The sequence below is a fragment of the Mchenga conophoros genome, linkage group LG9 (assembly GCF_057382185.1).
Source record: "Mchenga conophoros isolate Kocher_MC1m ecotype Shallow Benthic linkage group LG9, M_conophoros_male_GT1.1, whole genome shotgun sequence".
NCBI lineage: Eukaryota > Metazoa > Chordata > Actinopteri > Cichliformes > Cichlidae > Mchenga > Mchenga conophoros.
In genome coordinates this window covers 20,458,423-20,586,022 of record NC_140534.1, presented here as the reverse complement: position 1 = coordinate 20,586,022, position 127,600 = coordinate 20,458,423, and the positions used below count along the sequence as shown (strand labels likewise).

Below are 127,600 nucleotides of genomic sequence, written 5' to 3'. Positions count from 1 at the left end.
TGGCTATCATTAACACTAATTTGCCAACTGTCTGGCACACTTTCACATGTGAAAACTTTCTTAGATAATTCGTTCACTTTGCAATCAGCCTAAGCACTATAATACAGGTAAGCTGTGTGTGCGGAGTACAATGGTGGGAGCAGAAAGAGTGAGAAGTAGAGGAGGCCGAGGAAGAGGACGTGGAGGTGAAGAAGTAGGATGAAGAGGACGACAAGGACAAGGAGGAGCAAGAGGAAGACGAGGAGGGGGGAGAGGAAGCATGTTCACTGCAGACCACGTAACCCATATAGTCATTATGGCGATTGCAAATAATCCTATACTTGGAAATAAACACTTGTGTTTGTTTTGATGTGTTTGACTAAACACCAGTACTTGAAGTTTGGATCCCTCCATGCTTATGGATCTATGACAGAAGTATGAGCTCAAACTGACATAGCCTACCTTGTGCACAGAGGAAGTTTGAGCTCATACTTCTGTCATAGATCCATAAGCATAGAGGGATCCAAACTTCAAGTACTGGTGTTTAGTCAAACACATCAAAACAAACACAAGTGTTTATTTCCAAGTATAGGATTATTTGCAATCGCCATAATGACCATATGGGTTACTTGGTCTGCAGTGAACATGCTTCCTCTGCCCCCAGCATCTGGTCATCTAGCAATTCTGTAAAGTAACAATTTCAGTATTTGTACATCAATGGTATTGGTGTGTTTCTCATTGGCATATGGCAGTGCTACAAATCTTTGTGCGAAGTGACTGTACTAACCGATTCTCATTTCAAAATGTCCTTATGGTACTTGCTACAGTGTAGCGGCTCGAGTTAGGCTGGACCCGTTGGCCAGCTACCTTCAGGGTCATTCCACGGTTGATTACATGGTCCACTATTGTAGCTCTGATGTCATCAGCAATTCTATTTCTTACTCTTCCTAACCTTCCTCTCCCCCCTCCTCATCTTCCTCTCCCCCCTCCTCGTCTTCCTCTTGCTCCTCCTTGTCCTTGTCGTCCTCTTCATCCTACTTCTTCACCTCCACGTCCTCTTCCTCGGCCTCCTCTACTTCTCACTCTTCCTGCTCCCTCCATTGTACTCCGCACACACAGCTTACCTGTATTACAGTTTTTTACAGCCGCTAGGACACATGTCTCAATACTTAGGTCACTTTTGCAAAACTCTTCACACAATCCTCCTAACTGACCGTCAGCTTGGCAAAACAGTTCATTTCACATTCAAAATGCACTACAACTACCAAAACACTTCATTCAGGTCTCAAATAAACTCATTCTTCCAGAACACTAGCAAAGGTTGACAGCCGACAAACACACTTTGTCACCCACAAAACAATGACCTAAAAAACACTAACAACATGTAGCATTACACAGTGTTTTCTTGTGTAAAACAAGGACACATCTCTGTTTATAATTTCAATATATGTTACTGGAATGAATCAGACATCATGCAGAATTCGTTAATATTTGTTTATGTATTTTTATTTTTTTGCACTAAGTAATCCCAAAATACAAGAATTTGTATACACACCATCCACTGATACACATACAATAGTAATGCTAATCTACTCGGTCTTCTCCATTTGGCCACAGGTTCTCATCCACATCACATCTTATGTCATCTTTCCTAGGGCAACACACCTAGGAAAGAATCTTCTGGCTGCCAGAATTGAAGGAGTTGAACAATTGAAGGAGTAACACCTGTGCAGATGTTCATCTACAATGAGAATCAGCTGTGGCTGGTTAAACTGCATTTTTAGATTGGAAATATGTTTCAATAAAATATTGCTGTTGGATTTTGCTGTCTTTTCAAGTTTTGCATTGTGTTATTGTTTTGGCCATAAGTTTAACAGTTTTGAAAACAGTATGTAAGCACATGCAAAATGTCCTGTACGTACAAAGATTTTTGGCAGTTGTTGTGTCTGAGTGAGAAGATGATTCATGAAATTTGAGAGATGTAGTCATTGAATGCATTTTGTGCCAAAACAATGATAACTGGTCCTCAGTTTAGCCCACATAGACTTCTGTTGTGCTCACTGTGTGAGGAGTTTTGCAAACGTGACCTAAGTATTGAGAAATGTGTCCTAGCGTCTGTAAAAAACTGTATAGTGCTTAGGCTGATTGCAAAGTGAACTAATTATCTAAAAAAGTTTTCACATGTGAAAGTGTGCCAGACAGTTGGCAAATTAGTGTTAATGATAGCCATACATGTGTATACTTTTGCTAGGAGTGTGTTGGAAATTTGGTAATTGAGTGTTGTGCAGTGAATTGTGCCTACAGTTTTGCAAAGTGTGTGTTACAAAATTGCAAACTGAGTGCAAAGCAGTTTTTGTGCTTTTAGTTTTGCAAACTCAGTGAGTGGTTTTGCTATAAGTCTGAATAGTTTTAGAAATTGTGCTACAGGAATCACAGTTGGGTTTTAAGCATTCAGAAAAAACTGTAAGCACATTTTTTGTAACTATTGGCTAATTTTGCAAAACTCTTCACACAAATAAGAAAACCTGTCACCCAATCATCAAAACATTGTAGTTCTCTTGCAAAAGCGAACACAGCTAGATTAACTCTTCACACCTTCGTAAAAGTGGTGTTTCCGTATCAAACAGTACACACAAGCCATCATCTACTAAGCACACAATGCGCCAACTGCACACTGATGGTATGAATACAAAACACATCTGGCTTTTGCTTTCTCTGTGCACAAGGTAGGCTATGTCAGTTTGAGCTCATACTTCTGTCATAGATCCATAAGCATAGAGGGATCCAAACTTCAAGTACTGGTGTTTATTCAAACACATCAAAACAAACACAAGTGTTCATTTCCAAGTATAGGATTATTTGCAATCACCATAATGACTATATGGGTTACTTGGTCTGCAGTGAACATGCTTCCTCTGCCCCCAGCATCTGGTCATCTAGCAATTCTGTAAAGTAACAATTTCAGTATTTTTACATCAATGGTATTGGTGTGTTTCTCATTGGCATATGGCAGTGCTACAAATCTTTGTGCGAAGTGACTGTACTAACCGATTCTCATTTCAAGATGTCCCTATGGTACTTGCTACAGTGTAGCGGCTCGAGTTAGGCTGGACCCGTTGGCCAGCTACCCTCAGGGTCATTCCACGGTTGATTACATGGTCCACTATTGTAGCTCTGATGTCATCAGTAATTCTATTTCTTACTCTTCCTACCCTTCCTCTCCCCCCTCCTCATTTTCCTCTCCCCCCCTCCTCATTTTCCTCTCCCCCCTCCTCATCTTCCTCTTGCTCCTCCTTGTCCTTGTCGTCCTCTTCATCCTACTTCTTCACCTCCACGTCCTCTTCCTCGGCCTCCTCTTCTTCTCACTCTTTCTGCTCCCTCCATTGTACTCCGCACACACAGCTTACCTGTATTATAGTGCTTAGGCAGATTGCAAAGTGAACGAATTATCTAAAAAAGTTTTCACATGTGAAAGTGTGCCAGACAGTTGGCAAATTAGTGTTAATGATAGCCATACATGTGTATACTTTTGCTAGGAGTGTGTTGGAAATTTGGTAATTGAGTGTTGTGCAGTGAATTGTGCCTACAGTTTTGCAAAGTGTGTGTTACAAAATTGCAAACTGAGTGCAAAGCAGTTTTTGTGCTTTTAGTTTTGCAAACTCAGTGAGTGGTTTTGCTATAAGTCTGAATAGTTTTAGAGATTGTGCTACAGGATTCACAGTTAGTGTTTAAGCATTCAGAAAAAACTGTAAGCAATCAGAAAAAACTGTAATCTTAAACCTACTGAACTACTGAATAACACTAATTTATATTCCCATTTGTGCATATATTTGTCTTACAAACACACTGAACATTACAACACCCTCAACTCTTTGTATGGACAGGCCTTTTGTTGGGAATTACTGCCATAAAAGTACCAAACTGCTAGTGTATACAGCAAAAGCTTTGCTATATTGTTTTATTTCAGGCTGCTACTAATATCAGCCACAAGGTGGTGTGATGTGCACAGCAGAAAGCTCCTAGTTTAGGTTTCAATAGGGTCAACAGCAAACAGACAAGTTGGAAAAGAAATCAACCCCATCTAGTGGCGATTTTGGTTGGGAGACCAAGTCTGGGAAAGCGGGGTTAAATATGAAGTCAGTGAGTTTTTCTTTGTTTTTGAACATCAGCCCATTCCCACTGAGCTACAAACAGACTGAACTCACTGCCATACATAACTCTAAAAGCAGGACTGGATCGTGCAGTGAAGAATGCAAAAAGACTCACAAGTAGAGCAGCACCTGTGGTTGGGAACATCCCATCCATCTTTCTGCACAGGGGGAATTGCATGCGTGTGTGCATAAAGGAGAGGTGAGTGAGAAAGAAAAAAGAGGGATGGAGGGAGGATACTGTGGAGTCTGTGAGTAATAGGAGAGACAGTGGAAACATATGTGACCCACTGACATTGAGCAGACTGCGGTCTGTTTCTTATGGACATCCGAAAGCTGCAGGGACAATGGCTTACATATCAGCAGTGACCCACCAGCTCTGAGCTCCATTTACTGCTAGAGAAAGTCACAAATAAGCTTATGCTGGAAGTTAGGTTCATTGTTAAATTCAAAGCTTGTTGCTGTAAACTGGTTCATGAGGAAAGCAAGAAGCAGCTTCACACACACACAGAAGAAATGTAATAGAACTTGGACCTCCGCAATTCCAGCCCAAACAAGGAGCCGCTTATCATCCGCCATCTCTCCCACAGCTAATATTTCACTTCAGCTCCCGGGCCCACAGAATGAGAGACGTTTCCATTTCATGTCAGTCATTTCCAGGCCTGTGTGTTACCTGTGTGGTGATAAGTGTTTGACTGACTGGGAGTGTCGTTAGTCACTGTCCGGCTCCGAGTGACAGCCACAGATTGACGCTGATGATGAGGAGGAGAGGGCCCGGTGTGTTCAGGGACGACAGAGAAAACCGGGGTTGATGCAGGGGTGGGAGTGGGTGGAGGGGAGAAAAGACATTTGCACACTTATAATGATGAACACAAAGCCATGTGTAGACACTCAGTGCACGACAAGGTGCATTTATTTGCAAAATCACGCTTTGCATAATTCTTGGCTCTCATAAATAAAATCTGCCATTCTTTTTAATGGTGAACAATTACTACCAGTTACACTTCTTTATTATAATAAATTAAATGTATCAATTTAATAACTGATCTACCTGTTTGGTAACATAATCTGACATAAAATGCAGGAATAGGAAAGACAAAGCTCTCTTTTTTTTACCAGTAAAATTTTGGTTTAAGAAAGAAAACATGGATCATTTTCAGTTTTTAGAGCTAAACATCCAATTTTTCTAATTAAGTGCATTTTAAATATTTTCCACCCTAAATTTACAGAATCCTGTGGAGGAACAATCCAACTAATTCTGCATTAACTCTAAGTATCGACTCCTTTATTACTCTTGCTTGCTGCAAAGTTTGTTACAGGATACAATGCAACTGGAACCTTATTATAGTGATTTCTAATCAACATTTTATGTCCACATTGGGGCGGGAAACAAATCTGGCCCTGCAGCAAAAAATATTTAGCACCCTGTTATTGCAGAAATTAGCTTTTTCGTCATAATGCTTCACCTATGTAAATTTTTATGAGTCTATGTTGAGGGCTCATGCACATGCCAGTTGTTGTTACCACATACGTTCTGATATTATCCTCTGTGTGGAGAGGAAAACCTATCCACTGTTCCTCAAGTAATAATAGAAGTATCTCACAAATGAAATTGTAGTGTAAATGCATGCCGCTGTTTAGCGTCTGGGAATAAACATCTAATTTTGTAGTGCAACACAGACAGGTTTTCTTTTCCTTCTTCTTTTATTTTATATGTTATATATATACAGTGGTAACACCTACATCCTTATCTTCACGTGCAATTTGACTTTTCACGAATAAAATAAATGCATTTCGGTCATCGTTTTAGTTACCAGCTCCTGTGCTGCTGGTCATGAGGAAAACTGGCCTCCACCGTGCAGAAGGTGTAAGAGATGCAGTGAGGATGTGGTAAGCGTCTACACCTGGGCTCAAGTCTGCGTCGAAACATCTGCCACAGCAAAGGTAGTATGGAGAGAGATGAGTTGTGTTTAGGTACATTTCGCAGCTCTGATCTCACCACTACTGAAGAGCAAGTGCGACAGCACAGAAGATCTGACGTCCTCCAAGAAACGCTGAACACAGATCTGCCGTGTCCCCTGAAAAAACTGTTTTCTGTTTAGATAAATAACAACTAGCCCGAGCATTCATGCCTGAAATGGTTGCATTTTCTGTGTTTGCTGAGGTGAGTTTGTTGAAATCAGTTTTTTTAAATAAATTATTGTTCACTACTGCTTATAAAGGCACTTAAACCATGCTACATACAGTACGGCTCATGATTCAGTATCTTGTAGAACCTTTAGCAGAAGGTTGTCTGTATGACTTTATCAGTCTCTCACATTATTATGGAGGATTTTTGGCCCACAAGTCTTCACACCTTTGCTTTTATTTGAGGTTTGGAGGCTTTAATTTAGGCACATGCAATGTTTTGTAGTTGATATGAGGTTGTATTTCATTCATTTTAAGACCTTTTAAGGATCAGAATATTTTTTTTATTATGTCCTATATTCTTAAAATCTTATAATTGAAAAATAATGTTGTTTCCAGCATTTGCCACTCATAGCATTGTTGCTGTCACACAGTTTAAAGCTGACAGACAACAGCAGTAAATACTAACATTCATCCTTCTATTTTCTTGCACTTATCCTTATATTATATCCTTATATCCATTAATTATTGAAAAAATACATATTATAACAATCAGTTATTAAAGAAAACCTCCTTACTAGCAGGTTGTGTTGTAATGCGCTGTAATGTAGCACACTTCTTTTTTTAAAGCATTGTTGGGTACTTTGAGTGCACTTTATAGGTAATAATGTATATTAAACATTTGGATAATACTATCGAATGGCAAACTCACTATACAGTGAGTACAGCTCTTACATGTCTGTTTTGTTTACCTTTTTAGGCTCCAGTTTAGTTGAAAGTGGGTTTTCTGGAGGCAGCAGGTGCAAATTGAAAGCAGAAAATTGACATATTTAATGCTTTTTGTGTTGAACTTAGTAACCAGGTGCTCATTTAAACTTCAAGCGCTTGTGCAACAACAACAGCTTTTATTTAGAATCTAGCTATCTAGCTATTGTGCGTGCTGTTTGATGCCTCTGTGGTGAACAGCACAGTTTCGGAGCATTTTCACTGAAAAGAGCTGCCTGCTGTGAGGGTGCTGAGTGTGAACCCAACGCATTTTTTTTACGCATTGATTCTGTTTCACATCGTTTCTAACAGCTGCCACTTTAATATTCACTTTTGCACTCTTTTTGCGGACAGGGGGAATATGTATATTAAAAATGAACACAGACTGTAATGGGTTAGCCCTGAAGAACAAAATAGGTTGTAGTTTGGTTAGAATTTAGTACAGCAAGTGCACTTGTGAGCTTCTTTGCTTTATCGTTAGAATCTGCTGACTTTAGCCGCTACTTTGACTGCTCTCTTATTTACAAGGGAGTCATGACTCAGGGTAGCTCTGTATGTTTGCTTTGGCAGGCTTTTTACACCATATACCCTTCCTGACACAAACCCAAAGATTTGTGTCTCATTTGAGTCTTAAACAAAAAGAAAAGTCGAAATATAAAATTGTACAGTTAACTGTTTTGTACTTTTTACTTTGTGCACATGTATGCTTGATTACTGCAGCGCTGTGCAAACGTCTATCTTGAGCCACCCTCATTTCTTTATATTTCATTTCCACCGAGCCAGGATTTCTTGTCATTTTTAAGGAGGTTTTGAGGAGTAGTTCTCCAGGCTTTCTGAGTCCTTCAACATTTTTCTTTGGGCAATCTCATTTTAAGTCCAGTCCTTGCTAAACCACTTAACACTGAGTTGTGAGTCTTTTGAGCACAACAAAAGCATTACACTCAACAAATGGACCAATAGATGAGTAAAAGAAACAAAAAAATGCATCTTTTGACATTTTGTTACTGACATCGCCTTAGCTCAATCCATGAAGAATGCCCATAAGGGGATTCCCAGACTTGGCATATCTCTGCATGGTGTGCAGTTTGTCCTTAAAATGTTTGAGGAAACCGGACAAATGGAAGACAAAAGAAAAATGTCTGTCCTTAAAAAAACTATCTGCAGCAGACGACAAGCATCTGAAAGTCTTGTCCTTAAGTAACAGGGGGAAAAAATCCGGCAAAGACCTGACACAGGACCTGAGAGATGCATCTGGCTCTTCAGTTGATCCATCTGCTGTTCACTGAAGCCTCATAACAAATTGTCTCAGTGAGAGGGTGGCTGTCAGGAAGCCATTCTTAAGGAAGAGGATCAGGGAGAAAAGGCTGAAGTGTGTAAAACTACACAAGAACCGCACTGAAAATCAGTGGCAACAAGTCTTATGGAAAAAATTTGGATTCCACCTGTCATCAGTGTTTGTGGAGCCATCTGTAAAACATGGTGGGGGCTCTGTTATGGTTCGGATTTCAGCCAGCAGTGTTGTAGATCATCAGTAGATAAAAACTGATGGATGTATAAATACAGAAATGCACCATCAGGTTTTGATCCACCATGCAATAACATCTGGAAAACATCTGATTGAAAACATCTGATCTGATTGTAAAACTATGTTTGCTATAAACCAAAATTATGGAAGATATATTATCAGTTATGTAGCTTTAAACCGTACACATGCCTAAATAGCAGCACTAATCTCTATATTCATATGGCGGGCATGCAAAAGATGTTTCTGCTGTACTCTTTAATCGAGAATTTGCACAAATCCAACAGAAAGGAGAATATTGCATAAACATATTTTGGTGAGAATGAAGCCAGCACTGGCAGCACTTTATAATATATCTCAAAAATAAAAGAGAAGTAAGAGTAAGAGCAGTAACTTGTTACATTACTGTACTTTGGACCAATTTGATTAGTTATGCAAAACTTTGTAATTTATTACAAATGCCAGCCCTGTAATTATAGCGTTTTCAATAGGAATCATGCACTAAAACAGTGGAAAAGGATGATGGTTCAGGTATCAGTGAGTACCGAAGCTGGGAAGCCTTTCTAAAAGATGAATTACAACAGCATTGTTTTTACTATTAGTCTCACTATAGGCAAAAGTGGAAAAAGGAAAAAAACAGGAAATAATAAAGCACTACAAGGCCAAGAAGTTCAATCTCTGGACATCTCTGGAACATGTTTTCACCCTCACAGTCTCTACTCGTGCCTTTTACCACCTCTTCCAAAAACGAGGCAGCAAGCGGCGAGATGGATGGGCTGAGCGTTGCAAGATTTCCAAAAGCGAACAGAGTCTGACTGCTGCTCTACCTGAGGAGCAAAAACAAAAGAGCCATCTCTACCTGTAGGACTGTGGGAGTCGAGGCTTTGATCTGGACCAGAAAGAGAGAGTAGTTTGATGAAATATTGATGCTTTTTTTTTAACTGTGTCCTGTGGGAGCTCAGTCTGCTCTTAGGATGTGTGCGCTGATCCACAATACTGCTGCGTGCTCGGCTGTATGAGAACAGACTTGACCGTGGAGCTCAAGGAGTGTTATCGGCCCTAATGGGCCCGATGATGACCCCCCACTCTGGGCCTGAATTGGTCATGGGCTTCTTCTACTGATCAAAAGAACAGGTGCATTTAATCAGTCGGCACCCATTGCAAAATACATACACCGCTGATATGTGTCTGACATCTAAACAGAAGCTTGACAGCAAACCTGCACAACGTAAATCTTCATTTGGTGATGGACGGGTAATTGTTTGCCCTTGAAACAAAGGTGCAACAGCTTCAGATGTGCATGCAGTGAGCGCACAATTAAAACTGAATAACGGTGTTGGAAAACTGTTTTTAAATAGCCGGGGATTATTCACACTGAGGCTGTTTTGGCCGAGCATTCAAATACTTATTCAAAGCAAGCATCGTGTAATATCCGACTGGATGCTCGGAAAGTTTGCTATAAGCTCGTATGAAAGTGACCCATATTCTTAAAGCAACAACGTCGGGAAAAAAGGAAAAAATTTGAATGTTGATAAATTGCCTAGAGTGCTTTTGTTTGAAAGTTAAGAGGCCAACGAAGCCCAATAAGCCTGGAAAAGAGTGTGAAAAACGAGGATTTATCACTCCCATGCCTACGTCCATGCACAGATAGACGGCGGAGCATAATGACTTCTGTGGAAATAGCAGAAAGATTATTTAAACTTAAAGGAAGAGGAGAAAGAGGCAGAGAAACGGGTCGAGTGGGGGGGAGGAAAGACAGGGTCTTTGGAGGAGCCAGGGGCAGGAGATAGTCTGGGAAAGGTCTCGCGTTAAAGTAGCATTAACATGCCTTTCCATTGGAGTCCATTAGATAATCATATTCATACCACACAAGGCTCAAAAACCTCTCTCTGTTTCATTATTCCCTTTTAATCCAGCCTGATAAGGGGGTGCAGGCGTCGTGGTTTTATTATGTCGTCATTTGGAATCCACATGAAATCCCCACGGGATGTTATCACAGGGAAATTGCTTAAGTAGCCCAAGTGGATATAGTTTTGGGTTTATTATTTCTGACGGATTCAAAATAACTGCAAATATCATTTTTTTCCCCCTGATTATTGGGGGCTAAGAGTCTTATCAGTCATTCACACTAATGGCCCACTCAAGCCACCCGATACCTTCCGGCAGGGGGGAAAAAGGAGGGATGCTGAGAGGAGAAGACGGGTGTGAGGATGGGGGGGTTTGGGAGTGCTGCGTTTGAGTGTGTCCTAAGTGTACAAGTGTGCACAGGCACAGGACATGTGAGGAAACTGAAAGCAGGAAAAACAACAACACAAAGAGCAATTGAAAGCGGAGACTTCTGAACAAAGTAACATGCTCCTGACGGTAGATTAGGGGCTGCTGGCGCTCTCCTTTGCGGCCCCCAGATCTTCCCTGGCAAACAGAGCAGATGTCAGATTGCTCCCGTCGTTTGTGGTTCGGCAGATTTGTGGTCTTGAGGAAAGCGAACACTTTGACTAAATCCATTAGGGCCTGTATTAGACAGACACTACACAGGGAAGAAACACGAGGCAGGAAATATATGGGCAAACAAACCTTTAATTTAACCTTTAACTAATGAAATATATGTAATTATTAAGTCACGAGGGATAAGGTGTTCATGTTTACGGATTGAAAAGTCTTCTTTTTCTGTTTCTTGTTACAAAGAAAATCTTGTGCAAAGTCAAACGAGTTGTCAAAGCAACGCTGAAGCAAGGTCGATTTTCTCTGCTGGGAGTTTTTAGAAGTTTTGAACATTTTTGCAGGATTTTATCAAACTATCCTAAGCTTCTGGAGTCACAGGTTAAAAGGTCAGGCCCCTCAAAGCGAAGGAAATCTGTGTTTTTGCTCATTTGTATGTTAAGGTACGTGTCCACACACACACATTTCGCTTTTATACGCTTATATTTTTGAGATATATATGGCTCCTCAATACAGAATAACAGTGCACTGAACTCCAATACTTTGAAGGACATATAGGGTACCCAATATATCGAGCTGGCACTATATACTGTGAATGATGTTTGTCTTAAACTACACTGCTAATGGCTTATTGCTTTCCCTTTAATATCTGCAATTAAATATTTTTCCAGAAAGTGCAGTGTTCTCTTCTTATAATGATAAAATTGACAAAAAATGATGGTGACTGGTTAATATCAACATGTTTTATAAGATGTATATTTTAAAATTTCACTCTTTTTGTGATTATTTGCTTATATTATGTACAACATTTTTTTAGACATAAACCCCTGGGAAAGCCTGGGCATGGAGTCAGAACTGAATAGTAAGTTTTGTAACCAAGCAGCCACCAAATGCCTAAGTCTTGGAGTTTAGTTTTAAAATTGCTAGCTCTTATTTCCAATCGAGAAGATTAAAATACTACTTTGTGAGCATAAACAGATTTAATAACCTGCAATTTGTGTCATGTAAAGGCAGAGATCAGCTGAGACTTGGTTGCTTAGTAAAAACTTACTGACAACTTGACTCACATTCAGCTCCTCACTACTTTCGGCCTGGGTTTGTCTACAGCCGAAAACACTTCAAAAACTCTGTAATCTGAATACAACTTATCCATTTTGCAGCAAACAGTACAGTCGCCCCTGTCATTCCTCTGTTTCATGCAGCCGCTCCATTTCCAGCGGTCACATCTGTGTGGATATAATATGCTTATTCTGCTGTATCCATTTCACTGTGACATCTGTCCACCAGAGAAGAATTAAAGGCAAAAAAAAAAAATAATCCAAATGCCTACGCAACACTCTGCCAAGTATTGATTTACTGTTACATGTGTAACATACAGTACGCGGACAAACCGAGCGCTACATTTTATTTCAGTGAGATCATCTGAAACTGGGAACACGCTCTGCGGGGTTGGTGATTATTTGAGAAATGAGCCCAGATGCTGATCTTAAACGCACGGCGCTCCTTCTCGATTGTGAGCTGGTGAAAAGTAAGACTGGGTGCGCAGGGATAAGATGTCTGCATCCCGCGTGTGTGTCGGTGTGTGTTTGTGTGCCTGTTTGTGAGCACGCCCGAGCGTCCACCTTAGTGAGCGCACCTCCCTGTCTGTAGATCTCAGGGTCTGGAACAAACAGTAGTTCCTTCTTAATTGGGGTGAGATCTGGGGCTTAAAGAGGGCCAAGAAGGGACCTGAACCCCTTTCTTTCTCCTCCAGAATCGCTTTGGCTACAGAGGCGCTTTTGATGTGTGCTTTGGCTCTGTGAGTCCTACTTTGGAATATGTTCTTGGGAGACCGTTGGTTACTTGCCTCCAGGCAGAATCTCAATCCCCAGGATCCTGGCCCTCTTTGATGAAATACTTTCGGGAGCCGCTAACCCCACTGATGCCCATGTGCACCTCCTCCCTCCTCCTTTACCCTCTTGTTCTCCCCTACCTCGCCCCGATCCTCTTTCCACCCTTCACCTCCCCCAGCCTCCCACCTCTACTACCACGTTCCTTGGATTCTCTTTGAGAGATTCATAACAAGGACTTTATCTCTGTGTAGTCCGGGCCAGATGAGCACCGCCTGACAAACTGACAGGAGAATTAGCGGCTGTCTTACAGAGCACCTTTGACTGTCTCCTCTCTCGGCCCGACTTCCTGTAGCTACAGACGTAAGCGTTTTCTATTCATATTCTCATACTCCATTCTTGTGCACGTGGAACACTTCTATATTTAGTTTTATGACCTCTTAACCTTGTTTATTTTGTCTGTTTCCCCTTAAAATAATAACTAAACATAAATATCTTTAAAAAAAATTTATGGATGCCAAAGAAACTTCACACCCATGAAAACCAATATAGTCGTTCACACACTCATCACAGTTTACAGTTTTGTCACCTTGCTTCTAACTGACATCCGAAATCCATCTTCACATTGCGACAAAGTCAAAATCCCGACACTTATAACGATGACAAAGACGTTGACAGTTGTGACAGAAGATCCTGAGCTCTGATTGATTGGGCGGTAATTAGTCATTGCTGACTTTATCAGCATAATAAGTGTCAGGAAAGTGATTATAAGGCAGCCTTAAAAGACGGATATTTGTCTTTAAATCAAACGGTTTAGTCATTTGTCACAGCAGCCGATTGGATGTGTGTTACAATGAGGAACAAATAGACTTGACGGACCTGACCTCTCGGCCACACACACACATTCAAATGCTGGTTAAACGGTTGATTTTCCTTCCCAAACTCCCACCTCTTCATTGATTGAAACTGCACCCTAAAGACCTCTCTTACCACATAATTTCCCTGTATATTGATTATGTATATTGATTACACCTAACCCTACAGGAGGGCTTCCCTCTGCTGAAGCATTAGTAGGTATGACTCTGAAGGCTGAGCCCAGGAGGCTCTCATAAATCTGCAGTTAAATGTATGTATGAGTTTCTACATTAAAAAGTGGGTGTTTTCAACTGAGATCTATGAGATTATTTCAGCTATTTTAGTTAAAGCTTGGATCCAATTAACTCTTGGTCCCTAAAATGCAGTCATTCATGCTTAACCTGGACCTGTTTTCCTCTTCTTTGTGGTGTAAGGACTGAAACTTCAGTTTTATTTTGTTCTTTCTCCCCTCTAGGTTTATTTCTACTACAGAAATAGTACTACTGAGGAACAAGTCTTTAAAATGCTTACTAAGAAAGAAAGAAAGAGAAAGAAAGGGGTAGCCTGCACAAAATAAAAAAGGAGTAGGCAGTGAGTAAAGGAGGGAGCAATCCGAAGGGAGGAGTCAAGCGAGGGAAGGAGCAGCTGGAGTCCCACACTTCGCCCTCACTCTCTCTCTCTCTCTCTCCCTCTTCCCGAAAAAAAAAACCGCTCTAAATGTAATAACAACTCTCCATGCGCTTCTCTGACGCTTATGTTGTTTTTACGCACATCTGCGGTCTGCTATCGGCAGATATTATCGGCAGGCTGATGGTGTTAGTCCGGCGGTGGTTGAACACAGCAAACTGTGAGAAGGAGGAGAAAGACAGACAAGAGGAAAAAGTCTGGCAGCGCCGTTTTGGAGTTGGAGTTGCAGCGTAAAAAAAGAAAAAAGAAAAAAAAAAAACTCCCAGGCAACTCTAGAGGCACATCTGCAAGTTAGGAAGAGGAGGAGAAGAGGAAAGAAGACACATCTATATATTTTTTTCTTTTTTCGCCTGAGAAGATTTTTTTTAAAGTCGAGAATTAGAGGGGAATTCACCCAGAGAGAAGTAAGTAATCTGCTGAAAGCTCGCACACACCGCTCACAAATACACTTTCTTTTTCTTTCTGAACATTGTTGCGCTCGTTTGTCTGCTTTTAAAGTTGAGAAAGCCACTCAGAGTTTGTGAAGCAGCGGAGGTTTCATATTTCAAAACGATGGAATTTCATACAAGTTCAGATGTAGAGGTGAAGTGCACCAACTGCGAGAACAGTTTATGAAACTAGCGAAGAAAGCCTCGATCAGGGACTCCCCCCTCCAAAAAAAGAAGAAAGAAAAAAGAAACAGCGTAAATGCACCACTGTCTGTTTTACGCTCGGCCCGGCTGTGATTTAATCTGTGAAAGAAGCGTCGGTTGTTAGAAACCCCCGGATGGCAGACTTAACAAGTATCCACCGCAGACAGATGTGCATTTTCAAACCAGTTGCATAAACTTTCACATTAATGAAAAACGTGTTTTTGTAAAGTTTAATAAGACAGAGAGAGGGGAAAAAACACTCTTAGAGTTTGGAAGTGAAACTTTATTGGACCTCAAATAAGCGCGCGCGGGGGTGTGGTGTATAGTGGCGTGGGATGAGACGGGGGGGGGGGGGGGGTCATATTTATGTGCATTTGTGATCATATTTCAGGATCTGTTATTGATTTGCTTTAACAAGCGAGAGACTCGGGGAAACACTTAGTGACGGCATACATGTTCAACTTTTTATTTCAATCCACCCAAAACCTGTGGCTGACCCTCCCCTTGACCTTTGACCTCCCCTTGCTTCACTATCGAGCACCTAGTCATTTATAGTTTTGTAATATTTAATTAGCCGAGACTTAAAATTGGAAAAACTCAAAAAAAAATTGACAATAAATTATAACATTAAATTTCCTCATGAAATTATTTTTAGTTATAAAAACGGAGAAAATTAAAGTATTTGGATGATTTCATATAAATCTTTGTTTTCCCTGTCAGCATCCGCTAACCTGACGTAGTTAAAGAGACTCTCCAGAGCTTCTGTCAATTTGATTTGCATTGGAAAATTTTTAAAATGATGTTCTTCCCCTTAAGAAAGAACATATTTAAGCGTACATCACAGTGTGTTTGAAGGCATGCGCATGTGCTCAGAGAAATTTAAGCCCATTACACTGAGGTCTGTGGCCCTGCAGGGGTCCATGGGGGAGGTTTTATGGGGGACCCAAGCAAAATTAAATAAAGCATAAATCCTCTGTATTTTAGTTGATTAGAGTTTGTTAGTATTTAAAAAGTGATGGATATACTTCACATGCAAGGTGTCATTTAAAAAGTTACATCAATAATAATAATTATAGGAAGAAGAAGAAGAAGAATAGAAAGCTCTCACATGGGCTTGTGCAGATTTAAAAAAAATGTGGGAACAGGGGAACAGAAGTCTGGTGTGTTCATTTTGGGGGTCCAGGACATGAAAACATTTGGGAGCCCCCCCCCCACCCTCGAGCCTCCACATGTGCAGATATTTGTTTGAAACTTTCCCTCCTGTTCCTCGCCAGCTGTTCCACATTTTATCTGCTCCTCTGCTCTCGGGTTTCATACAGACGACGAGGGTCCGAGGTGCTCAGCCATGCGGTGCAGCTCAAATCCTCCCTTTTTTTGTGAGTGTTGTGTATGTGTGTGTGGGTTTTCTTTTTTCTTTTTTTTGGCACATGGCAAATTATTAACGGAGGTTTGGCTGCCTTGAGACGGAGCAGCGAGCGAACGCATGCGAAATAAGATGTTTAACAGGACACACAGATAAAAAAAAAAAAAATCTCCTTTTGGGTGTTTTTTTATAAGGTTGCTCTCATCGTTCATCTTGTCTGAGCATTTGGCTTTGAGCGGGGCTTTTGCAGGTCTTGGTAACATTTGTCCAATAAAATAAAATAGGCACTGTCACATAAACTGTCATTTAATATTTCCCCCATTCTATTTTATTAATAATAACAAAATAACATTCGCAGGGCTGAAGCTGGAAAATTTACCACTGCACTCAGTTAAAAAAATAAAAGCAGACAAGTCAGGCCTTAAAAATCTGAAAATTTTAGGCCTAAGCTTTATTTTTAAAATGACAACTTGAGGACAATTTGTAATTAAATTTTGTTTGCATGTATTTGTGCATTTTTATGGCGTGTGACTTCTTAATTAAGCATTTTGAGATGATACTGGTAATTAAAAAAATTACACCGATAAATATTGTTCCCTGTATATCATCATAGGAGGCCCTTGTCATTTTATTTTCAGTATAAGACATCACATTTAAATTTGACGATTAATCAACAATTCAGTGCTGATAGATCAAAATATGTAACATTTTTAAATGGTTAAATCAATTAAAAAATAATGGCTTCAATTTCTATAGTTACACAATAATCTAATGTATGTAATATATATTTTCCAAATATCTAATAAATAATAAATCATAAGAAAGGAAGTCCACCTTGTGAAAAATTGTAAAAGATAAATCTGCACACTGTCTGTGTGTATATCTAATTTTGCTGCTGCTGCTTTCGCACGATACTATCTGAAAGTGGTGCACCTTTTCCAAATAAAGGACTTTGTCTCATTACAATGCAGCAGCAAGGATGAATGCAGCACTGTTTAAGATGCTAATCTTCTGGAATGAGATGCACAACTTAGAGCCATTCGCTTACTGTAGCCAGGAAAGATGTATCGTTGCCGCTCTGTGCTTCATAACTCCACGCGCAAGGAAAAGGCGGATAACGTTTCCCTCTGCAGGAATCGGTCCGTCAGATATCAGCGGCGGCGGCAGCAGCGTGCTGCTTTATCTCAACTTTAAAAATTTCTCTTTTATGCATGGGGACGTTGGCCGAGGACACCTGTGACCTGGTGACCTGGCAGAATAGGGGATGTCACGTTAATGCAGGGAGATGATGTGCTATTAGCTTTTGAGGTATGGCCTGCTCCTCTTTGTAAGGGCCTTACATTCACAGTTACAGGCAGTTTGTGTCCTCAGGCCTTTTTTGCCCTGTTGGAAGTATACCTGTTATCAGGTTTGTATGCAAGAAGCCCTAATGAGCTGTTTTGTTGTGCTAATGCCACGACCTGAAGCACTCAAAGAGGTGGCAAATGTTTTGTTAAAACGAGGGTAATGTGAGGGAAGTTGATTATCCTTTAGATAATGAGCACAGATGTGAGGGTTTTGTGTAATCGTGCTCACTTTGTGGGTTTTCCTGCAGGTTGCTGTTGGTTCGTTGATTTTTTTTTCCTTGCTTTTTTGTACTTTTCCTAAAACTTCCTGAGAGGATAAAACTGACAGTTTCATTTTATGTAATAATAAAAATCAGCTCACATTGTGATTAGCTGTTGCTTTCCTTGCATACGGCTGGCGTAGTTGAATAGATGGCCCCCAAAAGAAATCTCTTACTCTCTTACTTTGATGATTTGGTACTTTGATATGTTGACATCAAATGAAACAGACACAGTGGGGAAAGAAAGAGGACAAGTCAGACAGAGGTAGTGATTGAGGGGAAAAAAAGGCTGTTCATGAGAGCGGGTGGAAATGTGTGTGTGTGTGTGTGTGTAAGTGCAGTTTGTGAGGCACGGAGGAGTGCTCTGAAAACTTGGGCTGAGACAGCAAACCTGAGGAGCGTCAAAATGTCTGGATGCATTTGCGTATGAGCAGAGACAAGAAGGGGTCTTCGGGTGTGCGAGGGCTTCTCCTTGGCCTCCTAATCCCCAGGCCCAGCCATCCCTTCAGGGCATGCCTCAGATCTGGCTCTCTGGCTCTGTGCGTGGACGACCCAGCTCCGCCAGCAGATTTAATATGCTATGTGTTCCTGCTCCCCCGGCTCCCCTCCACCTCAACCATCATTGTCCCAGAGCGGGACCCTCACTCGCTGTTTCAAGGAGTCTGCTAAAGGCACCTTTCAAGCCAAGGGGTGATGTCTTTGGATAAGGCATATGGCGGGGAGGGAAAATAGTGATGAAGGCGATATGAGACTCGAGAAGGGAAAAATGTAATTTCACATATGTATATGACTCGCATTCAGGGATTGTAATTCACTTGGGTGTTTGCTAGCCAGCAAAAACAGTCGTACTCTGAGTGCACATGCATTCTCGTGCTCATTCACACTCTTATTTCTCTTTCTTGTTCTCTCATTCATACAGTTTTTTGTTTTTGTGTGTGTGCTGTTCTCTTTCTTACTGTCTTTTTTTTTGTCTTTTAACTGCATGAAAAATAAAAAGGAAAAAAAAGTTGGAAAAGTTTTTTTTTGCTATAGCTTTCGTCCTTTGGAAAGTCCATTTGCACCTGACAATTTGCCTCCCAGAGTGAGGTGAAGAAAACGGCAATAAAAAAAAATGGTGGGGGTGGGGAAACATTCACATAAATTTGAATCAAGTGGTTCGGATTTACGGTAGATGAAGCTGTGTTTGACAGCTCGACATAAAGCCTGCTGTAGGAGACGGTAAATTTTATTGCGGCAGAAACGCGGGCTTGTGTGCGAGGATCCAGTGGTGTGCCAGCTCGTGACTGGTGTTTTCTTTTCTCGCACACTTTGGAAGAGAAGCGGACAGGTCACGCCTGCGTGTGACTGCCGCTCATCTCCTCCTCTGTTTGCTGTAGCTGCTGTAAAAATGTCTTTAAGTCCGCCGTGTGAAGTGTAGCAGCGAGAGTTGAAGTGCTTTTAGTCCGGGGGCCCATTTGTTTGTGTGTAAAGTTTGTGCGCCTAAAGAGACAGTTTCCTGGGGCTCCGGGGCGGTGGCGGGTTTGGTGGGGGCTCTTTCTTAGTGCAGATGTGGCATTGTGTCAGCTTTGATGGGAGCCGGTTGTGGCATCCGTGAGGGGGTCTGTGCTTTCCTGTCAAGGGTGGCGATTGGGAGACAGATGAACTGGCCGCTTGCTGTGAACAATGATCCGTCACGTACCGCTGCTTCTTGACGTGTGGGGCTAGGCTGCACCGAGGCATCAGTTTGGGCACTAATTTTTTTCCCTCTGCCATAACTGTTTAAACTGAGCCCTGTGTAGTGCATTTTGTTGCACAAAACACCTGCACTCACAGCAGTAATTAAGTTATGTGTTGTCATGCAACGATGCTCGCGCTGTGTGTTTGCAGCCCCGTGCTGCTTGTAGTTGTCTTTCAGTGGGAGTTATCGCCGAGCTTTGGTGAGTCCCCGAGTGGAGGTCAAGGGGGTGTCTGTTGTTTGGATGTCACATATAAATCCCAAGGTTAATACCTGAAAGAAGAGCAGGCCCAGACATTCTCTTTGCTCTCCAAACATGTTTTAGATGAGTACCTCTTTACCCGCTCTGCCGCCTTCGTTTCCGTCTGCCGTGGACTTGGGGCAAGTTGGAAAAGGAGGGGCGTGTGGGGCGGGTATCCCAAATAAACCCCTTTAGTGTGTTCTTTTCAGTAATGAATGCTAACAGACTCTGGCTCTAATAATGCCTCATCTTGGAAAAACAAAAGGGGAACTCTACTATCTGAGCAAATTTCTACCCGAACCTGAAAGAGCCCTCCTTTGACAGCGCAGCATTTGAAGACTAATCGTTTTTTCTCATGCAAAGCACGCTGTTTTAAGAGCCCGGGCCACGGAAAGAGAGGGGGCTGTGTTTTAACAATACTCCGCAGGGAGTGAGGAACAGGGTTCTGGGAGGGGAGGTAGGGTTGTAGAGAAGAGGGGTGGGGGGGGATTCCTCTCTCCTTTGCTCCTCAGACAAAGCCCGGTTCCTTTCAGTTTTGCATGGGGGGTAGGGTGCGTGGAGAAAAGGAGGGAGCGAGCAAGAGTTTGAGTTCCTTGAAAGAGATGGACTCGAGCCGTTTTTAATGACAGTTTGTCACTGTGGCCTCTCTACTTTCCAGGGAATTTGTTGGGCTGGCCTTGCAGTGACAGGCCTGGAAAGAAGCAGGCCTGAGAAAATTTATCGAGAAACAGAAATATTAACGTGTACATGGGGCCCTAAAACGGCTTTGGCTATTCCTGCCAGACTGGTGTTTTTATTAAGAGGGGTCGACATGCTTTGGAAATATATCTTATTCATGAAGAAAGCCAGGTTAGACTTCCCAAAGAATTCATTATGTTCCCCCAGATGCGGCTTTGTGGGTCGCAGTCGTCCCTTGGAGGACGTGGAGCGTGGAGCGCAACATTGTAAAAGCTCCCTCAGTGGGCATGGGAGTGCGAAGGGTTCCATTTGTCAAAGGTGCAAGAGTCTTTTTCCCCTCCTCAACACTTTCCCGGCTCAGTCTCAAACTCATTGTCTGAGCAAAGGCAGGACATTAGTCACTGCAACGCCACGGGAGCCTGCGGGGGCTAAGGACCAGCGCTCTGGAGCCCGAGTCGGACAGAGGGGAGGAGAGAGGGGAGAAGGAAGAACGGTGGGAGGGAAGGAGGGAGGGAACAAGTGAAAAAGGTGAAAGAAGGGCAAGAAAAGTGGAGGAAATGTGGGGTAGATGGAAAGTGAGGAAAAGAGAACATGGGAGCTCAGAGTATGTGTGTGGGAGAGGGAGAAAGACCGTGGGGGGGTTAGAGGGAGTGGAGTCTGTAGCTCTACCTCAGGGTTCAGTATGTAAGCCCCTGTCTACCCCCCAAAGCTGCTTTCACAAAGAGATTTACAAGACAGGTCTCCGGTGTGCTTTGCTGCCCTGCATTATGAGTGAGTGTGAGTGTGTAAATGTGTGTGTGTGTGTGTTTGACTTGGAAAAATGGGCCTTTCTGTTTTTCTATTCCCTGACTTATTTTCTTCTTTGCATCATCTATGCAAAAAAGATTTGGTCAAATTTACCAATCCAGACAGGTCAGACGCTCAACAGCCCCAGTGGAGCGGTGTGAATAACCTATTCCCCCTGGTGGCAGTGTTTGTGTGTGTGTGTGTGTGTGTCTGTGGGTGTGTGTGCATTCACGTGTGAATGTATTTCACAGATTCACACATACAAGGGATCCTGTTAGCTTTTGGAATTATTTATAAAGCCTGGCTTTTGTGTGGCGCCCTAAGTCCCTGTCTCCTCCCATTACTGCCTATGACTCTACCTGGGCTTCCTTCAGCTCCAAATGCTCCCTCAGCCACCCTCCCAGCCGAAGGAACTGAGTTTGGTGTTAAAGCTAAACCCTTTATCTGCTGCTGCTGCTACTTTCTTTTTCTTTATGTGCAATCGCTGAGCATTTTCATCCTCTGTAAAAAACAAAAAAGTTTTCTTATTCAGAAAGTCATAATGTGCAAAGACAAACACAAGTCGTGCACTTCAGAGCAACACACAAAGTTACCCAGAACCATCCCATATGGCCCTGATTACCCTGTAATCCAGGAAAGTTTTTTCCCCATCCCTTTTTTCTTGCACACACTGATGGGGTGAAGGTTTTTTTTATTTAGCGTGTTTTTTGAGATGCTTTATGTTAATGTTTGTCTTTTATTGAAACAAGCTGGAATGTGATTATAGTCCTGCTTGGTACATATGAGCAGCGAACTGCTCTAGTTTCTCCATCTCCCTCTGGCATAGAGATCAATGCAAACCAGCTAACGCAGGGTAATAAGCCATTAGTACACACATTGTTGCAGAGATTTACATACATCGACCGGTGAAGTGATAAACTAGGTTCCGTGTCCTAGAGGTAAGAATTATTGTGTGTGTGAGTGATTAGCTGAATGAACCCCGGGTTAGAGTAGGTGTGTGTGTGCGGGCACGTGGGTGTGTGTGTGTGAAGCATTGCTGGGTGATCTCCTTGCGACTGCCAGTCCTGTGTGATAGGTGCCAGATTGCGTAGCTGGGAGCCAGGTTGTCTCTGCTTGTCAGGAGTGCAAGGTGGAGGAGGGGAGATGTGAGGATGATTACAGTACACTGTTCCTCTGATCTGATTCATCACCAACTGTCTCTCCTGCAAAGGGTGAACTTATTATCCCTGTCTCAACTTCCACGGTGGAGCCAGCTGCTCTCCATGCTTCCCAATTAACCCCAGGCGCCCGTCAAACGCTCCAATTAAGGCCTCCTCCTCCTCCTCGCAAATGTATTTGCCTGCGTTTGCCGGGCTGCTGGAGACGCTCGAACATGCGGCGGTGAGCGAGCCGAGTGTGTTTGTTTAGGAGCTGTCCTGAGAAATGGCGTTATAGCTCCCAGATTTATTTGAGGTGGGGTTGCTAACAGCTGAATGAAGTAAATACACCCAGATGTTTGGCTGTTGTTTGGGGGGGGGGGGGGGGGGGGCTGTCTGTCTAACGACAAGTCTTGTTCCTCGGTTTCTATGCTGGGGATTTTCAGGGGGCCATTTTGTGCCTGCTCTCTTTGGAGTTTATGGGAAGTTTTATTTCCACGAACACTCGGCAGTACTGTTAGGTTAAGGCATCTCATCCCGGCGTCGTGCCGTGTGATATTGCCTTGGTATTTGAGTTGCGTGAGTCTTTCTCACTGGGCTGAGAGTTTCTTCCGAACTCGGTGTTTCAAAATCCTGTGTGTTTTTGATGCACGGGTTTCTGGCGCGCAGCAGTGTGCGTGCGCGCTTCCGTGTGTAGGAGTGTTGCTGTAGGTGGTGGGATACAGGTTTGGCAGCACTAGCAAATCCTCGGAGACTGCCTGTGTGTGTGTGTGTGTGTGTGTGTATGTGTGTGTGTGTGTGCATGTGTGGAGCCTATGAGCCCGTGCAGGGGAAGGTAGTGGTGGTGGTGGGGAATCTGTGGCTGATATGAAAGTGAAGGGAGAGAGTTGTCTCCCGACGCTGCCGTGGGGAGAGCCGTCAGGGAGCTAGAAGTCTTTGGGACTCCCTCTGAGCTTCAGCTGTCTTTGATCTCACACCTCCGCTGCGGTACACTCCACACTGCTCTATAGAACACCCTCACCTGCCGCCGATCCAGCAACACAGACTCACAGCTCGCATAGATGAGACTCTTAACTTGTATACTTGCACTTACGGCAACGCAGGGCTCAGTGCAACTGCACTTAAAAAACTGAGGTGGAAACTTTGCAAGCAGCAACTGTCAGAGAAATATATGACAATAGAGACTACACTGGTTATTTATTTATTAATTTTTTTAGGATGTATTAATTACTCGGGTAGTGTGTAAAGTTTGGGAAAGTTTTTAAAAATCAGGAGGACTCCTCATATTGCTCATCCTGTCTGATAAGGAGTCCGAAATGCAAACTTTTAAGGATCTAGACTCACAGATTTAGCATGCATGGTTTTTTTTAAATAAGATATTCTCAACTATGGTGTAATCAGTAATGACAAAGGTAGCGTGCTTAAGAGTCCTGCTAGTTTAAGCCTGCACATATGAGTTCATTCCCTCGCCTCTTTTTTCCTGTCTATTACTGACATGTTGAATTAAGGTTGAAGTGCTGACCCTATTTTAAGGTATTTTTTAATGACTTGTGATGGAAGATAAATGCAAAGCCACAAACAAGCAAACAAACAAAAAAAATCCTAATAATTTTCTCCATCTGTGGAATATGTGACTCAGTGCTACCCTTTTGGATCACTTCCCATCTACACAGGAAGTCTAGCATTAAAGCAGTGCTCCTCCTTTTCTCCATGCATTCCTTTGACTGACTGTGGCACATTTCTGGACAGCCTCATTCAGCATTCCTTTACATGCCGATTTGTTTGCCCTCCCTCTCTCCCTCCCTCCTTATTTTTTTTTCCAAGTCTTCCTCCGTTAACGTCCGGCTTTATCATACGAGAGCCCAACACCAAGACAACTTCATCTCATCCAATTTTCACCCCTTTAATTCGGTTTAAATGGCATGGCCGCGAGGGCCAGGGCGGGAATTAATAAGAGCCAATAAAGCTCGCCGCTGGGGCATGGAGGCCAGTCTTTAAGTAAACATTATGACTTCTTGAGGGGGGATTCAGGCGCGGCAATTGATGAATTGCGGCGAAGCTTGGGAAGGGCTAATTTCTCACTTAGCCGTCCTGATGGGGCTAGCTAATAGGCCTTGCTTTGCCTGGCTGATTGTCTGCTGGCTTTATTATTGTGCATTATCACGCTGCCCCCTGGCTGTTTTTAGCGTTCGGCCCCGGAGACGCCAGAGCACGTCATTAATCACATTGCGGCACTGACTCATTCCACTTCAACACTTATTCCAATGACACAGTGGAATGAAGGAAAGCAAGGAGGGAGGGAAAGAAAGGGAGTGCGAGCAAAATGAGAAAGGAGGAAAACTGAACTGAAAAGAGGAGGAAATTCAAGTCCGAGTGGGCAGGACAGCTTCACAATAACACTCTAACCTGTAGCTGTACAGCCATCGGATTGCACTCGGTAGTTCAGCTGCTGCAAACAGCGCTGGTTTGACTTCTGTCTGGGGTGCAGAGGATAAGAGGAGTGTATTCTACAGTCCCCTGGGCTAAGTGGAAGATCTACTGTCAAAATCATACGTGCTGCCACTCCACTTACACAGGACCCTCCATCTGCTTGATCCTCCTCTGAGCACAGAGGCAGAGAGAAAGATGTGTGTGAGGAGGAATTTCACTTCCTCCACTCATCCCCTCCCTTGGGCACCCCCCCCCTCTTGCTCATGTTCTACACACAGTGATTGCGCTTGCATATTGAAAGGGATGTAGAGAAACATATGCATCCACATCCATACATACTGTTACACAGCCGGTCTCGCATACTGTCAAATCTACTCGAAACATTTCCTCTTTTCCTCCCGTGCCGTGTTCACATACACATGGGTTACATACAGCCGCTGTTTAACATTTACTTTTTTTTTTTTTTGCTGTGAAAGCACAGCGAAGGATGCTGTTCTTGCGTCTCTGGTTGTGGCATAGCGTAGAGTGCCTTTTAATGACATGTATGAAGAATGCCTCCACAGACACAGAGCTGTTCTCGCTGCAGTTTGGAGGCCCGTTCTCCTGTGCTTTATAATATCTGCCATGTGCACGGGCTAATTGAATGGAAAACTTAGCTAAGAGTGTAGCGGGCTGCTGCAGTTGGCAACAATTAGTTTGAAAACTTTAGATAAAAAATAAGGTGTGCAGTAAAAAAAAAAAACAAGTCTAGCATTTTCTCTTCTTTTCAAGGACCTTTGGGATATTTTGCTGAAGTATTAGTTTGCATTGTCTGCGAAAGGCTTCAGTAATCGGCTGAACAAGCATCTTTTCCTTCTCCTTAAGAATCAGAAAAAGTGTCTGATCAAACAAAGGCTCTGTGTTTTAGCATGGGAAGAAAATGGATAAAGTAGGAACAAGGGAAACCGATACTGCATAACTGGGCCACCGCAGCATCAAAGCTGCCCGTATTATCCATTGTCTCAGTTGTCACAGCCCCACTTGCCCTGAAACAAGTGGTTCGTGAACAAATGCAAAGTCAAAAATATATAAATAAACAATCTAATAAGCATGGGGCTGTGGGGAAAAGGAGCAAGGCTTCCATTGTGGCGCTCGCTTTATTTGCCCCTTATCTACTGGGTAGCGAGCGCAAAAGAGGCGTCGTGTAAGCGTCGTGATTACATCGTGTGGGTTTGTTACCCAGGAATGTAAGATGCGCTCGGCTCATTCTGCTGTGCAACACACAAGGTCCCTCACCAGCCCTCCAAAGCATCTTAAATGGGGAGGTCTGAGGGACCAAGACGCATGCGAGGATAATCTTATTAACTGTGGTGAAAGCTACTGATGCTCTGTGTTGTTGCACTGTTTGTCCTTGGAAATAAAATACAAATAAAATCAGTCTTCATTTGAAACAGGCTTTCCATTTTCTAATTGTTGTGCAATACACTTGTGGTAGAAAGCTGTTTTTTTGCTGATGGGATGCTTTTAAGACCACATATCTTTAATATAAAGATAAATCATGAACATCAGTATGTTTAAAATGTACAAAAACATCAAATTGTCATTCATAAGTAGTCTCAATAAAGCTTTGCAGTGTAACTAGAAAAAGCTGAACTCACACGTGACACAGTAACGTGTAAATGACTAACAAACTTAATGACTCAGACATGCCACACTGCACAAAAAGGGTGAGAAGATCAAGCACTAAACCAGTTTGCATGTGTGTATCTGGGATTGGATATGTGTGTGTGTGTGTGTGTGTGTGTGTGTCAGGGTGTGACTAATTCTTGCTAAATGGCCCTTACTTGAGAGTCTGGTCCCCATCAGCTGTAGGCCAGACTTAGTGCCATCTGGGCACAATGTTAAGTTTTTGCTGGTGAATGAGAGCCCCAGCCCCCAAATCCCCCCCCCCCCCCAGCCCCTTCCCCTTTGCCCTTCAGGGCCAAGGGCATGCTGTAAAAGTGCAGTATTGAACACGAGGCCTAAGCATGTGAAGCTATTGCGCCTCCTCAGTAGGGGTTTTGAACCCATTACAGGTCCTCTAACCACCACCGAGAACCTCTACAGTCTCCTTAAGGCATCTCATCCCCTCACACTGACCTGATCCAATGCAAACACATGCAGTCCATAGGAAGCACACTTTGTTTTATTGCTAGATTCAGCTAATCTCGCCGAAGGGCTCACACTCCTCCTCCTCCCTCTTCTTCTTCGCCCCTCAGTGTTTTAGTTGTTCCAGCTGTGAAGGAGCTTTTAATATTGTTGGCATAGCTGCGCGACGTGCAAAACACACATTGTGCATGCAGGAAAACATGTGCAGGCACGCAGGGGCGCAGTGAGGTGCACACGGACGCATGCGTGCATACGTGAACACCCGTACACACGTGCACGTATAGTCTCAGTCTCACACTCCTCCCTTTCTCCATTCATTTTCTCCCTTATCCCACTTTTGCTCACAATCTCCCTCAATCGTCTCCATCTCCCATCTCTCCCCTCTAACTCGCTGCGCCGCGGTGCGTTTGTGCAGTGTTGATAAGCCTAAGATAGCAGATCTCGGTGGTCGCTGATGTAATGATGATGAATGCTGCGGTGCTGCCAGTCTCCCCCTCGGGGGGCCCTCGACACTGAACAGTCGCCCTAATGAAATGAACACAAATACAGTACCCTGTCTGTGAGGGGGGGGGGTGTTGCCAAATCTAAGAAGACACTTCAAGGGTTTATATATAAATGTCCTCCAGTTTTTGATTGTGTGCATGCATGTGTAAGTGCGTGTGCCATGCAATTGCAAATGTGTTCCTGATGAGAGCACGCAGGTACACCTAAAGCAGCTTTATAAAATTAAACTTGTGAAGTTGCAGGCTTTAAATAACAAACAGCGGTGATTTTTTGATAGCATTAGTGCTCGTTTAAGCCTGCGTGAAAGAAAGCAAACAGTTTTTTTTCTATCAAAGGCAAAAGTTTATTTTAGTGTTTCACTTTGATGTGTACAATTTGCAGATGACTTTCAACTCAGTGCCTTTTTCACCGAAGCGTATAATTTATGTTAAATTGATTTGCTTAATGTGCTTATAAAATAAGATTTTTTTTTCATTTTTTTCAGAGGGAACACTTTGAATTGTGGCATTTTAAACCTGTTTAATCGCCTCCCTTTCTGTGCGGAGGGATTACAGTTGAACGCAAATAATGATACACCCTCGTTTTTCTAATTGGGTGTAGGACATTTCAATGGCAGAAACATTAATGTGAAATTAAGATTTATTCTGACTAACAACAGCATCCAGCGCCTACTTGTGAGTCATTCTGTATGTGCCAGGGATCTGTGGAGACAACTGTGGGGCTGTAAGAAAGTCCACGTACAGGTGATTATCTCTGTGATGCACAGTGTAAATGTAGCAACGTGATTTCTTGCGAGGGGGTCAAAGGGCCAAATGGCAAATTAAAACTTCTTTTGACATTTTACGTTAAGGGAAAAAAAAGCTGTAAATTTTCTCTAAACATAGACTGATGTGTCTATGTGAGGGTATGATTTTGAGTGTTTGTGGATGGGGTAAAAATGAGCAAGCACGAAAAACGAGGGCACAGACAGCAACATCTGCACGACTGGGTGTGGGCGTCCAGGTCAGAGGGATTATGGGTGAAAAGGTCCTGCTTTTAATTGCTGCTTTGGAACTGTGGCCTGCCTTGTGGAGCACAAAAGGCCCGTCAGACACGCTTCAGTGGCTTGGACTTGTGAATATTTGCCCGACCAGTGGAATGCCCCGCTTTCTCCTCAGCCACCCCCCTTCTGGTATGATCCCCAATCCAGAACCTCATATTTACTGCACTTTCAGCTCATTTGCTTTGGTCTGACTCACCTGGGGTGTGATAGGAATACACACATGTTTATGTGAGCTAGGCACACGAGCATGTCGGGAGCTCAGGACTCCTCTTGTTCTTTTCTCCTTCACTGATTTTACCCAAGTTCAGCTGTACAGATGATGTAATGACAGTTTCACCGGGGCAATGGTGAAGTTTTCTCTCACCGTGCTCTTGTTTGACTTTATGCTGATGAAGTGAACGAGTGGCACCCACGAACTTAACATGAATGCACAGTGCCACGAAAAAGTACTTGCCCCTTCCTGATGTCTTTTGCACAGTTCTCACACTTAAATGTTTCAGATCAACAAACAAATTTTATATTCGACGAAGATAACCTGAGTAAATACAAAATACTGTTTTTTCTGTCCAAACCTACCTGAGCTTATGTGAAAAAGTAATTATCTCACTTTGTTAAATCATGAATTAAGTGAGATTAACCACATTTTTTAGAAAGAAAGACTTCAAATTCACTAGCCAGTCTCAGACCTGATTAACCCCACACCTGTTGATCAAGAACTCATTTAAACAGAACCTGTGTGAGAAAGTAAAGTTGTTTAAAAGATCTCAAAAATCATAACATCATGGCTCTCAAGTATACTTCACAAATGAAGAAAACTTGAAACAATGGTGAAACCTACCAAAATTTAATATCGATGACTCAACCAGGAGGTCACAAAAGAACCAAGAACAACATCTAACAAACTGCAGGCCTCACGTCTCTCAGTTAAGGTCAAAGTTCATGATTCAATAAGAAAGAAACTGGGGAAAAAATGGCATCCATGGGAGATTCCAGAGAAACAACCACTGCTGACAAAAACAAACACGAAGTCTGCCAAAAACATCTTGATGATTTCCAAGAAAAATGTGGGAAAATGTTCTGTGGAATGACAAGACGAACGCTGAACTCGTTGGAAGGTTTTGATTCCACTCCATTTGGGATCAAACTAACACAGCATTTAATAAAAAATATTATCACACCAACAATCAAACATGGTGGTGGTAGTGTGATGGCCTGGTGCTGCTTTGCTGCTTCAGGACTTCCTGTAATTGATGGAAACATGGATTCTGCTCCCGGAGAATATCCGGCCAGCAGTTTGTGTCTCGAAAGCTCAAGAGCATTTAGATTAGTCCACCTCTGAATATCACAAAAAACAAACAAAAAAAACAGAACAAAGTGAAGTTTTTGGAGTGACCTCAGGAGAGTTTGAGTTAAATCAGATTGAGATCCTTTGGCACAACCTCAAAACGAGCTGTTCATGCTCAAAACCCTCTAATGTGGCTGATTAAAACAATTCTACAAAGAACAGCGGACCAAAATTACTCCACGGTAATGTGAAAGACTCATTGCCAGTTAACGTAATTCTTGATTGCAGTTCTTGCTGCCAAGGGTGGCACAACCAGTTATTAGGTTTAGGGGGCAATTACTTTTTCACACAGAGCCAGTTTGGTTTGGATAAAATCATCATCATCTAAAACCTGAATTTTTACTTAAGTTACTTAATATAAAACGTTGCTTGACGATCTGAAACACATAAGTGTGACGAATATGCAAAGAACTAAGAAATCAGGAAAGAGGAACATACCTTGTCATAGCACTGTACATGTATTGCACATGCTCTAATGATTATAACTCGCTCAGGCTGCTTAACCCCCACCCCAGAAATGAAAGCATTCACTCTATCAAACACATGCAGCAGTGATTTGAGATGATATCAGTTCAAGTAGGACAAAAATGTCTTTGGTTGGAGATGACGGCTACGCATGTATTCATGTGGGAGTGATTAGAGGACAAGCTCTTGTTTAATTCTGTTTTGATTGGTAGTGGTGTAATTGCATTGTGTTTTTTTTCCTCTCCTTTTTTTTGTAAGGCAGCAATTGCTTACAGATGTTGTTGTCGGGTCAGAATGGATGACAGACTCTGGTTTTTCAGGGGGTGGGGAAAAAAACAAACAAAGCGCACAGTGTTTGTCTGAAGTTTACCCCTCACCACTTCCCCCTTGCCTTCCTTCCTTGGGGAGTTGGTAAAAATCAGCTCGCCCCCCTCTTTCTTTGAGCAGCACTACTCTCTTTGCATCACAGCTGACTTTACTGCCTTTGTATCCATGCGTGTTTACAGAGAGGAGGACAATTAAATAGTACAGTTGGGTAATTAGCTGCTCTTTATTGTAAAGAAAATCAGTCAGACTAAATATTTCCAGTAATTATCCAAGAATTACGGGGTCTAAGTAAAGGCTTTGTAACGGACCAAATGAAAGTGTCCTATACTTTGTGTAAATGAGTGGTTGTGGTGTATCACCATGTTGTCTCCATAATCAGAGACCTCCATGACCTAGATACAGTTGAGCTTGTAGACAGCCTCTGAGGTGCTGAACTGAGCAGCATGTCTGCTAGACTGTTGGCTGAACCCCTTCTAAACCCACAGACAGTATTAACTTGAACCACCTTTATTCTTTGAAAGAAAAATTGCCCGGCACCATGATATTCCCAAAAGGGCCTTCAAACAACCCTTGTTTTTTCAGGACTGTGAATGTTTCTCTCTCTGTGGTATCCCCTTAAGGTTTCTCCTTTCTCTTTGGAAAGACTGCTAGAGTGGGATTATCAGTATATCCACAAGCTGCCTTTACTTCTATTCTGAGATATAAAACCTAGTCGGGATGTCCTGCCGCACTCTGTTTATAGAGTTGTTGTGTTTTTGACAAGATGTCAGAAGTTTAGCGTGACAGCTGAAAACAGTCGCACTAAATTTTGGTTTTGGATATTTAACCGCAGTTAGCGAGGAAGGAAATCAGGCCCCTGACAAGCAGATCAGAGCCCAGCAGGTTTGAGTTAAAATAAATCAGTGTGAGCTCCTGGATTGACCCTCAGTGTGCTCTGGGCACCATGAAAAGGGAGGACTGGATCTGAAGTTTTCCTCACAGGGTTCACAGTCTATTTCTGAAGCATTCTACAGATAACATTAGAAAAAGTAAACTTATTGCTAACTTATTAATCTTCTAAATATATACTTAATCTTTGCATTCACCGGGTTTATCTTCTGTTTTTTCTCCATTAGTTATCCCGTCTCCATGAGGTCTTGAGGAATGAACAATCGTCATGGAAACCCAGTCCCAGGCCAGTTCAGCAGCTGAGAAGAAGAAGAGGGTGGAGACCATCGTGGCTACCAAGGGCTCATTAGCACGAAGTGACATCAGTGAGAAAGCAGTGGCCTCCAGCACCACCTCAAACGGTACAAGTCACCTCTAACTGAGCTGCAGTAATTTATGCCAATAACCTTTTGATCTTTCGTAATATAGCCACAAGCCGCCCCATTAGTCAGATTACTCTTTGAGTAATAAAAGTCCACAATTGAAGGAATGCAATGCACACAACTTATATTAAGGTGTTGTTTTTTCAGCTGGGACGACTGAAAATAAAAAGTGCATTCAGGTTAACCAGATCAGATAACAAATGCTATCCTAATGTGTGCATGAACATACTACTGAATGAAAATTTCCTATCCATTTTCATGTTTTATTTTGCTAGAGTCACAAAAGCTTTTGTTATTCAGCATTTTTTGGTCAGATGAATTTCAGACCTCTGTGAGTTTGGTTACAATATGTCACTTCCTGGCTGAAAAATTAAGTGCCAAAGCCTGCAGTTCCAAAAATAGCCACCAGCTCCAAACTGTAACTGGTTTACAGTTGTCTTAGACTTACAAGACCGGGTTTTACAGCAGAAATATGGATATGTACTTGGGAAAAGAGAAATTTGGTTCTCAATAATAAATTTGATGCCCCGGTAAAGGTAAAAAAACAAAACAAACAACCCCAAAATGATTGATGAACTTAAATATAAACTTCCTTATTAAGAAGTCATTTAAGTCATAGGCATAGTGTGGCAGTGCATATACTTAAAATGGACTGCTGCTGACAGGCAGCCTCATTACATACACTACACTTAAAGAAACAAGAACCTCTGAATGTTTGTATCAAAAGGTACTGCAAGCGTTGGGTTTGGTTCTAATTGTGTCACGGCCTAACATTTTGAATACTTATACTGGGATTATGCTTTCCGCATCCACAAGTTCACTAGGATCCAATAGGATCCACTTGGGTCTGCATGATGTACATTTCATCATCAGATAGTTAGCATGAGGGTCTGTGAAGATGTCTGTTTTTTATGACTTTGCAGACTTGTCAGCAAAATTTACATTACAATGCATGCGCCGCAGGAAGTGAAGTGCTACAGGAATGATGTTTTAAGGCTGTAAAACCCCTCACTACACACTTTATAAACTTTTCTCAGACAGGCATGAACATTTTCACGCTTTTCTCTCTTGTTTAAATACTCTCAAAGTTCAAACCTTCGTAGAAAAAAAGATCCAGTATTATAGTCTGAAACCAAAGGCACCCGCAGCTGCCTTTGACGGTGCAAAACCTTTGGATGACTTTTGTTTTCACTCCCATATTTGATTTCTTTACCACTTTCCCGCTAGGCCACTATGTAACCGCTACCTGTCTGCTAGTCATAAATGAAGCTACTTGTACTAACAGGCCAACAAAGTAGTCAGTGTTCCAGTTTTTATGCATGTATTTTATTTGTATCTAACTTAGCATTAGTTAGCAGGTATCTGTTTCTGTGTGATGCATCCTTTCAGGCAATGGATGCACTTTGCTAACAAGCTAGCTTGTACTAGCTAATAACAAAGACATACGATCACATATTGGTCCATGAAATCACAACAATGACTGCTGCAAGGTCACAATAAAGTCCACAAAGGGTGACGTGATGGTGTCTACATCCATCTTCTATCTACAGTCTATATGTATCAGCGACCATCACTCAACATGTTCGAGCTGTAGGGCCACTGAACTAACCGGCAGTCCAACGAGTATTATAGGACTTAAACGACCATCTAAAGATTTAGACACCCACTGTTTTTTTGACATAACTCTTTCTTTATTTTCATGGCTAACAGTGAGTCAAATACAATGCTCACTGGTAGCAACTTTGACATGTTTACTTAGCAATGTCTTTAACACTTGCTATTAAAAGCTGCACGGAGCTTGCGCTTAATTAAGCTTGTCGTCATTCAGCCTTTCATTCCCAGTTCTGAGCCTTGGAGTAGAAATATTAGACTTTTTCTTTTGTTCAAATGAAAGTCATAACAAAATCGGAGCTGAGATCACCATGGCCTAAGCTGCAGCTGCGCTCATTAGCAGTGAGAGGATTTGGAAGGTTTTTGGGGGTATGGAGATTTGACTCTCGGAGGCAGAGCTGGTGGCCTGATAGAGTGTTTTGTGACTTCCTCTTCATTCTGCTGATGTCAAACATGATCATTCCAAGTGTGAACGGAAGACAAACAGTCTAGGAAGGGGTAAATAAGTCGCTGTGACTTGCTCTCCATATGGAAGTTATCACAGGAAGTAGGTAAGCTAATGCATCCTGAAGCATCTTGGGAACACTCTCACTCTTACTCATTCCCAGATGGCTGGCTCTGTTTCATTCATTAAAGGGACAGTAAGAAAAAGTTTACTACGGAAAAAGCATGGCTGTAATTTGGAACCGTGATTGTGGATTTTTCTTAGTAATGTGCTGATAATTACAGCTCTAAACGGCGCAAGCTTTGTCTTAAAAATCTCCCGTTTGCCATGTCACAGGGCGTGCTACGACTTTGCACTCCCTAAAATACAGTAGTCCCATAACTCACTTGACGAGGGGAGGGATGATACTTATCTGTAGAGAAAGGTCCCTTTTAGATCTCAATCTCTCTCTTTGAATCATAAGATAGCTTACACATTCTTTGTGTGGTTATAATTACAGCACATTCCCCATTCGGCCCCAGAACTCATAACCTCTTATCAGGTGTAACCCTACACTCGCCTCAACTTTAACCCTCGTAGCCCTTGCCCCAATGCATCCATCCAAACAAAAGGTAATTGTGAGCAGCTGTGGAACCCCAGTGACTGGTTCATCTTATGAAGGGCCGGCAAAATATTTCCCCCCGTCAGGCAGAGTAGCGGCCCCTGATCTCAGCACAGCAGAAACCCCCACGGAGTGCCTGGCAATAGCGTGCTATGATAAGTTGTGAAAAGTGGAAAACAATTAGGGAGGGCAGGTGGACTGGTTAGTGCGCATGTTTCCAAAGATATCTCTGCTACCAGGAAGCACAGACGTCTTCTGTGACCGTGAATCAGCTCGGAAACGGGTATTGATCTGATCAGAGCTTATTAGTGATGATAACCTTAAGCTGCAAAATCCTCCCTTCGTGTGCACTGCAGCGATAATTCCCAACTTAAGCATTCCTTGCTCCTTTGCTCTCTTCTCCATAGTTGGGTTTGTCCGGGATGAACAGGCCCCGGAGTAATTATTGAGTCTTGGTAGAGCGTTCCCACATGGTTAGCTAAATGGTGGCTTCATCCTGTGTACCATTCATCTCTGTGTCCCCTCCTTTTAGCAGTGACAGCTCAAAAGAGCCGACTGTGCCACAACAATGCTGTGATTGGTGCTCTTTAGGAGGGGTTTGGAGATGAGGGGGGGTGGGGATGAAGGGGGGTGGGGGGTGGGGGTGTCTCTCCCCGCCAATCCTCATCATTCAGCAGGCAGGTGGACCACAAAGTCCCTTGATTCTTTTGTTAGGTCCTACGATTAAAAAAAAGATGTCCATGCTCCTTGGTTGGATAAATCCTGTCGTCATGGGATAATTTGCTAATAAAATAAATAAATAAATAACAGGGTGGGGGAGCTAAAGGACTGGTTATTTGCAAAGGAGAAAAAGAATAGTAAAAGTTTCTGGTTGGTTGGACGTTTATGATATGAGTGCTGCCGATCCAGGGAAGGAGAGGGAGCGAGTGTAAATAATAGGATGGGAATTGAAAAAGCGGGCTCAGTTTAGAAGATTGTCAGTGAACGCCGCTTCGACTGCAGAGCCTCTGCAAAGCATGTTATTAAGTGGGCGAGTTGGGATGCTTTAATGGGCGTGCTTAAAAGGGTGAGAGAGTGAGGGTCTCAGAAGGCAAACAAGTTAAGCCTTAAAGGGCAACAAATGTTAGGCTTTCGTGTAGGTTACTGCAGAAATCCCCAAGCAAATGGAGAGCGTGGCTAAAGTGTTTAAAGAAGAAAAGGAGCACTTGACTACACTGAAAAAAAAGGAAAAAAATCTTGAGATGGGCAGACAAGGTTGAATGATACAGAGAGCTGGGTGAGGAGGGGGGTGATAGAGGAAGAGTGAGGGGCCTCCTTCTTTTTAGGCAGCCATTTAAATGATCAACAGTAAATAGAGGGGAATGTCATCTGACAGAAATAAAGTTCCCGTTAACAGCAGGGATGGAAAGTAATTTACAGATACGCTGTCCCCGCCATCTTTGTGCCTCCCAGATAAGGTTTCATTTCAGAAACGGATAGGAGACATTTTCACTTACGGGCCCCCATTCTGGGACACCTGTGATAACAGCTTGTGGACCCCTAATTGAAAATGGGTTTCAAAATGGATTTTCACTTTTCTTCCTCCCTCTTCTCCCCCCTCTCCATTTGCTCCCTCCCTCATGACTAACCCCCTCCTCCCTCCATCCCCACGAACACCCAGCCCCCCTTTTTTTTCTTTCCTTGGCGTTCCCTTGTCGTTGGCAGAGGGAGGCAATATTGGAAGAACAGGGAGGGAGGGAGGCTTGAAATGGAGCACTGGGAGCGGATCATCCCTCAGCCCTTGTCACAGCTATGACAGCCGCATGATCCGTCTTATTAATGAAATCATTGATCACTTGATGGGACTCATAATCAACTGTTTCTCCACTGTGTCCTGCCCCATCTCCTCCCCCTCCTCCTCCCTCCTCATGCTGTCACCTCTGCTTTCCACTTTTTTGTCCCTGCTGCTTATCCCCCCCCCCCCCCCCCCCACACACACACACACACACAAACTCACACACACACACAAAAAGAACAATACCTACCATAAAGGAAAGTTATTCATGAATGCATAAATTTAATAGGAACACTCAAACACAGCCTGACTATAACTGTTATCAGATGACTCAGCATAATGAGGAGATCTAACGGGAGGATTGATTCCTTAAATATTTTAAGTGATGTTTTCTTGAACTGTTGTTTTTTTTTCTTTTCCTAAAAGGTGATCTGTGTCATCTGTATTTGTGCTATATGTTTTTTTTATGGGGACCAAAGAGGAAGGCAGGGGCCTCTTCATGTTATCCTGCTGGGGGCTCTGCCTGTGGGAGCTAATGAGAAAGAACTGATGGAGGGATAAGGGACCTCATGGGAGCGCTGCCTGGCCCGTGGGTCAAACAGCACAATGGAGGAGGCGTTATAGACCCTGACATGCAGCCCCACACAGGAAAAGTGGCTTTAAGTGTCAAACGACCGCTGTATGCTACATGCATAATACATAGAAATGCATAAAAACACATTGTGTTAGAATTAGAAGGTATACATAGAAGGTGACAAAATGTAACCATAGCATGCTCTTTTATGATAGTACATTATGAGCTTTCAAAGATAAATATTGAAGCTACCTGTAGAATTGTAAAATCACCATGTGCACACGAGGCGGATGTGCGTTGCCTTCACTGGTGAGCCATAGCCATTTCATGGACTTCTGCACTGAAGGCAATTTCCTGCAGCAGCAGGAGGACAGACTTTGGCAGAGCCACCTCACAGGGGCCTGAGGCGCAGGATTAGCTTAGCCTCGCTGCTACTCAGGGCGGAGGGGAACCTCAGCAGCCCAACCCACTCCAGCGTTGCCTGGCCTCTCTCGTCTGGCACACTTCTGCCTGCCCAGATCTGCCTGCTGGGGCTTCGCTGCTCCCTCACTGCTGGAGGATGCATATAAGCCGCCGCCTCAAGACTTCTGAACACTGCAGTGGTGCCACCACAATTTAGCTGTAGTGGAATTGCATCTTTTTTTTTTTTCCACTTAGTGCTACTTGTTGTAGATAGAACAAAAATCAACTTAATTACAATGTAGATCTTCTTTTTGTGCTAGCCAGCTGTTACAACAACACTGGACTTAATATAGCAACTGCTGAGATCCACCACAAAGACAAGAGACAGGGCAAAAAACAAAAACAGGAAATGATAATCAATAGAAGCATCTCTGAATAAGCCACATGTTTTTACCGATTTGCAAAGGAAACTGAGTGAATGCACAGCAATAGTCTAAACCAGGAAGTCTGCAAACCGTATTAGATAAGGTTACCCCTTTTCCTTATCTTCGAGTAAGTTTGGCAATCTCAGCTTTTGTTAAAAATCTCAGTATTGTTTTTAACGTTAATGTTGTCTTTCAGCAATGATGCTGAATTCTGTGGGGTATTTTTTTATGTGTGTGTATCTTTAGATACTAAAACAAATTGTAGTTAAATGATTTCGAATTCATGGCATGCATACATCTCAAGTCTTAGATTTTTAATATGTTGTGAGAGTTCGTGTCACAGCGGCTCCTTAAAAAAACAAAAACAAACCCGAGGTCATTTTTACCAGAAAGGCCCAGGGGTCAAAGGTCATGCAAGTCTAAACCAATGACCAGCCGTTTAATGACAGATCAGCTTGTCTCATGAGAGAGGATTGGTGCGTATTGACCAGCTTCAATCTGCTGTATCTAAGGTCCTGCTGGCTCCTGCTGCTCCCCTCAGAGTGCGAGGCCGGCGGCCTCGTAAACCCGTAAACCCATAAACCAATAAAGTGGGGAAACAGTAGTTGATTATTCTACCATTCTGCCCATTTGTCGGGAGGCATCAGTGGCCTCCCACCTGCCAGGAGGAACAAAGCAGGAGTGTCACGACCCGACTGGGAGGATTTATTGTGGCGTGTTTTTCTCTGTTTGGTTTGTTTGCGCTCTTCTCTTTGGATGAAGGGGCAACTAGTGGCCTTGCCACCAGGGTTGGATTTTATATAAAAGAAAAATAGGCTTCGATATTGTCTGTATAGTTTGATTTTATTTACAAAGATGTATTTATTATGCACAGTGAAACATTTTCAGAAATAATACCAGCTAGTTGGCTTATGAATAACCTGTGGATTCTTTGTTTTCTGCAAAATAAATACATAAATAAGCCAAAAAATATAAAATTATTAATATATTATAGAGTTGTGAAATCATATGTTATGTGCACAAAGAGCTAGAGTCAGTTTTTTTAAAAATATATTTTATATTTTTTACCTTTGTGAGGTACTTACTGCCTTTTATAATTAGCTTTTTGCATGAAAGATATTTCCAGGCCATTTGCTGCTCTGCGCTCTAAACTCACTGGATTAAATCAAGACATGCTTTCAGATTTGAGAGCGCAAAAGGCTCTGTACTCCCTAATCTCTCTCCCCTGACCTCTACACCCTCTGGGCCTTGACTCTCACCCTTCCCTGTGCTTTCCCTCCCCTTTCTCTGCCCAACTCTCTCCCTTCCAGTGCGAAAGAGGAGCTAGGATCAAAGGCCATAAACCATGGCAGTGATTTCTGGTGATTGATTAGAAGCAGAGGTTGAGAAGCAGCAACTCTCTCCCCTCAGTTCTTCCCACCCTCCGGTGCTGTGCACGTATTCTCCCAGGGCTCTCGTAAATAGCTCAGGCTTTAAGTGTGAAAAGAGTTGCCACGATTGGCAGACAGAACCCAGAGAACACATCCGTGCTGAAGCGGCTTGGCCAGTTTTTCTGCCTTTTCTTTCTGGACGGCAGAGGGGGTGTCAGTTGATAAGAACCATTTGTTGTCTTGCTCGGATCTGGGGAGGGACAGTGTAATCCCTTCGCCCTGGTCTGTTCGCAGACCTGGAGGAAAAGAGCAGAGGAGAGGAGGAGGAATTGATTTTCAGAGTGAGGGCATGCGGAGAATTGAACTCAGATGTGTAGCACAGACAGGGTTTGAAAGAAGCTTTCTACTTGCGGGGAAACAAATGTCTGTAGCTTACAGCAGAGGAGGTCGTGCAATTTGAACTTGAGCAAGTCCTTCTAATGTTAATCAATTGCATAGCTGTCTTTCACCATTCCCGCCTCCCGCCCGCTCTGCCTCCCTCCCCTATCCCGCGCACAACTCAGCCCGGAGGCCTCTTGACAAGCAAGTGGTCCTGTAAAGGCATTTTAATAGGCCACGGTCATTCAGTGGCATGGAGATGAATGCTTGAACCAGATCTCCAGCATGCGTGCTTTTGCACAGACACAAATACACTTGGATCTTCCGGTCTTTGCTACCCTGCATGATCTCACCTGGAGCTGTGAGTCTAATGATGTTCAGAGTGTGGGCCTTGCAGCGACAGCTCCGGTCCCGGGGAGATGTGTCTCATGTCAGACTTTGCGCCAGACAGACTCCAATGAGGAAGAAGGGGGGGAGGTGGTTGTGGTGGTGGTGGTGGGGTGGGTGTTCTGCATTGCAGCTGGAGCGAGGCCAAAACTAAAAGTGCAATTCTCTGATGGTTTTGTCTCTCCTCTGTGGTATTTACGCAGTGATTGAGCACATTTTTGGGTGTCATGGAGTATCTCATTACGCCCTTAAAAGCTTTTTGTCCGTCCACATGCTCTAAGATATGTACACACGCGTTGCAGACTGTGGAAACTCAGTCATGCGTGCTTGCAGACACCCTCGTTTTCTCTCACTTTTCTCCAAAACTGTACACGCACATTTGGTGCAGCTGGAGGATGGGGTCGTCGTTATTAACTGTTTGGCGACCTCATGACTTCATCTTCGGTGCTGTCAGAGGCGGCCCATTATGTCTCTGCTCGGCTCAATGGGCTCTTTGTTCTGGCTTGGCTCCGGAGGAGCTCAGCATGTGGCTGCGTGAGTCCAACAGTCCCACTGCGGCCCAAAGGGGAGAGGGAGAAGGATGGAGGTGCTGGGAGGTAGTGGATGAAGAGAGGCAGAAAATGCAAGGGGAAAGGGATGAGAGGAGATGGAGGAAGACTGAGAAGATTTGGGGAAGACATGGGAACAGGAAGTAGGCTTGGAGTGTGAGCTGAAGGCCAGGAGTGAGTGAAAATGCACTGAAGGAGTTGGGGCGTTGAGAGGGAAAATTGGGGGACTTAAGGATGGAGAAGAAAAAGAAAAGCAACAGGCTACAGGTGAATCCTGTGGTAGCCTTAAGCATTTTAAGTCAGCTTTACCTCATCACACCAATTCATTCCAGTTCGAGCAGCGGTTTATGATGGCAATGTGTCACATGAGCTCCAACGGCCGAGTGTGGGATTAATGTAAAAGTAATGCAGAGATTAGAGAAGGAGGATTCCAGTGGTGGGAATGACAGGAGAGGTCATACATGAGAGGAGCTTATTACTGAGCAGGGACATCCACAGGAAGGGGAGATGCAGGGGGGAATAGTCGGGGAAATGGGAAGTGAGGTAAATGGACGCAGTGTAGACGGAGGAGATTTGATGAGGAAAAAACGAGGAGTGAAAAGGTCGAGAAAACAAACACGAGGACAGACTGCAATACATCTGGTCAAATAGAAGAATGTGGAACGGTACAGGGAATGGTAAAGGCTTCGATTTATAGATTTTAGGATATTTTTTAAACAAATATATATGCATTTGATAGGTGATGCTAAATCTGGGTCAGTTATCAGTCTGACATCATAGTTTCATTTTAAGAAAAGCTAAGTATCCATTAAAAAGTTTATTTTTGTAACAATGTGGCCAAAGATGCTTGCTCCACTTTTCACATTTTAAGTATTTGTATTTGCATCCCCTTCATCGTCCTCAAAAAACAAACCTGACTTGCTCCATGAGAAGTGAGTCCTTCACATATAAATATTAAAGTTTTGGTGCTCTAAATATTACTGCAGCTAAACTTGGCAGATGGTCCTTTGGAGCAGATTTATTCATATTGCATATTTCTCTAGAACAAGTAACAATACAATTTTTCCACAATGTCTCAGTTCACCCACAACATTGCTTTGACTGTACTCGTCTGAAGTGGATTTAAATTTTAAAGTCGTGGACTTTAAAATTATGGTTTTTGTGTTTGTACATGTCACTCAAGAGTGACATGTACAAACAATCTTTAACTTCCAGGATCCTCTCAGATAAACATTCCCTATACTCCATACTACACTTTACGTTAAACGAGCATATAGCCCCTCAGTCATACTTTACGCATCCTGTCTGATCTAACCTGTGACATATGAGACCATTTCTCCAGCAGCTAGTCCCATAAATTGTCCACACCTGCAAGTTTCACTGTGTATTGTGCTTTCTCTCGCATTACAGAGGCATTTATCTAATCACATAGAAATCTTGTGCTTTTTCATTTCCTCGCTCACCTCCAACCTTCAGCCCCTTCCCAACAGACAGTGGTTAAGTCTGTTTGGCCAACATGGCAGATCCTCTAATCTGCAGGGCTTTCCCTGCCTGCAGCAGACACTATAATGAAGTTGTCCACATCTCACCTTTATTTTGAGAAGGAGAGGGCTAAACTACCCTCTGTTATTAAGCCGGCACTCCCGCTGATATCACACATTGGGGGCAGGTGAGGGTCAGGTCTTCTGTAGGAAATGTGGCCTGACTATTAAGCGTCATAAAATGACAGCATGTTGGAAAATCTTTATGAAGTGAACTGTTAGCTGCTCAGTCTTGACGATTAAACTGGAAAATGGGCCAATGTTATTTTAGATAATTAGAGTTGCAAAAGTAAAGTGTTGATTCACTTTTTTGAAGCCAGGGTGGATTAACGTGTGTGCCAAAGAACAGCCCCTCATTGTGGGAGCACAGTGAAGTGAGTCTGTTGAGTTGTTTTATTTTTATGGCATTTGGCTTGTAGTTTGGAATTCTGATTGTCATGGTCTCTAAAGACCTTTGCGTTTAAATGTGATGGGTTAGAAACTGTAAGCATTACCAGCTGCAGCATCAAAGCTGCAGGCATGCTGTTCGTTTAACCCAGATCCGTCACACTCACATGTAGCCCCCGATTCAACCTGTAATGTAGACATTCAGCAGAAAGCATGAGACTGGGACTAATGCAGATTTATGGTTGCAAATTAACTCCCCTCAAAACTCCCAAACTGTGATATGTCAATGATTGCTAGCTAAATTTAAATATATTTGGAGAGGTACTTTAAATAAACACAAGTAAATGTATCCCTGTAGGTTTGTTTCACTTACGTTGGTTGACTGTTCAGTTTCACAGGTATGACAAGTTTGAAATCAGCAGTTCATTCATCTTGCAGCTTAAACAGAAAATGATTTAACTGCGACAGCTGAATTGTGATTGGGGAAAGTGATGACAGAAAGCAGGAGGAGGCAGAAAAAGGGTATTCGCATGAGGTGTTTGGTGAGATAAACTAAATCACGAGCTACTCCGTGAGAAACCTGCATGAGTCCAAAACTGAATCTACTCCACTGGCCTGCTAAATTGCATTGCAATGGTTGATTGCTTGTTATGTAGCATGCAACATTAGCAAGCTAAACAAAAGTCAGCTAACAGTTTGTACAAACTAAGATAAGAAACTTGAATTACGTCCAAACCTTATGCTTCTCAACAAGCTTAGCCTGAACACAACAAAGCGTACTTTGGAGGAAAGAATGTTTGCTGTGTGTTTAAATACAGGCCAGTAAACCACCTTTAGAAATGTACCGATGCGGTGACTAGCTTGCTTGTGCTGTATGCTATGTGAAGCAAACTCTTGATAAAACAGTATTTAGTCAGTCATTTGCCCTTCAGGGTGTATCTCCAGACTGCTTGCTGTGATGCTATCCCCTGCTGTATGCTAAGCATCGACACTAGCAGCTTTCACTGCATTCCGGTTGAAGTCGGAAGTCAGAATTTTCAAGACAGAAAGTTGGAACAACCCCACCAACATGACTAAGTAAGCCAAGATGGCGGCTGTAGAACAGTAAACACTAAAACTGTAAGGGTTTATTAAGCAAGGCTGAGCGTGGTTAAGCAATCCCCAAATAGTGCTTATAGGTGTGGTTAGTTTTACGGGTCATTTACAAAAGTTACATCGTTTTGGAAACAAGGTTATTAGTTAATTAAAATATCAAGCGCAAAAAATAAGACACGCTTCTTTCTTGCATTAAATATTGACAAACTTAGCACTAAACTGTTTGTTGCTCACGTTAATAAATGATTGATTTAAATATTTTCTTTGCATGCTGACAAGAAAAACTCTGCAAAATACATACGCAACAGGTCAGTTACAAAATTCTCAAAATACAATGTGCTTGCTACGTAAATATTGACAGTACTTTTAAAAAAATGCTAAAATCCAGTTTTGTGCTCGCGTAATGCGCTGGTATGTTTAGTCCTTAAACTTTTAAAGAAGAGCATTAATGAGGGTCTATTCATGAGTGTGCTGCAGGGGTGCTAAGTGTAAGAAAAAAAAAGCTTTGTTCTGTATTTCTTGTGGTGGATGAATGTTCTACCTTTCCGAGGAGCTCAATTCCGCAATTAAGTCATTCCCAGCTTCAGCATCCGACTCCTGAGGCAAATGTAACGCAGCATTTGTCGCTGTATTGCTGTAACTGTAACATGTGGTAGTTTCCTAATCTGGAGAGCTTGAGGTTGTGATCCTAAGGATGTTTATAGTCCTTTTTTGAAGTAAGGTATACCTATTCTTCTTGATTTCTCTTGACATCTCCCCGCATTCAATTCATGAGAAGCCAACAAACCTTTCTTTGCCATCTCTTTTTTTCTTGCTACTGCTATTTTCTTTAAATTTATAAATAAAAAACTGGTTGCTTTCAACCTAAATGAATCCCCATAGAGCCCCAGCAGTTTTTTCTTTTTTCTGAAAGAAGTACTGTGCATCCTGCAGTAGGGAACGTGCACAAAGCTGTGACCCACCCTAAAACTGCACGATAATTTGTGCGGTGGAAAATGGTCTACTCAGTCACTGAAATAGGATGAAGGCGATCAGCCTTCTTCCTACTGTTACAGCATTTTTAAATCATTTGGGAAGTGCTTTTTAAATACAGTTTCCAAAGTAGAGGCTTCTGGAACGACTTCACCTATTTATAAGGTGCATAGTAAAAGAGGAAACGGTCATAACCATGATAAAAACCACGAGCTGACATGTGTTTGAGTAGCAATAGAGCTGTACTATTTGTACAAGTGTTTCTGGCATTTTGACCTCGTCAGATGCTGTTTAAATTGGATGCGGTATGAATGATGTTCAAGCTTGACTCTCAAAAAAGTTTCACCTCTGTTTACTTAGCTGCTTTGCAGGTGTGAGAAGAGATCAGCAGCAACAGCACAGGCAGTGAATTAGACAGACAGATCTGAACATCCACGGGCTTAATCACCATGGAGGAGTGAGTGAGGGAGGGAGAGAGAGAGTCCACTCTGGACTTAGATGTTCACTAGTCATTGATAAAGTGCTTAGCAGCAAGAAAATTAATGAATCCGGCCTGACTGGTGGAGCGGGGGGGGGGGGGGGGGGGGGTTGGTTGGAACGGGTGGGAGAGGAGGAGGGGTGTGTACGGGGGGGTAATCCTGTTCCAGCTAAATGGCTGATCTCTCTCATTCCTCAGATATCAAATGTCAAAAGTTAAATTAGCCTGCTAGCCTCAGATACGAGTTAACATGCTTTTAAACGGGTCGTGGGGCGGCGATTTCTGTCTCCCCTGGGAGGGCGGGCAGGTGCCTTTGAAGTGTCTAATTATCCAACTCCCAGTAAGTGTGGGCAAACTATCTTAATGGGGTTCTCAATGTCTCAATGCAATGCACTAAAAAGCTCTTAAAAACCTTTACCCCAATGTGTGGATGTGTTTCTCTACGTAAAAACTCATTTTGTTTACATGAAAGGATTTGAATTATAAATGCACAAGGTTTGCGCTAATAAAAGCTGATTATTCATGCTTAGAGCTTTATAAATTCTTATTCTATACTAAAAGGTGAGATATAGCCACAGTGGAATTTTGGATCATGTTTGATGTGCTTGAAATTACTGTATTATTTTTTTTTATAATTTTATCCCAACTGTTGGCTCTGCATTTCTTTGGCTGGATATTCATTTCTCTTGGCGAGCCGTCCCTAATCTGAGTGCCACAGACTTGGTCCGGATCACTGTGGTGTCAGAAGCGGGATTCCAGTGCTATGGCCCAGTGGAAAGCTGGCCCACTCTGGTCTGGTGGGCAGTGTGCCCAGATCCACCCTCGAAGACAAACTATCCCATGCGGACATGACTATGCCCTCATCTGCCCTAGCACATAATCATTTTATATTGTTGCGGAGGACATTACAAAGGTCTAACAGGTTATGGCTGATGATAGCTGGCTTGTGACAGTCTGAAGCAATGCTAATACAGTCTATGAGCCAATCAGAGCACTAAATGGCATCTTTTTGCTTTGAAGCCTTGATCAAATGCATCTCTTGGTGTTTGATTCCTCAAAGAATACAGGCCAAGGTGCCCTTTGAGTGAAAAACCTTAAAAGCTGTAACTATCTGTGGTCAAAAAGGCATCAGTGTGCTTTTTACAGTCAGGGCTTTCAGCTCTCTCACTGCGATGCTCATTGCTCCCTCACAATGTGGCCCTGATGAAATGGTAGTGGGGTTTCGGGCAGCTCTACGGTGGGCCTGTGCCCCTAATGGGTGAATAAGGGGTAGCTTAGGGCAGGCGGAGGCTTGGCACGACACAACCCTGCTGTGAGGCTGATTTGAGGTGAGCGCAAGGAAAGAGAAAGGAGCCAAGCAGGCTGTGATTTGCCCCTCCCCAGCCCCGGGGCCTGGAGGCTGGGACTGTGAGATGCTGAGGCTCTGGGTGCGTCCCAGAAGACCCCCGGCGGCAGAGAGAGCAAGCTGGGACCGCGAGTGGTGGAGCAGGGGGCTGGGGCGTAGGCTGCCGAGAGCCAAATTGAGATGTGGGAGTCGTCAAATTTGCCTAGATGAATATTGAAGAGGGCATTTGCGGACGCTGTGTGGGAAATCAGCCGCCGACAATAGACTGCTAACCAGGAGAGGGAACATCCTGACCTCTCTCTGCAATTCGTCCAAGCATCAATCAGGCACTGATAGTTAAATAATGTACCACAGCGGGTTCACTCTGCAGAGACAGAATCAAACACGAGTGCAGAGTGAGAGGGAGCTAACTTTTATATTTGCTGAAGTTCCCCAGACGTTTAGACTGGGGGATTGCTAACTATCCTGCCCACAGATATCAGAATAATGACCTCATTCTGCCTTCTGACATTTAGATGTCTTTGTTAAGGAAGTTGTTCAAAAGTCAACCTTTTTAGTCAGATACATCAAGGCTCGCTAACCTTCACATAATGCATAACTGAACCTTGTTCTGTGGAAGGCCCCGAGCTCCTTGTGGCATTGAGCCTATCAGCCAAGAAGTTGATCAGAAAAATACCTCACACAATTGCAGTAATCCCCTACGCGCTTGCTGTTGGGTTTGGTAGAGCTTGAACGGTCTCTCGCTCTCTCCCTCGTATTTCAGCCTGCACTAATCGTGAATGATTCCCTCTGTCTTTAGCTCCAATGCCAGGGCCGGTGAATCAGGTACATAAGCCTAAGCTGCTTGGAGAGGTAGTCTTATTAAACTCTAGCCAGCTGCTGGAATTTTTCTTCCCCCTCTCATTGTTAATTGGGGAGTCTTGAGTCTTTCCCGGGAGTTGATTTGCAAGAGAAAGAAAAAGGGAGCAAGAGATTATTGCACAGGAGGAGAGGAGCTTTGAAGAAGTGTTTTGTGATTTCACCGCATATCCTCCACTCCTCTTCTCCTTGTTCGCTCTCCATGTGCTCCCCAGCCAAAACGTGTTTGTGCCACTGACAAACAGCGCTTTGAGAAGTTCGAAGGTGGAATACAGCGCATGTCTGGCTTTGGCTCAGAGGTACAAGAACACCCCTTCTGATATTTTGAGCTTTTAGAAAAAGTGGTAACTGGGGATGGGGGAAACTATGGTGCGCAATGGCCCTTTGTACAACATGCATGTCCCAACTTTGGAGACTCTGACTGAGTTCAGGCCAGAAGGCGAATCAGACGGTTGGGAGTGAGGGACCGATTGGCATGTGGAGGAACAACAGTCCTCGTTCTTAACCTGCGCCTCTAGAAAATGCCTTCAAAAACAACAAGCTGAGCGTTTTGTTTCACTTGCTGTTTCTTTGAATTGGCTGGGCATCCTTAACTTTAGCCCCCCTCTTGTCCCAGGGCCCAGTTCTAAGAGGTACTGGCCCCACTCCATATCTCATTATCTCTTTCAAAATTTCATTTTGTCATTGCATCCACGCTGTCTTTTATACTGCCATATTAAAGGCCATGCATAGGGTTTTCTTGAAAGGTATTTGAACCAGAATCCTACAATAGACACCCCAGACAAGAGGAAAAAAGGGAGAAACCTGGGTTTTAGGATTTAATGAGCGGCTTGCTGGGGGTGAAAGAAGGATAGAAACCAAGTGAGTGAGAGCAATACAGAGTGCATTTGTAGAGGGTCAGAGAGAGAGAGAGAGAAGGAGGAGAAAGAGTAGTAAGGGAGGAAGAATGCAGGAATGGAGCACCAGGTACCATTATAGTGGCAGAGAAAGCTCCTGAAATACTAGAGCTGGGGCGTGTGCTCTGATCAGGACGGCAGTGAGCACAATTACCTTCTTTTCAAATCCTTCAGTGACACTGCGGGAGGAAGGAGGACTTTGAAACTTGAAAGGCAGGAGCTCGCTTTCAACCTCAAACGCGAGCAGGAAAGGGCTCTGAAATTTGTTCAGTGCTCCCCATCCACCATTAGCTTGTTTCTTCCTCTCGCCTCCAGGCATTTAAGCGCTTTTTGAAAAGATGTTAAGAAATTCAATCACCATAGAGAGAGCGGGATAGTTCTTTTTTCTGTTTTTTTGAGAGGCATGCTTTTCCTCTGGTCCACAGAGGACCGGCCTGCTGCTTTTGTGTTGGGCTGAATAGACCTGCAAACTGGTAGAGGACTGGATGCGGCAACCATGGGAAAAGAGAGGGAAATAAAAGAGGAATGAAAAATGAGGGAGGGAAAAGGGGAAAGGGTCTGCTGGGCTGATGGTCAGAGTTGGAGAAGTGTTGCAGGGTTGAACTTTTCAAAGTTGCATGTGTTTACCTGTGTCTTCTCTGTCTTCATTACCTCATTTCTTGACAGATGCTCAACACGTTAGAAGGATGTAAAAAGTTTCCACTCGCCAGGTACAAGCAGCATAGAAGAAAAACCTTACCAGAGACTCTCTTTCCTCCACTGAGGAGTCAAGGAGTCAATTGACCCTTGTGCTGCAGAGTGTTTGTTTAACTCTTTAAGGTCCTATGAACTGATGTAATGAACTCCCTCTAGGTGGTATATGGTAGAATGATGAAACCCACCCAGGGCTTGCTGGGGTGACTGGAGGGGGGATGGTGGTACTGTGACAGTGCTGTGATTGAACTATTAGTCGCTTGACCTCCCTTTAGGGAGAAAGACACATCTGAATAGCGGTGGGGGTCACCGAGAAAGTAAAAGGAAAGAAAAAGACAGAACACGAAAGATTGAGGACAAGAAGAGTAGTGCTCACTGAAATAGTTGGCAAATAGAAATGTAAAGTATAGATTTTTTTTAAAAAAAAGTAAACGCTTGAGTCTCCTTTGTAGTTTTTCATAACTTCACGCTACACCATGTCAAGCCCCAGTGATGAATGTATTTATAAAACATCAAATATATGTATGAAAGTACAAAAACAAGCTCATCAATATGTAGAAAGTTTCTACTTTCCCAGATGTAATGCTAGATTTTTCTGGATGTTAAAGAATTGAGCGTGCACAGTAGGAGCCGGAGCTGCACACAGCCACACGCTCTGCCCTTAGCATCGCTCGCTCCCCGCATAGTTTACAGTCTCGACTTCCTCAATTCATGTCAGGAGATGAACCCAATTCTGAAATCCCTTTATGTTAATATTGCGCTTTGCAAGCGCAGACCTATTAATCCAGCTTTAACCGTATAAGTTGCATTATTCCCTTAATAAGATCACTGACTGTGCAGTATAGGATTAAATACTTATATCATAACTGACACTGTCATTTCCCGGGGATGAGAGCGCCTTGCTTCTCTGGTTGTCAGTTCCGCGTTAAGAATCCTTGAAACTGCTGCCAGTGCTGCACGAGGGCACGCTGGTCCAAACGCAGGTAATGGATGTGGGAGAGTGAAGGGAATAAAAGCAGGACCCTTGGGTTGCTCCTCCTGCTCTCTCGCTCTCTTCGCCTCTCTCAATCTCATTCTCCCTCTCTGTTTTTCTCTCTTAACCTCCTCCTTTCTGATCGCTTCTCTTCTTCTGTGAAGTGCTACAGCTCTATAGCAGCACTCTTCAGTGCTTAAGGTAGTGCGCTCTTTAATCTGGCCCTCGCCTCTGTTTCTTAATTGGCAGTTGGATGCTGTTGGGTTGCGGCACATAGTGGGGGAGCTGCTCACGCTGTTAGGCTGCTAATACTGCAGTACCTCTGGCGCCAGCACAACGGTATTTTGCCAGGTTCCCGGTGAGAAGCGTTAATACAAGAAAGAACATTGGAGTGTACTGATGACCAGCAGCCTTAGTGGTGAACTCATAATTGCATATAACCCGGGCTGAACATGGAGACCTGCGGGCAACACAAGCTGGAACTGAAGGATTTGGCTCAGGGCAAAAAAGCAAGGGCTTGCTCTTGACAAATGATGATTTTTTTGAATCTATAACATACAGATGTCTCAGTTCAAAGCAAAACCTAAGAAAGTACCCAAGTCCCTAAGATCACGTGTTATTGAAGATCATTTGGAATTCATGTTTTGACCCTTTTGATAGTGCAAAATGTCAAAATATATAAAAACAAAAATAATTCTTAAAATAGGCCACGTACAAACAATCACACTCTTTTAAGGTCTGGCCTGCCTATCTAGTTAGCATGTCACCAGTGATTTTGCAGAATTTCCCACAAACACATTAAAGTGCTGTTCACTAAAATATCCCAGTTCAGTCTGCCCCTGAGCATCATGACGTCCGGGCCTAAATCATCAGGCAGGATTTATGTCCTCCTGTTTTAAAGATTAAATCAACCCAGTTGAAAAAAAATGACATACTTTTGATGGCATGTTTCTTTCTGAGTTAGTCTCTGTGGTATCAGACTACAGAAAGGGCTAATACCAGGTCACGAGGATAACTGACCCTTATATATGTCATCTCAGAGGTCAAGCCAAGGGGTCAGAGGTCAGGTCTTTCTGGTGGAGCTTAGCCCTTGAACTCAGCTCCACATTTATCCGCTTTATACAGCATGCCAAGCAGCTTTCTCCAGAGGGCCTCCTAATTTCCCCCTTAGACACAGATAGAAAAAGAGAAAAAGATTTAGTTTAAGAGTGAAAGGTGGGGGTTGGTTGGAGACTGAAGCAGGGTGGGGTTGGTGTAGCCAGTGATGCTTGCTAACGGGCATCTTTGAATGCTGACTGAACGCCTGAGTTGTTTTCTTCATGAGAATTTATTTTTATATAAAAAGAGAAGACAGATGTGAATTTAAACACTTGTTCAGATGTTTGGAATTTTTTCCTCCATGGTGTCCGTTTGCTCATACGCTGACTGCTTCTGAACTCTCATATCCAGGGGCTGAAGGAAGGCAGATTTACCGTAGGTTTCAGGTGTGCAAAGCAGCTCCTCCTTTTATGAGCTCCCCCACTACATGAGCAGCGTTCATAGCTACAGCTTTTATTCTGATATCTGTTTAAAAGAAAAATGTGTTGCCCTTCCAAATTTATAACACTGGATTCTTCTCCTGTCTTTCTGTCTTCATGTCCACGCAGAGGACGAGAGTTCAGGCACGCCTTACCACCGTGAGAGGCGCAACGCCATCAGCTCTCAGGTCCCGACGCCTGGCGCCCCTGACAGAAGCATAAATGAGGAGCCCTCTACGTCTACGGAGGAACGCCCTTCCTTGCTCAAGAAGGAGCAGCACGGTTCCCTGCCACATCTGGCTGACCATGCACTTCCATACCGGGGCACGCTGTTTGCAATGGACCCTCGCAACGGCTACCTAGACTCGCACTATCGTAAGTCCGCGAGCCACAAACACAAGAGCCGCTCACTTCATTTTAAAATGGTAAACTTGAAACTTTAACGTGTAAAGTTGAGAAGCTACACAGCTCAAGGACATGCTTGCAGAACCCGTAATGCTGAAGCCAAGTTTCCCTTTTTACTGTAGGTGAGAGGCAGGGCTGCCAGATGCTTGATTAAGTCTGACAGATTAGCCCTTCTCTTACACTCCGTCTCTCCTCTGCACACAGATACAGGCACACACACTTGTGAACGCACGCACGCACTCTCGCCTTGTGTTGCGCTTGGGAAGTTAGTATGGGGAACGGCCAGCGTAGCTTCTTAATTCCCTCATTAGGGGCCTGTCTGAACACAGTACTCCGCTTTCTCTCATCAACACACACTTCAAAGCCCAAAAGCAACGCAGAGTCAAACCTCACCACCCCCTACTCTGCCTCTCGGTCTCTCTGGGACTCAGAGACTGTATGAGAGAAAGGCAGAGGAAGACACAGAGAGGGAGAGAGTGCGAGAGAGACTCACAGAGACAAAGCCCGAGAGAATCGGGTGAAGGAAGGATACTAAAATTGGAACGATACAGAGAAGATTAGCATGGCCCCTGCGCAAGGATGACACGCAAAGATAATTCCAAGAAAAGGTGAGACACATAGTGGCGGTTAAGTAAAAGAAATGCTGGAGAAGGGTGTTTGGAGAGCAAAGGGGCTGATTTGGAAGTTAATCTGGTGGCCAGGACTTTAACTGCAGACAAGGATTTGATGTGATAGCTTGTTTAGTTTGGTTATACTGGTGCTGAAAGGGAGCAGGAGGAGTGCGCCAGAAGGATTTTAATCCAGCGGCAGTAATGAAAGTCCAGTGGACCCCAACCTTATACTGTAACTCTATTTATTCAGCCACTTCATTAACTGCTTCTCCATCGTGGTTGGGTGCCTGAGAGTCATCAAGGTGCCTCTTTAAGGTAAAGGTTACTTAAAACCAGGCAGTTCTCTGGACAGAACCCTCGAGGGCAGAACATTACTGCCCATTACATCCTGACCTAACTCAGCAACACTGCCACTTCTCATTTTATGTATGTGTGTGGGTATGTGTGAAGGAACTCTGGTGGTTCCAGACCACTGAAGCCTTGGGGTAGGAGTCAGGAAGGTTGGAGGGGTGGGGGTTGGGGGGAGGGGGTTAAGTCTGAGGCTTGGGGTCATGTGGAAAAGTCACAGTCTTGAAATGGAGAGTTCAAAAGCAGCAGGAAAAGTCAAAAGGGCTGTAGCGCTTCAAGAGGAATTCTTCGTGCACGAGGACTCGAGAGGGTGGAAGACTGCAGACGTATGGAGCAGACTGGAGTAGAGGACTGTGATAGCAGTGATGCTGGGATGTGTAGGCATGATGCACAGACATCTGCAGCAAGGTTCTTGTAGTTTTTGGTTTTTCAAGACAAGGATTTACTATGTTTCTCTCTTTTCTGGTGTCGACCAGGAAAAACAAACAATTTACATATCATGTTGGGATCTGCCAAATTATCACAGGCATGATGAAAATATTAATAAACTAAGAAAAACAACACAAACATTTAAGAATTACACAAAAAGTTGATTCCCGGTGTTCAGGGAAGAATGAAAACACCAACAAGGTCGGTGTCAGTGACTTCTGGTGTTTTTCATTGATGTTTCTATGATCTCTCCTTCGCTCAGGAAGACTTATGATTTGAGATGAGAGCATTGCTGTGTAAAACACCTCCTTCTGGCCCCAGGTGTTGAGGACATGGGGAGTTCCTAAAGGCAGCGGTCCCATTCTGTCTGATTGAACCCAGTACCAGAGCTCAATCCCCATGAGCTCTGACGATCTGAGGGTCAGCAGATCGAAAGGGGTCCCCCTTAAACCTTTGCCGCCCCCTCCCAACCCCTGCTCTTCGGCTGCTTTGAACCAGGAGCCTATAGCATCTGTCGCCACTCCTGCACCACAAGGTGTAAAAAGCTACGGGCTCCTGTTCTGGTTTCTGGTTCAGTACACAATTGAGCACACATATTTTGCACATACACACACACACACACACACACTTAATTCTCCTGTGGCAGTCCCTCTCTATGAGGGCTTTGTCACCTCCTTAATTCATCCCAGGTGTGTGCGTGTGTGTGATGGAGAGGGGGCCCTAAGCCGTTGTGCTGCGCTTGCACAGCGCTCCACGCCATGCAGCAGACAGCCAGGTAAATCCGATTACTCTTACCGCTAGTGTGTGTCAGTGCTTAATGTGCCTAAATGCGATGGCACCTGCAGCCTCACCACACCTGGCCGATGGGTCGTTAACATGGTGGCGAAGCTCTGGGAGGTGTGGGAGTCGAGCAACCACAAGAGACCAAAAGAGGGGTTTATCTTCAGGGCCTCGCGCTCTGAGTAAATCTGCGCTATTCACCCAGACTTGTGATCTCCCACTCTTCTTATGTCCTTGGCCTAAGTCTCTGTTTACTCTGGTTTTAACACCCACTTCAGCGCAGAAAAGAGGAGGCACCAAGGAAACATTGCTCCTATTGTTAGCATTAGCTAATCGTGGTGATGCCTGAGTCTTAGCCGCTTTTCTTGGGCAAACACTGGATAAGAGTCCATATCCTTCTTACCACAACGCTAATACATGAGGCTTTGCTGCAGGATAAGGAGAAAGGATTGAGATGAGGATTAATGAGGGAGAAGTCTTTTTTTTTAAGATCTTTAATTGTGTAGAAGTGTGAATGCGACGCTGTGCGCTGACATCTGTCTACATTGTGTGCTGATTAGCCGGTCAGTGGTCGTGCAGCAACAGTGAGCCCACTTGCTGGCGACGCATCTCTGCTTCCTCCAAAGGGATCCTCTTTTTTTTCTTTTTTAAAGTTTCTCATCTTTCCCTTCTTTGCCAGCCTAAACACATCTATGGAGGGACTTAAATCGCGTGCTTTTCAATGGCTTTCTTACAAATGTTGAAACTACTCTGAATGGTTGATGAATGCAACCAGTAAATTTGCAAAGCTTTAGAGATGATGCTAAAGAATTTCGTCCCTGAAGTGAGAAGTTTTGTTGCTGTGTTATATCTAGTCTGGGCAGAGCAGGCACAGCAAGTATCTTCAGGCTGTGATGGATAACTATCAGTTCAATAGTCTTCGGTTTAGCTCCTTAAAAATCTAGCCTAGATCTGGCTGCAAGGGCTTAATCCCCACACACCAAAGCCTTGCTGTCCTTGACTGATCTCAGAAACCAATTGAGCTACGCACAGGCGGTGGAGGTATGGATCTTTTGGCCGGAGGAATCCTGCTCTCTGATCCTGGTCAAAGGTGACTGCATGGATCATACTGGCCCTGTGTTTGGGGAAAGCTACCGGGAACGCTGAGCCGTGGTGTAAAACCTGTTCCACGATTTTATGGTTATAGGGAGAGGGGGGTGGGTGTCCAGTCACAGGGGTTAAACTCTGAACCGCTGCGCCAAGCTGATCTCAGGTCTACTCGGCCGTAGCACGCCGGCCGCTGCCCCGGCGTCATTCTGTCTGCCTCTATATCAAAATGCAGCTGACCACTGAACTGAATTAGCTGTCATCAAACTGTACGTGATCCACACAACAATGGCCCTGGCCTCGCTACAGTTAATTACAGTACTTGGTCGCTCACTTCGTATGGACTGCACAGGGCCTTTCTATACGTGGCAGAGAGAGGAAGCACTGTGCGCTATGTATAATGTAAAGTATAAAGTGTGTGCATGTGTACGAGGAGAAAAAAGTAGCAGAGTGCTCTCACCGAACAAACTTTCTGATCTCTTGTTGGTTTAAATGTGACAACCGGCTTGGATGCAGGTTCAAACATCCCCCCCCCCTCAAACAACTGAGGAGAGCCTGGGGTGAGAGGACACGTGCCTGTTTCAAGGGTAAGTGTTTGTCTTTGTGATTGTTTCAATATTGGCTTTTTGAGCGTGGTGGCATGGTGCAGTCCCCCAGTGGTGTGCCGGCACAGAGAAGCCTGGGGCACACTGCAGGCGATGGAAAGGGATCCCTTCCATCCACCTCCTTTCATCAAAAAAGAACAACATGGGCCTGTGCTCTGCCGTGGCCCCTTGGTCCAGCACACCAGGGATAATCAGATGATCCCCTTTTATACAGCTTATTAGAGGCATCTCGCACCGTAAGATAGGCAGTATTCTCGCATGCATGTGCCTCTTTGTAGTTCTTGATGATTTAAGAGGGTTAAGCGGAGTTTGAAGTGCTTCAAGAATGCACTTTCATACCATCTTAAGGTCATGCGGCGCTTTTACCACAAAGCTGATGTGTGTGTGTGTGTGTGTGAAAACGGCATATCTCTGAACAGTAGCAGTTCCTATTAACAATGACGAGATTAAATGTGAAGGAGCTAAGAAGAATTAAGAAGAATTTCTAGAGGACTGAAGATGTTCTCAGTGTTTCTCAGTGCCGTTGTAGCATCATCTGCCAGTGTGTTTACCCTCTTTTCCAATGTGATTGGTTAATCGAGTCGCAGATGCAAATAGGAACAATGGCGCTTTGTCGACGGGAAAGCTTAAAAATGAAGATTTGTTGTGTCTTGTCCATCCAAAAGGAGAATAAACACTCCCTCCTGCTTACATTAAGCACCAAATTATGAAAAGAAGAAGACTAAATACCCATGAGGGCTTCTCCTCAGCTCTCCGGTTAAAGCCACAATATCACAAGATTTTCCTCTCCGCTTTGAGTTACCCCGTATTCACCAGTATGATAGAGTCCGACATGTTTCTTCTGAATCCATATCTCATCACTTTTTTTTTCATTTGCATTCCTCTCACATAGTGCCAAAGATAAGCACCCTTATCCCTCCAACCAACAACCCGTATCTTGCTCTTGTCTCTGGAGGGTCACAAGTATATATTGTTCTACATGAAGAAGAGGCTGATGAACATAGTATAATTAAAATGTTTCTAACGGCGTGGTGAAGTGGAAGATATCGCTGGAGAGAGGAGAAAGACGGAAAGGGAGGCACGGCTGAATATGAGGGTGTAAGTGAGACAGAGGGCTAAGAAGTAGAGAGAAGAGCAGTAGAGAGTGTAGGGGGTGGGGGGGTGTAACAAAGCAGAAAATGAAGAGAGACATAAAAGAATGGGAGCTCAAGGAGGTCAGGCCCATCACAGGCTTTAGTGTTGCCTTCAAAGATGCCTGGGACAGGTGGCAGCTCCAGACAATCTCGCACCACAGAGCAGCATCCTCTCAGGACGAGATAAGGGATTCCTCCATCCAGGCACCCTCCTCCCACCTCTCCTGCGTGCACACACGCACACACCCCACCTCCCTCATGCCCACCCCTCCCCCCCTCCCTCCCATCTCGGGGTTCTCCCAGACGGGCCGCTTTGATGTGGCTCAGTGTGAGCGGGCAGCTGTAGGCCACGGGGCTGCAGCAGCGCTGCTGGGCCACTGGGCCGGCGGACCGTTGGGATCCGACTGGAGCGCGGCTCAATCAGCGGGGCTCTCCGGTGCCCGGCACTTTCAGGTCTCATTAAAGCGCTCCGGCAGGGTTAATCCTCTTTAAGGTTTACATGGGCCTCCGTTTGTCTCTCTGCCCAGACTGAGGGAACCCCTGGGCGCCACCTGCGTGACAAAGACTCAAATCACTGTGACACAACTTCCCTCCGTCTGTACTCCTCCACACCCCTTGTATGTTCTTCTCACTCCTCCCTCTTTTCCTGCATCCGTCCCCTGTGCATTCCGCCTCCTTGTTCCTGCCATTCCCTTGATAGTACCTAGGCCTGGTTCTGAGTCTTTTAGGATTATTTGGGTGGAATCTGTTGACAGCAGTGTAGTAAATGGATTACAACTTTGTCCTTGTTTAGGGATGCTGTGAGGAGGGAAAGAGGGAGAGATCGGGGAGGATGTGCTTTGAATAACGAGAGAGGCAAAGAAACAGAGATAGACAGAAACTGGGATTAACTGAAGGAATTAGGAATACAATGCAAGAGTGAGAGGGTGAAAGAGAGGGTAAGGTGACAGCAAAGCACACTGTACAAAGAGTGAAGAGGAAGGAGACTCAGAGTTACAGATGGTGTTTTACTCATAAGACCCAAATGGTCCAGAGGCATCAAACTGTATTTGGTTTTACAGAGCCCAGGAGCCATTTGTCTGATTGTTGTAACACTGGGCTTTGTCTTTACTCTGTGACACGTAGTTTCCTTCCACCCGCCTCAAATAATGGCCACATACCTCTAGAGACCTGAGCAGACTTTGTCTAATGTCTGGATTCAGTGGAAGATAGAGCAACAGCCACTCAGCCCAGGGAGAAAAAGCCATTTCTGAGCTAGATATTTAAAGGACTGCACTGGTAGTTTTGAATGTTTATGGTGATAAAAGATTTGGGCAATCAAGTGGTGCTGCATTGGTTAGCACTTGTGCCTCACAGAAAGAAGGCCATGGGGTTGAAACCGCCTGCCAGCTGGAGCCTTTCTGTGTGGAGTTTGAGTGTATGGGTTCTCTCTGGGAACTCCCGTCTTCCTCCCACAGTCCAAAGATGTGCATGTTAGGTTAATGGGGATCCCAAATGTGAGTTATCTGTCTCTCTGTTAGTCCTACGATGGCTGTTCAGGTCATACGCTGCCTTTCGCCCTGTGTCAGCAGGGATAGCCTGCACTGGATAAGTGGTTATGAAAATGGATGATTAGTTAGATTTAATTCACATGTTCTAGCTGCTGGTTTCACAGCATGAAAAATGCATGAAAATTAACTCACGTTGGCTTTCGACTTGCCAGCTTGTTTTCATTCCCAGGGCGTCAAATACCTTGCAGTCAAAGCTGCCGGCATATCACAAATATGCATGGTGGCCCGTGGCCTCGGTGCCAGGTTTATGTCAGTAGTGAGACCGTTCTCATTTCCAGCTCATCACATACACTATATTTAGCACGTTCTTCTTGAAAGTGTTCCATTAAAACGTATGTGAAAGTATAATTTTTCCATGAGCAGAAAAAGAGGCAGGTTTAAACACGCAGTGTTATCTCCTGGCATCCAGCAATAAGTCAAGACACAGGTGCCACAGGACTGCTACGCATTTCTTTGACACCAGCATTTATATAATATCATGGATTTGAAAATTGAAGATTATTGAGGAAGAAGAACATTGAAAAGATTCTAGGTCATGTTTTGAAAAAAATGAAGTGGAACAGAGTGTTTTGCGGTTAAGTAATGTGATGCATTTTGTCTGCTCATACTTAAAGCTCTCTCAGATTGTATTTCCCACTTTAAGTCACATTATCGGGCTTTTCTCACTCACTGTGAGGGATTTATAATCTTAATCAAGACCCAGAGGTGAACTAACAGCAACAATGGCTACCAGCAAATGCATTTAGCGAACAAACTACATTAACATTGCTTGCTGCGGTCAGTGGCCTCTCAGCGTGAGTCAAAATTGAATAGTCGTCCATTTTCCCCAGGCGGCGGCGTCCAGTCTGTGTGTTATTAGAATGCAGGTGTGTTAACCTCGCAGTCACTGTCACACAGCCACATGCAGTTTTGGTATCACCTGCATATAGAGGCCTGAGGATGTGATGTGACACTGAACCGCATAGAGGGTCAGACTGTCCTGGTAGCCTGATGCAGCATGGACAGTCGTGAACACACTCTCTAATACGACCTCGGCTTGTATCAGAGTAGTTTATCGTGCATTTTCTCTAATACAGGCATTTAAATGCATCAGTGGACTCTTTTCTAAATAAAGATCTCAAAAAATTCCAAGCCCAGTATTGGCCTTGAATTTGAGTGGAATAAATCATGCAGCTGAAGCAAAATAAATGTAGCCAAGTCCTGCTGAGTTAACCTGAGGTTTAAATCGACTCCCTTTTATCTGAGTCGTCATTGTTTGGCGAAAAGGAGATAGACAGATGCAAGAGATACAGAGGAGGAGGTGGAGGGAGAGAGAGGTGTAGTGTGGAGTTTTAGCTGGTAAACTGCTGCGTCTTTTCTCAGCCGAGTCGGGGAGAGGAGGCTGGAGGGTGGAGTAGGGCAGAGAGGGTGCGGGAGTGAGGGGAGAGGGCCAACGCGTAGCTCTTTGTTCTACTCCCGGGCTTATCCCAATCTGGAGAAATTCGGGAAATGTAAGAGATAGATGGGTGCTCCAGAGAGGCCCAGTGAAATAACCTTACTAGGATACAGGGGAAGAGAAAAAAAGAGGGTGCATTGCTGAGGTTGGGTAGTGCTGGGGGCCCCTGGCAGAGATGTGTGCGTGCTTAGCTCCACTCTCTAGCATTAAAAAATCCTTAGATTGGAGTGCAATTTGTTAAGATTACGACTCTGGTTCGTAAATGTTTTGCAGCTGTGGAGCTCTGCTGAGTTATTTGTGTAACTTATGTCTAAATGTCCTGCAATTGGATACATATTTTAATGGGTAGTCATCTGTAAATCCTCTAAAAATTTGAGATAAAGTCTGACAGGGAATTGTTGCATGTCCTGCAGGTGGTGTATGAGCAAAGTAAACCCCTGGAGGGAAAAAATAAAAAGATCCAGTACTTAACAAATAAATAATCTGTTTGAACATTAAGTCTCAGAGCAAATATGCACAGACTTGCGGGCACTGACTGACTTGTTCAGTCGACGTCTGACAGCGAGTAGCGATGGAATGTATGCTCAAACAGAAAGCCTGTTATCGTGCAGACGTTTCTCTCTTTCACGCTCGTGTTCCGTTCTCTGCCTTGTTTTTCTTTTCCGCTGTGTTAATTGCTTTTTACCAAAAGAAAGACTGCTTGTGTTTAATGGTGTGAGAGCAACTGAGCAAGAGAGACAGAGAAAGCACGAACAGCAGAGAAGATAAAAAAAAAAATCTATTGACTTACAGAGGAAGGGCAGAGTGTGATCTGCCAGCCTCGTACATATGATGAATGGCAGAGAGATTGGCAAGCCAACACTTAACATTTTTCTTTTATTTAACCTCTCTGCTTTCTTTCTTCTGCCTCACTCTCACTGTTGGTCTTTGCTGAATAAAGGCTTGTTTTTATCTTTCTCTATTCTCGTGCCCGAGCATTACATACAGCGGAGAAAGCTCTGCACAGCACGAACATTAGGCTAATTTATACAGCGGTAATTAGGCCATTAGACCTGAAACAATCTGGGACCTGTAATTAAGCAAAGCGCTCCAAAAGTCAACAGCAACTCCCATTGAGCTTAGCTAAACAGTCTCCAAAAGTGTTATTTACATGTCCAAACAGCTTGAGGTCTCAGTGTAAGCAAACATGATGAGAGGCGGGGTGTGAAAGGATTGATCACAGGGGGAATTTAGAGGCAGCTTCCAAACTATGTCTGCTGATAGTCTGTTGAAGGCTTTTTTTTTCAATCTCCGGCCGGCCTGATAATGATGAGAGGCTCAGCGTCACATCTCTGGAAGCAAGTGTGATCAGAAGTGTTAAACGCACCAATCATGTAATAGTTCGAGCAGACTCTGAGTACTCACGGTAAAGCTTGTCTGCAGATATGCCATAAAGAGGAAAATATGGTGTAATACTCTTACAATTTTATATATTGGAAGCAGGGTTTGAAAATAACACCTGGCAAGCACCAAATGTCGCTTGTCGATTACAGGTTCAGCCCTGTATTCAACAAACCCTGTTCCTGCTCTGTGTCTGTGCAAAAAAAAAAAAGTCAGTGAGTCTTTTAGCGTCTGCTTGCAATCAAACAGTGAGTGCAAGGGTCCCCGTGGACGTCCGGATGAACGCCTAATTTTTGTGACCGTACAGACTCATCCACCCAAAAGTTCAAGCAGACTTTTAAGAAAAAGTATAAGAGAAACGTGGTGTCTCCAGCTGTATGTGTCCATGTGCTGCATAATCAAAGCTTGAGGAGCACACCATGAAAGAAGCTGGGGGTGGAGATGGGGTTGCAAAGTGGCTTGCAGATATGCAGCAACTGTAGGCAGGCTTAAATAGCATCGAAATAGCATCGGATCGACCAATCTGTCAGGAATGTTGCTGAGCTGGACTTTGTCGACTGATTTATTAGCAATAAAATTCCATTGAATTTTAAACTCACGACTTGTTAGCCGTTGACCAATACATTAGAATAATTTGGCTTCACAGCCTCTCCTTTTAAATACATTTATTTTAAATAAATAAACATATAATCTTAGCACAGATGTAAGGAAATGCATTCCTGCAAACCCACAAATGCATTTTCCTGTGCTCAGTTTATTTCAAAAAGTAAAAAGCTAAGAGTTAACCACAGCTATTGTAGCAGTTCCTAATATGGGGACTTTTGTGGGGTTACGCTATTAGACAAATCAGTTATAGATGACTTTATTCCATAAAAAGATGGAATGGAAGAAAGCTGGAAAAACAGCTGTACAAAGACCTGACCACTGTAGTCTCTCCTTTAAACACATTCATTTCCTTTAGCTTGAAAAGTTATTCAAATGGACCAATCGAAGAAAGCACTGTCTGGGTTTCACATCATCTATTTCTAGAAGTCACAATGTAGCAGGAGTGAGTATAACACTCTCTGTCTTCTTTTCCACTAGTACTTACTTCCAGAAAGGAGCGGCACACACGTGCGCTATTAAACGTGCAAATACACAAAGTCTTGAGCATCTTTGACGCGCTGCAAAGTGTTGCAGAGTTGGGTTCTAACTGTGGGCCCTGCTGCAGACGAGCATGCCTGAACAGTGAGATCACGAGCGAGGAAAGAGGTGGCATAATGAAATCTGGCACTCGCGGCCCCGGCACAGGCTTCATATGTTCCACATTAGCAATTCACAAACCTCTGGAGCAGGCCCCAGCAGCCCTTTTCTCACTCCGCCTTAGTCGCTTATGACAAACTGTCACTGGCTCTTTGTGCTCTCGCAGTGGAGCGTCGATGAGAAGTGCAGCGTTTATGGTGGAGTGTTTCGTCCTCGGCTGCGGGTGACACTCTGTGCGAGCAGAGTCAGTGAACCCTCACCGCGGGAGAGGAGGAGCCCAGGTTTTTGCCGTCAAGACAATAAACTCACAATGCTGAGTTGACAACAAAAGAGCAACAAGGGGAAATTGTTTGTATTATCAACACCCAAATCAGAATTGCAAGTGACAGCTCAAATTCTGCAAAAGTATCAGCTCACGCTTGTTCCGGAGCACGTTTAAGACGCTTTGTGCCAAAGCTTCCACTATGAAAGGAGATTAACCAATAAGGATATTGCAAATGATGTGCTTTAGGCTTTATCCTCCCCTCGTCCTCACCCCCACCCCCCACCCCATTCTTTTGAAATTATTCAAGTGTCCAATAAAGGACAAGTCAATTACCATCCTCTCTTTAATGAGGTGGAAGCTGGCTTTTGGTCCTGAGTACAGAGTGTTTGTGTGAATTAGAATTAATGAGCCTGGTCAAAGTTTGCTTCTAATTGCCCTTTCATTAAGACCCATTTGTGATCATGTCTTAATACCTTCCATCCTTTCTCCTAAAAGACTGAAAAAAGAGGGGGGCAAAACAAAAATGAACACTGCTGCTCTGAAAAGTTGCACAGAGGTCATTAAAATGTTCGAGAGGAGCTCTGAAGAGCTAATGAATTAGTTGAAAGTTATGAAAGATGCTACTACAAAAAGTTCCTGATTCTCAGTATTTGATTGGCTGACATGCTTTAAAAACATAATTAACTTAACTATACGTAACAGGGAGAAAAACCGTTAGGATTACACTTTCTTTAGGAATGCTCGAGCGGCCGTGGTGTGTGTGGCCACAGTGGGAAGGTAAAAACTGTGACATGTGTTTTGGCTTCCCGTGTGCCTTCCAGCTGTATTCTGTATTTGACAAAGAGAATACCCGGAATATCCAGAGAAGCAGGGGCAATTTAGTTTGGGAGTAAACAGTAAGGAGTCCCTACAGGAAACACTGGAGGTAGATTGCAGGATGGAGGCTCTCCCCTCTTTTTCTCTGCTCTCTGTTCTTCGTGACTGTATACATTCCCTGTAGTGACACGGGTCGGTTTGCCTTGCTAATGGGGAGCTGTGCTTGGTGTAAAAGAGGTGGCAGGCTCTATTTAGATAGGGCCGTGGTAAAGTAAACTTCAGACTTGGATTTAAATAAACCTCAGCGGAATGGTTTGCCATGCTGTAAAGTCCTGGGCAGCAGAAAGAGTAGGAAGGAAGGGAGGGAAGGAGTGAGAAAAAGGCTCTTGTTTCAGTACAGGGCTGTGCTGAGTGAGTGGCTCCAGAGACATAAACAAAAGGGGGATCTGGGTAATTCAACGAGGAGCGGCGGATGTAGGAATGAAGGTGTACGTTGCAGCGATGAAGGGGTGGAGTATTTAAATTGATAGCACATTTTTTTAACCTCAGTAGCTGTCTGTTATTGCACAACATGACAGAGGCTATAATAAAGTTCCTGCTATGTGGGCAGGGATGAGTAAGATTAGAGAACATGAAGCTTTTACTCCCATAGACGCTGGTAAACCTGATGCTTCATTTCCGAGTCTGACAGCCAAGGGCCGACAGCCCGGGAGTGGAGCTGTGGAGAGTAAACAAAGCAGATTCTGCTCTTGTCTACCAGCAGCCCATCCCTTCATCCCAGCATCCCCTCATCCCTCCCGCCCTCAGCAGCTCTGGAATCAGCTGAGGTGAGCCAAGCCAAAACTGAGTCATCAGGAGAGAACTATCAAACAGACAGAGACGGAGTGGTCAGATACTTGCCAGAGCTGCATGGAGGAGGCTTTTACCACTTATCTCTGCTATTGTGAAAAACAGGATGAAAACCCACGAGTGCTTTCTAGAAGTTTGCCTAAGTTTTCTCTTCACTTGTTGAACAAATTTTCTGTGAAACTGGAGAACTTTATAGCGTACTGTTATACAGCATGATGCAGAAGTTGACTTATGACTTGGATTTAAGAGCTGTTTGGACACGGGGTAAATATATACAATTTCATCCTGAAGTCTGACTGGCATCCTTCTCACTCATCATTGCAGGGGTGCAAACTTTGCAACTTTGCCCTCAGTTTTAGCAACTTTCTTTTCTTAAAAAACAACTTGTGCGTCTCCACAGATGAACCACCCCATTAGAGCACGTCTCTAATGGGCTTAAGCGTGGTTTCTAGTGTATTTAAAAGTAGAATGGGAGGTAGAGCCATCAGCTTTCAGGCCCCTCTTCTGTGGAGCCGTCTTCTAGTTTGGCTTGAAGCTTTCCTTTTTGTTAAAGCATGCCATTATGGGCTGGATCAGGTGACCCTAGACTGCTTGGGCCTTCCCATGACGCACTTCTTCACTCACCTCTAGCCCTGTCTCCCTTCCCTCACTCCTCAACGTTCACGTCAGATGGCTGCCTCTCCCTGAGCCTGCTTCTGGTTGAGCTTTCTTCCTTCCCACTGTTGGGAATAGTGCTTGCTCAAAGGGTATTGTCTGATTGTTGGGGTTTCTCTATGTTATTGTAGGGTTTTTACCTTACACTATAGAGCACCTTGAGTCTCGCATTGAGATGACTGTTGTTCTGATTTGTAGCCAGATATAGATAAATGATTGGAACTGAACGGAAAGCCTTGCTCTCCTGCTTCAGACAGACTAAAGCAGGCTAAAGCTCCAGGTTGTTTGTGTTGATCATCACTGAAGCTCTGGAGCTTCCCAGAAAAAAAAGATCTTTGACACTTAGTTTAGGATCTAGATTTTTCTCTCGCTTGGTTTCTGCTGCTTCATTTCTCTTATTAAGACTCAATACATTGCAAAGCTGTAAGCCTAAGCAAAACTAAAGTGACCACCTCTCAATTGTAGCTGTTGCCCCAAGCTGGCAGTGATTAACCCAGTAAATAAATGAGCCATGAGGTAAGCAGAGACCCGAGATCAACACCTGGTGTATTGCCCAACGATGCAGCTGAATCTGTCATGGCTCAACACTCGTGGAGCTGTTGGGCACCTCGCCGTTTGGCAATGTGCCCTTTTGGCTCACGCTTCCAAATGTTTACAACCATAAAAAAAAAAAAAAAAAAAAAAATATATATATAGCTAGCAGCCTCAGAGACTTGCTGCGTGACGTTATACAGATGTTGACACATGCTTAGCCTCGGGGGGATGATAATGCAACTTGGAAAAGAAAAAAAAAAAAAAAAAAAAAAAAGATAATGCAACTTGGCACTGGTCTCAGTAACACAGGTAATAAAGTGGCTAATGTTCTAGCAGTGAGATGCAGTTAATCCGTGCGCAATGGTCATTTGCTGTTTCTGCCTTGATATACACACTTTAACCTAACGTGTCAAAACTTAAGCAGGCACCTTTTGGTTGCTTGTTTCGACTCGTCCAACAGTGGGTGCACGGTTGCGACACACAAATTCAGCTTCAAGTTACAACTATATAACAACGAGTGCAAGTCAGGGTTCGACGATGAGTGCGTACGTGTGCAAAGTCAGCCTGGTTGTGGCAGTTTCAATTTCTGCTGTAAAAATTAAAATAGAGAGGGTAAAAGTAAAGAAAAGGCTTGAAAACTCATGTAATACAAATATTTTAATGTTTTATCTGGAGGTGGGGGGGGGGTGAGAGAGTGAAAGAAGCCTCTGGATTCTCTGTGATAAAACACCAAGATGGAAAAGGATGTTTTTGTTTCCCATTTTGTTCGTTTCAGTGGTTGTACTCAAATGTTATCCTTTGTACAAAACCATATTATGCTTGGCACGGTGAGAAATGTGCCATTTGGCTGCTTTTCCTACGCTTATTTATCCCTGTTTATTTTGAGTTCTCTCAGCCTTGAGACATGTACAAAGACTTCCTCAGCTAACATTTTTCGAGCGGCGCAGCTTTTAGCTCGGCGCGTTTAATGAGGTCTCATTTGGGTGGGTCCGCTGAAAGATAGCCATCAACCACTGCCTTTCATTACTGCTGCTATTTAGATTAGCCGAGGAGGGAATGGATCCACTTGCAGACGTATTTTAGGAGAACTGGGACTTTTATAAACTGTAAAGAAAAACAGCTCATGTTTCTTATCTTTTCTGTCCCGCACAGCTGCTCCACAGTTCTTCCCCACCTTCCACCCTCCTGTGCCAATCGACGACAGACATACCCAGGGACGGTACATCTACGATCCTTCGCCTGTGCCCCCTCTTCACGTGTAAGTGTCTCGCACTCAAGCACAAAACCGCAGACTTCAATTTTGCTGATCATAACACAGGAGAACACATTTGACTCAGCCGCATGGTCCGCTACTAGCGGCGATACAAATCGAGCTTCGAAACTTCCTTCCGCCTGTGGGCGTGGAGCATCCTCCTCATGGGTGCCGGGGCGCCTCTCTTTGCCTTTTCAGGATCAAAGGCCACGGCCCCGTACGTGCGCAACATGATCCGCATGTCAGAGACACGCAAATGAACATGTGTCAGAGACAGGGAAATGAGAGCAGGGCGAGGGAAGCCTGGGAGCGCGCAATTCTCATAAGAGCAGTGATCAAGCCCTGTCAAGAGAAGGAAGCAATGCCTCTGCTGACATCTACCCATCTCTGACAGACACAGATGAGCTCCTGACACATGAACTGTGTACAAGTAACCTCCCTGCCTCTTCCAATCGCATTTGTGTGCATTCGATTCGTTTTGAAGCGAAGTAAAAGCGAGGCCATCTCAGCTCTCCAGTGGTAAGTTATTATAAACAGGGTAACTCTTATTGCTTTAGTCTGCCCCTGTGGAGTGGGTCCGATGGTGCCGGCCAGGTCAGCAGAGAACTTCAAAGTGCTCAGCGAGCTCGCTCGCATGCACAAATTGCTCCTTTCTCCTCACTATTAGTCACTACCTTCTCTTCTACTCTCTCGGTCATTTGTATTCTTTGCATCCAAACAGTGCAGGAGTCCTCGTCCTTGTGGCGCTTGTTTCCTACCCGCCGACACGGAGGAAGCGATCAGCGTGCGACGAGGACAAATTGGATGGGGCAGCTACTTGGGCCGCATTATGTTTGATATTCTTCATCATTATCAACTCCCCCCTTTCTCCTCCTCAGGAGTCATATCTCTCCCTTGCTGATGTGCCACTAAGCGTAATGAATTTTTTATGTCCCCCCCACCCCCGTCTCCGGCCCACCCCACCTCTCAACCCCTCGTCTCCTGCTCAGAGGAGGAAGGGGGGGTCGAGGCGAGGAAATAAAAAAAACAAGGGGAGGTGATTGATGCCTCGTGTCACTGCAAACAAAATGGCAAATATAATTTAGCATTTAGCTTATGCGCAGATAATGGGGCGAACACGCTCAGGCAACATAAGCTCAAACAAACAGCCGGGCTTGTTATCCGTCAGGAGCGCTTTGGTACGAAGCGGAGCAGCAGGTTAGGGAGGAGGAGAAAAATGAGGAAGCAGGCGGGGGTGGGGGGGGGTTAGAGGGACAACACGGAGCTGAAGAATTGAATTAAGGGGGAGAAGTTACGCAGCAACGGTGTCTTCAGTCACTCTGTCCGGACGGGAGTTATCTGCGCGCTTGGTTTGCTGTCACTGGAGACACGGCCATGCTCCTGCCACGCTACTTAGGGCCTGTTTATCCAAACCATTAGACGTGGAGCTGTTTAATATGACACGCTGCGCTGAGGGAAACTATTTGTCATGATTATAAAACAGCTGTTGAGTGGCCAGCCTTATTTAAATAAAGTCTTGTGAGCTCACTGTCATGCGCATTATCTGCGGGCCCTACGTGGGTTTCATGCAGAAATTGTTCTCATCTACTTTGGATTCTTTTGCACAGGGAAGCAGCAATATTGCCTGCTTGATTAAAAAAGCAGCCCTGAATTCCTTGGTGGGAAGATGCGCTCATCACTTGTGGTATTACAGCTGCGTCCAACCACCTGATGGCAAATTGGAGTTAATTACACTCCCAGATTTTAGGTTTTGAGCGAGTTTCAGCAACTAAACTTTACGACTGTGAAACTACCGCAAAAGCGTAAATCTCTGCCAGGATTTAAGCGATGCATTCTGCTCGGTAATGCTGCTTGTAGGCAGCCCACGCGAGGCAGTCAACGTATAGCTGTCGCTCGGGGGAAATGGAGGACAGGAGGCGGCTTATGGAGAAATATTGAATTGTTTTAAGACAAGTTCTCCTCGGTGAGCAGAATTAATCGTTATTAGCCCCCTCAAAGATATGCCTAAGTACACAGGGACTATTATTGCAGTACTTCCCCATGCAACCTCTCATTAGGGCCTGTAATTACAGTTGGGTTGGCCCTGCGGCAGTTCCATCAATCCAGCCGGCTTCCCCCCGCCATGCACACAAGCCAGCCACCACCGGGCATCCGTGGCCGGAGAAAAACACCACGAGCGCCCGGCAGCTTGTTTCCTCTGTGCCACAATGACACATACACCATCCGTACGTGGCAAATGAACAGAATCATATCCTATTACTGTGAAGGGCCTAATTGAAACGTGTTTATTTATGGCCCTCGTTTTCAGACGAGGAGCGGGCGTTAGCAGCGCAGCTAACGGGCTCCAGTGATATGAGGCGGTGGAATTAAATTAAAAGCTCATAAAATGAAATATGCTCCGTATTAGCTGTTTGACACTTAATTTGCCTTCAAATGAGCAGAGGAAATCACAAATTAACTGTCCTTTGTTTTTTTTTCTCTCCCCTCTTTACCTCACCGCCCCTATTAGGCAAGGGAGAGTGCAATTACAGACAGAGGCTAATCGTTTAGTTTATGAATTCTTGTGGGGAAGGTACCAATGTGCCATTCAATATTAACGCCTCGGGGTCAGGAGAGGAGGCGGGGGGTGGGGGGCAATTTCTCTTTACTGAGAAATTTATATTCACGTGCAAGAACAGCACTTAACAAGAGTTTCAACAATCTCAGTCTGAGTTGAAGCTAATCCCAACAACCAACAAGAAGCGTTTAACAGGTTTCTTTCTTTTTTATCTGAAGTAACCTAAACTTTACTGTCCTGCACTGATCCGGGATCAGCTGGAGTCTTTTCCTCCTTTAAACTTGGCCAGTTTTCTGTGTGTCTGTGTGTGTCTCTGGTCTGGAACCAGCTTAACTCCAGACTTAGCAAAGAGAGAAAGAGTCTTTCCTGCCTAAATAAACACATTGATCTGTGAAGAGCAGGCTCTCCATGGGAGCTTTGGTCCCCTTTGTGCTGGTTTGGCTTAATGGGAGTTTGGTGGTGGGGTGGGGGGTGTGGGGGTGAGGCCAGCTCCAACAGAAGAGACCACTCCTTTCATTCCAGCTTTATTGCCTGACCGCGGTACACAGAAAAACAAAACAGCCCTCTCATGCAGCTCAACGCCGGCTCTGGGTCACCCGGAGACCGTGCAGAACAAACAGAGGTATTCGTCACAAGTCAATTATCGGCATCAGAATTTACTCTGGAGTCCCGGGCCCTCGTGCTGTGAATGGGGGGCCACTAAAACGACAAAACATTCTTAGGGGATAAGCAATTGACTCACAACCTTTCGCTCATTTACCGTATGTGGATTTAAAAAAGAATTAGTCAAGCCAGCGGAGTCAATTAAAGAGTCTATAAAGCTGTAAAAGTAAACGAGCACTCTAAAGAGATTTTTTTCATGAAAGGTTTTCTTTGTGGTAACTATTACTTTAAATTGCTTTCCCTTCCTATAAAGTAAAACATGCATATATATTCCCCACTGTATACGTCCAACCCCCCCAAAAAATGCAAAATTAGCTCAGATGCTGTCAGTTTTCTCTATTCTCAAGATATTAACAGACCTTAAGGACTCATGTGTCTCATAAATAAAGTAAAGCGGTTTATTTTTCTCTATATGTGGAGTTAGGGTACAGGTGGGGGGCTTTGCGGGTGTGTTTCCATGTTCCCGGCCTGTGTGGTTATTTCATTCATGACCAGTGTTTGTTCAGCTGCAGGGCTGACTAGAAGGTATTCTGGAGGACCGGGGAGGGTGTGGGGGGAGAGTTGTGGCACATCTCTGTCATCACAACAAAACCTCAGCTCAGAAACGATGAAGCAGGGAGGAATTAATTGGCTCCAGGGCTGCGTGAGCTGTTGCTTCTCAAGCTTTGTTTCATTTAAACATGGCACCAACTTGACTGAGTCACCTTGTTACCCTCTAAATCCAATCAGCTCAGAAGTAAAACGCAAGAGTTCGGACGCATCGCCCCATACGCACTTCTTCCTCCCCGCTTTCCTCACTGAGCGCGCCCGCATGGGTTTTTGTTGTTTTCTTTAAGATGTGCGCCGAGTTCCTTTTGTTATTTACATAAACTGTTGTCAGAGCGCCCAATCTGCTCACGGAGGAGCCAAGTGTTGCTTTGCATAAAGACCACGGCCTTATCTCAACACCTCCTTCCAGACGGGATGAGAGCGAGCATCGCAATACGTTGCACACACACACACACACACACACACACACACACACACACAGATGTGCACACAAGCAGCATAACAATAACACAATCAACAATAAAAAGACAAAAAAGGACCTGCCGTATCTTTTCTAGAAGCTGGTGGAAACGGAGCGTTACTTACAGTGCGATTTGAGGCCTCGTTTAATCATTAAAATGTTCTTTTCAGCCACTTTCTAAAAATACAGTCCAGATTTTCTACAGAAAAATAATATATGTAAAGATTTTTTTATGATTATTCACTTTTGAATCTGTTTTCGACTAACATAGAATGAGAAGGGTAGCCATAAATTGCATCCGGTGTAAATGACCGCTCCACCATCACATCTGATAATCTCCATCCAGATGTGCTTCTGTCACCAGGAAGCAGTGGCTGAAAGATGAAGGCTGCTTTTTCATCTTCCTCTCTTAACTGTCCAAAAAACCCATTCTGTGTGACTTCATAGGTCACCCCTTTCTGGTGGAGTCACCAATACCGGCCCGCCCCCTTCCTTAGTCCCCCCCCCCCCCCCCCCCCCACACACACACACACACACATGCACACAATCCCCCCACCCCTTCTTTAATACTTTCTCAGTGGAGTAAGTCGGGGGGACAGGCGGTCACGCAGTAGCTGGCTTCATGATTAATGGTGTTTATTCTTGACAGAAGGCTCCTTTATTTATCTGCATTGCAGTTTCACTGATACTATCAGTCACCTGAATGAAAAATATTCAGTCATACCAATTTTGCAGTATAATTGAGTAGAGTCACTTCCTTTCAGTCCCCCCCCCCCCACCACTCCACCCCTTGCTCTCTTTCTCCCACTCTATCTGGCAGCCTTATCATCGCCACAGTAATTTTCGCGCTGCGTTGTTTGATATGGAGAGGCTGGCTTTAGCCGTATTTGACATAAAGCCTCTTCAATTTTCACAGGAGGGGGAGAAAAAAAAGAGCAGGGGAAGAAAGAAAGTTGCGCGCCACTCTGAAAATGTGCAAGAAAGGAGGAAAATACCCCCCTCTTTTTTTCCCCTTTTTTTTCTGAGGCAATTTCAGGATTTAGAGAGAAAGGAGATAAATGCCTAAGCAGAAATGTGGGCAGATTGAAGTTACAGTATATCTATTTTTTTTGTAATACACTAGTTTCAGAACCCTAAATGGGCAGTGTAGCCTGCCTCCCATCCCCTCCTTCACCCTGTGCACAGGACCGTGATATTTTGAAGGCACCTGTGTAGTTTGAGAATGATGGATCCAGCAGGTTGAGAGAGAAAAAAAAAGAGGGGGGAAAAAACGAGTTTGGCACAGCAGATATTTGACAAGGCCTGTAAAGGTTTTAGGGTTGAGTCATTACTTGTGGAGATCTGTTAAGATATGTTCCAAAACTCTACTTACCAGGCTAGGATTACTTATGCTGGGGCCACTGCTGCCAGGGCTGCTGCTACTGCTGCTGTGTGTATATTTGTATGTCTCCCTGGTTATTAAATATCACGTGCATTTCTTTTAAATGTTTTTAATCCTCTTTAAATAGTTCATTACTGGTTTAATACGTCTTTCAGGCAAACGGGAATTGTCAAAGAATTTACAGCATTTCCAGTCTGATCCCTTTCACGAGCATTTTATTAATGCAAATCAGTTCCTGTCTGGTTATCCTTTCGACAAATATTCCCTATTAATTATATTCTCTTCTGTGTTTGGTTGAATTTAATTTGAGGCTCCATTGAAAACGGCTCTGAAAAAGGTACATTCTGATAAAGCAGGAATACATGAATCTCTAATACGAGGGGCCTGCGAATTTGCACATGTAACACATTAGTGGATTTGATTTCCCGTACACAAGTCATTTGCCCCCTCTTCATGTTTGAGATCTCAATTTGTAGCTCTCCCAAGGAGCACAATGAAAAACCAGGTCTGAGGGGAAGAGATAACAGGCAGGTGCCAACAGCTGTGTGTGTGTTTGGACGCGCGTGTGTGTGCGCTGGTGCCGCCGTGCTCGCACACGCAGATAGACGCGTGCTTGGAAATAATTTTAGCATTTATTCCGCTGCCATTTTTTGTTGTTATTTTGATCGCCATCCGTCAACTTTTATTGTCCTCCTTAATATGATATTGAGACTAAACTCCTGCTCTTTGTTGTGTTTGCCGCTAACCGGTTTCATTGTCCGCACCACATTGTTCAGACGTCTGACAATTTATCGTCTGCAAAATAAGGCGTCTATTAAAGCATTTATATACAAATAACAGCGCTAACTGTATTTTAGTAGTCTCTGTCACTATTGTGGAATGCATTCATTAGATATGATGAAACACCAAATATTCAGAATGCAACTGTAACAAAAATTCCACTTTATGGTATTTTAGCTTGAAAAATAAGAAGCATAGTTAAGAAATTGCGTAAAGAAAAAGCATGCTGATTAATTTTGTGTAAGTCGTCTGATTAATCGAGTAATCTCTGAAAAAAATCAGTTTTTTGCATGACGTGCTATGGTGCATGCGGAGTAGAGAAGTAAACGCAGTGGCTTATTTGGTGGGTGTGGCCGAGTGTCACTTTTACGAGACCCTCCTCTCATTGGCGGGGCCCGAGATACAACCCCAGCACAGATGGCGTGCCGCCTCACATCGCCTCCCCGACCTCAGGCTGGTGTCTGCTCCGCACATATAAGTCGCGTTTAAAAGAGCCTCCCGGCAGAAGAAGCCATCACTTAAGCGCACCTTTGCTGCGTTTGAGGAATCACCGAGCTTCAGAAAGGCTGCTTCTTACCTAATGCAGAAAAATCAATTCTGCTTCCAGATTTTAAAAAATTGAGAGTCAGTTTTCAGCTTCTTTTTTCTTCTTTTTTTCTTCTTCTTTTTTCGAATAAACCTGTGCCCTAAAGCCGTCACGCTGTAGCAGTGTAGAAATGTGGAATTTCCATTACTCTGATCTCTGGGCTCTGAGCTCCAGACCCTGCGATCCCACTCTGGGGGCCAGTTATAGCAAGTAACGAGACCAAGGGAACAGGGTCATAAATCCTCGCCAACTCTCCTCATTTTCCATCCTCTCTCAGTCCCTCCTTTCCTTTCTTCCCTCTCTCCTTCGCCTCCGACTCTCCTGGTCGAGCCTTGGGTAAATGATTGAAGGGAACCCAAACGCAACAATGCAAAACATTCCCACATGTCGGTTACAAGAATGCTTTTAGTCATTGTGCTAAAGACCAATGAAAGTTTTAATGCTGGGAGGAAATGAGTTCATTACAGCTTCTGGACCTCCTCCCCTCCCTTTCTCTATTTGTTTATCTTCTGAATCGCATTTTTTTCTTCTTAAATCGCTTCTTTTACACTTTCCTCACCAGTGAAAATTAATTCATATCACATAAAGCGATTTCTTTTCTCTCAGCCCTTCCTTATCTCCCTTATCAGATGTGGCGTCCATTACATCTGATAGCCCGATAGGATGGTTTCCTCTAATAGTGCAGTTTGCAACGCGGGTCAAAAGAGAAGCCCGTTGCTATTTCTGTCTCCCATGGTGCCTCTCTTTTCTTTGAGAGGGCGTCAGCTTGTGAAGTTCTTTCATTTATTTATTTATGTTTTCATGGCGAGTGTCCGGCGGGAGCTGCTCGCAAATATGCAGAGTCATGCACGCAGCTGCAGGGTGCTTATAAGACAGAGCAAGGTTTTTTTTCTTCTTTTTTTGTCACATTTTCATCATTTCTCTGACCGATTTGACTAAATTAGGAATTAACTTTTTTTCAAGGGGATGGAGTAAAGCTGGGAAACTTGTTCCTGGAGCCAAAGGAAGTAAAAAAAAGTTTCCCTTATTAGGATCTCCTATTTCTTAACAGTTTTGCTTCATTTGGGTAGCGAGGTTTGTGAAACGTCCTCCCTCTCTTTGGGTTTATCCAAAATTTCCTCAGGTCTGTGTTTAAGCTTCCCAAAGCTTCATCGAGCCTGCGCTTGGCACCGCCACGCATTCGGCCCCTTCATGATTAAATATCAAGGAACTCCACTTGACATTTTATTAGCCCAACAAGATGGATGAAATGGGCAGAATAAAGTAGGCTGTGTCTGTTCACTTTCCCACCAGCGCTTGCCTTTCTTCTGTCCGGCTTTTCTTTTCTCTCCCTTCCTCTGCATGAAGTATGTATTAGGAAAACGTGATGGATTTCGCTCTGAAAAGGAGATTTTTAGTGCCAAGGAGGAAACACATATTTCTGTCTCTTACCTGATGCTCCCGCTCTGCTTCTTCCTCTTCTTCCTCTGTGTCTCGGCTTTCCCTCCCTTCCTCATCCTCCTGACCCCCACCTTTTTTTTTTCTGTTGTTCTACCTCAGATCTCTGTCTGAAGGATTAACCATCTCCAGCAGTGTGTCTCTGCTGTCTTGTAGCGCTGTGTATTGTTTGTGATTTGCTCAGGCCCATCCGTGCGGCTGCTCATTTCGGCAGCCCAGTGTGACGTGTCGAATTGCGAGGGGATCGTGCGGAGCTGTCTCACGGATCCACGAGGCTCCTCGCAGCCCCTGGGCCACACTCATTCTCCAACACCGCCCCTCACCTGTGGGCCGTACACGCAGGCACGCATGCTCATTACCTGACTCGTCGGGTAGCTAGGGCGATGGGGTGTGGAACCCTGAACCCTGTTTAGCTGCAGGCGTCAGCTGAGTTTCTGTGTAAAGGCATCGGGGCCATCGAGACACGGCTTGAGAGGGAAAAGAAAGGTAGATGTGTTTCCTCCATGTTTTCAGAAGTTTAACACTTTAACACCCAGGAGTCCCCCTCCTGTCTTCACTCTTGCCCGAGGCATGCCAGAGGAATTCAAAACACTGACTGAGAGCTAATTCCACCTGTACTCACTCTCTCGCTTTGAAAAAAAAAGAGAAAAGCAGGGGAAAAAAACAGCAATCAAGTACGTAATTGGTTGCGCACAGAGATGAAGGTGTTCTACTTGTAAAAGAGCAAAATCAAGCATGGGAGACGACCAAAAAGAAACAAGAAAATCCTCTTTTTTTTCTTGTTTTTTTCCCCTGAGCTCATGTTTGTTCCCTGATTCCAGCCCCCTTGAAATTACAGGAAAAAAGGCCTGGCTCATTTTGTGCAATTTCACTTTCATGTTTTCATTTTCTCGCCGTATACTTAGTTGATTCGTTTTGGTAGACGTTCTTATCGCGATGGCTGAAATTACGTTTAATTGCAGTTCGTTGAAAAAAAAAAAAGGCTTTAAAACTGCCTGTGAACAAAATAAAAAAAACACAGAGCAAACACAAAAAAACCAACCCTGCTGCGTGGCAAAGCCAAATATAAACTTTTCAAAAACGACGACTGTTTTCAGTCACATTTTGAAACCAGCACGAGTGGTGAGAAGATTTGAATCTGTCTTGTGTTTTTGTTTTTTCTCGATAAAGCCCAGTCCCTTTCTTTCTGAGCGTTTCGCCTTGATCTCGAACAAGAAGCATTTTTCACGTGTGCCTCAACTTTTAAGGTTCATGACTCCTCTGGAGTTCACAGAGGTGGCAGATTCAACCAGAGCCGCTGACACCTGGACCCGTGTGTTATGACTCAACCCTGTCACACTCTCTGACTCCTGCTAATAAACATGTCTTACCGCTCCAGCGGCGTGGAGTGATACGTGCTCACAGAGATGAGCTATATGCCGTTCTGGCAGAACGAGTGTGTATCTTCTGCTTGCGTGTGAATGTGACTGTAACACACACTTGTAGGAGTTAGGGGGGATTGAAGGAGACTGCTGGGAATTGAACTGCACAGAGAGTATGTGTGAACTGACGACGCAGTGTATGGGAATGTCTGGCACGCCCCCAGAGGTATCCCGCAGAGAGGGAATCCTGCTTGATGTGACCATGAATAGAAATCCTTCCCACCCCTCGGACCCACCCAGGCCTTTGATGTCTGAGGGTCACGCAGAGCCCTCGCAGCGTTCGGGGAACATATTTACCCCGAATGCCTGGCAACCTCACCATACCCTGCTAGCTCTGCCGCCTGCATTGCCCAGAAGAAAAGCTTAAAGCAGACACTGCTGCTGGACTGCAACGAGGAAATTCAGATTAGATGGTGCTGACAGTAAAGGCCAAAGAATGAGTTTTTCAGCCTTATTTGATGAATCACTCATTTGATTTTTGAAGTTTCTAAACTTCAACATTTGACGAGGTGACCAGTCTGGAGCTTAGGTGCATCCATACACTGCATACGACTGTTATTTCCAGCAATTAATCTTCTTGACTGCTTATCCTGTTCATGGTCATTGGGGTTAAAGGAGTCTATTACTGCAACCATAGAGGAAAAGGTGGGATACAACCTGTACAGGTCCTTCTCTTTAATATGGGGCAATTAAGATAATAATGAGCATTTCAAAAGCAAAAAAAGTGGAGAACACATTTCTTTGAAGGGGTGTTAGTAAAATTTACTGCATAAAAAGCCCTTTTTTTCTCAGATATTTGCCTAAAAGGCACCAATAGAATAAAGTTAAGACAAAACACTGCACGACTCTTACTGGCGCAGTGTGGAGAAAATTCTTTTTATTATTCTGTTCGTCATCCCAAGAAAAATGGTTTGTCACAAAGGCCATGAAGGATTGCTGTGGAAGAGGGAGTCCAGTTTGCACTGGAATGTGTGTTAGCTGCAGGTCTTAATGAAGTCTTAATGAAGGAACCCCTGAATACTCTTTCCTCTGTTTGTGTCTCTCAGTCTCTTTCTGTCTTCTCTCTCTCCCCTTGTCTCAGCTCCCTCTCCTCTCTCCTTGGGTCTCAGCTGGCTCAGTTCCTATGGCCCTTTGATCTCAGTGAAAGGGTTTGGAGCTTTAAAGTGCTTGTGTTTCCGCTGTCAGGAGCCTCTCTCTTCCACCTCTCTGGTTTAGGCTTTCAGAGCGGTGGCAGTGCTGTGCCGTGGCTGGGTGGGTTAGAGGGTTGAGAGTGGGTGGGGTGAGGGGGGTGGGAGTGCCGGCTTCTATGAGGTGGTGAGATTGAGGTGAGGTTTGAGGGGGGGAGGTGGGCATGTGATGCTGTCAGCCTCGGTCAGGAGAGGTACTGACACCTGACAGATCCCAATTCCCTCTAAAACTCTCAGTTCCCACCTCACTCAGCCCCTTGTGGCCACGTGTGTGTAAACTGCTTCTTTATTTTTCACTAATATGAAGTCCTGTGCAGTGTTCTGTTACTAAATCATCCATCTGCTACTAAATATTGTTAGCAAAAAAAAAAAAGAGAGAACAAAAAACTGTCAGTTCACAGTACTGCAATGTTTTTGTGTCAAACAGAGAAAATAATAGAATCACAGAGACCTTTGTGATGGGTTAGGCCTTGTTCAGACTGACTGCGGCAGCACTCCTTGACAGTAGGGGAGCATATGGATAGGAAACATGCTCAGGTTTTGATATATGGTGAATAAAGTTCCATCCTTATAACATATTAAAGCAATATTTTCCCATCTTACCATCAATCAGGTGCTTAGAGTAATCACAGTCAGGGGTTTTTGGAGCCAGTGTAGTGCTAGCAATAGCACAGACCAAGGTAGCTGCTATCTATTAGCATACTACATACTATCATACTAAACTGCTACAGATACTGTTAACATAATTAAACAAAGCACCTATCTTTAAAAAAAGAAATGTATTATACTCATTCATGTAGCACTTTATCTACCTCACATCCTCACAGAATGGCGTCAGCTGGGATTTGAACCAGTTGCCTTCTATTGTGTGAGGCGAAGCTGCTAACCATAGCATCCCTATGAAAGTTAGCATACTCATTAAAAAGGCTACAGTTAGGCTACAGCTAAAATGTTTAGAAGATGTCTAGAAGTGGACATTTTAGCGGGTGAGTGTGTGGGAATGTACTGACTTTTGGAGCCAGCCCACCAAGTGTTCTTATAGGGAACTGCAGTTCTTTGTTGCCCCTAATACTGATTGTCTACAAGTCTAGAGCATTAGCCATCACTAACTTTAGCTTGAGCTTCTTCCACGCACTTGGCTGCTTATAATTTGCATTTACGAGTGTAAAGAGAGAAGAAAAAACCTTGTTATCAAGTTAATGACACCGGACTATGTAATAATATGTAATGTATATGTAATAATAGCTAAATGCTAAATGGACTGGTTCTTATGTAGCACTTTGATACTTTGCCCACATACATACAAGCACTTTTTCTATGGTTAAGTGCTTTCTATCTATAGACATTCACACTTTCACACTTTGAAGCAACTTGGGATTCAGTATCGTGCCCAAGGACACTTTTGCATACAGATTGGATCAGCACCACAAACCTACCAATTAGTGGGTGACCTGCACTACCTCCTGAGCTACAGCTAGCTACAGTATACTATTATTCATAGCTGCAGCTACAGGCAGTAGTTAAGTGTGAACATGAGATGCATCTATGCTATTTCATATTCATTAGTTCCCCTGTAAATGTGACATCGAATCAATGTAATTGTTGGCCTGTGTCATGGAAAAGCTACATTTTCCAGCACTCATGAACCGTTGCAGTGTACAGACTGGTTTTAGTAAGACTTCCTCTCAATTCGGCAGGGTCATGACTGCTGGCTTCAGTGCCTTTTTTTTTCTTTCGCGACTCTCTGTGGGAGTAGACTGGCAGCTCACAGATGAAAATTTGAAGGTCCATGAATACAGTTGTTGGGTTATTGGATTTGGACTCGCCAATTTCCTGTGCTGGTCACCAAAGAACACATGAAGAAATGTTCATCTTTTTTTCTTTCATGCGCAACGATTTCATGCTTGAGCTAAAAGTATTTTACAGAGCCCGGTTCCTATTTTAGCACACCGCTATGTCAATACCACCAGGTCAGGCTGCTGCACCACAATGATACCTTGTGTGCCTAAGTGAAGTCATCAGCCTTCACCGCAAATGCATGTTTCTGTCGCTTTCTCCCCACTCCAAAAAAAAAAAAAATTATTAGTGTTGATATAATCTTGTTCCAAACAAAGATTCAAGGTCTCGACACTCCCACTCTACAAAAACTCAAAATCTTTTGGGGACATATTTACACTTGGCAAGTGTATATTCATTGGGTGAAATAAGACGACAGTTTAAAATCCACAGACCGCCCCGTGTAAACATGCGATGCCTTAAAGAGGAGCTGGCTGGTTTAAGAAAGGCCACGTGAAAGGAAATAGCTTCCATATGTCAGGAGCTCAGGCTTTCCTTTTGCCCGTTTTGCAGGACGTCTTCTTTAAGGGTTAATAGGAATTTATAAACCTGTGAAGGACGCAGAAGAGTGAAGTTTTTCTCTTCTAAGAAGAAGTATGTAAAACCCTGCAGGACAACTTTGATGTAAATCTCAAATCAGGTGTATCCGAGACGCTACTTCTCCGCACCCACACACCTACTCTCACATTAGCGCACACACAGGGCGAACATTCCTGCAAACACACGCTGCACATTGTCAGACTGCTTCCTTTTGTCATGTTGATTAATGCATGCTGGCAGATGCTGAGATGATCACGGCCCTACAGAGAGCAGCTGAGCACGGAGGATCGGCCACTCGCTTGCATTTTGTTTTAAAGACGCGCCGAACCTCCTCCGAACTATCAATCTCTCCGCTGTCCTCCTTAAATCCCCTCACACCTGGCTGCGGACCCCTTGAGACGTCTTTTTTTCCCCCCTTCCCTCCTTGTCCAACTCCCCCTCTGCCCTAACTCTTCCCTGTCCACCCTTCCCTCCCAAATTCATAGGTCATATGTTCACATACTCCCTCCTTCCCCTCCCTGAGACTACTGTTCACAGTCATCTCTTCCATTTGTCACGATTTTCCCACCAGTATTCCGGCCATGCAGGCGATTGCTCTGATCTTATTTTTAATTAATTGGAAAAAACTAAGTAAAGGTAGAGGCATTTAGCTTAGGCCGGCGTACGGGGACGCAGCCAACACATGACAGGTTTAATCAGTGTCATGGCAGCCAGAGTGGATGTCTGGCTTCCCTCAAACAGGCCATGAAATTCCTCTGCTCTTCCTCCTGGGTTTTTATTTCAACACAGAAAATGTGAAAAATGCTTCCAGAGATATTAGTTGTGCTTACTTTGCTGCTAACCAAATGCCTTTTTTTGCAGGTAATGGTTAAAAATGTGTGTTTGCATGTCCGTTTCTCTTCTTTAATGACTGACAGAGCAGGTTTTTTCAGTTTCCCCCGTGCTACATATTTCCCCCGAGTGCGTACGTGTACGAGCTTCAAGCTCTGCCATGTGACAAGAAAGCAAACATCACCCTGCAGCTATGTTGTGATCTCTGCAAATGAGGCATATGATGGTGGCGTGGGGGCACATGACTTGCTTATCGTGAGCACGTTCTTTCGTTCGCACACCTGTTTTGAAGTGCCCGTTTGCTCTCACGATGGCTTTCTCGGCGAGGAGGAGATTTCTTCCAGCTGACGTGCAAAAAGACACCAATCATATGGAGGTGGAGAAAAATCCCACGACCGTTTGTGTTGCAATGTCAGGTATGAGCCTGAAAGTCGCCACCTTTGCGCACTTCAAACAGAAAAGGTTTTGCTCAGGATTTCTCTTCTTCCTCCGGAGAGCGCCGGCGTCTTTTTCCCGTCCACCTGCTTCAGCGTCGCGAGACATGTTGTCACACTGTCGACCGCAGTGCAGGCCTTTAAAATTGCCCCATAGCCCCTTTTTGGTCTAATTACAGAAAGGCTTCTGAAGATGAAGAAGTTCACGTGTGACTGTGTGTTTCTGGGTCTGCTCCTCAGTGGGTGTGTGTGTCGTTTCCACTCCTCAGTGCTCATTATTGACCCTGGCCTGAGCTCTTTCATTAGGGGGGCTGTGAAGTGGAGGGACGAAGGGGCCAGGAGGGGAACAGGGGATGGGGCAGAGGTCGTAATTGGGCTGTTCCACTCCCTCTGGCCTTGCTCAAGGTCACTGCGAAACAAACGTTGGGCCAGACTTTTTCCTCTCCCTCTTTTCGCTCATCCTTTCCTACTCCTGGGGTCTTTTGTCACAGTAGACCAGTCCATCGGGGAGCCCCAGAGAAGCAGAGGGGCTAATTCAGTCTAATCTTTTAGCCCGTTAATGTCTGCCTGATATGGGGCTTTCTCCACATCCTCAGGGGAAGGCCTTTGTGGTGTAGGCCATCATTATGAAGTTTCCAGGCGCTCCTAACCAATTATAAGAAGTGGGCACAAATTAGTTAATCTCAAACTCTGCTGCTAAGAAGTTTTCCTGATTGTTCTCAACTTTATTTCACATCTCGCAGAAAAGAGAAATTTGATAGTAAAGGTTTCTGATAAAGTGAAGCTTGATAGCGCTCACATTTTCTATTTAAAGAATGAGAATTTGTATGAGACTTGCCAGTGGATTTTGTACAAAATTGTATCCGTCATGTGCAATTCTGTACACGGTTTCATCTCCAAGCCAAGTTCGAAGCCATCTGAGCAATGTAGCGTTGCGGCGCAGCGTTGCTTGTCTGGCCCTGGCTAGCGGTGAGCTCGGTCTAACGTTTCCCTCTGATTAAGACGCAGTGGTGAAAGCTGCCTTTGATCTGAGGAAATGTCTGCGTAGGGAGCAGTTGGAATGCAGCACTGTCCTCTCTGCTTTGCAGATGGAGGGAGAGAGATAGTGTCACAGTCTATTTGTTTGGTCTCGCCACTGCCAGTCTGCCAATCGAATTAACATCTGGATGTTCAGGCTGAAACAAGCCTGATGTCCCTGGTTCAACTGTGGCGAAACTGACTTATTTATGTTTAATTTACTCAAAAATGACAACATAGTGGAATCAAAAGATCTTATTCTTGTACACATGTTGGCTTTAATGGGCTAACTGGTCTCTAAATGGTGTCAGATAGAGGGAGTCTGTGACAGCAATATTGAAGTAAGTTCATTTATAAGTCAAAGATTGAAGAGATATTAGGGCCACTTTAAAGAAATCATCATTTAATAAAAATGTTCTTAATTTTATTAATTTTTAAATTTAATTTTTAAATAATTTTTTTTTTTTAAATATTACTTTTATTTATAGATACATAAAAAGAAGGCTTTTTACTTCCCCCCCATTTGCTGTTAATATCAGCTCCATATATCCATCAAATTAACAGCTGACTAATTTCTGCTGAACTTTTTAGATCAGGTTAAAAATACCAAAAGAAAAATAAGTTGTTTACTTATTAAATGCTTTTTACAGACAAACGGTCACAAAGCATTGTGCACAAAAAAGAGTAAAATAAGTAATACGTACCAGGATAGCCCCAAAAATATAAGAAATAATAAAAATAAATAAATTCAATTCAACTCAATTCTTTACAGAAAGCCTCCTTTAGTTTATTTTTATTTTTTCATTCAGTTTTGTAATATCAAGTTTATATGTGACTTTTCAAATATATATAAATATATATTAAAAAAATGATAAACATTTGTTAAACAGTGTGTTTTTAATATTCCTTTCTACACATATATTTTTTATTATTCAAAAAAAATTTCCTGTAAAGAAAAAAAAAAATATGCCGAAATTTCTAGCTCCATACTTTGGTTCTTGAGTAGCTTTGCATGAGTCACAGTTTCAAATAATCCGTATTCATCTCAACCTTGTTCTTCTCATTTTAAGTCAGCTTTTAATCTGATTGGCTGCCCCTCATAAACAGATGTTTTTTAAAGCAGGTTGGTGGGTGCAGGTTTCTGTGCAGATGGCCAGAGATTTGTGGCTAAGATCAACAGTTTAATGATATTTCCTCATTATTACATCATACTAAGCGACTACTTCATCCCTTATTGTATCACTGGAACCCCTCTAAGAGCGTTCAAATGCCAGAAAATAAAGAAAAGCACGATACCACCCCCCTTTATGTGACGCCTTTAGTGAAAACCTGTGATTTGAGCTTGTATCATATGTGTCATGTTATCTTAATATTTTCTTCTCTGCAGGCCTCCTGCTCTGGCGGGCAGTCCAGCTTTCTCCGACATCTCCCTCATCCGGATCTCGCCCCAGCGGAACCCGTCTGTGGGGGCTGAGTCGCCCTTCCACCATCCACACCCCTACATCAACCCATACATGGACTACATCCGCTCTCTCCACAGCAGCCCCTCCATCTCCGTTCTGTCAGCCACCCGGGGCCTCAGCCCTGCAGATGGTGAGTAAAATGAAACATAAACTGATACACGCACACACAACGCATGACGCGTGCACACTCACACACTCAGCTGCACACAACCCCAGCAGAGGGTGATAAGGCCTCAGAAGACCCTTAAAAATAACGGCTGGAATTGATTACGGAGGTTCGATTGCTATTAGGGGGAATCTCGGTTGTGTGTATCCGTTTAATTCCTGTTCGAGATCAAAAGAGGTCAGGTGAGAGGCAACCAGATCCATCTCTATTAAGACCCAGGGGTTGGCGAGATGCTATCTGAGTGAGGGGAGCGGGTAGATGGGAGTATTATGAGTGTAGCGCCATCCGTGTGGGTGGGGGCTCAGATTGGAGGGAGGCTAATCCTTTTGATCTGTGAGTCATGTCGGAGACCTCTGGAGGATGCATCAGTGAGCGGCAGGGTCACGTACAGTTACACCGTGCACACGGAGGGAGGGTCGGGCTCAAGTTCACAGTTTGGTGGTGTAAAGGGGGGTGATTCGTATCGCATCCTACTGAGAGCAATTTTACATCTTAATATGGATTTTAATTGGGAAGTCAATTGATCTGATGTGTAGCAGTTCATTTATTTTATACCTTATTTTATAAATATATAAAATAAGTCTTAGCAACTTAGAGAAAGAACAAAACTTTTTAAATTAATAATAAACATATTGAGTTATTTTCATCATGATTTTGGTCATATTTTAATTAAAAAAACAATATCTTTTATTTTTATGTAAGATCTTATTTGCCAAACATCTACATTCACCTCATAGAGCTCCAAATGTCCCAATAATCATTTATGGCCCTCACCTTCTCAGCCATCAGCCTTTTGGTACTTCAGCAGCAGCAGAGACCCACTTTAGCCCACAACCTTGCACTGAAGTGTATTTCTGAAATGGCAAATAGCTGGGACATTTCCTCTGCACCCGTGCATTCGACCTCTTCTCATCCAGGTCTGTTGAAAGCTGTGACTAAGTAACGACCAAGAGTCCCCCCCCCCCTCCCCCCCTTGCTCCTTTTCGTGCACTAGAGCGATATACCGAAGCTCCGACTCTCTACCCTCCAATTTTCCATTACCGCAAAATAATGTGCGCCGGTCTCGGATTGCTTTAAATCAAAATAGTTTCTCCAACCTACCACATGATCCCCTTTTCACTCCATAATGCTGTGAATTGTGAATGAGGCACCTAATTACTCCTTTAATCAATCCGGTGATTAATTAACCCATCAGCTTTTGTGTTGTTAGTATATCACCGCGCTTACAGGGAGCCTCCTTCAATATGCAAAGATTTTTTTTTTCCCAGCAAAAAGTACATTTGAATAATGATGAATTAATTAACAGAATCTAATGGAGATTTAAAGTGGGTGGGATTTAGTGCCACCCTCTTGCTGCCACACATTTGCTTTCACATCTCTTTTTTTGTGCCCCCCTCCCGCCTTCAATATTTCTCTCTTTTCTATATGAGACCGAGTTCAGAGTTAGGCTCGCCCCTGTTCCTATTGTTATGCTGGAGCACCCGGTGGCTCATGGAGTCCTGAGGCATGTCTCTGCCTTCCCTACATTGAGTGCCACACCGACAGCCTTCCCCCACTCCCCCATTTTGCCCCGAGGATCGCACTCGGATGCCAGCATTTCTGATTTAGAAATTCTGCAAAGCTCTTTTCTGCGCACGGCTCCTGAATGGGACACATTATGGTTGAATGCAAAAGCAAAGCTAAGGCGGAACACTGGAGACAATTAAGAAACTCCCCCCTTCCACTGAAGACATAAAAGCCAGATCGAATTAATTTAGAATTTTTTTCTGCCATTCATTTAACCAATCATGGATGTGTTCTGCAGGCATACAGGCCAGCCTTAAGAGGAAATCTCCTCATACACTGTTTCTTTATTTATTTTCTCTTTATTTCTTCAATTGGGGGAGAAAAAAAGATCTGCAGCACTCAGTGGTCTGAACCGATTCCATATTTGCATCCAAAACCACAGTGTTAGTCTTTTCCTCTCTCTTTCTTAGAATATTTGCATACGGAAGCCCACCACCAGATGTTTATTTTTAGGCTATGGTTCAAGGACTTACAGTACTCCATAACTAAGGGAATGACTTGAAAAAGAGAGACATTGTAGCACGCAGATCTATCTGGGCAGATTTAGGCCTTTTGTTTCCTGCAGAGTTTAAATGTGCAGAGTCGAGGAGCAGGTTGCATATCTGCATCTGCAGCCCCCATGCGCACAGCACAAGCGCCGTGTTTGGCAAAGGATGCACCAGCCCACATACTCTTACCACACACACATACAGTAAATATATATATTCATGTACACGCTCATGCCCTTTCTCCGGGTGATCGGCACGAAGAGCGAAGGCTGTTTAAAAACTGCATTGTATTGTAAGGCGATCGGTTCTGGTGTTCACAACACGAATGCATCAATCAAACACTAATGCACACTCACTGTAATCTCTGAGCAAGCATCCGGTAATCCCCAGTGAGGCTCCCCACTTCAGGTGATGCTCCCTGTGCAGCTGTTTTGCTAAACTTGATGGTGTTGCTAATGTGCTCATTACTGTTCTGCTGAGCTGATTATCATCTAATGTAAATGAATGCAGACTTAAAACGCAGTGCAGGTGCTCAGCCTGTCATGTTTTTCTAACTCGCTAATAATTTTTCCCCTTCCTTTTGCATCTCTCTCTTTTCCTCTTCCGCCTCTACCCAGCCTTTTTTTTTTCTTTTAAGTGTTTCTTCCGTGGGTGCAGATCAGTTTATGTTTTGGTTACTTTGTTTTCTTCTCCTCCAGCCCCTCACACAGGTCTGACCACAGCTGAGTACTACCACCAGATGGCTCTGCTGGCGGGCCACCGCAGCCCTTACACGTCTGACCTCCTACCGTCAGTGGCATCCGCCGCTGGGGCTAGCAGTGCCAGCGCCCTGCACATGGAGTATCTGCAGGCGATCGACAGTAAGTGTGCGCTCAGAGGTGTCTCATATATAAAACAACAAATAAATATCTAATAATTCTAGGATTACACTAAAACACTGCCTCACACACATTCCCCATTACATACATCCAAAACTTGTTTGATCTCTTTTTTTTTGTTGTTTTGCGTCCATAAGAAATACTGGATTTCATGAACTTTCATTATAAAAAATAGTCAATAATATAGACAGCTTTTTCTTTTTTGGCTTTTATTCATCCACTTAAGCACATTTTATCTGCTTTGCAGTTCACAAAGTTAAAACCCTGATTAAATATAGTTAAAAAGTGAAAGGTTTTACACCACTGAATATCACTCAGACTCCCTCCAAAAGGGGCAGCTTTGTACTTCATCCACACAACCTACTCACACAATCACACTAAACTCTAGTCACCTACAGTGTTGCACTTGAAGGCACAGATCAACAAAGAATGAAGTCAAGAGATAAAATTGCAATAAATAGTAAAATACATGAAAAAATACATAAAATAAACAGACAGATTGACAAAGACATTAAAAATGATTTAAAAAATCTAAAGGTTAATCTAGAGGTAAGTGATCTAAAAGCGGAGGAAATGAAGGATTTTAAGTGTCTATTTGTTCTGCACTGGGGTACTGGTGGGAACAGCTTACTAAACTCAGATGACAGAACATAATCAGGGTGGTTAATAATGTTTTTAATAATTGTTCTTTATCTAAATCTCTCTGCCCGACCACCAGGATTTTAAAGCAGGTGTTACCAATGGTGCTGAGGCGGTTTCCATTCTTAGCGATTAAAACACTAAACCAGCAGATAAAAGTAAAAGTTCAAAGACTCCTTATTGATATTAAGAGTATAACCTCTGTGATTTACAGTGGCTCTGAGTTTATTGGGAATTATATGTCAACTGTACTAGGCACCAAAACTGGACATTTACAACGTAAGTGAATAGACGCCTACCACATTCATCCCTACATACCTGCACATTTAAGCATGAGTGGCCCCAGTGGGAATTCAACCCTTAAAACTGCACTTTCATAATTCACCTATCTTGTACTATATATAGATCAACCACGGCGAGGAGGTATCTGCAACTTTTTCCTCTGACATGATTTAAATGAGCTATTGTCTTAATGTGTTCGGCTCAGGTCTGTGTGCAGAGGACTTATGCTAATGAGTTATTTTAAAGTGTAAATAGGAAATTAAATGCACACTGAATCTTAGAAAGGTCGGACAGCCTCACCCCGTTCCCTTTGATGAGAATGTATTTAGTCAGTCAGACGCCGCTTTCATGGAAATCCGGGGTGAAGTTCCCCCCGATTCCTCAGAACAAACTAATTAAAACTAGCCAAACTTGTGCGGGTATCAGAAAATTAATTGCTATTAAGTGGGAATTGGAATGTCCCACCATTCATCACTGCAGAAATCCTTTCTTCTGTGTCACTTTTTAAGATTAATAGACTGAAACAAAACAATTAGGGCCAAATTTAAGTAGAGATGCGGCGCTCCTCACTTTTAAAAAAAAATCGCCTGTGATCATTGCTGGTAATAACTCATCATGTTTCAACAATGTGTGTTCCTGCGCCTGAAATATTAACACTTTAAAGCTTTGGTTGGATTTCAGAGAAAAAAAAAACACATTCAAAGAGCGGCGTCTGTCAAGAGGCTTTCGCTGATAATCTGGGCTAGTACGACACTGCAGCTATTTTAGTCAATTTCAAATCAGTTTAATTACCTTCAGAGAGCGCTCTGCTAATGAAACAATGGGCCTGTCCTGCCTGTTTGTGCTCTAATGGGCTATTGTCTATGCTCATACTGCCTAATTAGCACCATAGCTCTCATAGATTACTAAAACTAAAGTCTACACTGCCATAAAGTCTTTATTTGTGGTCTTTATTAGCTGACTTTAATCTCCTTGCTATTCTCCACTAACAGCTGGCTGTTTTTCTTATAAACAGGCTTGCTTTTAGCAGCATTTTAGCATTTTTAACACCAGAGCTGTTTTATGTAACCTGATTAATTGTAGCTATTAATTATATGGTAGCACGTTAAGACTTCCTGTTTGGAATTCATAAGCAGTATAAACATTTCATAAATATTAATAATACATTAAAAGGTAGCTGTAAGCATACAAACATATTTACTGTTATATTACTGCTATAACTCTCCAATAGGCACCTTTAAGTGGAAACGTGTGTGTAAACAGATGAATAACAATGAAAACAGCTTTTTAAATATAAAATACATCTTAGAAAAAGTTATGATGTCTGACGCGGTGAAAATTATTAAACCTTTTAATGTCCTTTACACTCTAGCTGTCTAAAGCTACATTACTGTTTACTGTAAACTGTGTATTAAATATTAATATACCGCTTATTTATGAGAAATGATGGAGAAAATATAAAGTAAAAATGTAGTTTTAGCAAACAGCTGTTCACAAACAAAGAGATTTTGACCAGATTACTCGTTTATATCAGCGTCCTTGGATCTCTAAAATCAAGTTTATATCACACTAAAAAGTCTATATTCATAAAATCCCTCTCATGTGGCCCTCAGGTGTGTTCGAGACGGTTCAAGCACAGCTTCGGAGCCACGTTTTATTTCCACCGCCAGTCAGTCTTGCCCGTCTGAACCCTCTCTGGCCGTGAGAATTAATGACGGGGCAACTAACCAGCCATCCCGTCCATAAATCAAGAGGAAATTAGAGGGACAGTCCCGCAACGAGCCAGCACGTTTCTGTCTCGGTCTTCCCCGGTTGGCTGATTTATCATTTGGGCTGTGCATTAATAAATACCACTCCCATGAGATTTTGCAGTGTTGGGACACAGACCCATCTCATCAGCTGTATTCCCCCCCACCACCACCAAACACCACCACCCACCCCTTCACCTAATTCACCACAAGTAGACGCTTTCCCTCTTGCTCGCCGCTCTTGCTTGCGTGGAGTGTCAGCTGGTGTCAAATTTAGGACGCGCAAAGTTGTGCAAAATCAGATGTGCCATGCGGTGTTCCTCGCTGTGTTTAACAATGTGAAGGACCCCCGTCAGAAACACATAAAAAAGATGGCTTTTCCATACAGTGACATTATTAAGGCAGCGTTGCTCTCCTTACGTGGCCTGTGTTTGCCAGAACACCACTGCTGCCACTGGAGCAGCATCCACACACACACACGCGCACACACACACACACACACACTGTGATTACCATGTGAATGGAGCGTTCTGTAATCGCTGGATGTGTCAAACGAGAGATGGAGCATTTACATTTGGGAGATGGATGGATTGTGGGGGACGTAAATATGGAGGGGGGTTATCGGGGCTGCCTAAGCTGGTTTTGTTTGCCTTTATAAAATAACTCAAAATGTTTTATTTCCAAATCTTGAGTCACAAAGTCATTGTGTCAGTTCACGCACAAAGCACGACATCCCCTCAGCGCTTTTTTTTTCTCCCCCTCCTTCCATCTCCCCCTGTTTTTCTCTGTCTTGTTTGTGACATCTCCATGTGAAAAGACAACAAAAGTCATGTTTTAATCTCTACCCGTGGCTCATTGTATGTGCGCAGAGAATGGTTGCGCCGTTTCCGCCTTTTACCTTTTCAAACCCCCTTTTTCGTATTTCCAGTCAACACTGATTGCATTTGAATAACGAGTCAAATTGGACTTGATTAAATATTACCATACACAGTCGGAGCATTTCTCCAACATAAAAGGCATGTTTTCTCATAGATGAAATGCAAGCAGTGCATCAAGTGACAGCCGAATACTCGTTCAGATGAGCCTTTTGTCTGATGATTGACAAAAATGTCATCTGTTGGGGTTAGATTAGGTTAGAGTTTGGATGCAAAAAAAAGTGTAAAAACCAGCAAATGCTCGTTTCATTTCAAACATTTTCAGAGTTTAACTGATGCTCGGATATGGGTGTATTTTTAAGTGTACCGGTCTTTCTAAACCCAGATACTTGGCGCTCAATCTCCACCTCTTTCCTCATCCCCCGCAGGCTCTCGTTTCCCGAGCCCGAGGCTTCCGTCGCGACCCAGCAGGAAACGCCCTCTGCCCATCTCACCCCTCTCTGAGCACAGCTTTGACCTGCAGACCATGATCCGCAACTCGCCCAACTCCCTCGTCACCATGCTCAACAATTCCCGCTCCAGCTCGTCTACCAGCGGCTCTTACGGTCACCTCTCGGCTGGGGCCATCAGGTAAAAACTGCCCTGAATGTTCTTATAGCTCCTGATTAATCGTTTTATTTGTTATTAGAATTTTGAATGGTCTGATATCTTTGTATTGTGTGTATTTGTGTGGAAAATGTGGATGGTGAAGAGGAAAGGGAAGTCTAATTAAGGACAAGTGGAAGTTATAGTGCTTTTCTATTCAGTTGTAACACACAAAGTGCTTTCATACAAGCCCGATTCACATGTGCTTTTCCCCTATTTTAACCCAACATTCAAACTCTGATAGATGCATTGGGCTGACTCAGGGTTCAGTATCTTACCCAAGGATACTTCGACATGCAGTTAGGAGGGATCAAACTAGTAGACAAGCTACTATACTCTTGGCCTACATTGATTGACTCCCATGAAAGGAATTGTGGGATTGACCCATAATAGGGACTAAAGATTTTGACCATTACTTTAAAAGTAAATCACTCAGTTGTGAGTCACTTTTGAAGAAGGGCTTTGTGCATTTGGTTCTTTCAAGGTGGTCATTCTGGAACTAACATGTGTCAATAATGAATGAATGGATGGAACAGCTGACTCTCCCCAGGGGGAGGATTAATGCTGTACGTGGTGTTTCCGATGCCATCGATGCTCATAGTAAAACTCCATAAAGTTCAATAGGATCAGTGTGTACAACAAAAGTGTACCAGAAGTGTGGGGTGGTGGGGAAATAAGTGTGTACGTATCGTCCATGTCAAGGCCCCGCATGGGTGACGATCTCCCAGCCAGCCAGTCAGCCTGCCTCCCCGGCGGCTCGTGTCAGTCATCCGGTGCACCTCACGGAAACATCACATACATCACGCCTCTGTAACCGAGACTAGCAAAGGGAAGCGAAAGAGCAGAGTAGAGAAGGGAAAAGGAAAGATCCATCGCCCCACCCACAGCCATTGATCAGCAATCTGTAAGAAGAGCCTGATCAATCACGCTGCACACTCAGCCACTGTCCAAGTGTCAGGGCCCAAATAACCAAAGCCAACAGACTGATGAGTGATATGACAAGCGGATGGGCCCCCAAATGTGTCTCGGCTCATTGATTTCCACTCGGCTCGTAATAAGATCAGCAGAAATATGGGTCGCAGCGAGAGCAAAGCGTCAGAGCGCAGGATGAATGGAGGCCTGTGCTCGGAGCCACACAGATCTGTGTTGATTTGGAGGTCCGTCCGTGGTTATACAGACCCCAGGAGAGGTTCTGGGTCGCTTCTGGCATTTTTATCATCCACAAAAAGTTAGCTCAGGTTGCAGGTTAAGAAGCTACAGAGGGGAAAAAAACAAACTCTGCTGCAGTAGATAAAAAATAATTTACATGGCTATAAGATACACCTCAGATTATTTATCGTGTGTATCATTTGCCTGGTGGAAGAATGACATACTGCCTTACACAGACCACATGATAATTCACTGTGTTAACAAGCTGAACATTCATTGGCAGGGATTTGTAGACGGTCCTGTGGTTCCAGCATTACCGCACCATCTCCTGTCAGATTGTCCTCAGGGATTGAGGCGCTATCCAGAACAATCCATTTACTCACTATCTTTCCCCCTTTTGTGCCTCATTTCTTTTACAGCTGATTTTTTTAGTGAAGTAGTTTAGTGAGGATTTTTTTGTTTCCCCGTGCTCTCTCCAGCCCAGCATTAAGTTTCGCCTACCCTCCGACCCCGGTGGCTTTGCATGTGCACCAGCAGCTGATGGGCCGTCAGCCGGGCATTGTTGGCTCTGCCTTTGGCCACAGTCCACCTCTCATCCACCCAACACCAGCCTTTGCCACCCAGCGACCCATGCCTGGCATCCCACCATCTGGACTCAGTGCCAGCGAGCGCTCAGTCATCTCCAACGACTCCTCGCAGGTGAGAGCGATGGCTAGTGCCTCTGCGATTCATCATTGCAGGTAATAGATAGCAGCGTCTATGCCAGCCACATCTGAGGGAAATGCAGCGAGCTAAGGTGGTATAGGCAGGATCCCCCCCTCCATGTGGGCCTCTCCTGGGAGTTTCCTCCTACTTGTGTTGTCTCTTGTTTTTAGACTGCCGAGCGTGGCCCAGAACCCGCCTGCAGCAAACAACAAGGGGCTTGTTAGCATAGAATCCCACTGCTGACTCCATTAATCACTAGAGAGAGAACAAGAATATAGAGAGGGAATATTGACATGGATGGATGGATCCAAAGGGACTTTTTCCTCTCATTCCTCAGCCCTTACTGTATGTGCGGGCCTGCATTTGAAGTGAATATTCAGTGTTTATTACCCATCCTCCCTGCTGTGTCCCATGCCTCGAATTTTATGTTATCACAAATGAGGCCTCATTCAAATCGGGCACACCAAAATTGCCTTTTCCCTTTTGCTAGAGTCAACAGAATATTGCTTTGAGGCCACAGCTGAATATCAAATATTGGACAAATGCTGAGGAGACTGAGAGAACGGAGAGTTCTGTAAAACACTCCAAATTATGGGAAAAAACATTTTCAGGAATAGAAAGTCAAAGAAGAACTTGCCTGTTTTTTTCCACCAGAAGTTTAAAAACTCTTTGTTAATTCTTTTATTTCTTCTAGCTTGATATGTAACAAGAATTCCCTCTAGGGCATATTTAAGCCAGGGCCAAAGTCAGGTCATTCATTGGTTGAATTGGTTCATGTGTTTTTTTTTAATTGCAATGATTAGGGTAGCTAATGTGATACACTGAATTGCATTGCTTTTCATTAGCTCGGTTAAAGCTCTTGTCTGGGACTTGCAGGAATCGTTAAGGTTCAACCACGGTTGTTTTTTTTTTTCAGGCTGATTAAGTAAATGACTGATTGACTTATAAGCATCGCATACATTTTTAATAATACCATAAAGAATAAAACAAAAAAATATATATGAGGAAATGGAAAAATATACAGTACTGTGCAAAAGTCTTAAGCCAGCCCCCCCTCATTTTCTTTGTTTTGCTAAGAAAATGGTAAATAGGTGCAATTATTTAACTAAATATATATGCAAACACACATGGAAATAGAGTATTCCAGGCAAGAACACGATTTATACAATTCTAATGAGCTTTTATCCTTCGACACAGCCTGAGCTCACTTTAGCAAGCTTTATTGTGATTTCTTTAAGTAGTCTTCAGGAGTAGTTCTTCAGGCTTCTGGAAAGTAATTCAAGGCTCTTCTTTGGATGGTGGATGCCTCTTGTTCTGTTCTCTGATGAGATAATTTCACAGTAATGTTGAGGTTTGGGCTCTGGGGAGGCCAATCCATGACTGATAGTGTTTCGCCAGGTGTTTTTCTATTCAGGTATGCTTCACTGCACTCTCAGTGTGTTTAGCATTATTGTCATACTGACAGGCATAATTCCTGCTCCCTAACACCACTGATTGAAATACAGACAGAGCTGCCACTGTGTTTTACAGATGGCTGTAGATACTGAACCATTTGTTAAATCTCTTCCATACATAATAGCAATGATTTGAACAAAAAAATTACATAAAACCTGTTTGTACTGATTTTCAGTCCAGTTGTTGTGTAATATGACAAACCTCAGGCTCCCCCCTCCTCTCCCCCCCGTTTTACTTCCTCAAGACTTCAAGACTGACTTCTAGAAAGCCACGATTCCTCATTTCTCTTGAGGCTTCATGTGTCTTTGCTAAGCTGTCTGTAATGTGTAGACACAACAGTGGCTCATTCTTTTAGTTTGGCACCTAGTGGCTAAACAAAGAAAAAAAAAACACTGAAAATGGTCAGGCACAAGGACTGGACTGAAAATCAGTGAAAAAGCAGCCAATGTCCAAAGAAAGGCTTTGAGAGACCTTCAGAAAGTCTGGAGAGCTACTGCTCGTGGCCAGTTTAAAAAAGTCTGATCAGATTTTTGTACAGTATAGTCTTTATAGTCGAGACAGTGACACTTTAGGCTCAAAGAAATACAATCTAATAATGTAATCATGTAAATATTCAAATATTTCTTCACAGGCCAAACCAACGAGTGAATCCGCTGTGAGCAGCACAGGAGACCCGATGCACCACAAACGTTCCAAAATGAAACCAGAGGAAGAATTGCCAAGCCCGGGCGTGGTGAGCATACAGGTGGGAGTCACCCGCACTAACTGCAAACATCAAAATTAGCTTTCATTTACTGACTCAATAGGTATTTTTCACTTATATGAGAACTCCACACATTCTGGGGAAAAAAGGAAGCAAATTACTGCAAAATCCCACCAGCTTGATTTTATTTTTAGACCCCCCCCCATATAGCAAGCCCATATAGCTGCTGGTCACCTGCCAACATGGCTACAACAATAGGCAAGCCTAACAGCCACAGTTTAGTGTTTATTTACCTGCATCTGGCTGATTTTCCCTTTTTTCCCCCTCTAATCAGTTTCAGTTTCCGAAGCAAAACTATTCATTGATCTTCGGGACACTGGTAGGAAATTGTTTTTGCTTTGGTTTAATCTGAATTTAAATGGCTGGGGTAAAGAAAGAGAAGTGTGATAAGAGTAAGTGTCTGCATCTGGAGGAAAAATCTTACGGGGGTCGATTCTCAGGCAGAAGAAAGAGCCTGAGGTGTGCAGTGGAAGCCCGGGCTCTCCTTTAAAGCCGTCTCCAACTCCCTGCTCTACTCCGGCATCTAGCTGTGACAGTGAAATATGTCTGGGCTAATAGAGCAGCCTAGGGAAGGAAGAGGGGGTTAGATTCCTCAAATACTCACCCCAGTCTTGTCGTATAAAAACCACCAAAACAGAGAGGGGCTTTCAGCGCTACATTTCCGCCCTGTACTCTTTTCTCCCAGGCAGCCAGGTGAGGTCAGCTGTGCGGGGGCACTGCGGCTACACCACTAACCAATAACCTTCAAGGCTGTGCCTTTCATGTGAAAAATGGCTTTTGTGACAGGTTTACATGGACGGATGTCAGGAAGAGGAAACGGTTACTTTTGCTTTCTAACTTTTATCTCAGCATGTTGTGCCGGTGATACTGATTGTTGTGCTAAAACTTGTTTTCCTCAGGACAATCCCGACGGTATGACTTTGGTGAAGGAGGAAGGGGACAAGGATGAGAGCAAACAGGAGCCAGAGGTAGTTTACGAGACAAACTGCCACTGGGAAAACTGCTGCCGTGAGTTTGACACACAGGAGCAGCTAGTACAAGTGAGTAGATTTTAAAACCCACTAACAATCACAAGAAGTGTTCAACAAAATAACTATAAATGACCTAATATGAAAACAATTTTTCGTTGCAGTCTCACTGTGCTCATACTGTCAGTTTGAGTCACAACAAAAGGGTCATGAGTTCAGGAAAAAATCAGCTTAGCATTTTAACCAAACGTGGAAAGCTATTTGTGTAAGATACCTGACAATTAGTATTTAGTAACAGAAATAAATGCTACAATGTCACTCACAGACTTTTGTAGACTGTCATATTATTTGACAGGTAATGCCTGTAAGCAGATGTATGAATATGAGTATGTACAGTATGTGGACAAAGGACAAGATTTTTATTATTGGAAGCTTTCTGGCTTCTGTCCATAGAGAACGTAAAAGAGAGTTGGCATGTGTGCAAAATGCATTGGATAAGCAGATGGAAACAGAACCCAGCAGACTAGTGAACAGATTCCCTAGTTTTTGTTAGACACTTCCCTTAAAAATACTTCAAAAGTATTATCTTACAACTTGAAGTAGCTGAGGTGATGCCTTTTTCATGGTAACACAGGATAGCGTTGCATAGGTATTCATATTTGGGGCCCACCTCTAGTGGCCATTCAAGAAACTGCAGGCCTGGAAGTTGCTGCTTGGATTGCACATAACTCCTGGACACGCAACTAAGCAACTTAGTCCCAAAAATGTTTAGTATTTCGTCATATCAACTAAAAAAGTGTTCATATGTCAATGTTGTGGCTTCACTGGAGAAAATTTCATTGTCATTTGAAACTGCCCATCCACCTGCAGCCTTGGACTTGCATAGACTGTTGTTGGTCCGTCAGCCAGTGGCAGAGAAGAGCGATTTTATAACACAAACTGTGAAAAGTGACCATTGCCGCCACTGTCTGTACATTTCATGCTTCGTTTTTGGATTTTTATTTTAACCCATCAGCATTCGACCAGGCCATCCTCCTCCAGCAGCACGGGAGTATGTTTGTAATGGGTGAAAATCCCTCTTTGTATCCTGTCTGTACAGAAATCCATACGCAAATATTTGCAGTTCCATAAATTACACATAATGTCACTAAACTGTGCTCAGAATATTTGCTTTCAGTCACTTCACCACTTTTTTTTCTTGCTGCTGTTAAGCAAATGGCTGCTATTGCACTCAGGTGTCATTCATGGCTTACTATTGGGAGAGAAGTTTCTGCACTTCTCTGACAGGAGCAGCTTGTCTTGCAGGTAACAAACAGCGAGACACAACAGGGTGTTTGCATCTGTAAGAGGCAGCAGAGCTACCACCACCAGTCTGCTTTTTTTGTTTTCTATGCTGTGAGAGGTTTTTGCTTTCCCTTTTCTCAAGCTCAGTACGTCCTAGCACAATCTACAGAAGCTGTGCTATTTTGGACAACGCCTGCTATCAGCCAACAACTTCTGCCTGCGTGTTTGAACACCAGCAGCAGCTGCAGCAGGGTCGGAGCTGCGGGCATCGGCTGTTGCTGCCGCTGGATAATGCTTTTGGAGATCCGTGGACGGTGGTAATGGGCTCAGAAGCTGAAAAGCACATCACACAGCTGAACGGTGCAAACTGATTTGGAGGGTTAAGCCTTCCAGAGTGAGCTTTGTGTATTACACTGACTTGGCCGAACCCCCCCACCCAGCCCTCCGGTCTGTTATCTGAACTCTCACACAGCCCGGGAGATGGATGGTTCTCATCGTCTTGTGCCCGAGGGTTCGCTGTAAAGCTAAATATTAATGACATCACGGCTGTGTCACCCCCGCCATGGCTGCTCACACTGGCACCATTAGCTTTGGCCCGTGAACAGCTCGGCCATCAGCTAAGTCGAGGAAGCAGAAGTTCAGAGCGAGCGATGAAATTACAACAATAGAAGGGGACGGTGTGCGTGTGCGCACGAGACACACATCTGATAGAAAGATCCTCAGCTCTCCACAGCTGTCTACTTGCCGTCTTGACATTGCAATCCTCAGCCGCGGTGGTAACCCCTATCTATAATTGATATCCTCAGCACGGAATGGGCTGCCTCCCGTGTTTGAAGGGCTCAGCTCAAAGGTTGAGGATCTTGACAACTTCTTGCCCCGTGTTTCAGGGGGCGGGGGGCGAGCGGAGGTGGTGGGAGAGGAGGTGAGAATGGCCGATTATTAGAAAACCTTGCCCACATCCACCCACCTTCTTTAGTCACACCAGGTGGCCACTCGAACAAAGCCGTGTCCTCTCATTCCTCCACATATACTATCCGGCCTAACCCCGCCAAACCGCTCTTATTATCAGATCGCCGTGTAGACACACGCTAACAAAATCCTTATTAGTTTTCCATTTTTCCATCCGCCTCTCCAGCGTTTGACTTTTTGATATTACGTTTTATTTCTCATTTTCTATGCACATGCAGATATGCTGAGAGATGCCAATAAAAGTCTTCGCCTACAGAATCCCTGCCCTCTAATTCAGCAGAGCGGACGGGAAAATGCTCTTATCTCTCCGCACCCCCACCCCCCTCAGTAATAGGATAAGTACAGTATTTGGACCACAGTGGCTCTTCTCACACATTGGGAAGGGGTTTGGGGGCTGGGGGTGGAGGGGGGGGGATTTCCATATAACTAAACAATGGAGCGTCCCTTCCCCCTGTACTTGTCTTCTGAAATGGCTTTGGGGAAAAAAAACATGATGAGGGGGAAAAAAGCCTTTTTCTCCTTGGTTGTAACTCTTTCAACCAACACAAACTTTCTACAGCGACTGTGTTAAGAGTCGCCGTCATACCGTAAACGCCTTTTAAGTTTTAAAACTGGCGGCTTCACTGATTCCAATCCCCCCTCCCTCCTTTTTCTTTGTGGTTGGCCTAATTTTAGAATTAAGCCTTTGCACCACCCTCATTGCTCTCCACCTTGTTCAAAAGCACTCCTGCCGTGCTCTTGATGCATATTTTTACACTCTCAAACGTGCTTTCACCATGACACGCCACAGCGTTCCTTTATCATCTGCGTTTAAGCGCTCTCGGTGCCGCCGATAAGATAAACATCAGATCTGTGCAATTTGGCTCACTTATCTGGCCTACCCAGTCAGCAAAAGCGAGGCGGGCGTCAATTTTCGTTTGCTGTATTTATTTCATTTATTACATTTCAACTCTTTTGTACCTCTCCCATCTCACTCTCCCCTCAGCTACACATTCTTTTGCTTCCCCATTTTTTTTTTTTTTTGAGGGTGGGGGTGACACAAACCTCTCCCTCTCTCATTTTCTCTTTCATTTTCTCTGCCTCCCCTCTTTCCCCCTCAGAGGGAGTACTTTTAAAGATAAGGCCTGGTGGCTTCTTTAATGTCTCTCTTGAAGTAGGCTTTTTTCGCTGGGGTTTGTCGCCGGAGATGTGAACCCCACACTCCCAAAATTCCCTAATATGGCCTTGCTGAACAATCTTTTATTTTTTCATTGATCTATTACCGATCCTTCACCAATGAGAAGTCTAAAATCAAACTCTACCTTGTTGCCGCAATTTAACACTGAAAAGATGTTGAAAAAAGTGGCTTTAAGGTACTTGCATATAATGCAGTTTTACTCGATGATTCATTTTTTTACCCTTCAGCTTTTTTCCCTATTCAAAGCCTGTTTATTTTAGAATTACGTGAAAAAAATAGGTGATGCTGGATATCAGTACTTAAACCAATTGTGGCTTCTGAATTATTTCTCTCTCAGTATTGCAGGCAGGCACAAATAGCAGGCTTGTTTTGGAAGATATGACAGACTTTAAACTGGGGTGTCTGAAGAAGTTGGTGGTCTGCATGCGTGCAATTTTTTTTTTTTTGAGCTAATAAAGCCTTTTGCATCCTCCAGAGCCTACTGTTATGTTCCAGGTCAGCTTCATAGGTGGCGCTGTGATGTCCTTGTTCTTAGATGGGGAGCTGCCTTTGGTCAGCCGGTGTGCACCCTCGCTGAGGTGACTGCTGCGCGCCTCCCCAGTGTTAAAGGGAGATAAACGCAGGCGCAGTCTGAAGGCAGTCCCCCACACACCCTCTCCCGCCTGCTGGCGCAGGCCTTTAATTGGTAAAATGCTGATTTTTTTTGATCAGGAGAAGGATTAGGCCCCTTATCTGTCTAGAGTATCATACTCTAAGATGAAAAGAGTGTGCTGAATTACACATGCCAAATCTGGCTCCCTCCCTTCCTTCACTCACTCATTCCCACCCCCCTCACTTCCCATTTACTTCCTCCCTCCTTCCCTCCCTTCTTTGCCTTTTTCGTTCTCGCTCCCCCCCCCCTCTTTACACAATGCACTTCACCAACTGACATCACAAAGGAACATATGATTTATTAGGCGGCGCTTGATAAAGCTAAACGGTGTTGCGGGTCCCACAGCTTAGTGAAATTGCCTTGTAAACAGGCCCTCTTTTCATGCACGCATGCATTCTAATGCGTGGAGGCTATGTCCCAGAGAGGGTTTGATAAGGAGACATGGAGATGGATACTGAAGTGGGGAACGGCAAAAAATGCAAGGAAAAAAAAAAGAGAGAGTGGCTTGATCCTGTGTTTTAGTAATGCATATAAGACATGAGCATTTGAGTATTTTATGGAAACAAATCATGCTTTTTTAATTTATTTTATTTTATATATATATTAGTTATTTTACATATTTTGTTTACATGAATTGGAGTGTAAAGCAATTGTGTATTTTCGGGTTATTTATGTTTATTTTAAACAGTTGTTTGAACCAAACAAGGATATGGACCAAGAAAACAGTGCCTGCACCTCTGTGTGTGTGCGCGTGCACCTCATATGTCACAGACGGCTTCACTGTCCCCTGTGTCCGTGTCCCTTGCGTTCCCCGTTGTGCGACTCCCTCCTAAATCCATCTTGGTGGCGTTTTTACAGTTGTTGGCCGATAAGCTGGCAGGGGGAAGATGAATAACCTGCCGCGCCGGCGCTATCAGCACCTGTTTGTCGATTTAGCCGGCCAACGGGGCCTGTCTGCTCAGCATGGAGATTATTGATTCAATAAGAATTGCCATTAGATCTTGCCATTAGGTTTCTCGGCGGCCCTTCTCCCCCGTGCTGCCTGTCCCCCTTTTTGTCAGCCCGGAGGCTCATGCATCACGCCCGTCAACGACCTCCTTCGTTTTGTACAAACAGAGTGTGACTGCGTATCCATCCGTGTGTGCGAGCGCGCACTGCGCCGTGCCATCCACCGGCATGATCCAGCGCCGCGGCCCTTCTCCTCATCGCTCTCAGCCGGCTGATATTGAACGCTGGTCACAACAGACCGATCGCTTGCCACCGGGGTTCCCTCACGGAGAGGAAGAAAAAGAGAAGACGAGTCAGGTTTTTCCGAAGCTCGGACCAAGGTGGGGGAGAAGATCAATCTTGGGGAAACTTCGCTAACGTCCATGGTCAATCAGGCTCCAATCATTTCCCCTGGAATTAGTCTTGTTTTGTCACTTTAAAATTAAAAACTGTCAAGTGAGAATAATGGCGGTTCCTTGCCGATATATTAGTGTCAATTTTACTCTTTGCTTTTGCGCTCTGCTGTTACTGTTTTCACTCATTTGTTGATACTCATCCTTTAGTATTGCTGGGAAGGGAAAGGCTTGGGGTCAGAATAAAAGAATGATTTTAAGAAGCGCGGCGTCTCTCTGATGTCATGGTCATGCTTGCGCTTGGGGTCATGATCTAGCCAGTGAGCGAGGAACTGAGAAGGTACAAAGATGACATTGTCAGGGCAGCTTCATGCCTGGAGGGTAAATGACCCTGGGTACTTTATCTGCTTTGGTCCTGCATGTTTTATAGCTCGACAATCTTGGATTTCCCAGAGATTTAAGAGCGTTCAAAGTCAAGTATGTATTCATCTCCCTTCCTCTGTCCCTCCTCGTTCACCCTAAAGGTATAAAGAGTCCTCTCTGCTGCTCAGGAATGTAATAATAGTGGTTTCTTTCAGTCAGGATATTGTCTGTCTCTGTGGGTTTAAATTGCTCTCGGATAGACACTTCAGAGGCCACCACACACTGTTGTCTCTGAAAGAGAGCCAGATGTTGACTTCTTCCCCAGAGCGTCTACATCTTCACATCCCCCCCGCCTCGCCTTTTCTCTTTCATTCCTCTGTAACTTAGGCCACTTATCCCATTTTAGAAGACAGTTTGTGAGGAAAAAGAAAAAAAATGGAGTAAAAGGGAAGAGAGAAGGGGATGGAGCAAGGGAAAGGTGGTACTTGCAGATATAATGCTTGGCTGGAGTTGTAAAGCTCTCGCATTTCAAACGCCTCGACTGAACTTTTGATTTCTTTCCCTATCCCCTCACCTCGCTCCCACCTCCCCCGTCTTCCTAAGCCTCAGATTGGAAGTTGCCACGGCAGCACAACTGTCAGCACTTGTCATGGAGGGGCGCGAGCCCAGTGTGATGCGAAGTGACAGGGTTTTATTTGAAAATCCCGTTCAGATCGGACACCGAGACTCACACGTCTGCCTTTTCTTTGCCTGCTTTTATGCAGATTTCAATACACTGTGAAAAAGAGAAAGACTGTAGAGGAAGGAGACTGAAGAAATTAAATGGAGATTTGCCAAAGGAAATATTATATTTCCCCCTATGTGTTGCAGAGGGGAAAAAAATTGCTCAAGCTGAAAAACAAATACGCTCGACGCAAAGTGACGTTCCACTTCTCATGAGAGCGGTCCCGTTTTAAATTCTCTCATCTTCTTTTGCAGCACATCAACAATGACCACATCCACGGAGAGAAGAAGGAGTTTGTGTGCCGGTGGGAGGAATGCTCTCGAGAGCAGAAGCCCTTCAAGGCACAGTACATGCTGGTGGTCCACATGCGCAGGCATACCGGGGAAAAACCGCACAAGTGCACAGTAAGGGACGCTCAGATAGACTCAGCTGATGTCACATTATTGCGACGTTTGTGGTAAAAGAATGTGATGTGTGAGTGAAACTGTCTTCGTCTCCTCAGTTTGAAGGCTGCACCAAGGCCTACTCTCGTCTGGAAAACCTGAAGACTCACTTACGCTCCCACACCGGAGAGAAACCGTACGTGTGTGAACACGAAGGCTGCAACAAGGCTTTCTCCAATGCATCAGACCGGGCGAAACATCAGAATCGAACACACTCAAATGAGGTGCCAACAGGTTCTTTCACACATTCAACATGCCAAAAAAAACAAAGAAAAACAAACAAACTCAATGTTCGTCTCTCGTCTCTCTCTTAGAAACCGTATGTGTGTAAAATCCCGGGATGCACAAAACGCTACACAGATCCAAGCTCCTTACGGAAGCATGTTAAGACGGTACACGGGCCGGAGGCGCACATTACCAAGAAACAGCGGGGCGATTACCCGCGCCCGCCGCCCCAGCCCCGGGAGCCTGGGGGGAACGGCCAGGGTCGCTCGCCAGGGCAACTTCCGCTGGGCGGGTATACGGACCAAAGGGAGTACAACCACTCTACCTCAAAACAGGACGATTGTCTGCAGGTCAAGTCTGTCAAGACAGAGAAGCCCATGGTAAGACTTCAGCTTTTGTATCCTTCTTGCCGACTCGCATGTGTTTAACTTCATTTTGATTCCTGCACTTTAACTTTCTAACATTCTGACTACTATTTACTTAAACTTAGTGAATGAATGCCTAGTATTTAGGTTTGATGTAGCATTTAATAGGGGCCATGCACGTTTAACACCATAATCTTCTAATGAGTACATGTTTCCTTCTATCCAATGCTTCGGCATTTCTCTCCTTGCCTTTCTAAGGACAGTGGGTAATCAGGTGAGATAGGTATCACTTTATATTTTATTTGTAAAATATTCTCATGTTCTTTGCTCATCGTCCTATTTCCCATCAAACGTTTAACATCCTGTCACAACTGCTCCACTTGTTGACTTTAAAACATGCCAGATGGGTTCCCATTCCTGGTTTCTCTCATCCCTTAAATTCATAAAAAGACTGTTGTTCTTATTGCATTGTACGACACTTTGATATTGACCAAAGACATTGTGTTACTATAAGCTGAGAGCATGCCTTTGGGGAGAACTGCAAGGGCACTGAAAGTAAGCTTGATACTGCTCAGGGCTGCACTGTGCAGCCAAACTTAATCACTAGTAAACAGGATCAAAAGCACTAAACACTATTTCAACTTGATGCCAAAAAAAAGGATCTCATTATTCCCATCTGCAATGTAATCTGTAACATTCCATTAAATAAAATCAAAAAACAGTAGCTCAAAAAGATATTTGACTATTTTATCCAGATGTGGTCATATGAGAGGAGTTTTTGATTCGACCTCTGTTACAAAAAAGATGCTTGGTGATCCACAGACTATGTGATTTCTGTTCCATGTGTACAATACTCGTCTGCTTCTCATGCAGCACCACAGCTGAGCAGACCGTGTTAGGGTCCAGTAGATGTGGTCACAAGTATTCTAATAGATTTCTGAACAGAAAATAAACAATGACTCAGTGATGTTCTGTTTTCAATATACGTCTAACATTTTGCATCTGTACAACTATCGGCTAATATATACAAAAGTCTTAAGTTTCCTCTAATTTTTTTTATATTTTTCTATGGAAGTGAAAATAGGTGCATGTAAACATGGAAATACAGTATACAGGGCAAAAACAGACCACAGATATTCTTCAACACAACCTGAACTCTCTCAGGTAATTTTCCAGACTTCTTGAAGAGCATTCAAGGCTCGTCTTTGAATGTTGGTTTCCTTTTGTCCCATTCACTTACAACATGCTGCATTGGCAGTGTGTTTTTCAGTCACTGGCATGCGGAACAATGAAACAGTTACCAAGCAGATGCTTTCCAGATGTTATTGCGTGGTCAAAGAAAATCTGATGGTACTTTTCTGTATACTTTCTTGTACTGTTTTTTTAGAACTGGCACATTTTCTTTTATCCTGCACACCATGCTGAGATATGCTGATATAAGTTTTTGCCTAATAGCTCTTTAGGAATCAACTTGTTGGGGGCAAAAATGCTTTTTTATACAAATATACAAGACTTTTGCACAGTACTATAGACAGTGGAGATTTTATACACTGAAAGTTTTTAGGTTGTATGACTTAAGGTCCAACTTTCTATAGACTTAAATAAACTAAAGGTTTTTTTCCCCAAAAGATTAAAAGTAACTTTCACACAATCATTACACACACACACGACTACAGTTGTGTTTCATAATGGTTCGTTTTCATGAATAATGATCATTGTCCAACATTTTAGAGTGCATGCTCATTTGTTATCATTTGTAACGCTTTATATCTTCACCTGTGTAACCTGGAGTCATTGTTTCTAACTATTTAACTAATATATTGATTTTTTTCCTCACTTCTCTTCTCCTATTCTTATTCTTCTCTTTCTTTCCTGGCGTGCATCAGACGTCTCAGCCAAGCCCTGGCGGTCAGTCTACATGCAGCAGTGACCAGTCCCCCATCAGCACCTATCCCAGCAGTGGAGTCCAGCTTGCTGTGAGCGCCGGACGCTCGCCAGGGGAGGGGCTGGAGGAGGACGAAGAGAAAGAGGAAAACGAAGAGGAAGTAGAGGAGGAGTGTGAGGGTGAGCCAGCCCCCATCATGGACTCCACTGTCTCCACAGCTACCGCAGCCATGCTGACCCTCCAGGCGAGGCGAAGTATCGGCCGCCCTCTGCGATGGATGGAGCACATCAAGATGGAGAGGCTGAAGCAGGTGAATGGAGCGCTGCCCAGGCTGGGGCCCCTGTCCCCTACACCGCCCCCCAAAGCTTCTGCAGTACCCAACATGTTGGGGAAGGGTAAGGGAAACTTTTACATTTTTAAATGTCATTTTGTCCATTTTATTTGAAGCTCAAATGGGATTGTGAAGATTAAAAAACCCCTCTTATAATGGAATGGTTTAAAGACATGGTAGTTAAAAAGCACCTGTAAACAGAATTCACACCTCACCATGACCGTGCACACAAATCACAGAGATAAATTATCCTGAATTTCATCTTCTGGCTGAAGGATTCAGGCAAAACAAATGCTTAAAATTTACTGTTCTGCTGGAAAATGGTATCAAGACCATATCAAGCTGTAAATCATATCGGAGAGAATAGCATGTAATGTGATGTTTCATGGCCCAACTGCTGCCAGTTGTCTGTGGTAACATCTGTTTGAAAGATCTCTCCACACTTACATTTAACTTATTTGGCTTCTTCTCATCATCTTTGACTAATATCCCGTTTTCACCACACTTTTCCCCCCCCTCCCCTCGTTTCTCTTTATCGTGTCCAAACTTTTCTCATTCCCATCTCTTTGTCTGCGTGTCTCCCCAGGAACCTGTCTGGGCAGGCAGTGGGGGGTGTCTGCCCCTCAGCCACCTGCTCATGCTGAGCTGGGCAGCACAGAGCTAACAGTGCTCAACTTGCTCAGAGACCGGCGTGACAGCAGCGGCAGCGCCACCAGTTCAGCCTACCTGAGCAGCAGCCGGCGCTCCTCCGGCATCTCCCCCTGCTTCTCCAGCCGTCGCTCTAGCCAGGCTTCCCAGAGCGAGGGCACGGCAGCAGCCGCCCACCACCGCCGCCACCACAACCTCAGTTCCACCGACTCTTACGACCCCATCTCCACCGATGCCTCCCGTCGGTCCAGTGAAGCTAGCCAGTATGGAGGTGGGGTGGGAGGAGGGGGTGGAGGGGTGTTCTCAGTTGGGGGCTGTGGAGGTGGGGGAGTAGTAGGCATTGGGGGAGGAGGAGGGGGATCACGAGGGATGCTCAATTTAACCCCAGCCCAGCACTATCACCTTAAAGCCAAGTATGCAGCAGCAACAGGTGGCCCGCCTCCTACGCCTCTACCCAACATGGAGCGCATGAGCTTGAAGACCCGCATGGCCATGATGGATGAGGGTGGTAGCAACCACTGTTTGCCACCTCTAGTCAGGCCACCTCGCTGCAGTGACGCCACCAGTGGGTACAGCAATGGCTACACGGGACATGCAGGTAATAGGAGGAGGGTCTTCTACCCTGGTGAGGGACCACTGAGTGGAAACCGGAGGGCTAGCGACCCAGTGCGGACGCAGGCTCCTGAAACTTGTAGTTTCCCTCCGGTGCAGCGCTTCAGCAGCCTTAATAACCTCCACCCTCTTCCGCCTCTTGCTCTGCACTGTACGCCTGAGTCTCGAAATTTGAACCTACAGAACTACACGCGCTCAGAAGGCAACCTGCACAGAGGCCTGCAGCACTCACCATACACCCCTAGCATTGCGGAACAAGCGGCCTTAGAAGCTCTGGCAATGGAGGACAATGGGGAGGCTGAGCTGTTGCTTGGGGATGAGGATATATTACCAGATGATCTGGTGCAGTATCTCCACTCCCAAGTTCAGTTGGACAATGGCTCCCACATGCACAATGAGGACCAAATAGCTTCTAGCCAAAGGGACACCTCCCACCTATCTATGGAGGAGATAGACCAGATCCAAACTCCGGGGTCAAATACGGCCTTCCCTGGGTCCCATAGTCTTCAGCAGCAGCAGCAACAGTTACGAGAGAGGAAGAGCCCCAGTAAACTTCCCATCCAATGGAATGAAGTGAGCTCTGGGAGTGCTGACAAGTGTCCTCCAAGGGATCAAAACCACCATTCGCAGTGTAGAAGGTGGCCTAGCACAGAACACGGGCCTGTGTCTGCACCTTTTGGCAGGTTTGGAAACATGGTTATTCAGCAGCAAGTACCCGTTGATTTCCAGAACAGTTGCGCCCAAGCTAATCAGTCTCAAAGTGCTTGCTGCGTAAACCCTGGAGTGAAGCTAGAGACATCACCTAACTCCTGCTTGGAAATGAGAGGTACTGGTCAAAACTCTACAAACAACTTTAATAGGTCTAATTTTACACAGATCAGCAATGGACCTTTTCCCCAGGGCTTCAGAGAGCAGGCCTCCAACGGATTTCAAAAACAGAGCCACTTCCATCAGAAGCACAACAGCAGCTCTTGCCAGGTAGGAAACAACCTAATCCTTAGCAGAGCCTCCATGGATTACCTCCCCAGCCTCTCCCAGGGGTCTGCTCTTCATCACAATCGCCCGGTACATGTTCCTCATCCACCAATCAACAGGAACTTGGGCAGAACCCAGCAATACCTCAGTCCCGGGAGCACCAATGAAAACGAATCTTGCGTCACTCAACAAGCACAACTGCAGAGGAGTGGCGAGAGCTGCTCCCTTGCGAATCAAGTTTCTGGGCTGAAGCTGGAGTCCCAGGATCATGGATACTTAGAGCAGGGCTTTGTTGACTGCCCCTCTTACGAACCAGCAGATCATAAGACCTCCACATTCCATGTTCTGGAAGATCAGTGCTTGTTGGACTCCATAGCTGCATCTGAGGGACAAGGTGGTGGAAGCGGCAACGGGGTTTCGGTTGCTCTTCTCTCCCCTGGTGCAGATCAGGTGACCAGCACAGTGGACGGTAGTGTTCCCGGTGTATTAGATGAAGGGGTAAGTCTGGACTTCGGTGCCATGCTGGAGGATGGCTATGACCAGGGCAGCTTGGTCTCAGGAGCGTTGAGTCCCTCCGTCTTCCAGGGTCTGTCCAGGACCTCCTCACGCCTCACCACCCCTCGGGCATCTGCTGCCTTCCACAGTGTGGTCCCTGGCCTAAACAACATGGCCATCGGAGATATGAGCTCTCTCCTCACCACCCTTGCTGAGGAGAGCAAGTTCTTGGCTATAATACAGTAGCTGCTCTCTGCTTTCTCCTCCCGTAGAAAAATAAAGGAAAAGGAAGAGGAAAAACTCTGGTGTATGTGAAGACAAAGTTAAAAGCGGTAATTATGAGAACTTTATGTACTTAGAAGTGTTCTGAAACAGGCAGTTGCCAAGCCCTTGCTTTTTTATTTTGTAAAAATGTCATCCTACAAAGAAACGGGATGTGTCAAAAATTGTGTATAAATAAATAGTTATATTCCTTTTCTGGAATGAAGGCTATTTTTGGAAGCCCTTCTCTTTGTAAAACTACGTGATGGTGAGCAAAAGCTCACGCCCTTGAATCAGTATTCTGTGTATTGTTACTGTTTTTGCTGTACGCCCTGTCGGTAAAAAAATAAATAAAATAAATGCATGTACTCAAGTGAAACATTTAACACTGTCTATACGAGTGCATAGACTAGCCCACGTGCCCACGTATCAGTCGTGCACCGCTCCCACTGGTACAAAGCAGATGAATCCATTGTCATCATAGGAAGTGAGACACGGGTCATGAATTCAACAGGCCCCGAAAGCAACTTTATATATCATAGGTTTTAACAAGTGGTATATTTACATTTGTTGTTACGTTTTTGTTTGTACGTTCCTTTTGCGAAGCTGTAAATGTTTCAGTGCTTCTACCAAGTTTTGCCAAGTGGTGTTTTTCCTCGACACGGTATCAAGTCCAAAACGCGGACCACACATCCGAGTCTTCAAGGCGCCGTAGATTGTTGTCTACTTAATATCTAAATGGCTTGATTTTGTTAGTCTGGTAAGGTACTCACAAGTGTATATAACTGTTTTTATATTCTGTTTGTTTTGTTGACGTTGGATTGCACGGTTGTTCGAAGCTGATGTGTAAATGGACTTTCTCTCCTTGATTTGGTGCTTTTTTTTAAAGAAAAACAAAAGAAATAACAAAAAACGAAAGATGCTTACATGGATTGATTTGAGTACTTTCTATGGTTTTGAATTGTCTTAATAACTGATGGCGGTCCACAGCACACAGCGTTTTCCGCTCCCAATGAAAAGTGCTGTACAGTGACGTGTTTTGTTTTATAGGAAATCATGCGTATCGTTCTCTCCAAAGCTCTTAAATTCAGAATGTGTACTGCCATTAAGTATTGCAGTGACTTTGTCAACAGTGTTAGTATTGCCTTGCAGTCTTGTGTGACTGCACACAGAATATCGAGTAGTTTACCTTTTACTCTGCATCAAAGCGGTGAGGTACAAACTGTTTTATTGTTTTTTGGTACTTTTTTGGTCATTTTTGTAGCTGTGCATTGATGGTGTTTACTTTCTTTGGTTTTGTTGTGTGTTTTTTTTTTCTTCTTCATTTTTTCAAAGAAGTAGAAATCATTTCCCTTTGAAAGAAGGAAATTTCAGAGGTATGTGCCTTATATGTATCTGCCTGTCAGAAAAGAAAGAGATCACTGCCAATCTTCCATTGTGAATTATGAAAAGAATAAAAAGTAAACATGTAAAGTGTCTTGTGGGGTCTGAAAAAAAGAGAAAAATCACAGAACATTTATATAAGAAAAGTCTGGATATCAGAAAAGTTGAGATTTGCGAAATGCATTCTACTTTTCTTTTTTTTTTCCGTTGTTGTTTTCACATTTATTGTGCTTTTATATATATATATATATATATATATATATATATATATATATATATTGTAAATACATTACTCATGCTGTAGTTTTAGCAGAGGAACTAGGGCAGGGGATATCCTGGGCCAATACAGAACTGACTTTGATAGCAGGGATTCCCAGGCCCTGGGCAGAGGCCAGGCAGATCTGGCTCAGAGCGGAGCTTCAAGTGCCCAGCGCTGCCCCTCTGCCAGAAGAGCCACTTTGCTCTTTTATAACTGACTACAAATGTTTGTATGGTTTTAATAAAAATGGAAATTATATTTTAAGTGTCTTCCCTTCTTTATACTGCGGTTTTGATATTATATGAAACATATTGCTTTGAACTCTGTGCCTGTTTTCATAAAGACACAAACCCAAGATAAGAAACCGAGCTACTTCAGCAACTCTGCACACATCCACCTCAATTTACTATAAATCAAAGTCACTAAAAGGAACAATATTGTGCAAGTTTATTTAAAAAAAAGAAGAAAAAGACTGCAAGATACAAAATAAAATAGTCTGATGCTACTTCAGACTACTGTGTGGAAATATTCTGCCATTAAAAGTAAACACAATGTTCCAACATGAGTAAATTCATTTAGAGAAGCGCGAGTGTTCCTGATGCCCTCTTTTCAACAGAGACTACACTGTAAGGTTGGAGCTCATGAAGTTGATGGATATAAATTACATGTTTGGTTACATATTCACATTAAAAGCAGTCACGTCCTCATCTATGTTGAGATTAAAGCCAGCAGGTCTATAGCCCACGTCTATTTACAGGCCATCAGCTCCAATCAGAAGTCCTTTTAGTGTGAGCACAGTGAGATCTTGCATCACTTCCACCCCCCCCCTCTCTCCCCGCCTGACTTTCCAGAGCGAGAAAAAAAAAAATCGGAGTCTTTTCTAAGCGAGACTCCCATTATGCTTTTAAGGAGCTCGACACAAGTGCAATCATACAACGAGAACGAAGGCTACGGTTAGACTGCGGAGAGGGAGAGCAAGAGACCTTTAAATTGTTCCAATGGGATACAAGATGGAGCGCTTTTACTTTTGATGCTCAGAGGCTGCGGCTGTCTCAACAATTTTTTCCTTCCCTCTCAAAAAAAAAAAAAAAAAGGAAGCTTGCCACCTTTTCCAACACCCCCTTTGCATCCTTAAGAGTTCACTTAGCGGAGACGGAGGATCCTGTGAAGTAAGACACCCCCCCCCCCCTCTCCATTCTCAATTCTGTTCATGCATCTCTACACCAGAAAAGCCATTAAAATTATGGATAAACAAGCTGAACAGTGCTACGTCACATTCAAATGAAGAAAGGGTGTTTGGTATACAATAGGAAACATTTTATTACTAAAAACTTCTTATACTGAAGGTGCTCTTTCAGCAGCGTTTCCACAACTATTCTTTATTGAAATCACAAGATTTTTTTTTTTTTAACCACTTACTTGAAACAAAACAAATCATACATGAAATGACAGTAACTATGGACTATATACAACAGTGGAAGAGAGGTGGGGTTGGCTTCAATCGGCCAGCATTGTTTGGTGTTTTAACACACTAGGCTCGTACAGGAGGCACTTGAATGTGAGAGCCTTAAGAGCCACGACCTAGCCAGAGTGCTGGAGGGAGAGGAAGGTTAAAAATGGAATCGACCGGCAACAGAAAACAATGACTACCTGCTTTAAAAATTAAGAAAAAACAAAACAAAAACTTTTTGTAAGGAGTCCATAATATGCATCTATTCCTTCAGCTCAGACCTCGAGACCCGAGGACTGGTTAGTGGTGGAGCGGGGAGGTTGTCGTCGTCACATGTGGGACACTGATGCACATACAGAGCATTTTTACAGGCCTGCACCACGCAAATCTATAGCACAAAGGGTGCACATTCAAAAGCATGCATCGCCCCACAATGAGCAATGTGGTTATAAAAGAGGAAAGGTGTGTTTATGTTAGGACGTCTGCAACTACGACAAAATTCAACTGTCTGCTGCTCGAGATTGTTAATGCAATAGACATACACAGTATTTACAGGAATCATATTTTTCTTTTAAACATCTGTTTCTCCGATGCCAGTTAAATTAAAAAAAGAAACTGTAACTCATTGGATATCAGGGAAAAGTTTACAGTGACAATTGAAGAAAAAAAAAACAAACCTATGTTTTCAAGAATGGCTACCATTTCAATGATCTATTTACAATAAAACACAATTATGCATCCATAAACAAAATGAAGCTGAGGACGAAAAAAAAAAAATCCATGACATTCTGAACAGTCTGTGAGTTGTCTGCCTCACTGCAGAGTTCCCGTCAGAGCAGGTTTAGTGGTTGGCTCTGTCTGTGTTGCTCTGGGAGTGTATGGTGTTCAGCATTTCAGATCTTCTCCTGGATAAAGGGGTGCTGCAGAGCCTGGTTGATACTGATGCGCTTGGCTGGGTCCAGCATCAGCGTTCCATCCAGCAGGTCCTTCAGCTGCATTACCTTCTTCCTCTGGTCCTCAGGCAGCCGCTGGCCTCCTATCATGTCTGCCAGCAGGTCTTTGGTGGGGTTGATGGTGCTCATCACTGTCACCTTCTCCTAAAGGCGTTGAGCAACAAAAATATAAAACTTTTAAAACTGCTATTAAAATAGAGGGACATGTAAAAAAAAAAGAAAAAGAATGGTTTAGAGGCAAGAAAGAACACCTTACCCTTTCAGTCACTTTGTCTACTTCAATGTACAAGAAGTTCAAATTCTGATCGAAGTGCTGGTCTTTGAACAATCCTTTACGGATCATCTGTGGAAAGAATCCAAAACATTGCATCAGTCTTCTTGAACAGTGCACAGTAGAGCAACACATCTCCCTTCATCTAGAAAAGGGGAAACAATCACTAAAGGAACTGAAATTATATGATGCAATTTCACCTTGTTGGGCATCTTGCCCTTGAGGTCCATAGCCAGCTTGAGCATGTGATTGTTGGAAGATCCAGGAAGCAGGATTTTGCCTGTGTAAAGCTCGTACAGAGTGCAGCCGACGGACCACATGTCGATGCCATAGTCGTACGGCTTTCCTATGACTGAGGAAGAAATTATGAGCAAACTTCAAATTTAAAACGAGCCGATTAATGGTGAATATTTAAAGAAAAGAATAAATAGTGGTACTTACTAATTTCTGGAGCCCTGTAAAATCTGCTGACCAGATATGGTGTGATGTCATTGTCAGCAACATGTGACGCCGAACCAAAGTCACACAGCTTCAGGATGGTCTTTGACTCGTTCACCTTTTAAAGACATGAATAGAAATCACACGTGGCACAACTACTTTGGTCATTCTGTGAGCCGATTTAAGATGACTGAGCATTTGAGTCATACCAGGATATTATCTGGCTTGATGTCGGCGTGGAGGATGTTGCATCGTTTGAGCAGCTTGAGAGCCAAGAAGAGCTGCTGGCTGTAGGAACGCACAGCTTTGATGTGAAGCCCAACATCTTTACCGTACTTCTTCAGCACCTCTCGCAAATTCATGCTACAAATGAAAAATTTACAAACTCATGAATTATGCTGAGGTAATTGATGAAAAGCACACCTTTCAAAATATGATGAAAATGAATGTGATGTCCTCTCTCTGAGTACCTTAGAGGCTCAAACACCAAACAAAGATGCTGCTTGTGGTAAAAGTGCCTGAAAAGGCGCAGGCAGTGGAACTTGTCATCGGGATCAGCGTCATTCAGCTTCTTGAGGAATTCCAGCTCTTTTAATCCAGTCTTGTGCCTGTTCAAACATACATCTTGTCAGGAGTGAAGCCATTACGGTATTTAAACAGATCAATAACTTTCACATATGAAATGCTGGCATTCATGGGAAGACTCACATGAGCTCGTTGTTTCGGATGATCTTGATTGCCACCTCCTGGCCGGCTCTGGCAGTGTCTCTGGCTCTGATCACATTGCTGAACACACCTTGTCCAGTGTAGCCATACACGTCGTAACGTTTGTCCAGCGTCTCCCCGATGTTCACTCCTAAACAACAACACAATTTACAAATGTGTAAAATGACTGAGACGAAGTCTCTCGTTGCACTTAAAAACAAACTTTGATGTGCGACGAACGCAAACAGGCTACAACCTTCATTCCTGGTGACATTAAACAAGCATAAAATGTCACCTTAACCTACAGTTAACAGAAAGGAAACACTTACGGTAGTAACCCTCAGCATCAGTCCAGTTGTCCCTGAGGTTGGGGTTCTCCTTGAAGTCCTTTCCTACACCTGCTGCTCTCATCCTGGCACTCTGCAGAAACAGCATGAAAAAAAACAGAGGTCAGTAATTCACTGGTGTGCCTCAATAATTTACACTCTTCTGAAGAACGACACAAAGACACAAATTAAAAATAAGTGAAGATTTTAAGATGCCCTACTGAGCTCAGTATTTAAATACTTACGTCAAAGTCTGCAGCAAACATGTCATCTGACTCGGTAAACATGTCTGGAGCTGAAGGCTTCTTCGGGTTAGATCCTGAGACACACAACAACAACAACAACAAATTATACCAGCAAAAGATGAGTTTCTGCTCATTCAGCATGTTGTAAAAAACAGTATATCTGGAACTTGTGTTTGATTCACATACTCTGCAGAGATCAAAACATGCTGCAGGTGGCAGAGACACCAGGCTTTGGATTACAAGCCAGCAACTGAATGAACACATGACAGAAAGAAACAAAATTAAAATCCCTGCATCACAAAACGCTGCATTTCTCACACAAACGAGCCACCAAATACCCTTTTAGACATGTGTACTTCCTGTACTGGACGTTTTTTAACATGCCCCTGTGTTAAAATGAAAATACCAAATTGTTCCAAACTGCAGGGAAGCAATATTAATGCAGCGTCCTAGCTCCAATTTCAAGTAATGTAAAAACGCTTTTTAATCACATTTCACGTTTATAAACTTGATTTGATTCATTTCTGCTGAAGGGACCGTGACAAAACCAAAAGAAAGAAAGAAAAAAAAAACAAAAAACTGAAAAGTGCCATTTTGCTTTCAACAAAAATCACAGCCAGAAAACTGGGAACAGGCTGTCCAAAAGATTGCCATCTCTGACAGAAGGCGCTTTTAACTGTTAGGTTTCATCTCTCCGCCATGCTCACAGAAGACTGTGCTCTTCAGTGATCAAGTGGGCACAGGCAGCGACTCAAATCTCTTTTCAGAAAAATTTCAAAGGCTTAAGTGAGGGGTGGAAGTAAAGGAAGGACAGCGCAGAACAGTCTGTCGTTACCTGGGTCAAGCTGTCTCCTTTTTGCTAAGATAACACATGAAGGCACGTTTGTATTTGGCCTAAAACTGACCATTTTAAACGAGCTCTGTGTTTGTTATGTGTTTTCAGCGGTCACTGGTATTTAAATTTGGATTCTTCCGCTTCATATGCAAAACAAAAAACAAACAGTCGCAAAGACCAAATGCGTTGATTTAAACTGGTGGGAAATGCAATGCATTTCATATGTTAGCTATGGCAGAATCAAAACAATACAGATGGGGTCTCCCACTTTTAATTCATTCATTCTGCCTGTTTAACTTTATAATAAAATTCAGGAGCACATAAAGGAAGAGAGTATACTTTGTAGGATGTCAGGTCAGTATGCAGTGATGTAGTATGGCCAAGGACACATCAAAGAACACGCTGCTAAAAACAAGTGGCTCTAACACACCCAGACCTCCTGCAGTTCAAGCAATCAGACATTACTGTGTCCTGAATGCATTCACTTCTGTGCTTAAGCTGTCCACTTATGCTCAGATCAGCCAAAACACCTGCCAGTGTCAGGTGCGAAAAAGTAGATTTCAACCTCTGCAGTAGTTCTGGAAATAACATTTCAGCTAAAAAACATAAATAAAATACTAATAACAATTAAAAAAAAAAAACTCTCAAAGGCTTCTGCTTGCTCTTATTGTGACAAGCAGGTAATAGGGTAACATACAAGAGTCTTTAAGAGATTCAAGTCCTTCTCCATGCTAACAAGGAGAAGGAAAAGAACATATCTGCATCCTCCTATAATCCATTAGACTATTTTAAAGAGATCCCCTGAATTTGCAGCCAACCAGGATGCTCACAGCTGACAGTGTGGTTCATTCAGTTGGCCTTGTATGCTAACAGTCATCATTCTGATTGGAACATTACCATCTTTCTCCTGGGCGATGAGGTTGTGCTTGGCTTTGATGCTGGCCTCGAAGGTGTTAACGTTCTCGCGCTCGTACTCCTTCACGTCTGCGGCTACTCGCTCCAAGATGTCATCGGGTGAGGGCGAACGGCTACGTGTGCTGCTCTGGGGGCTGCTGGGCTCTGACGTCTGATTGGTGTCCTCGTTCACGATTTTGTACTTCTGTAAAGTGGAAAGAACAGCTGATGTAAGAAGGTCACTCATCAAATCCACTTATAGAAGTTACAAAAATTCCAGACATGAATTAGCGTGGGTATAAACAGACCTGGACGATGGCCATGCGCTGTTGGCGGCGCTGCTCAATGAGAGCTTCTTCATCTATCTCCTCACCATCAAAATCCTCCAAACTGCAAAAACATGCCAGAAATTAAAATTACAAAGGAAACACTTTCCTGTTAACGACTAAGCAACAAATCGTGCCCTGATGCATTAATGTGAAACAGGATATGATATCAGCTACAGATCATGGACGTCCTCAAAGACGAGATGGTAAAAATTGTCTTATTTCTAATCAATATCTACAAATGCTAAGGACTCAACTTTGTTTTGATTCATTAGTGCCAGCATTAATTCACCAAAAGCAGTTGATATGAATGGCTGCAGAGACGTACCACACCGTTTCACAGCAAATTTGAACTCTGTATGGCGAACCCGATCGGATCTTAGTTTTTATATCACTTTTACTTACACTTCTTCCTCTGAGGACTCCTGATCGACTTTCATGCCTTCTGAGAGACTTCCCTTGAACTTGTCTTCATCTCTGTTGCGTCGTCTTCTTTCCCGATCGCGGGACATTGAGCGTCGATACTGTCGGAGTCGACCATATCGGTCTCTCTCCCCAGACCTGTGAGGCACAGACGTGATGACAGGAATCATTATTTACTTCAAAAAGAAAAGAGGGGGGAAAGGTACTAGCAGACAGGGATATAAACAGAATTCATATCTAAACAACTGTTGGACCACCAAAAACTAATTAGAGAAACACAAGAGTTCTCCAGCGACTTTTGAGAACTGCTTTGTTGTGACTTGGGATAATGTCTTCTGTCACATGTAGACAAGTTGAGTGAAAAGTGAGCGGCCATCACCTCCGTCTCAGTGGAGACCTGCTCCGTCTGCGGGGGGAAGAGCGGGAGCGGCGGCGTGGCGATGGGGACCGTCGTCTTAGAGGCGAGCGACTCATCCTGCGGCGAGACGATGATCTCGGACTGGTATCACGCGATCGGTCTCTGCCTGGTCCAACATCTGCCCGAGAGCGCTTCCTGGAAGAACATAAAAAATAATATTTCAAAATCTGTCATAACTTTACTTTTGCGCCTTCAAGACTTTTTTTTCTCCGCAACTTTGGATCAGCATTTAAACTAAGTTAAATATATCATTATCTTCCAGTTTACAAAAAAAAAAATAAATAAATAAATCTTTAGCTTTTATAAATGAACACTCAAATATTTTACATTTTTGCAAACTCACTTTTATTCATCTGAAACTGAAAGACAATTCTGTCATCTGTCACAATCAGCTTATTATGGGAAACGTTGGAAAAGCCAGAGGTGTGCACTAACCTCAGTGGTGACTCCTGTCTCTCAGCATCTCGCCTCCTGACCTCTAGTGAGCGGCTACGGCGTCTCTGGGGCGAGAACCTAGTTCTGGATGGAGAGTGGCTCTGTTTTGATATCCTTTCTGAGGCACTAGCCGAAGGGTAGCGGGCATCTCTATGGCGAGGGGAAGCGCTGCGTTTCCTTGCAGGGCTGTGAGCCCCTCGTCTATGAGGGGAGCGGTTTTCCTTTCCTAAAGAAGTGTCCTTGGATGGTGACTTGGCTGGCCGTTTGTCCCGGTCAGCGTCTGAGCGACTTGGCCGTTCTCGTCCAGGCGATCTGGACCGTCGGCTCACTCTTTCCTGGTTGGGTCTGTCATCCCGCTGCGGAGAGGACCGTTTATCAGTGCGGCCGACTTTCTGCTCTCCCCTGAAGCTGGAAGGAGAGTTGGACTTCCTTCTCTCCTTGGACCTATCAGTGCTGTGTGAACCCTTCCTGTCTTTTGACCTGCTCCTTCCTCGCCCTCTGTCTTTTACACCTGTGTCCTTGGTGCTTTTGGTCACCTTGTCCTGCTTAGACTCCTTGGCTAGCTTGTCTGCAGACTTACTCCGACTACGGCGTTTGGAGCTAGACTTACTGCCCTCTGTTGAGTCCCGTCTAGATTTGCCACTTTTTCCTCTGGGTGATATAGGTTTACCTGAGCTGCCCCTTTGTCGTGGTTCTCCATTTCTGAACCTTGCATCTCCATCCTCTTCAGATCCAGAGTTATACCCCTGAAGGATCAAACCCATGCCAGACTGAACTTTTCCCTCCATCAACTGGCTGTCAAGTTCAGCTTTGATCATGGCCCTCTGTTTCTCCAAATCCTCCAGCAAGGCCCTGTCATCCAGACTTGGATTTCCAGAAGAAGGAGAAGATTCAGCTTTTCTATGAGTAGAGGAGCCAAAGAGGACAGCGGCAGAGGGAGAGGAGCCCTCTTTGCGTTTGTGTTTCCTATGTTTGTGACGATGCTTGCGTTTGCGGTCCTTGTCCTCATCAGAGGCATGTTTGTGCTTTTTGTGCTTACTGCGATGCTTGTGTTTTTTCCGCTTGTGTTTACCGCTACTGCTGTGATGTTTGGACCCCTCCTCTGTCTTCTCGCCATTAGTTTCAGCCTCCTCCTAGGATGTGAACATACCAGGATAACAATCAATTTAGTTGACAGATGATCTCTGTAATTCTTAGTTATGGTGTAAACAGATATAATCTTGTTTTCTTTGAGTTTTTACCACCTAACCAACCTAGACTGTATTCAGAATGACTGATGTAGACAAAAAGTGTTACTAAATTTTGGTAAAAGTTGATCCTACAGCAAGTTATAGTAGCACAGTTTGGTATAGTCTGAGTTTTGTGTTAAAAGAGATGACACCACTTGATGGCATTTAGGTCCTCACATTGTCAAGCCCTACCTCCTCCTCCTCCTCTTCAGATATGTCGCCGCTGTCCTCATTTCCACTTCGTTCATGGCTTTCCAGATCTTGCTTCCTGTTTCAAAAAAAAAATATTTAATTGCTTTAGTGCTAAATTATTTGGCTGACTGAAGTCAAAAGGAAACAAAGGTCTAAAAAATAGACACAACTGTGTCAAATATTGTTTTTGGACTGGTAGTAGGAACACACGGCCATAGCAATGCCTGACCCTGAATGCAACTGATAACATCCCATAAAATGAGACGCACAGAGTTCTGCCATCTGTCCAAAATACTGACAGGTGCTTAAGTTTAAGTGTCTGGGATATAAAACACTATGATAATCAACTAAAAATTTCAGTTACACATCAAATCTTCTTGTGGCACTATTATTTTTCCCCCCTTTAAATCTGGAAAAATAGGAAACTCTGTCCAATTATTATTTCTTTAATACACAATGAAGTGAACACGATTTACAGTAACAAACATCATACAACGTGATCAGTAGTTTTAATTTTAATACATGTACATAAAAAGATCATAAAGATAGCTATTCTTTCCTCGAGGTAACTTGCAGTCATTGTGAACATTTAGTCTAAAATCAGTTCATAGCTTACACAACATTCATTTCCGAGTTTAACCCATCATCGCCCGAAGTGTACCATTTTAGGTAAGCGTAAGGTGTTTAACATCGGGCATACCGGGATTATATAACGTGGTCAGTTTAGCATGAAGCTGTAGAAACACTGATCAGAATCGCTCGTTGATGAGAGAGTGACACTCGGTAAATCCCCGTGTAACCTTCACTTGCTCCCTCTTTCTCCGAGCGAGACCGCCAAGATGATTTTCACTCATTAGCTCTGACATGCTAACCGTCTTTAGCAAAGTTAGTGCTAAGCAGCTACATCCACTGAATAATTTTTGCTATGCTAACTTACATTACATGATAGCTGCTTGGGAGCGAGTACAAACCTTACACTGCGTGTGGCTTAGCAGGTACACTTTATTGAGGCAAATACACACAAACGCGGATGAGGTACACTTCTACATGCTATCACCGAAACTTAGTGCTAGCCGCGCTGAAGAACATTAGCTAGCTAGCCAAGAACGTTAGCCTATCGTGAGCATGCCCCGGCAACAACGTGAACTTGCTACTCCGTTAGCCCCGGCAATGATAACACTTCCCTTCATATTCGACCTGAAAGAGGCCTATAACTTACTGCCACAAACTTTAAGTATCTGTAATTTAATAACTTACACGTGCTCGTTGCCATTATTCATTCTCCTGGACGAGATCTCCATCTCAACGTCGGCCATTTTCCTCAGCTGAGGGGGCTTTTTCTTCTTCGGCTACTTTCTCCACATGGGTACAATGATATCAAAATACTGACACGTTCCTCTGGTGTTTTGGCGGCGCATCGCAGTCAGAATTTGTGCACTGAAGTCTGTTCTTTGTCCACTAGAGTGTGTGCTTGTGTAACTTGAAATTTTCATATTAGCCACTTACGTCTTGATGCATGCTCAATCATCCAGGTAAGTAACGTTTACCTAAGTAAGTGACTTCTTCGAAGAAGTCACTTGGATGAGTGACGAAACGTTTCTCCCACAAAACGCTACGTCCAGATGAACAGAATCAACTTTTGGAGATTAGCCACTTACATTACACACAGACACCCCCTGCCTGAACAACTGCCAAATTAAAATATTTATAAATTTTTGGTAATTATGTCAAATTTTTCACCTACTAAGTATCTCGAAATTTCAAATTATTTCTGAGTGGAAAAAATTGTAATAAGCAATTTGAAATGTAAAATTATTAACCAAAGTTTTTAAGTTGCAAATGTTGAAATTTCGTGTTATTATCTTAAAATGTCGAAATGCTAACGTACAAATGGAAAAATTGCAGAGTAAGATAGTGTTCTGAGATACGCAATTCAAGATATTAAGTGATTAACCAGAAATTTTAAGGTGCGTTACTCTAAATTTATATTTACTGTTTGTGTACTGTATGTGTTGTCCTGTATGTATATTTAAAGCGAGAGAATAGCTCTTTTAGCCAGTGTGACTGTTTTTAATGTGGCTTTTAATGATCTGCTATTTTGTATTATTCACACGTTTGTGCTCACTTGTCTGTATGCAATATAGTATTTGTTTTTTACTTGTTATATTATTATGTGTCGTATTAGCTTTTGCTGCCCTATTGGCCAGGCCTTTCTTGGAAATTAGATTTAAATCTCACCTGGATAAATAAAGGATAATAAAGACAAATGTATAACAAATACCCCACGATGTCCTTGATCTTATTTGAATTTTCGTATTTTTTCTGTATAAATAGATGGGCGACCTGAAGACTTGGATACAGGATTTTAAATGACCACATTGGCTATAGAAAGACTGAAAACATAGTCGTGCAAAGGACATGCTGTTGGAGCCTGTTCGGTCTGCTTTTACCACACGATGGCTCACGGGGTTAATTACAGGTGGATCATCTGTAGTGGTTCATGTGGTTGCTGAAAACCCCTCGTGCGCATCATGATTGCGCACCTCAGTGTGCGCCAATATTCAACAGAATGACACATGAATGATTACAGTTTTATCTCCAGTGCAACATTTTAACAGCAATGATTTTGCGGAAGTTACTTAGTATTATTGTGGTAAAAATAGAACAAGTAAAAGCGTGTCACTGTGTGATACTTGAGTTCTTTGCCTGAACTTCATTGCCTTTTATTTACAGTATCCTCAGGTCATTGGTCAGGTTCTTGTACCTTAGAGGAATGTGCTTTTTGTGTGAGCTTGTTAAGCCACTTAACACTGACCTACGAATCATCCAAACATAAAAAGACACATAGCACAAGGGATGAACCAGTATAGTGCCTACACATGACAGACAACTTAGCAAAGATATTTCCATACATCCTAGCAAACAATACAGAAATGTTCAGCGGTTCAACACTTCTATAAATAGCCTTTTTCTTATGGTAGTCATCAGACCTGGAAAAACAAGAACAAGTCCAGTATCAGAAAGTGGTAATCCTTCTGAAAAGGGGAAAAACAGCATGTGACTCTGAAAGACAGAGTTAAAAAAAAAACACCAAACACCACATCTGCTTTATCGTGTTGCCTCATACAAAATGCAAAATAAGGTCAGACAGATCTGAGACATCATGTTCGCAACACAAAAAGTTGCGAACCGCATGACTTTCACGGATGCAAGCGCATTCAAGGGCTGGGCATTATCCACTTGTGACAGTTTTATATCAAGCAGTAAATTGTGGTATTGTGAGACACCTGTGGCTGCTCCACAACAGTGACGAAGTAATGGAAGCATGAAGACATAACGGCATTAATGCTGACATCCTGGCAGATGGGATGAGATTTTCTGGCAAATGATGATACTGCAGATGGTACTATTATCATCATGTGTTTGATGACATCTTGATTTGTGTATGTTTGAGTACTCTGAGATTTTGTTTACAAGTACAACAAGCATATACCGAAAAATACCCAACGCGACTTGAGTTTTACTGGAACCCCTCTCACGTAAATCCACACTGTATGTACAGAGTATAAACACACAGAGCCTCGGGATGTAACTCACAGCCTGGGCCTTCTGCCGTGCAGCCTATCTCAGATTTATATGGTAAAGTTGCAAGCTGGAGGTCTCACAACTGATTAAAGTCTCTTTCACAGAGACATTAGATATTCCATTAGTTCACAGCCCCATCCCAGTGTGCCCAGTAAATCATGGCAGTATACAGTACGAGGCAAATGTTGTATACTCCATTCTGCCGTGCAATCTAAAGACCAGTCTGTCTTACATTGTATGATTTATGAGGTGTGTAACTACTTATATTGTGTAAAGCTTGAAGTTCTTGCCTAAAATAATTTCTGACACCTGCGTTTCATCAATATCATTTATCTTTTTTTACTGTATTCATTTGACTTAACAAAGCAGCTTAAGAACATTTAGTTTTAAGATACCAGAGTGTCCATAAAACTATGTTGTCAGGCCTTGTTCAGATGCAGGAAACTTTATTTTAACATTTCCTATTTCCTTATTTTAGGTTAAAAATCTGCTTAAATTTTACATCTGTACAACTGTAAATCTAGAATAAATCTGACTTTAATGAGAGCATACAGAACATATAATGTACCGTTTCACTGTTTGGCACAAGTGTCGAATAATAGCAGCAGTAAGCTGTAATGCTAGAAGCATAAGTAATGATTACATACTTTGAGAGAAGGTGCTGATCTCAAGATCCTGTTTCAAGTCGAGAAAGTCCGAAGCGTCCTGGTGATTGCTGCTATATTTCGATCCATACCCATAAATGATGAGACCCTTCCTTCTCTCACTTCAGCCGCTCACAGCAGATGGCCCAGCCCCTCCCTGAGCCTGGTTCTGCCAGAGGTTTCTTCCTGTTAAAAGGGAGTTTTTCCTTCCCACTGTTGCCAAAGTGCTTGCTCATAGGGGGTCATATGATTGTTGGGTTTTTCTCTGTATGTATTATTGTAGGGTTTACCTTACAATATAAAGCGCCATGAGGCAATAGTTGTTGTGATTTCACGCTGTATAAATAAAATTGAATTGAATTGTTAACATGGGTAAAAACTGCACCTTTGCACAGTTATACAATCACTGTGCTTTAAGATCTGCAGCCACATTACTGATGAATGGACATTTCACAAATAAAGGCACACTGACACGGTAGATCTGATTCATGACTGCAACTCGTATTTCCCTGAGAAAAAAACCCCAAGCAGACATTAAGTCTACCTTGACTGTTCAGCTCTCTGCTCGTTGGGCTTTACTGGAGACACAATAAGGACGGAGCCATAAAACATGGGGTCCAACAGATGCTCGCTGAAGACAACCGCAGTCCATTATAGAGCCTGTTAAAGACACTCAGGCAGTTTGCTAACCTGCTGTCACCCTAGCCTTTGCACTCTTCACTGGGTTTTGTCTGCTGCTGCTGCAGACAAAGATAGAGTTATAGCTCAGAATGACTTCCTCAATGTGAAGCTTAGGCAGCTCTTCTAAATAAAAGAAGAACGCCTTCTCCTATCAAGCAGATGTCATTTGTTGCCTGACAGATGTATCCATATTTTTTCTTTCTCGTCTTCTTAACAGTTTTGCTTTACGAGCCTCTTTTGTTTACTTTTCTGAGAGAATAAGGGCTGACAGGCAATTTACAAGGGCAAAGAAGTGGGTTTGGGAGTATGAGCTAAGCATATTCAGTTGATGTTTGCTTTAAAGGATGAGAACAACCAGAAAACCCCCTTCTGAAATCAAAAACAGCTCAGACCAGTTGGGGCAATGGACATTAGGTGTGTTCCACTGTGCACTGCAAATGCCTAATCAGTACTGGGATCTGGAAATCTTGGAATCAGATTTTTTGTGCCGTTTTGGGTGGAGTGCCATTTCCATGGTGTGGGGTGCTTACTTTGCAGTGTTTAGGTGGGTGGCATGTGTCAAAAAGACATCCACATGAATACCAGGAGCCTACTGGATTGAAACAGAAGGAACAGTGTTATTCGTCATTGGTTTCATTTTTAGGTTTATACTAATTTAAATTAAAATCAAGAAAGTCTTGTACCTTCAGCCAGACTGGGCGGTGACTTGAAGTTAATTGTGGACGTTAAGACCATCAGTGTGGGTGCAGGGTGTGGCAGAGAGGAGAATGTCTGTGAAGAGCTAACAAATTAGAAAACAGGAGTTGCAGAAACCCTTAATTTTACTCCTCTCAAGTGCTTAGTTAAGCATAGCTGTAAAATTGCATATGGGTGACAGTCAAAGCCTGTAATGGCGATATTTAAGCAGTGCTGTAGGTCCAACAGCTGCGTCACAAAATAAACAGTGTAAAACCACCCAGGTTACAAAGTGGAACTAGTGTACTGTATCTTATAATACTGCCTAATTCATGTGAATTATTTTGAACCTAAACTTGTATTTATTGGGTGTGATCATCATTTAAAAAGGTTGCAATCACAAGCTCCTTTTCATTAAGGGCGCGTACACGCATTAGATACAACACAGACATGGTAAAACTAAAGTACACCCTCAGATCAATCGATTACACCACGTCATTATTTATTAAACAAAAACCAAGCCAAATGAAGCAGAGCGTGAAAAATAACGTCTTTGTTCACCTCAGGTTGAAGTTACCCAATTTCAAAGCCTTGACAGTTTTTTTATGCCCTCGTTTGCAAAATCTTAGAGCTGACAAATGATGCTCTTTGTTTTTACCGTGTAGTAGTGATGGCCCGCTTGAAGCTGGCGCTCCGGAGCGTGTGTCGAAAAAAACAACACACTGGTTCAGAAGCACTGTGTCGAGGCTTGCTTCGTTTGGCAAAAGTCACGTGACCAGTGACGTCCGAAGCTTCATTACGCACGTAACTGCTTCGGTACCTGATTCAAACAGATATAAGGAAGTGAATCATCCACAGGATTCGTGGAGTGTGTTGATGGTGACAGATAGCGACGAGGTGATCATTCCACTGACAGATATGGAGCCAGCGAGGAAGAGAGGACGTTATGGCGTGTGGGAATATTTTGAGTTGATTTTGCTCAATTCATTTTATCTGCCGAAGTGAAAAACTTGAAATGTCCAAAATCATGTTTTCATAATGTAAATATCATTACAGCATATGACTTTAGGAACACTTCCATGTGAATTAAAGCTGATGAAGACTACAAAAATGTATTTGACACTATACGTACATGACATTGCTACACAGTTTAGAAAATCATTTTGTTTATTGTTTTTAGGTGATAGTCTGCAGGACCCAGGAATACCTGCATATCTACCAGCTTGCAGTGTGGTTCCTGCACTCCACAGCCTCTTCTGTTCCATGCAAGTGGATTTTCTCCAGGGCAGGAGAAACTATTTCTAAGAAAAGAAACAGACTCAGCCAGCGCACAGTAACACTAATCCTCTTGTTAACTGTAAATAACAAAAGGGCTACCTTACATAGATCATGTTTTTACTTTGCAAGTTCTTGATTAGGGGTGGGTTTTGATTATCGCCTTTCTGATTACAATCCATGCTAAATTGAAAAAAGTGATATTGATTCATTACAATCCTGTGTCGATTTGTAAATTAACGTTATTATGCCTGAAACGCCAGCATCTCAGGTTAAACCTCACAACATGTCGTCAAACACCATACAGCTAAAACAGTAACTGGGAGCAGGTTTACGGATTCTGCATACAAACGTAAACACAGAGCGCGGACCCGACGCGTCAGAGTCAGATTTTGGTGCGTCGTCGGGTCCGCGCTGTGTTTGCCTCTTTTTTCTTCGCTGGCTTCTGCAGCTGCAGGTTTCATAACTCTCTGTTTACATCTCTAATTAAGTCTCACATGTGTCAGCTTTCTTTTAATAGATACGAAATTATGGATATATACTGTTAAATGATCAGAATTGTAATATTTCTGACTGAGGCAAAACTTTCCAGATTCCAATCAAATTGAATCGGATCCTGTATCGAATCAAAAGGATTCTACAAATCAGTGACGATGCAGCCGTACTCAGCTTCCTAAGCATTTTCCCTTTCCAGTTCACAATCAATCCCACCCCTAGGTCAAAAATATGTATAGGACAATTGGCCTAATCTAATATTTTGTATGAACCTGTCCAGCTGTCCAGTGATTAAACGACAAGTAGATGGAGGCAGGACTCCACAGCAGGGGCATACTCCATAATGTGCTGTGCATTCTCATATGTATATTATATATATTGCTCACTTATTGTATTTACCAACATCAAGGAGTTATGAGCAAAGAAAGGCCACCATAGTGCATGTTTAAATAGGGAAAGTTTATTGATCAAAATGTATTACGCAAATACGCATTACATTTTTTTCAGCCCCCCAATCGAGAAAACAAAACCAATTACATGTTCA

General features: G+C 43.6%; 2 protein-coding genes and 1 pseudogene across 6 annotated transcripts; 2 read left to right on the top strand and 1 right to left on the bottom strand.

The window, feature by feature from the left end:
• Nucleotides 1–14,257: 14,257 nt before the first annotated feature.
• gli3 (GLI family zinc finger 3) lies at nt 14,258–110,543 on the top strand. Its single transcript, XM_085286851.1, has 15 exons — nt 14,258–14,755; nt 31,863–32,036; nt 51,457–51,702; nt 66,602–66,707; nt 83,768–83,973; nt 86,762–86,923; nt 90,914–91,115; nt 92,759–92,978; nt 95,071–95,184; nt 96,102–96,242; nt 102,934–103,083; nt 103,182–103,346; nt 103,437–103,727; nt 105,599–105,992; nt 106,515–110,543. The coding sequence occupies exons 2-15, from the start codon at nt 31,904–31,906 to the stop codon at nt 108,902–108,904; spliced, it is 4,920 nt and encodes a 1,639-aa protein (XP_085142977.1). The 5' UTR covers nt 14,258–14,755; nt 31,863–31,903; the 3' UTR covers nt 108,905–110,543.
• LOC146567185 (U6 spliceosomal RNA) lies at nt 52,245–52,343 on the top strand (annotated as a pseudogene).
• A 1,313-nt stretch (nt 110,544–111,856) lies between the features above and the next one.
• prpf4bb (pre-mRNA processing factor 4Bb) lies at nt 111,857–126,092 on the bottom strand. Of its 5 annotated transcripts, none has more exons than XM_085286853.1 (19): nt 125,945–126,092; nt 125,295–125,392; nt 123,934–125,203; nt 120,959–122,691; nt 119,687–119,777; nt 118,281–119,413; nt 117,807–117,980; nt 117,410–117,565; nt 116,987–117,068; nt 116,682–116,883; nt 114,950–115,023; nt 114,708–114,798; nt 114,382–114,529; nt 114,144–114,281; nt 113,883–114,036; nt 113,677–113,791; nt 113,436–113,587; nt 113,221–113,307; nt 111,857–113,108 (listed from the first exon to the last, which is right to left on the bottom strand). In XM_085286853.1, the coding sequence occupies exons 4-19, from the start codon at nt 121,015–121,017 to the stop codon at nt 112,905–112,907; spliced, it is 3,060 nt and encodes a 1,019-aa protein (XP_085142979.1). In that variant the 5' UTR covers nt 121,018–122,691; nt 123,934–125,203; nt 125,295–125,392; nt 125,945–126,092; the 3' UTR covers nt 111,857–112,904. The 5 variants fall into 5 exon arrangements, with proteins under 5 accessions (XP_085142979.1, XP_085142980.1, XP_085142981.1 ...); XM_085286854.1 differs by having other exon boundaries at nt 120,959–124,266; nt 125,142–125,203; XM_085286855.1 differs by having other exon boundaries at nt 125,142–125,203.
• Between the last annotated feature and the right edge of the window lie 1,508 nt (nt 126,093–127,600).

What these genes read in the sequence shown, in the direction of transcription:
- gli3 (XM_085286851.1), top strand. Translation starts at nt 31,904, where the DNA reads ATGGAAACCCAGTCCCAGGCCAGTTCAGCAGCTGAGAAGAAGAAGAGG. An exon ending in GGGCCTCAGCCCTGCAGATG is followed by an intron (nt 83,974 to 86,761) that starts GTGAGTAAAATG and finishes CTTCTCCTCCAG; the next exon opens with CCCCTCACACAGGTCTGACC. An exon ending in CTCTCGGCTGGGGCCATCAG is followed by an intron (nt 91,116 to 92,758) that starts GTAAAAACTGCC and finishes TGCTCTCTCCAG; the next exon opens with CCCAGCATTAAGTTTCGCCT.
- prpf4bb (XM_085286853.1), bottom strand. Translation starts at nt 121,017, where the DNA reads ATGGCCGACGTTGAGATGGAGATCTCGTCCAGGAGAATGAATAATGGC. An exon ending in AGGTCTCCACTGAGACGGAG is followed by an intron (nt 117,566 to 117,806) that starts GTGATGGCCGCT and finishes TGTGCCTCACAG; the next exon opens with GTCTGGGGAGAGAGACCGAT. An exon ending in TAGACAAAGTGACTGAAAGG is followed by an intron (nt 113,109 to 113,220) that starts GTAAGGTGTTCT and finishes CAACGCCTTTAG; the next exon opens with GAGAAGGTGACAGTGATGAG.